The 124,013-nt window shown below is 51.1% G+C and overlaps 4 protein-coding genes and 2 long non-coding RNA genes across 10 annotated transcripts; 1 reads left to right on the top strand and 5 right to left on the bottom strand.

The window, feature by feature from the left end:
• The first annotated feature begins 2,658 nt into the window (after nt 1–2,658).
• LOC121819640 (uncharacterized) lies at nt 2,659–15,254 on the top strand. The gene is made up of 4 exons (XR_006059930.2): nt 2,659–2,814; nt 4,958–5,065; nt 9,901–10,003; nt 14,883–15,254. It is a non-coding gene; the product is annotated as an uncharacterized LOC121819640 (long non-coding RNA).
• LOC105607091 (uncharacterized) lies at nt 9,694–19,940 on the bottom strand. The gene is made up of 4 exons (XR_006059928.2): nt 19,826–19,940; nt 15,352–15,456; nt 13,561–15,214; nt 9,694–12,748 (listed from the first exon to the last, which is right to left on the bottom strand). It is a non-coding gene; the product is annotated as an uncharacterized LOC105607091 (long non-coding RNA).
• Nucleotides 19,941–39,094: 19,154 nt separating this feature from the next.
• PLPP2 (phospholipid phosphatase 2) lies at nt 39,095–49,231 on the bottom strand. 3 transcript variants are annotated; one of them, XM_027970124.2, is made up of 6 exons: nt 49,135–49,231; nt 45,885–46,036; nt 45,440–45,714; nt 40,203–40,260; nt 39,811–39,987; nt 39,095–39,561 (listed from the first exon to the last, which is right to left on the bottom strand). In XM_027970124.2, exons 2-6 carry the CDS (start codon nt 45,918–45,920, stop codon nt 39,412–39,414), a joined length of 696 nt encoding a protein of 231 aa, XP_027825925.1. In that variant the 5' UTR covers nt 45,921–46,036; nt 49,135–49,231; the 3' UTR covers nt 39,095–39,411. The 3 variants fall into 3 exon arrangements, 2 of the variants coding, with proteins under 2 accessions (XP_027825925.1, XP_027825924.1); XM_027970123.2 differs by having other exon boundaries at nt 49,094–49,231; XR_009600849.1 differs by lacking the exon at nt 39,095–39,561 and having other exon boundaries at nt 39,936–39,987; nt 41,693–45,714; nt 49,094–49,231.
• Nucleotides 49,232–54,425: 5,194 nt separating this feature from the next.
• Nucleotides 54,426–77,019, bottom strand: MIER2 (MIER family member 2). 3 transcript variants are annotated; one of them, XM_027970125.2, is made up of 15 exons: nt 76,969–77,019; nt 69,039–69,129; nt 68,321–68,463; nt 66,160–66,285; nt 65,670–65,793; nt 65,133–65,224; nt 64,808–64,877; nt 58,765–58,916; nt 58,457–58,538; nt 58,294–58,388; nt 57,049–57,173; nt 56,837–56,970; nt 55,729–56,149; nt 55,524–55,556; nt 54,426–55,341 (listed from the first exon to the last, which is right to left on the bottom strand). In XM_027970125.2, exons 1-14 carry the CDS (start codon nt 76,975–76,977, stop codon nt 55,553–55,555), a joined length of 1,668 nt encoding a protein of 555 aa, XP_027825926.1. In that variant the 5' UTR covers nt 76,978–77,019; the 3' UTR covers nt 54,426–55,341; nt 55,524–55,552. The 3 variants fall into 3 exon arrangements, with proteins under 3 accessions (XP_027825926.1, XP_014951489.2, XP_042106358.1); XM_015096003.3 differs by lacking the exon at nt 55,524–55,556; XM_042250424.1 differs by having other exon boundaries at nt 54,426–55,556.
• A 9,955-nt stretch (nt 77,020–86,974) lies between these two features.
• On the bottom strand, nt 86,975–96,811 carry SPMAP2 (sperm microtubule associated protein 2). Its single transcript, XM_060416625.1, has 10 exons — nt 96,504–96,811; nt 95,593–95,709; nt 95,381–95,452; nt 94,900–94,961; nt 94,177–94,246; nt 92,987–93,104; nt 90,685–90,844; nt 87,454–87,598; nt 87,261–87,419; nt 86,975–87,074 (listed from the first exon to the last, which is right to left on the bottom strand). The coding sequence occupies exons 1-10, from the start codon at nt 96,809–96,811 to the stop codon at nt 86,975–86,977; spliced, it is 1,311 nt and encodes a 436-aa protein (XP_060272608.1).
• Nucleotides 96,812–111,270: 14,459 nt separating this feature from the next.
• C2CD4C (C2 calcium dependent domain containing 4C) lies at nt 111,271–121,455 on the bottom strand. Its single transcript, XM_042250426.2, has 2 exons — nt 121,282–121,455; nt 111,271–120,671 (listed from the first exon to the last, which is right to left on the bottom strand). The coding sequence occupies exon 2, from the start codon at nt 120,632–120,634 to the stop codon at nt 119,372–119,374; it is 1,263 nt and encodes a 420-aa protein (XP_042106360.1). The 5' UTR covers nt 120,635–120,671; nt 121,282–121,455; the 3' UTR covers nt 111,271–119,371.
• Between the last annotated feature and the right edge of the window lie 2,558 nt (nt 121,456–124,013).

Consider the following 124,013-nt stretch of genomic DNA (forward strand, 5'->3'; position numbering starts at 1 on the left):
TCCCAGCATCAGAGTCTTTTCCAATAAGTCAACTCTTCGCATGAGGTGGCCAAAGTATTGGAGTTTCAGCTTTAGCATCAGTCCTTCCAAAGAACACCCAGGGCTGATCTCCTTTAGAATGGACTAATTGGATATCCTTGCAGTCGAAGGGACTCTCAAGAGTCTTCTCCAACACCACAGTTCAAAAGCATCAATTCTTCAGTGCTCAGCTTTCTTTATAGTCCAGCTCTCACATCCATACATGACTACTGGAAAAACCATAGCTTTGACTAGATGGACCTTTGTCATTGAAGTGATGTCTCTGCTTTTTAATATGCTGTCTCGGTTGGTCATAACTTTTCTTCCAAGGAGCAAGCGTCTTTTAACATCATGGCTGCAGTCACCATCTGCAGTGATTTTGGAGCTATTAAACTTCTGTTTTTCTCCTGGAGGTGTCTCAAACTCTGACACCGTGCTTTTATAAAAGAACGAGAGAAGGAAGCTGGGCTCCTGAAGGCCACTCCTTCTGGTCTAAGTTGCTTCTATCAGTGTTGCAGTGAAAAGGAAAAAAGAGGAACGATTTTCTTTTCTTTCCTGAGAACAAAGAAGATAAAAAGAACAGTGAGCAGGCCTGATCCCTCCAAGATTTTACTTCACTGTTCCTAATCTATAGTCTGCAACTAAGCTTGCTTTTCTGCTCCCTAACCCTGCATGAGCTACATCTTGCATCAATTATCCTTTAACTCCATTCTACTTACATCTTGGTGCTTACTTTTACTGCAGACCACCCCTTGTAGTTTTCTTTCTTTTTGCATTTCAGAAAGAAGGCTGCAGTGTGATAAACCAGAGACAACCGGACCTAATTACTGAGCTATCTGATACTAGCTCTGACTTTTGTGGGTTTCTGATGTTGTTGTTTTATAATTTTTTTTATTTATTACCTATTTTTGGCTGTACTAGGTCTTCCTTGCTGCGTGGACTTTTCTTTAGTTGAGAAGAGTGGGTGCTTCTCCTCATTGCAGTGTGAGGGCTTCTCATTCAACTATTGAGCCTGTGCTCTAGATCCGGTGAGCCACAACTGCTGAGCCCATGTGCCGCAGCTACAGAAGCCCACAAGTCCTGGAGCCTGTGCTCCACCACAAGAGAAGCCCTCGCACCACAACAGAGAGTAGCCCCTACTTGCTGCAACTAGAGAAAACCCATGCACAGCAACAAAGATGCAGCACAGCCAAAAATATAAATAAAATAAACAAAATCAACATTTTAAAAACTTAAAGTAAAACAGATAATCAACAAGAACCTACTGTATAGTGTAAACAACTACACTCAATATTTTGTAATAACCTATAAGAGGAAAGAATATGAAGAAGAATAGATATCTATATCAAGACTAGGCCAGCTGGAATGTAAGGGATGCTGATGGTGACTGTTCTGACTCAAGGCTTCAATCAGCTGAAGCTTGGGCTCTGTCACTGGCCCAAAGCCTTTCATGAACATGCCTGTAAACTGAAAGTTTCAGTCACTCAATTGTGTCAGAACCTTTGTGACCCCATGGACCACCAGGCTCCTCTGTCCATGGGATTCTCCAGGCAAGAATACTGGAGTGGGTAGTGGGGTCCTCCTCCTGCAGATCTTCCCAAACCAGGGATCGAACCCAGGTCTCCTGCTCTGTAGGCAGATTCTTTACCGTCTTAGCCACCATGGAAGCCTGAACATGCCTGTTCCCATAGATTAAAGCTTCCCCAACTTTGCAGTTTGGAGAGACACTGCTCTGGAAAGTTCCCTGGTGTTCTCCATACTTCTGCAAGTAATATACCTTTCCTTCCCACGAGCTTTGGCTGGGTTGTACCTTCTGGCTCAACACCCACCAAGAGGCAAACCCACTTTTATGGTAACATCTCTCCATCCAGACTCCCAACCAGCACTCTTGGCCCCACTTGATAATAATTTCTTCAGTTAGTTGTCTTGCTTCCAATACATGAAAATAATGTTATTTTTCTATGAGTAAAGCTAGGTAAGGGCCAGAAAGTATCCCTATTTTATCTTGTGAAGCCAGTAGGTGTCAAGCAAACTCACCTCTGTGGATCCACTGTCCTCTTACTGGATGCCTCCTTTCATGGAAAACACTTTGGGGTTTTATTTATATCTCATTTCTGAAGTCTTTTAATACCTACATTAAACATACAGATTACTCATCAGTGCCAACTTCTACTTTGAGGTTAAAAATCCTCCAAATTTTTTCTAATATTCTTAGTATTCCATTCGTTGCGTTTAAATCTTTGACCATATGTTGTTACTCTTGTGTCTCATCAGAATTTAGTTAATTACGCAATTTTCCCCTGAAAAAAGCAGTACTCATCATACACAGTTCTTAGAGCCAAAACTGGATTTTACAAGGTAGGGCAACGGTGAGCATAAGAGAAAATTCAGGAGCACGACTACGGTCTGGTGGAGCCAAGATTCTAGCTCAAGGCACTGGAAGAAAACATCCAGGCTAAGGCCGCACCGCCCACTTGAGGCTCCGGGACTAAAACGCAATGCCTCAAGGCAGGTGGAGAAAACTAGCGATGAAAACTGCCAAGATGCGCCTGCGCGCTGGAGGCCTCTTGACAGACAACACTGGGGACCCAGAGCAGCCAATCCCCGAGCGGTGGGGCGGGACCTTCTGCGCGCTCCTCGCTTTCCCCGCGCCTATTGAAGGGACGGACTGCTTCGGTCGCAACGCAGGTTGGTGGCTGGTGCCAGAGAGGTGTACGAGCCGGCTCCTCGCCCTTCCCTTCGCCTCAGCCGGGGAGGACTGGACGCCTCCCAGCTCCGAGCGAGCGCCGGGCCGAGGTGGGCAGCGCCGGAGGACAGCGGGGAGACTGACGGGAACGCTCCATGCGAAACCTTCGTAAATCCTTCGCCTGAACTCTTCAAATTCCAGGCGGCTGCTGCTGCTGCTGCTAAGTCGCCTCAGTCTTGTCCGACTCTGTGCGACCCTATAGACGGCAGCCCACCAGGCTCCCCCGTTCCTGGGATTCTCCAGGCAAGAACGCTGGAGTGGGTTGCCATTTCCTTCTCCAATGCGTGAAAAGTAAAAGTGAAACTGAAATCGCTCAATCTTGTCTGACTCTTAGCGACCCCATGGACTGTAGCCTACCAGGCTCCTCCGTCAATGGGATTTTCCAGGCAAGAGTACTGGAGTGGGGTGCCACTGCCCCAAATCCCGTCAGTTTTGAGGAACCCGGGTTCTAACCTGAAGGGAACTTGCGTCTTGTCAGCTTCAGGGACTACAAGTCCCTTCACCCTCAGAAACACTGAATCCTGTAGTGCTGAGACCCCCAAATACCTAGAGGAATCCCAATTCCCCTCAGCCTGAGGCATCCTAAAAATAGCACCCTCAGAGAGACCAAATTTCCCCAACTCAGAGGCACTGAATACCTCAATCCCTTCATCCTCAAGACTCCCAACTGTCCTGCATTTCGGAGACCTACAGCCCCTTAATGAGAGACCCCAGAGCTCCTTAGCTTGAGAGAACCCCGACTTCCTTAGCCTCAAAGATCCCAAGTTCTCTCAACCTGCTCACTTTACATCAGCGAAAAGACCCCCAATCCCCTCCGTCTGAGGAACCCCACTTCCCTCAGCCCATTGTGACCCAGATCTCAAGCTGAGCAATTTGTCCCTTATAAGTAGAACCAACGTTATGTCCAGATTTCCCAGAGTCCCCAGGCAGAGAGCCCCAAAACCCTTCTTGGAGAAATATTCCCTCTCCCACACTGGAACAGAGCCCTGGTTTCAGCCAGATGCCAGTCCAGCAGTTAGGGGCTTCCAGGTCTCCTCAGAATTCCCTCCATCACCCACAGACACGTCCCTCTGGGTGCCTTTCCTTAGAGAGGCTGAGTTGTAGGGGAACCAAAGAAACCAAATCTAGTTCACATTAGGCTACTCTGTCATGGCCAGTCAGGATCAGTCCATCCCACCAACCCCTACCCTGACTTTCCCCGCACCTTCCTGCCCTGGACACTCCACCCAAGGCAAACAGACCTGGGTCTAGACAGCGGTCTGGGCTATCTCAGCATCTTCTCCTTCCACAGGCACCTCGGCCTTGAGGCAGTCCCAGGGCCATGAGCTCCAACAGGTCCCTGAAGGAGAGGACTGAGGGAGATGCAAGGAGAACAGAGTGGAAGCCCATGGTGAGAGGTGGAGGGGGCTCTAAGCCAGCTCTATAGGAAGGACACAGAGCTGGTGCCTGAAGGACCACAGACTGCTTGCCTGCACCACTGAGTGAACTTCTCTGTCAGTGTACACAGTAAGGGAGTGCCATGTCCTGTCTGAGACAGTGGGGTATAGTGGGGTGGAACAGGACACTAGCATCATGGACTGCTCTGTGTCCAGGGAGAGTTAGGGAAATGCTCAGTTAAGCGGGACACAGTCAGGAAGGAAAGTTTTCATGCCTGTCTCACAGAGACCAAGTAGCTTCAGGCTTCTCCCTGCATACAAGGTGGAGAAGGCCCAGCTCTAAGGTTTGACTTATATTAGTAAGTCACTGATTAAATCTATTATTTTCTTTAGGCCAAAGATGCTTTCAAAGACATTTCCATATAATTCTCCAAGGAAGAATGGGCAGAGATGGGAGAATAGGAAAAAATCTGATACAGGAATGTGAAAAGAAACTATGAGGCACTGATTACTACTATAGGTAACAGGAAATGCTGGGTGCCTGTGAGCCTAGAACATGAAACAGGTCTTCGGCCTGTGTTAACTTGGCCTTCTCTTAGGTGGCTTCATCTACTCACAGTTCCCTTATGTGGAGACGAACCTGGAGGAAATTATTTTGTATCAATGTAGGTCTGACCCTGGCAGTGCAGAGCTCACCTCTTCCTTTGTCCTAGATTCTCCCAGCCCATCCTACTAATTGCCCTGACTTTGTGACACTTTCCATTTGCCTCTATGCTTTGTTCCTCTTTCTTAGAGCAAAAATTTTGCTTCTTTCCAGGTCTCAGAGCCCCTTGACCACCTTTCATGTATCACCGCAGACAAGTCATCAAACCCCAGGTAGATGACATTGAGGATTCTGATGAAGAATGGACACCAAGGCAGCAAGGTGAGGGGCCAGGAGGATTTAGAGGTATCTTCCTGAAACCAACCTGGGTTTAGGTCTCAGCTGCATTTCAGGCCTTAACAAAGAAAATATAATATTCAGCCAACTAGCAAGATGCAAAGCACTGTATTATACAGTATGAGACTATTCATATGAAGTTTTTAAATATGTAATATCATTAGCCTCCCCTTCTCTGCCATTGTACGTGCAGTTGACTCTGCTCCTCACCAACTCTTCTCACAAGACTTTCAGGATCAAGTGATTCCTGGCCAAGAAACAAAAGCAGAATCATCCCATTCCTCAATGGATTTGAATGAAAACTGGTAATAAAACAAAAAGAGGACATTGCAAAAGAACCAAACTAGGTCTATACAGAGCCACACATGAGGTGGCACACATATTTATGCTGTGTCAGGGTCACTTGCATCTTACGATATCACTCTGAAAACATCACTAATGTATCCATTTGTTTAATTGAAAAAATTATTTTTCTCTTTGTGTCAGTGTTTCTGCGCTAGTCCTTTGGCTCAGTAATAAATATGAGATCTTTTGTTGGAAAAATTATATGTATTATTTATACAGTGAAAAATGGTGAATATTTAAAAATCTAAATGTGAATAAGAAGTACCAAATTCAGTACCAGAGGAGTAAGGGCTGACAGGTGGCTTCACTATGTCTTGGTTAGTTTTTTGTTTGTTTTTATTTTGTTTTTGTTTTTAATTCTGAACTGGAAATTAAAAGATCTGAAGAGGCAGAATATTGACATAAGCCTGAATGAAGGAAGTGGATGTATAGGTTTTTCAGTATAATTTTCAATAGTTTTATCTTTAAATTTTATCATTCTTTTTCTTTTTAAAACTGATTATTTTTGCTAAACATTCCTAATGAAAGGGCAATTAAAGAAACCGTACTTAGACTATAAATTCACCAAAGAACTTTCTCATACTAATCGCATAATAATTTGGTTATTGGAGTATATCTCTTAGAAGAGGAAATGATTACCATTACGTCAAGATACATTATTTATGTATGTATGTAAAAACACACCATATGATCTTCTTACCCTATGGTGAACTTAATTATTTGTCTTGATTCTGGGAAACGGTTTGAGATAACTAGTCTCCCTGATCTTTCCACATTTCACTGACCGGACATAACATCAGGTAAATAAAATGAAGTACACTCATAAAATAGAAGTGAGCAGCTGACTTCCTCTTCTGCTGCTCAGAGTAAAGAGTTTAGAAGAGTTTATCTGCCTAGACTGGAGAAAACAATTTAGATTAGTTCTGTGATTCTCCATCTATGGATTTCTGTTCTCCTAGATTCTTTTTTATTATTTATTTGTTTTTGGCTGTGCTGGATCTTCGCTGCTGTGCATGGGCCTTCTCTGCTTGTGTTGAGTGGCTTCTCTCATTGCAGAGCGCACACAGGCTCAGTAGTTGTGACACACAGGCCTAGCTGCCCCACAGCATATGGAATCTTCCTAGACCAGGGATCGAATCTGTGTCCTCTGCATTGGCAGGCAGATTCTCATCCACTGTGCCACCAGGGAAGTCTATATGTTCCCTTAGGTTACTAAAACTAGTGTAAGAGAGATGAAAACCAAACATTTGGTTGTCTGCAAAGGTTGTGACATGAAAAGAGATTCTTCACAGGGAACACATACCCCATGGTTCACCATACCTCTACAAATCTTTATTTACACTCTTAACAATTTTTGAGTGTATGGCACACTACTGCTAACTATATACACATTGTTGTACAACAAATTTATAGAACTTTTTCACCTTGCATGACTGAAACTATATCCATTGAGCGACAATTCTCCATTTCTTCCTCCGCATAGCCCTTGGCAACCACAATTCTGTTTTCCATTTCCATGAATTTGATTAATTTATATACCTCGTATAAGTGGAATCATGCAATATTTGTCTTTTATTGATTGGTTCATTTTACTTAGCATATTATCCTCAAGGCGCACCCCTGATGTAGTATATGACAGAATTTCATTCTTTTTTTTTTTCATTCTTTGTTAAGGCTGGAAAATATTCCATTGTGTGCATGTGTATATAAAATATATGAGGTATATTTTATATATAATCTTTATCTGTTTATCCACCAATGAAGATTTAGGTTGCTTCTACATCTCGCCAATTTTGAATCATGCTACAATGACCATAAATGTGCACATATTTATTCAGGATCTTGTTTTCAATTTTTCATGGATATATACGCAGGAATTGGATTGCTAGATCACATAGCAATCTGTTTCTAATTTTCTGAGGAAACTCCATACTGTTTACTCTAAAGGTTGCAACATTTTACATTTCCAACAATAGTGTGTAAGGGTTCCAATTTCTTTATATCCTTACAACTTGCTATTGTCTCTTTTTTCATACTGGCCATCATAAAAGGTATGAGATAATTTCCATTTTGGCTTTAATTTGTATTTCTTTATTGATTAGTAATATTGAGCATCTTTCATTGGTTTGTTGGCCATTTGCATATCTTTGGAGAAATGTCTATTCAATTCCTTCTCCTACTGTGTTAGTCAGTTCAGGCTGCCATAACAAAACAGATTGCATTGCTTTAGCCACAGAAATTTGTTTTCGTACAATTCTGGAGCATGGGAGTTTGATATCAGGATGCCATCGTGGCCAATCAAGTTCTCGTCCTGGCTTATAGGCAGCCTTCATATTGGTGCGTACTTATTAACCCCTTATCAGATATGTAGAATGGGCTAGTTGCTCAAATGGTAAAGAATTTGCCTGCAGTTCTAGAGACCCAGGTTCAATCGCTGGGTTGAGAGGATCCCCTGGAGAAGGAAATGGCAACCCACTCCAGTATTCTGCCTGAAGAATCCCATGAACAGAGCAGCCTGGCAGGCTACAGTCCATGGGGTCGCAAGGAGTCGAACATGACTGAACAACTACACTTTCACTTTCTATCAGATATGTATTTTACAAATATTTTCTACCATTCTGTAGGTTACCTTGTCACTGTTCACTGTGTCCTTTGCTGCACAGAAGTTTTAAGTTTACTGTAGTCCCATTTATCTATTTTTACTTTGTTATTAATATTTGTACACTTGGTATCATATCTAAGAAATCATTGCCAATTCAATGTTGTGAAGCTTCACCCTTGTTTTCTTCTAAAAGTTTTATCAAGTCTTACATTTAGGTCTTTAGTCTATTTTGAGTTGACTTTTCTTCATGATGTAAGATCTTCATTATTTTGCATGTGTATATTTTGTTTCCTCAGTACCATTTGTTACCCGGATTAAGCATTCCTCATTGTCTTGACACCCTTGATGAAGATCATTAGACCATGTATCCAAGAGTTTATTCTGTTTATTTCTAGATGTCTGTTCTGTTCCATTGATTGATATGTCTGTCTTTATGCCAGTGGGCTTCCCCAGTGGCTCAGCAGGTAAAGAATCCGCCTGCAGTGCAGGAGACATGAGTTCAACCCATGGCTCAGGAAGATGCCCTGGAGAAGGAAATGGCAATCCACTCAAGTATTCTTGCTTGCAAAATCCCATGGACAGAGAAGCCTGGCAGGCTACAGCCCAAAGTGTCACAGAGTCAGACACGACTGAATAACAAAGCACACACTTTATTCCAGTACCACACTCTTTTGCTTACTGAAATCAGAGGTCTCCAGCTTTGCTCTTCTTTCTAAGATTATTTTGGTGTCCTCTGAGATTCCATATTAACTGTAGGATGGATTTTTCTATATCTGAAAAAAATCCCATTTGGGATTTTAATAGGAATGGCATTGAATCTTTAAATTGCTTTGGGTAGTATGAACAGCTTAATAATATTAAGACTCCAAATCCATATACATGGGATGCCTTTCTATTTACTTTTATCAGACTCCTTTCAGCAATACTTTGTAGTTTTCAGTGTATAAGTCTTCCATCTCCTTAAGTTTACTCCTAATTATTTCATTCTTTTTGATGCTATTATAAATAAGATTGTTGGGACTTCCCTGGTGGGCCACTGGCTGAGTCCACACTTCCAAGGCAGGGAACCTGGGTTCAATCTCTGGCCAGGGAACCAGATCCCACATGCCACAACAAAGACCTGGCACAAATAAATAAATATAAATAATTTTTTTAATTTAAACTTAGCTCTTGACTATAGCTTTAAAAAAATTAAAAATAAATAGGACTGTTTTCTTTTTTTTTTTCTTTTTTTTGGAATCATCATTGTTTGTGCATGGAAAGATATTTGAATGTTGATTTTGTATCCTGCAATTTTCTGTGCAGGTTTTTGTGTGGAATTTTAAAGATTTTCTACATGTAAAATCATGTCCTCTGTGAACAGACATAATTTTACTTCTTTCTCTCCAAATTGGAAGACTTTTGTTTCCTTTCCTAAGCTAATGCTCTGGCTAGGACTTCTAATATTTTGTTGAACAGAAGTGTTGACAGTTGGCATACTTGCCTTTTTTTCTTGATCTTAGAAGTTTTCAGCTTTTCATTGATTAATATGTTAGAGGTAGACTTTTCATATATGACCTTTATTATATTGTGGTCACTTCCTTCTATTCCAAGTTTGTTGAGTATCTTTGTCATGAAAGGCTAGTAAATTTGTTAGACATTTTATGAACATCAGATGAAGCACAGATGAAGTTTTGTCTTTTTTGATTTTAAGAAAATTATGTGATGCTCGCAGTGGAAGCATAGGAGTTAATGATACAGAAATCATTTTCCATTCTTCCTTTGGTAATCCTTGTCCTTGTCATACTCTGGCTCAGAATTCTTGTTCTTAATTAGAATGCCCAGAGTTTGGAAGTATTTACCAACCAAAACACTGATTCTCATCATTTTTTAGGAAAACCTTCTCGGATGGCCTTTAGAGTGAAGCACAGTAAACATCAGAAGGTATCTCCCAAATTCTGTTGACAAGAAAATCCTTCTCATGGATGCAATCACAGGTAAGAGTAGGAAAATATGCAAAGATCCTAGAAACTGCTGCTTTCCTTTTCTGAGTCTTTAGCACAATGTCTGATATCATCACCATTTTTATAGTTAGTAAGAACAGCAACAATAGTAGGCTGTTCTATTATTATATTATTTTCACAATATTTCAGACTTTAAGCATTTTACGTGAATAAACTTACTTAAACCTTAAAAAACAATCCTACAGTACCTACAGGTAGGTACTGCAACTATGACCATTATAAATCAAGAAACTGAGGTAAAGAAATGTTTGATTATATGCCTGAGATCACAGTATCACTAGGGCAATCTAATCCAAAGTGCCTTCTCTAAACCCCTTATAAGCCTATTAAAACTTCCATAGTTCTATAAAGTTTATACTCTCTTATTTATACATCTTTATATCATTCATCTGAGGGATGGTTTCAACCTCAGTTCTTTGGTGCTGTGGTAAAATGAGAGATATGCTAGGACATCTGACTAAGGGAAGCTTACAGAGATACTGGGCAATTTATAGAGTGGATGGTCCAACATGAAGAAGGAGATAGGATCCCCAGCCTCAGACCTTCCTACTCCAATAAGAGGAATCAGCTTACAACCCTGACAAACCTCAGGTTTGATAACTGAAAAACAACAAATAAGAAAATAACTGAAGGACTTCACATAGGTTACCCTCTTCCTTTTGAGTAGAAACTCATCATCTGGAACTGATTTCAAATGCTCTTTCTTGAAGGAGGTCATAACAACTCCTTTCTCTGAGCTCTGATTAGGAAACTTTAGTGTTTGTAATCGTTTGTTTAGCCTGCCCCTGATTCATGAGCTTTGAGAGCATAACCCATACCGTTAATTCTCAGAAGTCCAGGCCCAGCTCAAAGCCCCCTGGGCCCCCTAAATGTTTTCTGAGTGAGTGACTCCACATTTAAATATTCATCTAGATGTAAGAAGATCAAGGAATGCTGAAGATAGTATCCGTGAGCTAAACTGCAAATACAGAACCAGTTGAGGGGGTAAACTGATGGCAGGAATGGACTCTCACATTCATACTGTATTAAGCTCACACAACAATTTGTTGAATGTTATTAAATTTCATGTCCACTGTAACATTAAGAATTGGCATGTATACCAATTTATGGATCAGGAAACTAAGGAGAACCAGCTAATTGTACAGCCTTGTTCAAGCAGAACTGATGGCACCAGCTACTTTAATTCCGAACATTGTCTCTAGCATGTGGCAACCTGCAATTTTCAGCTCATTTTCTCTATTGTCTAGGTATGTTTCTGCCAATTGTCTTTTCTCTTCCCAATATCATTGCTTAGTAACCTCATTTTCCAGATGTATTTTGTCCCCTCTACTTTTCCACACTTCCTCGTCCATCAAAGGGCCACTATTGAATAGAAAATGCCCCCGGTTTTCTCTATGACTCTTACCCCCTTATTTCCCTGACCTTGTTGATTCTCCAGCTATTCTCCCTGCCTTGCTCTCACTTTCATGGAGAAAAGTGAAGTGAAAGAACCTTAAGATATGAGTTCTAAAAAAAATATATATATATATGAGTTCTAGTTTTGATTCACTATCCATTTAAGGCCTTTATTTACACTGCAGTGTTTACACACACACACATACACACAGTCGCACTGGGTAATTCCAAGAATTGTCAAAGTATTAACTAAAGTCATACATGTAAAAACACTTCATAAAGTCCTAAAGAAATAAAGAAATGAATGTTGTCCTTTACTATGTGACTCTTATACAGAAGGGAATGTCCAGGGTGCCATTAAGTAATGAATCTATGAAGGAATTGCTGGGAGCCGCAAAATTGCTGACAAGTGGCTCTAAGCAGGCCCAGAAACCAGTGCCCCCTCCCAGAGAAGCAAGTACCTCTGAACAGCACCCCAGAAAAAAAGTGGATAGGAGAAAATAATTTAGAAAGGCTAATAATTATGGCATGGGTATGTGGGGTGGACTTTGGGTAGGCATAAGTTTAAGCTGGACTGATCTGAGACCTGAAGTTAGCACTAGGGCAATGGGAAAACCTTATACACTTTCTGAGGTCCTGATTGCTCATCTGTAAAGTGAAGATAAGAATACATAACTCATACAGTGTTTGCAAGCATTACATTAAATATAAAAGTGTTGACACAGACAAGTTGTTCAAAAAATCCAGCTGTGATAATAGGGACCATGCTTTGTTAGGCCTCTGGGCATAAATATATGTGCCCTCAACATATATTTTCTGAGCAGATATGTCAGTGAACTGTTTTCTAAGTAAGAAGAAAGAGTAAAGGATTAGGATTGGGAGAGTAAACCTACCAACGGGAAGTACAAGAAGCTAACACTGAACTGGGCATCTGTGGTCAGTGTGGAGCCTTGGCCTGTCTGAACCAGTAGTTAAAGGGAGATAAAGTATAGAGAAGGGATTTCCTGGTGGTTAAGTGGTTAAGACTCCATGTTTCCACTGCAGGAAGCATGGGTTCCATTCTTGGTCAGGGGACTAAGGTCCCACATGCCATGTGGCTTGGCCAATTAATAAATAATGTAACACTAAAAATAAAAATAAGTAAATTTAAAAATTTTTAATAAATGTAAAAAAAATTTAATATATTGTACAGATGGACAGGTGGGAGATCACACACTTTCTGATAAAATAGCGACTAACTCTCCAGACCCCACCAGCCTTGCTCAGCTTCTCTTCTCCATCTTAGAACTCAGAAGAAAGGAGACTGAAATGAAGATATACAGCCTACAAAAAAGAAAGGGCCATATGTACCAAGAGGTCAGTGACCCCCAGGATGACAACTACCTCTGTGAGTGACCCCACTGGCCCATTCACAGACAAGGTCTTGGAACAATAATCTCACCTCACCATTTGGTCCCCCAGTCACCCTCTTCCTCTATGACACAGGGTACAGGATCAAGGCTAAATGCCCTGAGCATCCTGGTTCTTTCTAAAGGTCTTTATGACCAGCAACATCACTATACCTCCCCTCATCCCTGTTGCTCTCACCTCCAGATTATGAGAAGTGTCAGAACTTCATCAACAGCTGTGCTGCTCACGGGCCCCCTACCTTTGTAAAGGACTGTGTAGTGGAGAAGGGGCATGCCAGCTGCTCAGCCCTGGGTTAAGTATCAGACCATCAGGCATCCCTGAGGCTGGGCTTAGAGTGTGGAACGAGGCATCTGATCTGCCGCTGGGCCTGCACTTTGGCCCCTACAAGGGCCAGATTACAGACGATGAAGAGGTCGCCAATAGCAGATACTTCTGGCTGGTGAGAAACCCCCCTCTTCCCCTGTTCTCTGACCTCCAATCGCTGTGTGGCAGGGTGGGGAGGTGGGGGCCTCACGTCTACATGCGAGGTTGTGGATGGTGATGACACAGTCAGCTCTGTGTACTGTGTGCACTGTGCATGAACACGGGACTTCTATCTAAAGATCAGAGGAGAGCTGGGAGCAGCACAGGAGTACAGGCACACAGAAGTGGCTCCTCCCATGTGGGGCCCTTGCCCTGAGTGGACCAATAGACTCAGACATGGAGGTGATGATTAAGGAGCCTACCACGTGGTCACAACTGGCAGTTGAATCCATGCAGGCTGAACAGCACTGATGACAGCAGAGGGATTCTATTACCTCCCGCCAAAAAATAAAAAGAGAGAGAGAAGTAAGCTTTTAAGTCTTTTTCTGACACTCAGATCACCAAAGGGAGAAACTGCTATGAGTATGTGGATGGAAGGGACCAACTGGATGAGGTGAATGCAATGAGTCTGCAGGTTCTAGAGGATGCTCCTCCCTCAAGCCCCTATCCCTTTCCTCTCCCAACCTGTCTCCCTCAATAGCTTTCACATCTTCTTTCCTCTTTTTCCTCAATAACATGCTCTTTCATTATAAAAGACATTAGAAAGAAAGAAATAGAAATATAGTATATGCCCTCAAAATATAAATCTCTATGCTGCACAAAACTGAGGTACTTGAAAGCAACTCGAGAAGTCTGGATTCACCAGGGACACTTTAACTCACCTAATTAACACTTACCAAGCACTTTCTATGTTCCATTTTAAACAGTGGAGTTCATTACTGAAGTTCATTACACACAACCCATGTCCTTTTAGAATACTTACTGCAGACAGACATTAAACAATTGATCTTAGGAATATGTAACTTGAATTTTTCTATTTTTGAAGAACTTCACAGTCCCAGGATAACCTACCGTGGGGGATCTTGAGTCTATAGAGAAGCAACCTCCCCAGGCTCAGTTCCAGCGAGAAGTGGGCCCTGAGGCCTGGGAAGGAATGCGGGGCAGGATGGCTATGAGCAGGGCCTTTTACTGAGGGCCTCTTCTTTCATCAGGGGAAGCAGAAAGTGAATAAACTATTATTGTTCTGTGTCTCGAGCTAAGTCAGAATGCTCTCCAAGTTTCCATGGGGCAGGGGCACAAGTGAATGGGACCCTGAATACACATGGGGAGACTGTAGAAAAGCCTTGGGAGAGAAGGCAGGCTGGGGTGAATGCTGAGGGGTGCTTGCTAGCCTAGAAGCACCAAGTTCTGTGGAATACAAGAGAACTTAATTTAGAGTTTAGAGGAGCTGGAGGTCACCAGTCTTATGACCAGTCTAGGTGGAGACCAGTCTGGAACTGGGCTCTGGAAAATGGCTAATTAGGTAAGGAGAAAAAAGCATTCCAGCCAGTAAGAGGAAAAGAAACAGAATCTGGAGATAGGAATTCACACGACATGATCAAAGGTGTGAACAGAAGGTCCCCAAGAGGGGTGGTAGGGGCAGTGATGGCCTCAGAGCCTGAAGGCGAGGAGCTGGGTGTGGGTCTGACAGGTGGAAGGAACTCGTTATCTGTGGTTTCATTCCCTTTTCCGACCTCAATCCCAGGTATGTGAACTGTGCCCAGGACGACGAGGAGCAGAATCTGGTGGCCTTCCAGTATCACAGACAGATCTTCTCCTGAACCTGCTGGGTGGTCAGGCCAGGCTGTGAGCTGCTGGTCTGGTACAGGGATGAGTATGGCCAGGAGCTCAGCATCAAGTAGGGCAGCAGGCATAAGAGTGAGCTCACAGTCAGGAGAGGTAAGCACCACCACTCTTCCAGCACCCTGCGCCATCCTGGGGAGCTTCCCTGGCCCAGCTCTAAAGCAGAGTACAATCCAGTCTGAAGTCAGTGAAGTCTCAATTAAAATGCCTCAGAAATTGTTTCATTTCATATGACTGTTAGGAAAAAAATTTATATTAAAAATGTTAATTCTAATTTTTAATATTGCATGCAAAAAGTATGTAACATCACGTTCTGCTGAAAGGCTTAGAGGCAAAAAAGCAAGTTTTCTAGCACCTACCAGCTCTCTCACCTTTAGCTGTTTCTTCCTCATTTCCTCCACATTTCTAAGTGACATGTGTACACTGATTTCCATTCAGTCACTGTTTTAGTTCATTGTCAGACAGGGCTCCATGCACTGAAACAGACAGAACTACTGCTCTGGGGTAGCACGTGCTTAATACCAGACAGGGGCTGGTTCTCTGAGGAAAAACAGTCCAGGAAAAGTGCCTCAGATCAGTGTGAGCAGAAGAGGAGTGTGGTGCAGTGATAGCTTATGGTGAACAGTGTTGGATCCGTGATCTCTGAAGAAGAATGTTTAGCTTTAGGACCAGGGACCAGGCTTGATCACTCAAGAGCTTTTGTGTAGCAGAGTTATATTAAAGTATGAAATGGGACAGAAAAAGCTTCTGACATAGACATCAGAAAGGGGATGGAGAGCAAGGGAGCTATATACTTCCAATTGGTTATTAACAATAAATCAAAAGAATGTCTCAAGTCTGTAAAGGTCTTACCAGACCCGTACTACCACAATATATATTTTTAAGATAACAGGGTTAGAACTAAAAATAGAAAGATCTTACCAGACCCACAGACCAAAGCCTTTGACTGTGTGGATCACAATAAACCGTGGAAAATTCTGAAAGTGATGGGAATTCCAGACCGCCTGACCTGCCTCTTGAGAAACCTATAGGCAGGTCAGGAAGCAACAGTTAGAACTGGACATGGAACAACAGACTGGTTCCAAATAGGAAAAGGAGTACTTTAAGGCTGCATATTGTCACCCTGCTTATTTAACTTATATGCAGAGTACATCATGAGAAACTCTGGCCTGGAAGAAGCACAAGCTGGAATCAAGATTGCCGGGAGAAATATCAATAACCTCAGATATGCAGATGAAACCACCCTTATGGCAGAAAGTGAAGAGGAACTAAAAGCCTCTTGATGAAAGTGAAAGAGGAGAATGAAAAAGTTGGCTTAAAGCTCGACATTCAGAAAACTAAGATCATGGCATCTGGTCCCATCATTTCATGGGAAATAGACGGGGAAACAATGGAAACAGTGTCAGACTTTATTTTGGGGGGCTCCAAAATCACTGCAGATGGTACTTGCAGCCATAAAATTAAAAGAGGCTTACTCCTTGGGAGGAAAGTTATGACCAACCTAGATAGCATATTCAAAAGCAGAGATACTACTTTGCCAACAAAGGTCCATCTAGTCAAGGCTATGGTTTTTCCTGTGGTCATGTATGAATGTGAGAGTTGGACTGTGAAGAAAGCTGAACACCAAAAAATTGATGCTTTTGAACTGTGGTGTTGGAGAAGACTCTTGAGAGTCCCTTCGACTGCAAGGAGGTCCAACAAGTCCATCCTAAAGGAGATCAGTCCTGGGTGTTCGTTGGAAGAACTGATGCTAAAGCTGAAACTCCAATACTTTGGCCACCTCATGTGAAGAGTTGACTCACTGGAAAAGATGCTGATGTTGGGAGGGATTGGGGGCAGGAGGAGAAGGGGATGACAGAGGATGAGATGTCTGGATGGCATCACCGACTCGATGGACATGAGTTTGAGTGAACTCTGGGAGTTGGTGATGGACAGGGAGGCCTGGTGTGCTGTGACTCATGGGGTCGCAAAGAGTCAGACACTACTGAGTGACTGAACTGAACTGAACCAGACCCACATGGACATCACCAGATGGTCAAAACCAAAATCTACACATGGACATCACCAAATGGTCAATACCAAAATCAGATTGATTATATTCTTTGCAACCAAAGAAGGAGAAGCTCTATACAGTCAGCAAAAACAAGACTGGGAGCTGACTGTGGCTCAGATCATGAACCCCTTTTTGCCAAATTCAGACTTAAATTGAAGAAAGTAGGCAAAACCCACTAGACCATTCACATATGACCTAAATCAAATCCCTTACAATTATACAGTGGAAGTGACAAGCAGATTCAAGGGATTCGATCTGATAGACAGAGTGTCTGAAGACCTATGGATGGAGGTTCGTGACATTGTAGAGGAGGCAATGATCAAAACCATCCCCAAAAAACACAAATGCAAAAAGGCAAAATGGTTGTCTGAGGAGGCCTAACAAATAGCTATGAAAAGAAGAGAAGCGAAAGGCAAAGGAGAAAAGGAAAGATATACACATTTGAATGCAGAATTCCAAAGAATAGCAAGGAGAGATAAGAAAGCCTTCCTCAGTGATCAATGCAAAGAAATAGAGGAAGACAATAGAATGGGAAAGACTAGAGATCTCTTCAGGAAAATTAGAGATACCAAGGGAACATTTCATGCAAAGATTGGCACAATAAAGGACAGAAATGGTATGGACTTAACAGAAGCAGAAGATATTAAGACGAGGTGGCAAGAATATACAGAAGAACTATACAAAAAAGACCTTCATGACACAGATAATCATGATGGTGTGCTCACTCATCTAGAGCCAGACATCTGGGAATGCGAAGTCAAGTGGGCCTTAGGAAGCATCACTATGAACAAAGCTAGTGGAGGTGATGGAATTCCAGTTGAGCTGTTTCAAATCCTAAAAGATGATGCTGTTAAAGTGCTGCACTCAATATGCCAGCAAATTTGGAAAACGCAGCAGTAGCCACAGGACTGGAAAAGGTCAATTTTCATTCCAATCCCAAAGAAAGGCAATGCCAAAGAATGCTCAAACTACTGCACTCATCTCACATGCTAGCAAAGTAATGCTCAAAATTCTCCAAGCCACGCTCCAACAGTACATAAACCATGAACTTCCAGATATTCAAGCTGGATTTAGAAAGGCAGAGGAACCAGAGATCAAACTGCCAACACCCGTTGGATCATCAAAAAAGCAAGAGAGTTCCAGAAAAAATATCTATTTCTGCTTTATTGACTATGCCAAAGCCTTTGACTGTGTGGATCATAACAAACTGTGGAAAGTTCTTCAAGAGATGGGACTACCAGACCACCTTCCTCCTGAGAAATCTGTATGCAAGTCAAGAAACAATAGTTAGAATTGGACATGGAACAACAGACTGGTTCCAAATTGATAAAGGGGTACATCAAGGCTGTATATTGTCACCCTGCTTATTTAACTTGTATGCAGAGTATATCATGAGAAATGCTGTGGATGAAGCACAAGCTGGAATCAAGATTGCCGGGAGAAATATCAGTAACCTCAGATATGCAGACGACACCACCCTTATGGCAAAAAGCAAAGAAGAACTAGAGTCTCTTGATGAAAGTGAACGAGGAGAGTGAAAAAGTTGGTTTAAAACTCAACATTCGGAAAACTAAGATATGGCATCTGGTCCCATCAGTTCATGGGAAATAGACGGGGAAACAGTGGCAACAGTGACTGACTTTATTTTGAGGGGCTCCAAAATCACTGCAGATGGTGACTGCAGCCATGAAATTAAAAGACGCTTGCTTCTTGGAAGAAAAGTTATGACCAACCTAGACAGCATATTAAAAAGCAGAGATATTACTTTGCCAATAAATGTTGTCTATTCAAAACTATGGTGTTTCCCGTAGTCATGTATGAATGTGAGAGTTGGACTATAAAGAAAGCTGAGCACAGAAGAATTGATGCTTTTGAAGTGTGATGTTAGAGAAGACTCTTGAGAGTCCCTTGGACTGCAAGGAGATCCAACCAGACACACTTGATGGGAGACAGATCTTGCATGTCAACGCTAAGATGATTAGTGGGGCAGGCCTTACCATGACAAACCAGCTACCTAACCAAAAGCTTCCTCTTTCAGCAGAACCAAAGCCCAAGATCCACCCATGTGCTCCTGCTCTCTGGCTTTCTCCAGTCAGAAATTCTTGAGCCAACATGTCAAATGCAATCACCCCTCTCAGATCCTCCTGAAAACATCTGCAAGAGACCGCCTCCAACCAGAGGATCCCTGCCCAGGCAATCCAAATCAGCAGCAGCAATATTCTGATCTACACAGCTGGAGTGACAAACCTGAGAGTCGAGAGTCCAAGGAAAAGCCTCAACCTTTGCTGAAAAGCATAAGGCTGAGGAGGATTTCAAGGGCCTCTTCCTACTCATCCAGAGGACAAATGGGGGGTTTCAGGGTGCACAAGAGAATGAGAGAAGAGCCCAGCACAGGCAAGGAAGTGAGTCCAGAGGACGCAGGCAAATTATTCATGGGGGAAGGAGTCTCAAGAATCATGAGTCAAGTATGGAGACTGTGGGTAAGGCTCTAAGGATAGATCAAGTCTCATGACGCACCAGAGGACACACACAGGGGAGAATCCCTATGTTTGCAGGGAATATGAGTGAAGCTTCAGTGAGAAGTCAAGTCTCATTAAGCACCAGAGGACACACACAGGGGAGAAGCCCTATGTTTGCAGAGAGTGTGGGTGAAGCTTCAGTCAGAAGTCACATCTCATCACACACCAGAGGACACACACACGGGAGAAGCCCTGTGCTTTTAGGGAGGGTGAGTGAATCATTACCAATAAACACATCTTAGCCACAGGAGGATTACTGCAGCCACCACATACCTCAGCTCTGACGGGGCCTCAGAGGAGGTCTGTGACCCATCACAGTCCTGGAGAGTGTGATGAGAGACTTCCTTGGTGGTCCAGCGGCTAAGACTCTGTGCTCCCAATGCCAAGACCTATGTTCAACGGAACTAGGTCCCACATGCTGCAATTAAGACCTAGTACAGCCAAATAAATAAATATTTTTTTTTTAAAGAAAGAGTATGATGAGCACAGAACTAATTGATCAAACAGACTTTCCACATTCATGACATGAGAGGAGGTAGGTAAACAGCAGAGGGTTTCTTTAGTGTTCTGGAGAGGTTCATGCCAATTCCCTTCATGGGGTTTTTAACTCCTCTTCTAATAAATTTTGTCTCCAAACAAATCTGAAGCCCAGTCTACATACCTCATTCTCCCATTATTACTGAGAGCATTGGGGTCCAGTGGGAGCTGAACCCGCAGGAAGGCATAAGTCTGGAGTCAACTCAGACTGGACACTAGGTCACTGGACAGTCAGTTCCTGGGTTCATGGAGAGGAGTCTAGGGTTTGAGACAGACTCACCAGGGAAAGGAATTCCCTGGTCTCCTGGGAAGTGTGGTCTTTCCTCCATAGACCTCCACTTTTCTTCGGCCTCTCCTGATTCCCCTCAGGCTTCCTCTGACTTCTGTAGCCTCAGGGGTGAAGGCCACATGGACGTGTGTGCATGCATGATGCGTGTGTGCATACATGTGTGCCTGGCTCAGTCTGGGCCATCTGGTCTCCTTCACTCAGTCTTTGCTCCTCCCTCAGGGACATCACAGCATCTGAACTCCAGATTCAGACACAGTGGGCCAATTCTCAGCCTTGCCCTCACCAGCTGTGTGACCTGGGGCAAGGTGCTCAACCTCTCTGTGCCTCTATTCTAATCTGTGATACAGGATGGGAGCACCAGTGTTTGAATCTGATGCATAAGTACAGGCAGAACTGGCTGAGAATGCAAGCCCTGCTTTTGCTGTTCTTTGTTATATCCTACATGTCCTTCAACATCCACATCTTCCAGGTCTTCAGAGCTAGACAAGGAAGGGGCCATTCAGGCACTCAGCTGTCCTGATGAGGAGGTGTGAGGTCAGGGATGCTAAGGGAAGGTGACCTCCCTTCCCACTACTGCCATTCCTGCTGAGCCAGGCGGTCCCAGAGCCCCTCCACACAGCCAGGCAGTGCTGACAATCACCCACCCTGCCAGGAGCCACATATGCAGGAACCAGATGAGCCGAGTCTCTCAGAACCTCCCTGCCCACCCCCCCTCCCACCCCCCACATGGAGTGTCCTTAAAGCCCACACAGCAGCTTCTCTAATGCACAGGCCTTGTACCTGAGCCCACGTGCTTCAGATGGACATGAGTTTGAGTGAACTCCGGGAGTTGGTGATGGACAGGGAGGCCTGGCGTGATGCGATTCATGGGGTCGCAAAGAGTCGGACATGACTGAGCGACTGAACTGAACTGAACTGACTGTTGCATAATTGAATCACATTATCTGTACTGCTGAAGCAAACACATCAGAAATTAAGGATATTCCAACATAAAATAACAGGCAATTAAAGACTATTTTGGGGGGCCCAAAAATCACTGCAGATGGTGATTGCAGCCATGAAATTAAAAGACGCTTACTCCTTGGAAGGAAAGTTATGACCAACCTAGATAGCATATTCAAAAGCAGAGACATTAATTTGCCCAACAAAGGTCCGTCTAGTCAAGGCTATGGTTTTCCAGTGGTCATGTATGGATGTGAGAGTTGGACTGTGAAGAAAGGTGAGCACTGAAGAATTGATGCTTTTGAACTGTGGTGTTGGAGAAGACTCTTGAGAGTCCCTTGGACTGCAAGGAGATCCAACCAGTCCATTCTGAAGGAGATCAGCCCTGGGTGTTCTTTGGAAGGACTGATGCTGAAGCTGAAACTCCAGTACTTTGGCCACCTCATGTGAAGAGCTGACTCATTGGAAAAGACTCTGATGCTGGGAGGGATTGGGGGCAGGAGGAGAAGGGGACGACAGAGGATGAGATGGCTGGATGGCATCATCGACTCGATGGACATGAGTTTGAGTGAACTCCAGGAGTTGGTGATGGACAGGGAGGCCTGGCGTGCTGTGATTCATGGGGTTGCAGAGTCGGACATGACTGAGCGACTGAACTGAACTGAACTGAACTGAAAAAAAGAATGGGGCCTGAAGAAGGGCTGCTCCCTTGTGGCCTTTCAATTTAACAACATCCAAAAAGTAGTGCCACTTGGTATTTAATATGCACAAGGATCAAGGGGCGGTAAGTAAAAAACATCTACCTTCGAGAAACGTCCTAGGTGCTATCATTGAAAAAAGAATTCAAAAGAAGACAGGTGTTCAAGTGGCCAATTTCAAAAAGTAAGTTTAACTCACACCCTTTAAAAGAATCACATGAAAAGATGCCAACATCACTAAATTAAACCAGAGACATGCAAACCAAAACTACAATGAGGTATTTCCTCACATGGTTCACAATGGCCATTGTCCAAAAGTCAACAAATAATAAATGCCGGAGAAAGTGTGGAAAAAGGGATCCCTCCCACACTGTTAGTGAAAAGGTGAATTAGTAACAGCCCCTATGAAGAACAGGGTGCAGGGGGTTTTTTTAGATATGGTAATAAGAATGAAATTAGAAACTCCCTAACAGTATACACAAAAATAAACTCCAAATAGATTAAAGACCCAAATAAAAGGACAGATAATATGAAATTCTTAAGGAAAAAAAGCAGAATACACTTTGACATAAAATGTGACAAGTTTTTCTTTGACCCACCTGTTAGAATCATGAAAAATAAAACAAAAATAAATAAATGGGACCCAATTCCACATAAAAGCACTGGCACAGCAGAGGAAACCATAAACACAACAAAAAGACTAACCTCATAATGGAACCAACATGTGCAAACAAAGACACGAGGAATTTATCTCTAAAACACACAAACAGCTTATGCACCTCGATATCAAAGAAACAACCTAAACAGGGGCACAAGATTTAAATGGATCTTTCTCCAAAAAAGACATAGAGATGGCCATGAAACACATGAACAGATGCTCAGCATCTCTTAAGTATTAGAGAACTGTGAAGCAGAAGTACAGTGGGGCATTGCCTCACACAGGTCAGAAAGGTCATCACAGAAAATCTGCCATAATAAATGCTGGAGAGGATGTGAAGGGAAAAGATCCCTTCCACCTGCTGAAAGTCAGTAAATCCACAAAAGAGAACAGGACAAAGGTTCATTAAAAACTAAACAGAGAAGTACCATATAAGCCAGCAATCCCATTTCCTGGGCACAGATCCAGGGAAAACCGTAATTTTAAAAGACAGGTGCACCCCAACGTTCATGGCAGCACTATGTACAAGAGGCAAGACTTGGAAGCAACCTAAATGGATAAGGACAGATGAATGGGTAAACAAGATGGGGTACACACACACAGAGCAATATTGTTCAGCCATAAAAAGGGTGACATCATGCCATGTTCAGCAACAAGGAAGGAAGTAGAGACGATCATATGAAGTGAAGTGAGACAAAGAAAGACAAGTATCGTATGATATCACTTAGTGGTGGATTCTAAAAACGGAAACAAATGAACTTCTTTACCAAACAGAAACATCCTCACAACACAGCAAAGCACCTTATGGTTACCAAAAGGGAAACTGGTGGGCAGAGGAAATGAGAAGGTGGAGATGAACATACATACACGACTCTTTGTAAAATAATCAAGAAGAACCCACTATAGAATAAGGACTCCTATTCAACACTGTATAATAAACTACATGGGAAGAGAATCCCAAAAAAGGACACGTACACCTAAAACAAAAACAAACACACCCTACAACATTGTAAGTCACTCTACACCAATACAAATTACAAAAAGAGAATGCTGACTCTCTTCTCCCTTCAGGCATTAGTGACCTGGGCTGCTGTCACATCCCTGAAGCCTGGGCAGGCTTGGGTCCCATGGGTGGACTGTCTTGGGGCTGAAGGAGCTGGGGAGGATATGCCAGCCAATGAGCCCTGCCCCATGGACCTGGTGTGCCTGCTCCCCTCTGCACCGGCCCACAATCTCCAGATCCAGGCGGGTCCTCCTGCAGTGAAACTACACCTACTGCACCCAAAGGATGTGGAGCCTCCGGGCTGGAAGAAAAGGCCCCTGGGCTCCATGTCTCCTGATGGTGAGGTTCCCACCTCCAGCCTCCTTCCTTAGGGTCACCCCACCTATGATGAAAGCACCCTCCACAGAGTGGTGTTGCAGGCACTGGGATGTGTCCAGGGGAAAGGGGTAAGGGAGGAAGAAGGAATGGGACGCAAGCCTTGGATGTTTCTTCTGGCACATGCCACTCTGACAGTCCAGGAACAGGACTTTCCCTAAGGCTCTGGTTCCCCCAGTAACCAGGGAGGGGCCCAAGGGCATGCTGCCACCTGTGGCCATTTCCCACAACAATAACTGCAATCTTTGCTCACGGGCACTTAATAGTCACTAGGCCTGTGGGCGGTAAGTAAAAAACACCTGCCCTCAAGAAGTGTCCTAGGGGAGGTCAACAGAATAAAACTAAAAACAGAGCAGGCTTCAAGAAGCCAATTTGAATAAGTAAGGTTAACTCACACAGTTTTAAAAAAGCACACATAAAGACGTCAACATCACTAAACATGAGAGAAATGCAAATCAAAACTTCAAGGAGGTAGCACCTTACACCAGTCGCAATGGCCACAGGAGGAGACTGCAAACAATAAATGCTGGAGGGTGGGGAGCAAAGGGAACCTCCTACACTGATGCTGGGAATGGAAATCGGGAGCAGCCACGGTGGAGGACACAGGGCAGTTCCTTAGCATGAAAATGAGAATGAAATTAGAATGCTCCCTAGCACCATACACAAAAATAAACTCAGAATAGGTTAAAGACTAAACAAAAGGACAAACACTATGAAACTCTTGAGGAAAAGAGCACATACCTTGACATAAAAATGTGGCAAGTTCTTTTTTGATCCACCTCATAAAAAGAAAACAAAAATAAACAAATGGGACCTAATAAACATTAAAAGCATCTGCACAGCAAAAGAAACCATCAGTGAAAGAAAAAAAAACAACCCTCAGAAAGGAAAAAAATTCTTACAAAGATACCTAGAGGAAATTTCTCTTCAACACATACAAACCACTAGTACAGCTCAATACCAAAAAAACAAACAACCCAACAAAAAGTCGGCCAAAGAATAAATGCACATTTCTCCAGAGAAGTCATAGAGATGGCCATAAAGCACATGAAACGATGCTCAGCATCACTGGTTCTGAGAGAAAGGCAAATCAAATGTACAACGAGGTATCACCTCACATTGATCAGAACGGCCACATCAAAAACCCTACAACAATAAGGTCTGCAGAGGGTGTGGAGAAAAGGGAACCCTCCTACACTGTTGGTGGAAGTGTAAATTGGTACACACACTAGGGAGAACATTATGGAGGTTCTTAAAAAACTAAACATAGAAGTACCCAGTGACCCAGCAGTCCCATACCTAGGCACAGATGCAAAGAAAACCAAAATTTAAAAAGATACCTGCACCAAAAGATCATGGCAGCACTAGGTACAACAAACCAAGACACAGAAGCAACCAAAATACACAAGGACAGATGAATGAATACAGACTATAGCAAATAGGGTACAACCCCCCAGCGCAATATCGGTGGTGGTTTAGTCACTACGTCGTGTCCGACTCTTCCGAACCCATGGACTGTAGCCCACCAGACTCCTCTGTCCATGGGATTCTCCAGGCAAGAATACTGGAGTGGGTTGCCATTTCCTTCTCCAGGGGATCTTCCCGACCCAGGAATTGAGCCCAGGACTCCTGCATTGCAGGCAGATTCTTACCAACTGAGCTACAAAGGAAGGCCAATGCAGTATTACTCAGACATAAAGAAGGATGAAATAATGCCATTTCCAGATACAGGGAAGAAACTAGAGATAATCAAACTACATGAAGAAAGTGAGAGAGAAAAACAAGTATAGGATATTACTTCTGGTGGAATCTAAAAATGGATACAAATAAACTTCTTTACAAAAGAAAAACAGCCTCATAGAAAAGAAACTCATGGTTACCAAAAAAGAAAGGCGGAAAGACAGGGAGTAATTAGCTGGTTCATATCAATACGTACACCTTAAAACAGATGCTAAAGGGCTCTTAATAGTCACAAGTTCCAGAGGGCTATAAATGACACCTGCTGTCAAGAATGTCCTGGGGTAAATCATTGGGGAAAAAAATTCCAAACAGGGCCAACTTTCAAGAAACCAGATTCAATAGGTAAATTGTTCTCACAAAATGTAAAATAATAATAAAAGCATGTGCAAAGATAGTCCACATCATTCATTGTTAAATCAATGCCAATCAAAAATACAATGAGGTATCACCTCATACTGGTCACAATGGCCATCATCGAAAAGGTCTACAAAGAATAATTACTGCAGAAAATGTACAGGAAGTGGAATCCTCCTACAATCTTGGTGGGAATGTAAATGGTGAAACCACTATGGAAAACAGCACGGAGGTTCCTTGAAACACTAACATTGATCCTACAATTCTATTCCTTGCCTTAGGTCCAGAGAAAATCTCACCATTCAAAATGACACGTGCACCTTGATTTTCAGGGCAGCACTATTTACAATAGTCAAGACACAGAATCCACCAAAATGTCCATTGACAGAAAAATGAAGACTATGTGGTGCATCTGTACACTGGAATGCTACTCGGCCATAAAACAGAAAAGGATGCTGGCAGGGGCGTGGATATTCTGAGAAACCATCATACTACAAATACTTTTCAGAGAGGAAAGGACAAACATCCTAAGATATCACATACAGCTGGGATCTATAAGTTCATACCACTGAACTAGTTTATAAAATAGAAACAGACTCACAGACTGAGAAAACCAAATTATGATTATCAAAAGAAAGAAGGGACAGATAAGAGTTTGGGGTGAAAATATACACACTAGCATATATCAAGCTGATAATGAAAAAGGGCCTACTGAATAGAACTGAGGACTCTGCTGAACAAACTGTAATAACCTATATGAGAAAAATAACAGAAAAAGAATATATACACATCTATGCATAACTGAATCAAGTTCATGTACACCTAAAACAAAACACTGGGGATCAATTCTACCCCAATATAAAACAACAATAAATTACAAATTAAATTATATGAACTTGGTCTAGAGGACACCAGACAGTGGTGACCCTATGGATTAGCTATACGACATGCTACGATATTAATATGGCACCACCGAAGGTTGTCACTCAGCAGAACACAAACAGCAACTCACTCAGAGGTGCCTGACCTCATGCAAATGCGACAAGATGAAGAGAAGAAAAAGGACCACAAGTTAATCAGGGCAACACCCTCCATTCAGATGTTGGAAATCCCAGAGAGGGCAAGACACACTGAGGTAAAGAACAGATATGGGGTCTCCGGACCCATGTGAATGGGGTGAGACCCACACAGTCTCCAGACCCTGCACCTGGGGTCACACAGTCACAGTCTCCAGGGTGATCCCCTCTCCCCAGACCCTGCACCTGGGGTGGCACAACCCTAGGTTAGGATACCAGGTCTCTGCTGGATGGGCCCCTAAGGTGGAAACAAGTGGGTTCCTGTAATTTCCTGGGATGGTAGAAAGAAGAGTAGAGTTGGCATCCTCTCCCCAGACTTGCCCCAGAGAAGTCTTCCTCTTTCCCTTGGTTCTGATATTAACTACTTTTACAGCTGTCACAATAACGTTGAACACACTACCTTGGTTCTGGCAGGCTTGGTCCTCTTGTCCCGCTGAGGTGCTGAGAAACCCCACTGGGCACAGGGCTGGAAGACAAGGGGCAGGTCTGGTCTCTGCCGAGTATGGACTGTCTACTAGAAGGAGATCACAGCAGCAACCTCACCTGCTGCCCACTGGCTTTTTGCCTGATCCATGTGCCCTGCAATCCATTCACCAAGTGAATCTGTCTCCCTTCTCACCATGCTCGTGCCAGTGAACTGGAATAATTACCAGGTAGCCACTTGAGGAGTCTCCAAGTGCCCCGGGGAGGGTGAACTTGGCACAGGGAAAGACCAAGAGCCCTACTGCAGCACTGACCCATGAGAGGGCCATGGAAGTCGGCTCAGAGAAGAGCATGGTTACCCAGAGAAGCCCACCTTAGCTCCGGAACCCAGACATCTGAGCACGGACATCAGACGCAGGCAGTTTTTCAGGACCGAGGCCAGGCTGGGTCTCTGTGTCCTGGTGCACACAGAACATGATCAGATCCAGCTGTTCTCATTGTAGAAGGCACATGGTCTCGTCTAACATAATCAATGTAGACAGGACTTGAAAAGGGAAAGGGAAAGTGTTAGTCCCTCAGTTGTGTCCCACTCTTTGCGACCCTGTGGACTGTAACCCACCAGGCTCCTCTGTCCATGGGATTCTCCAGGCAACAGTACTGGAGTGGGTAGTATATTCCCAGGGGATCTTCCCAACCTAGGGGTTGAACACAGGCCTCCTGCATTGCAGGAAGTTCCTCTACCAGCTGAGCCACCAGGGAAGCCCGTAAATAGGACTTAGGTCTAAATCTACCAGGTATGATAGACAGAAGTTGGTCAGGTTTTGACTGACTTAAAGCTGCTCTCCTAGGAGGCACAGATGCGGGCAGGGTCTCTCGTTGTTGGACAGAGGGGTCTCACTCTCATGTGGGAACTAGGATGTATATTTCTTGCAAAAAAAATCATCACTGAGCTCCACACTTCACAATTCACCCACATCAGGAAACTGAAATAACCTATGTCTTTAAACATTTCAATGGGCAAAACAAAAATGTTACCGATTTCTCTGGCCATAAGATGATCAGGATCCAGAGCAGAGCCAGAAATTTCTTAGAGTACAAGCCCAGTGTCCTGTGAAGACAGACAGGATGTGACCTGATTCCAGCATCCTAGGCTTCCAGCAGGAGGCAGCCACACTGGAAGCCTTCTGGAAAAGTATATTCTTTATTCTTTTTTAATTTTTTAATTGAAGGATAATTACTTTACAGAATTTTGGGGTTTTCTGTCATACATCAACAAGAATCAGCCATAGGCATACCCATGTCCCTTCCCTCCCAGACCTCCCTCCCATCTTCTTCCCCACCCCACCCTTCAGCCTGTCACAGAGCCCCTGTTTGAGTTCCCTGAGTCATACAGCACATTCCCATTGGCTCTCTTTTACACATGGTATTATAAATTTCTATGTTACTCTCTCCATACATCTCCTTCTCCCTCCTCTCCTCCCACCTTGTCTATAGGTCTGTTCTCTATGTCTGTTTCTCCACTGCCACCCTGAAAATAAATCCATCAGTGCCGTCTCTTCAGATTCCATATATATGTGTCAGTATACAATATTTATATTTCTCTTTCTGACTACTTCACTCTGTATAATGGGCTCTAGTCTGAAAAGTATATTCTTTATCAGAATAAAAATATATTCTTGAAATTGCAAGCGCACTAGTTATTATTTGCAAACCTAGACTAAAATATTCTTAAAAACTTGGCACCCTGATCTTTGCAGTTCCCATTGGTACCTTCACGTTCAAATTTTCTGGGTAGAAACAAGCCATCCTTTCAAATTAGTTTCTTCTAATTCTGTTATTTGTTATTATATGAATGAAAGGTCACACTTGAAAAAAATACAAGAAAATTCCTGCAAATAATTAGTGACTCAAAGAGCCCATAGCTGCATATACTTTTGTCTTCTAACAGTTTCACTTTTCTCCCTAAACAAACCTTTAAAAAAATGGCTCCCTGATTTGCTTGCTTCTCTGTTCAAACTGAGCTAAAATGAAATTGATATTCATATCAACAAGTAAGAGTTTTGAGTTTTGAGATGTCATACCCCAGGGGCTGCAAACCACATTCTTAAAACATAGCTTAATTTCAAATTGGATTTAATTATAACACTAAGTGGTTGCATGGAGTATGAACCAAGAGCCTAAATATAGCAGGCAATATGTGAAGACAAATTTGATATTTCATATGTGACAGTAAGGGCTTCTCTAGTGATTCAGACAGTAAAGAATCTGCCTGCAATGCAGGAGACCTGGGTTTGATCCCTGAGTCAGGAAGATTCCCTGGAGAAGGGAATGGCTTCCCACTCCAGTATTCTTGCCTTGAGAATTCCATGGACACAGGAGCCTGGCAGGCTACAGTCCATGTGGTCACAAAGAGTAGGACATGACTGAGCAACTAATACTTTCACTTTTCATTTTTTTATGTGAGAGTAAAAGTTTCTTGTCAGATCTGCAGCTGGTATGCACAAATTGTTTTAGAATACTCTCCAACATAGATTGTCTCTAAGTCTGGTTAAGTGTGAAATTTATGAATTAAGAGGTGATCTATTCATTCCAGGCAGGAATAGTACATTACTTTGACCAGTCTGTAAAACTTACACATAATCCACTCAAAATTTCAAGTAACAAAACATTTGTCTTAAATTTATAGGCTCCTGGAAAATTACAGGCTCTCATATTGTATTCTATAAGGAAACATTTCCTCTGCTCTTTCTGTTAACGACTCTTCATAGTAACACTTTAACTCCTCAGTTGCTGATATTATTATCAAGATAAACTTGTCCTCCTGGGTGAGAGAGGTGGATTTGCTCCATTGTGACTGCTCTCTGGTCACATGGGTGTCCCAATTTCTAGTTATATCCCTACATTCACTTTTTATTTTTGTATCCATCCAATTCTGCTTCTCAGATCTTCACAACACCCAATATAAATACCTAGAGTCCCTTGGACTGCAAGGAGATCAAACCAGTCAATTAAAGGAAATCAATCCTGAATATTCATTAGAAGGACTGATGCTGAAGCTGAAGCTCCAATACTTCTGATGTGAAGAGCCGACTCATTAGAAAAGACCCTGATGCTGGGGAAGACTGAAGGCAGGAGGAGAAGGGGATGAGGACGAGATGGTTGGATGGCATCACCAGCTCAATGGACATGAGTTTGAGCAAGCTCCAGGACATGGTGAAGGACAGGGAAGCTTGGCCTCCTGCAGTCCATGGGGTCACAAAGAGTGACTGAACAAAACCAACAAGTTTGGATTATATTAAACACTCTTTCCATAGCTTTTCCCATATCAAAGGATTCAGAACATGGTGAAGCAGGGAGAAGGGTTGAGATTTTAAATGATTTATAAGGCCCCTAGGGGAAAAAAATATTAGACTGAGAAATCCTAGCATTTACTGGTCTATACAAATGAATTACAATGTGTCTTTTTATGAAATTGCAACAAATGACTAGAGTTGCAACAAAATTAGACTTTTATTTGGAATGATTTGAGTTGGAATAGGCTGCTGCTGCTAAGTCACTTCAGTCGTGTCCGACTCTGTCTGACCCTACAGATGGAAGCCTACCAGGCTCCCCCATCCCTGGGATTCTCCAGGCAAGAACACTGGAGTGGGTTGCCATTTCCTTCTCCAATGCATGAAAGTGAAAAGTGAAAGTGATGTCACTCAGTCATGCCCGACTCTTAGCGACCCCATGGACTGCAGCCTACCAGGCTCCTCCGTTCATGGGATTTTCCAGGCAAGAGTACTAGATGAGTGCATGAGGATGTATGGGAAGATACATACTTAAGGAGGTATCAACAGGTATGTATACATAAGTTGATAAAGTACACCTTTGTAAACAAAGCTAAAACATTTAACTATTTTTTTCACTATCTGATCCTTCCAGAATTTGCTATCTCCACCTGACTCCCCTATGGACTTGATGGTTTACTGCCAAGAGATTAAAACTAGTTACACAAATCACGGTTAGATGTGTTGTTTTGAAATTGAGTATGTTTCTGTCTCTCTTGTATGATCTTCTAAATGCTACTATCTGTATCACTTATTTTGTCTACTTTATAAAATTGTCTCTTGCATTATCCATTGTGTAGCATGGCCTTCGCATAGAGAGATAGTTTATATATGTCAAAATAGGGAAAGGAGTACATCATGGCTGTATTGTCACTTTGCTTATTTAATTCATATGCAGAGCACATCATGCGAAATGCTGAGCTGGATGAATCACAAGCTGGAATCAAGATTGCCGAGAGATATATCAACAACCTCAAATATGCAGATGATGCCATTCTAATGGCAGAAAGTGAAGAGAAACTAAAGAGCACCTTGATGAGGGAGAAAGAGGAGAGTGGAAAAGCTGACTTAAAACTCAACATTAAAACAACTTTAAGATCATGGCAACTGGTCCCATCACTTCATGGCAAAAAAGAAGGGAAAAAAACAGAAGCGGTGGCAGATTTGTTTTCTTGGCTCCAAAATCACTGCAGACAGTGACTGCACCATGAAATTATAAGACACTTGCTTCTTGGAAGAAAAGCTATTGACAAATCCAGACAGCAAATTAAAAAGCAGAGTCATCACTTTGCCAACAAAGGTCTTCTGTGGCTGTAGGTGCCCTCCATCCACCCCACAGGGCAGAGACCACAGTCCCCTTACAGATTGTTGCTAAATAAAGTCCTATGGACCCCACTTGGTCCCTAGTCTGGCCAGGGCTCTCCCTCAACAGGGAAGGTTTCCTTCTTCCATTAGTAGTAGGTGACAATCAGTAGGTGACGATGAAACCAAAGCTGAGACCAACACAGCACAGGCTTTATTCAGAGGCCAAAGAATGCAGAAGTGAGAACTAAGTTCTCAGGTCAACTTCTCACCCACCTGGAGAGAGTGGCTTGATTATAAAGGGTAAGGGCAAAGAAGGGGGAATGAGGCTAATGATGGGGAGCCAGGTGCATTAGGGGGAGGGGCAGGGTTTTTCCAAGGGAGTGAGGTGCCACCTCCTTTTTTATCATTTTTTGGTTCTACCTGTCTGGTCATGGCGAGCTAGGTGTGTCATCCAGTATGATAACACAGTAAAATCAACATACAATGAGACTCAAGGTCTGTTGGAGGTCAGATTCATGGTCATCTTGGTCCCAGCTGGTTCCATCTGGTTTTCTTTCTTGGTAGCTTCCTCTCTTCTCTCTGGACTCCTTTAAAGACTTCTGTTAACTCCTGCTAAAGGTAGGGGTTGGAGGGTTGTGAGCAAGGACATCCCTTTTAGAGGTGGGTTCATGGGTTTTCAACAAGGGCCTAGAGCAGCTCTGACAACAGGACGAGGCTGAGAAGGGCAATCGGTCTGAGACCTGCACAGGGCTACTGCCAGATGGGGAGGCAGTGAGCAGGGGGCAGGCAGTCAAGGGAGGTTCTGTGTTGACAAGAGATGTGAACGTGGGTCCAGATGCACACTGCCTGCAGACCCTGCTGCAGAACCTGAGTTTTCCGGAAGATACTGGGTGGGGAGGGGGTATTCAGGCAGCAGGGAAGACAGCTTGCTCTGGATGTTCATGTGGGGAAGAGGGGCACAGCAACAGGGGCTCTGCCTGCAAACCCCAGAACCACTCCCAGATCAGTCCCAGAACTGCTCCTGGAGTGGCAAGGAGAAGCAGGTCTCCCACCTACTAGACATGGAGGAAGGGGGTGGGGTGGGCAGGTCTGGGTCTTCACTGCAGCAATGGCTTTTTGTCTTGCAGCAAGCAGGGGGCTGCTCTCTAGTTGAGATGCACGGGCTTCTCATTGCACTGGCTTCTCTTGTTGCAGAGCTCGGGCTATAGAGCACGTGGGCTTCAGTAGTTGTGGTAAACAGGCTTATTTGTTCCATGGTATGTGGGATCTTCCCAGACCAGGGACTGAACACATGTCCCTTGCATTGGCAGGCGAATGCTCAGCCATTGGACCACCAGGGAAGTCCGGTGACATCCACGTTCTTTGACTTCAATCTTGGCAATATTTTCTGGATCTGTCTTGTCAGCAAGGGTAACAAAAGCAGAATAAGCCAATGGGATTCCATCCAACTGAAAAGCTTTTCAGTGGTGACAAAGGAAACCCTCCACAAAATGAAAAGGCAGCCTACTGCATGTGAGACAATACTTGCAAACCATACATGTAAAAAAAAGAGTTCATATTCAAAACAGACCAAGAATTCACCCAACTCAAACTCCAAAAGACTGAAAACACAACTAAAAAATTGGCAGAAGATTAACATATATACACGGATCAGTTCAGTTCAGTTCAGTTGCTCAGTCATGTCCAACTCTTGCGACCCCATGAATCACAGCACGCCAGGCCTCCCTGTCCATCACCAACTCCCAGAGTTTACCCAAACTCATGTCCATCACATTGATGATGCCATCCAGCCATCTCATCCTCTGTCGTCCCCTTCTCCTCCTGCCCCCAATCCCTCCCAGCATCAGGGTCTTTTCCAGTGAGTCAACTCTTCGCATGAGGTGGCCAAAGTATTGGAGTTTCAGCTTTAGCATCAGTCCTTCCAATGAACACCCAAGACTGATCTCCTTTCGGATGGATACTATCTATAAAATAGAGAACTAATGAGAACCTACTGAATAGCAACAGGGAACCCTACTCAGTGCTTTATGATGACCTAAATGGGAAGGAAATCCAAAGAGATACACATATACGTATAGCTGATTCACTTTACTGTACAGCAGAAGCATTGATAAGCAACTATACTCCAATAAAAACTAATTTTTAAAAAGTTTTTTCATCATTAAAAACCCAACTCTTCGCTTTAATCTTTTATAGTTTTCCTGTTCTCTATTGTATTTATCTCTGTTCTAAACTTTATTTTTTCCTTCTAATTTTGGTTCAAGTTTTTCAATAGTTCCTTGAAATCTAAGGGTGCTTACTGGAGATTTGTTTCCCTTTTTAATACAGGCATTTATCACTATAAACTTCCCTCCTAGTACTGCTTTTACTGCATCTCACAAATTTTGGTAATTTGTTTTCATTTTTGTCTCAAGATACTTTTAAATTAACTTTTTATTTCTTCTTTGGCCCACTGATTATTCAAAGTGTATTGTTTGATTTTCACCTATTTGTGAATTTTCCAGTTTTCCTTCTACTGTTGATTTCTAGTTTTCTTTCACTGTGGTCAGAAAAGATTCTTGGAATATCAGTCTTAAGACTTGTGACTTGAGAATGTGCGATACATACTTGTGAAGAATGTATACCCTGCTGTTGGGCTAAAAGTTATACATATGTGGGTTAGGTTCATTTGGTCTGTGGTGTTGTTATTCAAGTCCACTGATCTGGGAGGGGGCGGCGATCATTAGTTGTTAGATCTACCCATTATCGAAAGTGGATAGTATAGTCTCCACTATAATTGTATGGTTATTTCTCCCTTCAGTTTAGTATATGCAGAAAACTCCAGTTAATGGATATAGATACTCAGCCACCAAGCATGTGGAGCTGTCATCCACTCCTTAAGATTTTGACCTTAATCCCATCCTAACCCTAACTTCTGATCCTAACCTTAACCCCTAAAGGAAATCAATCCCAAATATTCATTGGAGGGACTAATGCTGAGACTGAAGCTCCAATACTTTGGTCACCTGATGTGAAAAACTGACTCATTAGAAAAGACCCTGATGCTGGGAAAGACTGAAGGCAGGAGGAAAAGGGGACAACAAAGGACAAGATGCCTGGATGGCATCACCAACTCAGTGTACATGAGTTTGAGCAAGCTCTGGGAGATGGTGAAGGACAGGGAAGTCAGGTGTCCTGCAGCCCATGGGGTCGTAAAGAGCCAGACACACTGAGCAACTGAGCAAACAAACTTAACCCCTACCCTTCACTCTACCTCAGAGCCTTAACCCTAAGTCTCTAAATAGTGGGGGAGGGGTAAAATTTTTTTTTAATTCTCCAAATAAGAATATCTCAATAGTATTCCTCTGATGACAGAAATGTCCTTTATCTTCTCCTCTGCCTTCAGTGACTGATAAACTGGATTTTTGTTAATTTAAGTTAAATTGAATTTTAAAAGGGTCGTGTCATCAGCGGCTTGCATATTTGGACAAAGCCCCACCTGGTGCCCTGGAGTTGATGTGAGAGGTCAGTATTTTCTCTGGAGGCCAAGAAGAGATGTGCACGGCAGGGATCTATGTACCTTGATAGGGTAGAAGCCTGTGGTCAAGCGATTCCAGCCTTCTTCCAATTGGAAATTCTTAGTGTCCTAGATTCACCCAACAATGTGGCTTTCAATTGTACAAACTGGGCCGCTTGGTTCCCCAAAAGTCACACTGACAAAAATGAGGCCAACAGAAGAAACTTTAAATTCTAAGTTTATGTCAGACATGGGAAGTCCGCAGGCTGACAGGAGACCCTGGAGCTGTCCAACTGCTGAAAATATGCTGGAAGAGGCTTAAGAAAAATCACCGGTTTTAAAAGTTGCAGTACCAACTGCTCCCCCATAAGAGGCGCTCGACGGCTGAAAGCATTCAGGGGGCTAGACAAGCAGGCTTGAGGCCACTAAGTTCCAGGAAGAATGCCAGTCCACATGGCCTCAGGGGGTGACCCCCCACATGGAGACCCCCCTACGAATGGCCTGTCCTCGCTCAGACAGACATGAACATGGTGAGACATGAGGACACCACATCCACTGCTTTTGGTTATCAAGAGCTGAAACTTCCACAGTCACCAACATTACAAAGAGCTTCAATTAGGATTTTAGGTTGTTACAACTTAAACAGTGAATGAGCAAATGAATACATGATTTTTCAACTTAGGAAGATTTACTTAGGTAGAGTTTTCCTGTTTTGAACTAATGGAAAATTTTTCAAAATACAGTACAGAGAGTGACACAATGGATACCTATACGCCAGCAATTACTAAATTACTAAATGTTGCCACATTTTCACCCCATTTTTGTCTTGTGAAATACTGCCAGTCACAGCCCTTGAAAAGTTTCACTCCTGTACTCTTGTGTGTGTGCACGCACGTGCACACACGCATGCACAGGCATGCTCAGTCGTGTCTGATTCTTTGCAATCACATGGACTATAGCCCGCCAGGCTCCTTTGTCCATGAGATTTTCCAGGCAGGAATACTGGAGTGAGTTGCCATTTCCTCCTCCAAATACTCTTCAGTATGCACCTGTAAAAAAGCAAGGATGACTTCCCACAAAACCACAGCACTGTGTCACACTTCACAAACAACAGAAATTCCTGCATGTGGTTCAATACTCAAGTTAAGAGGGGTTTTCCAAAGCCTACCAACATCTGATGGTAGGGTGATACTGAACATGGAGAGCATACCATGAGAAATGATATTTACCTGGCTAAGAATCCAGGAGCTGCCCATGAGAATCAACTAAATACCCCCACCACCATTCCCCACTGTATAGAGAGGAAAAAAGAAAAGTACAGTTTTTGATGTAGAACCATAAGGAGCATAAACCTCGGATTACACATAAGAGCTTCCCACAGCTCCGTCTGGGTGTAGCAATATGTTCCAGTGTGATCATATACTGATGCCTGGATTCGTAAGAATCAGTGAACCTGAGACAGAGCATCTCTGCTCTTCTCAGTAAGATGCAGGCCAGTGCACGCACCACCCCCCAAGGGCTGTGAGCTGCCTGAAGACCCTTTGGGGATGGACTCTACTCTCACGCTGTGGTTCCTTGGGGTCTTTGTTGAGCCCGAAACCCTCCCAGAGTCAAAGCCAAGAACCATACTCTCATCTCCCTCCTCCTGCGCTTCTGCTCCTCAAGGTCATTGGGGCAATGGAGTTCTTCATTTCCAGGGAGGGCTGCTAGGCTCCATGTCTGCCTCCAAGCATTAAATTATTCTGCTCAGTCCTGCAAGGGCTTCAGAATAAGATGGGTTCTAGGTGCAGATAAAATGGAAACAGAAGCTTAAAAAGAAACCACCATTTTGCTCAGATCTTTGATGAAGATTAAACTTCCTACTCACACTGTGACTGCACAGATGAGCTCTGTGCGCTCAGAAAGTTTCAGGGACACTGGCCCATCGGTGGCCAGGCCCAGAAGCTCCAGTGTCACCTTGGACACCTTCCTGGCACCGGGAGTCCAGCCCTCGCTGTCTGCTTCACTTCCGGACTCCCACTAGGGCCCACGCTTCCCTCTACTGCCCGTTCTCTAAATCTTTCCCAATTAGGAAGTCTCCCCTACAGAGCTTTCAAACCCATTTTCCCTTTTTGAGATGTGTTTGTGGCCACATCTGTGCTGCTTCCCTGACATTCACTGATGTGGACGGTGAGGGAGGGGTTCCCATTCCAGGGCAGAGGACACAGGGGCTATGTACACAGGGTCCATGTAGCAGGAGGGGCGGAGTCAGCTTGACTGAGGGAGTGGGGGGACTAGGAGCTTCAGGGGCTCAGCTGCAGGTGGGCACTGCTGAGATGGGACAATTGGAGAGCAGGGGTCACAGTCATTAAAGGGGAGCGACTCTGAGCCCTGGGTGGGAAGGGGGTGCATATATCCCTGAGCAGAAACGGGACAAGGAGCCTGCTCCAGGCCCAAACAGCACATGTCATCTTCCACATAACCCTGGCAGAATGGGGAACTGCCCCCTCACTGAACCTGGGCACAGCTCTGCACACAGTCATCTCTGGGGTGCTGGCCATGCTCCTTAGTTCAGTTCAGTCACTCAGTCGTGTCCGACTCTGCAACCCCATGAATTGCAGTATGCCAGGCCTCCCTGTCCATCACCAACTACCGGAGTTCACTCAAACTCATGTCCATCGAGTCAGTGATGCCATCCAGCCATCTCATCCTCTGTCATCCCCTTCTCCTCCTGCCCCCAATCCCTCCCAGCATCAGAGTCTTTTCCAATGAGTCAACTCTTCGCATGAGGTAGCCAAAGTATTGGAGTTTCAGCTTTAGCATCAGTCCTTCCAAAGAACACCCAGGACTGATCTCCTTTAGAATGGACTGGTTGGATCTCCTTGCAGTCCAAGGGACTCTCAAGAGTCTTCTCCAACATCACAGTTCAAAAGCATCAATTCTCCTACCCACATCCAAATCTCTGGCCTGCTCCAGGTGCCCCAGCAGACACCTCCTTACTGTGGAGACACTTCTCCGCCCAACCAGGACTCAGGCCTCTCCTAGCCTCTCAGGCCTTGGGGGCCAAACAAGAGCAGGTACCTTTTGTTCAGGGCTCCCTCCCTCTGCAGGAAGACCCCCAACCTTAGCGCAGGCCTGCAGCAGACTGGATCAGTCTGGCAGTTGGCTTTCCTTCCAATTACCTCTCGCCCATAAGACCAGAGTAGCAACCCAGGCATGGCTGACCCACCCAGCTATGTCCACACCTGGGCCCAGCTGAGCCCCCAACCAGCAAGCACCCCCGCTGTAGGAACAGAGTCCTCAGAACAGCCACAAGAAACAGGTACTGATAACATTCGTCAAGCAAATGCCCTATTTTACTAAAAATCCATGTATACATTACATTTTACAAAAACAGCATCCATCAGGATCTCTCAGTCCCTTCCCTAAGCCAACAAAAGATGGGGGCTCTGAGGAAGCGTTCCCCTCCAAATGCTAGGGCTGCCCCAGGCATCCTCAGACGCCTGGTCCAGGGCACAGAAGGCGGAGTTAGTGGAGTCCCTGCCAGGATCCAGCCTGGGGCCTGTGCAGGGCCCTCACCATGCTAGGTGAGGGGCCTGCCAGGACCATGGACACACTGCCCCCACCAGAGCCCCAGCTGGACGCAGCTCTGGCCTCAGGAGGAAGACACAGGATACCCGTAGTGGTTGTGGTCAGTCTCGCCCAGGGCCAGCGTCAGAGACAGGCTGGGCTTCCGTTCCAGCTCCTCCTCCTCCGGGCAGTGCTGAGGGGGCCGAGCTTTGAAGAAGTCGGAGACGTACCGGACCTGGCAGAGAAGAGGGAGGCAGGAACTGCTTGGGTGGGAACAGGACAGGCCAGGCAGGCTGGGCACAGTGGGGCAGGGGAGCCCAGGAGTTGGAGGGCCTCTAGTGGGGAATCAATGAGAGAGCAGAGTTGGGGTCTGAAGGGAAGATGGGAGCACAGGGAAAGGGTCTTGGAGAGGCAGCCCAGAGAGGGCAGGGGTCCCAGAGTGGGGTCTCTGGTCAGGGCAGGGGGTCGGGGCCTGGGAGCTCACAGTGAGGCTGGCCACCAGCGCCCCCTGCAGGAGGCCGACGAGAACGTCACTCCAGTGGTGTTTGTGGTCAGACACGCGGGTGTAGCCCACGTACAAGGCGAAGGCTACCAGGAAGAACTGAACGGTGGGCCGGAGCAGCCGTGCCCACTTCCAGCAGAGCCGGGCCTGCACATAGAGCTGGGGTCCAAGAGCAGAGTCAGTTGGGCACCCGCCAGGCCCACCCTGCCCGCCGCATGGACGGCGACCCTGGAGCCACAAGCCTAGAATCCCCAGACACGGGGCCCCCAGTTTTTATCAACATGGCAGAACCTCCACCTCCGCCCTGGCTCCCCCAAGGCCCAGGGAAGGGCTGCCCATGGCCACAACACGCCAGTCACAGACAGCAGACTCACCGCCAAGAATACCATGCAGTACATGCCAAAGGAGGAGTGTCCGGAGTAGAAGGAGAGCCTGAGAGACAGAGGGTGGTGGGGGTCATGGGGTGGTGTGGAAAGGGCAGCCAAAGGATTTACTCGGTCCTCAACCTCCGGACACCCGGCCCCCACCTCGCCCCCCAGGGTCCAGGACTTTATGTAAAAACACGGCCAGCGCCGGATGCCCTCAGTCCTTCCCCTTCCAATTTTCTGACCATGTGGTCAAGTCTCATGGGCTTTAAGGCATCACCACGAAGCTGCTTCAGGCCCTGAAGGCAGAACCCAGGGCCCACAACTGGGTCCAGACAGCAGCTCCACTTTCACTGTGTTTCTTCTCAAGATTATTCTCCACCTATGCTCACTGATATAAGGTTTGCATTTTCTTTTTATAGAATTTCAAGTTTTAACAAACGACATCAAAGGAGTAAGTCAAGGCTGTATATTGTCTCCTTGGTTATTTAACTTATATGCAGAGTACAGCATGCGAAATGACAGGCTGGAAGAAGCTCAAGCTGGAATCAAGACTGCCAGGAGAAATATCAATAACCTCAGATAAGCAGATGACACCACCCTAATGGCAGAAAGTGAAGAGGAACTAAACAGCCTCTTGATGAAGGTGAAAGAGGAGAGTGAAAAGGCTGGCTTAAAACTCAACACTCAAAAAACAAAGATCATGGCATCTGGTCCCATCACAAATAGATGGGGGAAAAACGGAAACAGTGACAGACTTTATTTTCTTGGGCTCTAAAATCACTGAGGATGGTGACTGCAGCCATGAAATTAAGACACTTGCTCCTTGGAAGAAAAGCTATGACAAACCTACACAACGTATTAAAAAGCAGAGACATCACTATGCCAACAAATGTCTGCACAGTAAAAGCTATGGTTTTTCCAGTAGTCAAGTATGGGTGTGAGTTGGACCATAAAGAAGGCTGGGCATTGAAAAATTGATGCTTTTGAACTGTGGTGCTAGAGAAGACTCTTGAGAGTCCCGTGGACTGCAAGGAGATCAAACCAGTCAATCCTAAAGGAAATCAACTCAGAGTATTCATTGGAAGGACTGATGCTGAAGCTGAAGCTGCAATTCTTTGGCCACCTGATGCAAAGAGTCGACTCACTAGAAAAGACCCGACTCACTAGAAAAGACCCTGATTCTGGGAAAGATTGAAGGCAAGAAGAGAAGGGGACGACAGAAAATGAGATGGCTGGATGACATCACCAACTCAGTGGACATGAGTTTGAGCAAGCTCCAGGAGACGGTGAAGAACAGGGAAGCCTGGTATGGTGCAGTCCATGGGGTCATGAGGAGTCAAACACAACTAAGCAACTGAACAAAAACAAAGGACATCAATGGACAAGAAAGAAAATGGCAGATTGAGAGACCCCACCCCATGAGAGCAACTGGAAAACTGACAACGGTCAGAACAGACTGGTGGTGGCACGTGAACCAGAGAAAGGAGCAGACCTACCTCCCAAGGCCTGAGACGCTGCGGTCCTGACCGGTGCCTCCCTGGAGCACTGTCCATAAATACTGGCAGCAAATGCAATAGTCACCACTGCCTGGGGCAGCAAATGCCGCAGGATAAGACGGCTAGCCAAGAAGCCGAGAGGAAAGGCCAGGGTGAGCTGCTCTGCAGAATGAGGCTGGGAATCCGGGGGCCAGGCTGGGCCCATCAGCAAAGACCTGCCAAGGTGCTCCACTCTCTGCTCTGGCCAACTCGCAGACGTGTCAACTGACACGGCCCACGTGGCACATGTACCCCAACATATACACGTACCCACCCAGCACACATACCCCAAAACACACATAGGGCGCACATACCCCAACACAGCACACAAACCCCAACACACACGTACCCCACATGGCATACATACCCCAACACAGCAATGTACCCCAACACAGCAACTCACCCCAACACAGCAACTCACCCCAACACACACATACCCCACACAGCACACTTACTCCGACACACACTACCACAACTCAGCACACATAAAACAACATGGCACATGTACCCAACACGGCACAAGTACCCCCCACAGCACACCTACTTCAACACACACACACCCCAGTATACAGACTCCAACATGGCAGATGTACCTCACCATGGCACATGTACCCCAACACACACATAACCTCAGCATTCACGTACCCCACACAGCACACAAAGCCCATCTGTAAAATGAAAACTTTTCTTACGTGGTTCCAGGTATTTAAGGACATATCTGTCTACTCACTAGCCTATCACTCAGCTAACAGCACAACTTCACGGCCACTCATGACAAAGAACAAAGACTTTACAAAATTAGTTCAGAACACTTACCTAGCAAACAACCAATGCCAACAAACAGCAAAACAACAGAAGGATCTGATTTCCAGATGTATGCTACATTATAGGTATATATGCTGCATTATAACATTAAAAATGCTCAGGGAAAGGGGACACATATATACCTGTAGCCAATTCATGTTGATGTATGGCAAAAACCATCACAATATTATAACTATCCTCCAATTAAAATTAATTAATTAATTTAAAGAAAACTGCCCGGGGACTTCTCTGGTGATCCAGTGGCTAAGCCTCCCCACTCCCAATGCAGGCAGCCCAGCTCCCTCCTTGGTCAGGGATCTAGATCCCACATGCTACAGCTAAAATAGACCTTGTGTAGCGAAATAAGTAAATAAGTAAACAGTTTATTTATGTAAAAAAAAAAGGCAAGTTTTCAACAACAATAAATATTTATAATAGATGCACAAAAAAATGTGGGAAATGCCCAGGGGGAAAAAAGTCTATTCCTAGAAGCAGTCTCTAAGAGACTCAGATATCAGACTTACTAGATAAAGCCTTTTTTTTTTTTTTTTTAAGTTTGGTAGATAAAGACTTTTAATCTGCCATTTAAAATATGTTCAGAGAGCTAAAGTGAGAATGATGTCTGACCTAATAGAAGAGTACCAAAAAGAAACAGAAGTTGTAAGAAGGAATCAAATAGAAATTCTGGAGTTCAAAACTATAGTATGTGGAAGATGAAATCACCAGAGGGGCTCAAAAGCAGACTGTGCAAGCAGAAGAGCGTGTGAACATGGAGACAGGTCAATCAAGACTTTGGTCTAAGAAACAAAAAATGAAAAGAATGGAGAAAGTTCAATGAACTTCAGTCTTGTGGAACACCATCCAATGTACCAACACAGGTAAAACAGGAGTCCCAAAAGGAGAACAGAGAAAGGGGCAGAAAGAATATTTGAAGAGGAAATGACTAATAACTTCCCATGTTTGATGATAAACATCCATCTACACACCCTAAAGGCTCAGTGAACTCCAAACCGGATAAACTCTAAGCACAGCACAGTCAAGCTACCAAAAGATGGTGAAGATCTCAAGAGCTGCAAGAGAAGGCATTCGTTGTGTACAAGAAATCCTCAATAAGATGAACAGTGAATTTCCCATCAGAAACCATGGAGGCCAGAAGGATTCCAAGTACTGAGAGAAAACCCTGTGAATCATGAATTCTACATGTGGCAAAATGATCCTGTAAAAATAAAAAGAAGTTAGACATTTCCAAACAAACAAGAACCAATAAAATCCATAGCTGATATGCCTACAAGCTCTATGAGAAATGTTAAAGGGAGTCTTCCATGGAGGAATGAAGGATACTAGTCAGTAACTTAAATCTACAAAAAAGACACAAAAGACACCAGTAAAAGTAATTACAAAACATAAACAGCAGTGTGAATGCATTCTGGTGTATAATCCTATTTTTCCCTACATGATTTAGAAAAAAATAAAAATCAGCTACACTAAAGAAAAAAAACTAGACTAACTGGATGATTCCACAGTAGATATCACATCATTATGCTATACATCTGAAAGTAATACAATGTGGCAACTATGGGTTTCCCAGATGGCACTAGTGGTAAAGAACCTACCTGCCAATGCAGGAGACATAAGAGACACGGGTTCGATCCCTGAGTTGGGTAGATCCCCTGGAGGACAGGGTTTCCCTGGTGGCTCAGTGGGTAAAAGAATCTGCCTGCATTGCAGGAGACTGGGTTCGATCCCTTGGTCAGGAAGACCCCTTGTCCCGAGAAGGACATGGGAACCCACTGAACGGAGGAGTCTGGCGGGCTACAGTCCGTGGGGTTGCAAAGAGTCAGACAAGACTAAGCAACTAAACCACCACCTGGAGGACATAGCAACCCACTCCAGTATTCTTGCCTGGAGAATCCCATGGACAGAGGAGCCTGGCAGGCTACCAGCCCATTGGGTTGCAGAGAAAAAACTGAGGTGACTTAGCATGGCAAATATAGCTTAATTTTTTTTAAACCATATAAAACAGTTATTATAAATCTATGTTGATGAGTACATGATGTATAAAGATAAAATCTGTAACAATAACCTCATAAGGGGGTGGAAATATATGGCTGCAAACATTTTGCACAGTAAGTACTTATGAACAGAAAAAGCAGTAATGGGGGAAAAAAGCAGTAATGGAGAAATTTATTTTAAAGATACAGTATATAGAAAACAAATAACAAGACAAAAGATATTCACTGTGAGAAAAGGATCAATCCATCCAGAGATATAATAACAAAGATACAAGCACCTAAACTTGGAAACACTGCAGAATCCAGACCTGAAAGGACAGAAGGCGTGATTCCACTGACAGGAAATGTTCAAAACAAGCTGATCCACAGACACCGAGTGGGTTCCTGGTTGTCAGGGGCTGGGGTGGGGGTGACAGCTCATGGGTGTGGGCTTTGTGTGTGTGTGATGAAAATATTCTAGAATATTAGAGGGAAATGGATGCACACCTGGGAATGCACTAGAAACCAACAAACTGTGCATATTAAGATGGTTAAACTGGTGGATTTTGTTTGGGGAATTTTATTAAATTTTTAAAGAAGGAAAATAGGACATCAATCAAATGAAAAGTTCACCAGTAGAGATGGTGAGAGGACAGAGCAGAACGTGAGGGTGGGGGCCTGACATTTCAGGGAAGTGGGTCACCCCCTCCTGACACCTCCTGCTCTGCCCCAGGGCCAGATACCCCAGCCCCACCTAAGCTCCCTGCTGGCATGATGCAGGCACGGGCACCTCCAGGCCTTGCTCCTGCCCGTTCTCCGCACCTTCTCAACCTGGCAGCTCACCCCACAATACCCAGCTCCTGAGGGCCCTTCTGCAACCCCCACCCTCCTCCCCACTGGGAGCACTGCCCACCTGGACTCCGTGACGTTAGCAGGGCTCCCCCTGCACACCTCCACCTGCACGTACGCCGAGCAGTTGACGCGGCTCCAGTCAGGGTCACACACAGCCAGGAAGTTGGGCCGCAGGCGGCCGGTCATGTACTTGGCCAGGTCTGTCAGGGACTGGCTCACTGCCGCCCCAAACAGGAACGTCCCCACCACCTTGTAGAGGGCGGCCAGGTAGTTGTTGAAATCAGAGCGGGAGTAGAGGCGGTCCGTGTACACCAGGTAGGCTTCCCCGGCCGACACCTGCAGGCAGCAGCCGGAGGCTTCAGGGTTCCCAGCCTCTCTGAGGTCTGCGGGGAGCTGGGGACCCCAAGAGGGCTCTCTTCCACACAAACGCCACCCCAGGCAGGACTGGACCTGCCAACGCCCCAGCCACCACCACCCCCACCCCCCCGCATGCCCTCCTGCCTTACAAGGATGACAGTGGCTGTGATGATGACCCCGGCCATGAGCCCATGGGTGATGGTGTCTGGACGGTAGGGGTATCGGATGGAATCATCTCCACAGTAGAAACCTCGCTTGTACGGAGTGTTGACGAACGTCAGGATGGCACAGGGCAGAGCAGCTGGGTGGGGTGGGGGGAGAGGAGGCCGGTAGCCATAAGGTGCTCCCTACAGCTGCTCCCCAGCTGAGCCCCACACTCAGCTGTGCCCTCGTCTGGCACCTGGACCCGGCCTCAGCCTCCCTCCAGGTCTCCTAACCTCCCTGCCCACCCGACAGTCAGGAGGAGCTTTCCTCACAGTAAGTGAGAGGTCGCCACCCTGGTTTAAACCCCTGTGATTCCCCTTCATCATCAGATCAACACTCAGGTCCTGCCCAGGCCAAGCATCCACCCTCTGCACACTGCCCACCCTCTCCCACCCCTTGCTTCCCTCCAGCCTCCTCCACTCTGCTCTTCACCCAAAGCCAGCAGGCAGCCACCCAGGCCTCTGCTCACAGCCCACTGGCTGCCCAGAACAGTTCTGACTGACTCCCGTCTGCCCCACTGACCACCCCACTCCTGGGGCCCTCTCACAGCCTTTCTCCAGGGTCCTCACCTTGTGTAATCTGCAATCACCCTGTGATACCTGAATGACTCCCCAGACACTGCTCCCCCACAGTGAGCACCTGGGGGGCCTGTCATCATCAACAACTAGTCTCTGGAGCATTCTCAGGTGGGGCCTGGCAGAGGCAAGTATCTTCCCAGGCTGTGCTAGTGGTAAAGAACTCATCTGCTGATGCAGGAGATATAAGAGACTTGGGTTCGGTCCCTGGGTTGGGAAGATCCCCTGGAGGAGGGCATGGCAACCCACTCCAGTATTCTTGCCTGGAGAATCCCATGGACAGAGGAACCTGGCAGGCTACAGTCCATAGGGTCGCAAAGAATCGGACACTACTTAAGTGACTACTTAAGCACACATACACACAAAATGAGAACGCCCTGCTTGTTCTAGGGTTGGCCACAGACCAGGAACACCTGGTGAGACATCTGCCTCCACACGCTGTCCCTGAGCCAGCCACACAGGGACCGGACAGGCCCGGCCCAGACCAAGGAGCTCAATTCAAAGGTACATTCAGGAGTCACAAGTCATGATCAGACCCTGCCTGGCACAGCCGCAGGCCTGGAGTCCAGAGGCCCCAGGAGCCAAGGGCGGCTGGGACACAGGGCTCCCCGCCCCCCCAGGGTGGCAGCACAGTGACAAACCCAAGCAGAGTACCCTTTGGCCCTGGCAGGGCAGGTGACATGTGAAAAACGGTGTGACCAGAGCAGGAGGAGGGCAGGGCCACACCCCCTTCCAAAGGTCAAGTTCAGAGCCTTGGGGACCACCCATGATGGTGCTGATGCTGGTAAAGGCTCAGTGAAGAACACAGAGGTCTGGCTCATGGAGCTGAGGGGCTGGGAATAAAAATAACAAGCATGGCAAGACTGGGAGGCGACCGTGGCTGTCAGTGGAGTGTTGGGCAGGACACATAAGGAAGGTGGCTTAGAAATTCAGAAGACATCTGGGGAAGAGCACCCCCAGAGGGGCGGCCAATATAAAGGCTGGAGAGTGGAGAGCCGAGTGCTGGGGGGAGCGAGGTGGGGTGAGCATACGAGCAGGTTGGAGACAGAGAGGCTGAGGAGCAGAGGCCTGCAGGGGTGAGGAGAGGGGCTGGAAGAGGCTGAGAAACCAAGTCGAGCCCCACTTCCAGGGCCTGAGCAGAGCAGGGGCTCCCATGGGGGTTCCCATGGCAGGGGCCAGTGAGTCAACCTCCAACTCCTGTTCCCCAGGCCCAACCCTTTCCCCTGGAGATCCTAATCTCCAGGGTCAGACCTGGGGCCGGGCTCTCCTGGGATTTAGGAGTCAGGTGTGCCCACAGCAGACACGCCAGAACCTTCCTGACCTGGTGTCGACCCCCGTGTTTCCCTCGGGGCCCTTGTCACCATCTAAAACTGAACTGCTGCTGTACTGAAGCTTCTAGACTGGGAGCTGGGTCGGCCTGGGCTCCAGTCCCTGGCACACGGGCAACCCTACCCAACCTAATCTCCCCTCAGTCACCCCTGGCCTGTGTGACCTCCAGAGGGAAGCCAAACATCCCTGGGTGGAAACTGGGGGACACGGCAGCACCCCCTCACAGGCTGACTGGAGGAAAAGGTTTAATTATCACAGGCGTCATAGTGACTGGTATACAGTAAGCGCCACAAAAACGATTAAAGACGTGCTCAGGAAAGGATGCCCAAGGTGGCCAGACACACACAACCCCCTCTCCCAGGACTTCCAGCTGCCATCTGGCCCTTCCCTAAAGGGGTCACTTCTGGGACGTGGGGGCAGGCACTGCCTCGGCCTGCAGCCAGGGAAGACCCCTCCCGTCCCAGAGGAGGCGCAGGAGCCAGACTTGCGGGAGGGCAGTTGAGGCTGGAGGGGCCCCTCCCTGCGCAGGGGTAGAATTCCGGGGCCATTGTCCGCACATTCACGGAGCAAACACTCAGCCTTTGTTTCCGAGCCCCTGGGGGGGTGGGGGAGAGGGGGCTGGGGCTGCCCCTTCCCCCAACCTGGCCCGCAAACTCGCCCGACAGGTTTGATTCGCGCCACCCAGAGGCCCCCAGTTCGACAACAGCCGGGGGCCCGGTTTCTCTCCTGGCTCTCCCAGGCCGGAGACCGGAGGGCGAGTGTTCGAATCCCACCGCCGCCTGGGCGCCCCCGGCCAGGGCTCCACCCTCCCAAAACCAGCCGACCGGAGCATGGCGCGCGGCGGAGGGCCTACAGGGGCGCCCCGCGGCCGCGCCCCCCGCCCTGCCAGCCCCACCCGGCCGCCGCCCGCGTGAATCACCAGCCCGGCCTGGCCAGTCGAGGCGGGCGGTGGAGGGGGTGGGGGTGGCGAGCGACCCCGGAGGCGACTTCCTGCTGTCGCGGAGGGGCGAGGGACACCGACGCCTCCGACTGGAGACCCGCGGGGGAAACCAAGGCCCCGGAGGGCGCGCGCAGACGTCGCGGCCGGTGGAGGGGGCGAGGAGGTGAGCCGAGGCTCCGCCCACCTCCGGAGGCCTCCGAGGGGTGGGGGCCCTGCGGCCCCCACCGGTCCTACAAAAGTTCGGGGGGATCGGGGACGGGGCCGCCCGGGATGGGGTCTCCCCACGCCCCCAGGCCCCTGAGGCTCTTACCGACCAGCACGCACAGCACGTCGAGCAGTACGAAGACCCACCTCCGCTCCATGCTGCCCCCGCCCGGGCCGCGCCCGCGACCCCCGGCGCCCGTCCCACCGCGTCCCGTCGCGTCCCGGCTGGGCCGCAGGGTCACATGGCCTCGGAGCCCGGCCCAGCCCGGGGGTGGGGGGGGAATGAGCGGGGCCGGGCCCGGGAGCGGCGGACGGGGCGGGGCCGCCGGGGGGGAGGGGGCGGACTCTGCCCCCGCCCCGCCCGCGGCCCGCGGGGTGGGGGTGGGGGGGCCGCGGGGCGGGGTGTGGGGAACCGGGTCGGTACCGGCCGGCGACTGGAGGAGGGTTGCGGGTCTAGGAGCTGGCAGGGTCGTCGGCGCCCAGCACGCCCCCGGGCCCCCACGGGAGGCTGAGGCTGAGGGACCGCCAGTCCCGGGTCACCCCGCAGCGTTCGCGTCCGGCCGCACGCCCCGGGCCCCCACGGACTGGATCGTCTGAGTCTGGGATCGGGAGAAAGAAAGAACCAACGAAGGAATGTGTGAGGGGCGGCCGGAGAGGCCGGCAGGACGGGGCGTAGAGGACGGAGCTCGGGTACCCCAAGACCGTCCCTGCGGGCCCCTCGGTGCGCCTCGGTTTCCTCTTTGGGGCACTCGAGTCCCTGTGTGCGCGTCTGAATACTTCTGAACCAGGAAGTGTCTACAAATCGATGGGGCGTCGTGGCTTAACTGCAGGGTTCTTTTCTTTCCTCCTGGTGCTTAAAATCCAGATGGCCCTTATACATACCCGGCATTTGAAAGTCATTACCTCAACGCCCACCCTGTTTGTACCAGGCCCTGCTCCCTTGTGGCACACTTCCCACCCCCGTTTATAGGGAGCAAGTCATGCCCAGAGGCCTTGCTCAGACACTGCAAAGGGTAAACTTAGGGTCTGTGCCCTACATCCCCTCCAGGCCCCAAGGACTGAGCTGGGACTGAGCTGGGCCGTGCCGGGGTTCGACACACCCGCACTGGATTCTTTGGGCCGCAACCATATGAAAGGCATTGGGGGGTGTCACCACCTCCGGGAGAGCCCTGGACACGGGAGGACAGGCGAGGTTCTGCCGCTCTCTCAAAATCACACAGGGAAAATAGGCAGGGCTGGGGTTTGAACCCAAGCAGCCTGCCCCGAGCCCCACCCCCGCCAAAAACATGAAAACAGGAGATGTTCTGGACTATTTTTTTAAGAGATGAAAGGAGCCAGGTCCAAAGAGGAGCATCCTCCAAGGTCAAGCAGCTGAGAGGCGGACTCAGTGCCCCCTTCCTGAGGGAGCGGGGGTCAACAGAGAGGCAAGGTGCTGGGGTGGGGGGTGGGGGTGACAGTGCCCGGTTCATCTGTGGCTCCTCCAGCCCTGGTCAGACGGTGGGGTTGACATGGTGCCTCTGGGGCGAGTCCCCCAAACCCGGGAACGACTTTCCTTAAGCAGTCCAGCAGCCTCCAGCACCACCACCACCCCGCCCCTACACACACTCAGAATAACTCGGCCCACCCCCAGGACATGAGCAGGTTCTGCATGGAAATTAGACCTGGATTTTCCATCTGCGGTGTGGCAGACAGTGGGAGGCACGTCCCAGCAACCCCCGCTTTCAACAGCACACCCAGGAGCTGGGGAAGGCACATCCTCAAAACGCAGCTCCCTCCCTCACCCCTGACTTCCTCCCAGGCGTCCCGAGTAATCAGATTACTCGCCCGCAGGGCTTCCCTCGGTCTGGGCGCGGGAGGGGCTGTTGCCAGGACCTGGTTCGGGTTGGGGCAGGGGCTCTCAAAGTCCTGGACTCCGACTGACGCGCTCCTGCCCCCAATAAGTCTCTGCCTCTGCCCATTGGCTCCTCCGGCTGCACTCACACAGGGAGGGGCGGCCCCGTCCGTCCGTCATTCATTCATTCATTCATTCATTCGTCAGTTCACTCATTCAAGCGGCGGAATTACCTGACGAAATACCTGTGCCTGAGTCTCACGTCACCCGGACGATTTCCGGCACCTTTATTGGGCACTTTCCACATCAGCCTGGCTGCGATCGGGTGACTGACCACCCCTCTCCTGTGGTCTTGACACTTTCAGTCAAGGGTAGGGAGGTGCAGCACAGTACTGGCATGGATGAAATGAGCACCTACTGTGTGCTGGAAGGGGCAGCCTGGGGGTGGGGCTCTGGGGTTGGGCCCAAGAGTGGAAGGAGCAGGCGGCCAGGTGGCTGGACAGAGGGCTGCCCTCCCCTGCCTGCTGACGTTGGCAGGGATGGGATCACGACACGGTTAGAGCAGTGCGGATTCGGGTCAGGGCTGGAATTAGGGCTAGCTGAGAAATCCGCCTCGGCCAGCGAGGCCAACCCTGAGGACAGAGCCCAAGCTGGGAGGCACTGATGTAACTGAGCCCCTAGAGACTGCACCTCCCCTCTTGCCTGGCAGTCAGGGCTGCTTTGCTGCACCTGAGGGACTAGGGGTTGGCTCCAGTGTTACGAAGATGCAGGAAGATGTGCCTGGGGGTAAGCGGAGAGGCTGGCACAAAGCAGGCGCCCAGACCCAGTGCACCTCCAGCCCTGCCCCTCTCTGCACTTCCCTTGGGGCTTAGACATGAGAGACCCAGGTTCGATCTCTGGGTCAGGAAGATCCCCTGGAGAAGGAAACAGCAACCCACTCCAGTATTCTTGCCTGGAAAAGTCGCAAAGAGTAGGACACGACTAAAGTGACTTAGCACTGCAGCACTGTTGCTCCCAGGACTCAGCACAACCGTCCAGTCAGTAACTGGGTGACCTCCAGTTCAGCCCCAAGTCCACATCCAGGAGCTCAGGTCCCAGTGACGTCACCCCTCATGCAGGCCCCCTCCCTCCTGCTGTACACTCAGCCTGCTTCTGCTGATCCCCAGCCTGGAGCTTTAGGAGGCAGGACGGACCAACCAGGCGCTCCACTGCTGCTTCAGAACCCAGATGAGTCCACGAGCAACGACTGGCCCAGCAGCCAGAGCAAAAGCTCCACAGGATCACAGCCACACAACACAGGCCCAGAGACCTGTCTCTACCTTCTCCTCAGGAAGTGAGGGAAATTGGGGCAGGTCACACCTCCAAGCACAAGAGCACGCTCCCATGGCAGCCCTCCGTCCCTGCCAGAAAACCCAGGACCCCCACTCCCCACCAAGAAGCACACAGAGCAGACCTGGAAGCACTGGAAAGCCACCACCCCTGATTCCTCCAGGCAGGTGGTCACTAGTGAAGGAAAGTGGCTCGGGGAGCAAGGGAGGCTGAGAACCCCCTTTCAAAGACCCCACTGCCATCCTGGGTCTCATCCCCTGGGGACAGCCCATGGGAACAGACCTAAGTTCACTTTCCAGGAGCTCACACAGGCCTGGATCCAAGCCCAACACCACAGGAGGGACTGGGGGCAGCATGCACGGGCAGTACCCCCCCAGACATCTCCACACTCCAGCCACCACCGCCCATCCTCCCAACTTTACTGCACAGGGGTTGGGGGGGGGATAAGCCCCACCCGCTGGACCCCCAAGATGGAGGGGAGACACAGGCTCCAGAACCTCCTGGCTGGTAGTACAGGAGCGGGCTTTGCCAGATGCTGAGGCAAAGTGACAGCCTGGCACAACCTCAGGGTAATACCAGGGCATCTGCGGTACCAGGAACCTGGGCTTCCTCACAGCAGCCCAGGATGAGAGCTGCTGAGTCTAACAAGTGTGTGCACAGGACTCAGGTGAATCTGAATCCCAGGTGAACAAGTCACTTTTAATATAAGTATGACCCAAACACTGTATGGGCTATACTTACCCTCAAAGATTTGTTTACCTGATTCAAATCTAAATGGGAGTCCTGTACGTCATCTCAGAACCACAAACCAGGAAAATATGAGCTGTGGGGACAGCCCAGTCCCATTCCAGAGCCGAAGGTCCTGGGCCAAGGAGGACAAGGCCCTAGCCCAGAACTGTCCGTGTGCAGCCACCTCATCCGTCCCACCCCGACTCCGGGAGCTGCTTGTGGGTCCAGCCTCTAGCGTGGCCTAGCTGATGGCCAGCTCCTTCAATAGAGTGGCTGGAACCAGGGTTGCCTCCTGGCATGTGCTCTGGGAAAGGCTCCCCCAGACTAAGCACCCACCTCCCCTTGTGTGGTTGGAAGGTAGGTCACAAAAGAGCTCTCTTCCGGCTGTGAGGAGAAAACACTGGATGAACTGGAGAACAGTACCAGCAAAGGTACAGTGGCACTTCTGTCTGTGAGAAGCCCACCCTAGAGGCCAGTGCAGGCATCTCCCAGCACCAGGACAGAGCAGGAAACCTGGGTGCAGGCGGTGATTCTGCCTGCAGGTCTGGGATAGACACCAGTGGGCCTGGCCAGCTCAACGTCAAGATGCCTAAAGCAGGGGCTTCCCTAGTGGCTCAGTGGTAAAGAATCTGCCTGCCAATGCAGGGCACACTACTGAAGCCCACGTGCTAGAGAAAGCCCGTGCAGCAATGAAGACACAGCACAGCCAAAAAAGGATTAACCAATAAGAAATATACGATGTGTGTGTCAAAGGTGGGCCAGGCAGTGGCCAGCGGCAGCAGGAGGAGGGCCAGGGAGCAAGCAGCACGAGGAGGACAGGACGATGCGCAGTCTGAGGACAACCTGGGCTCTGCCAAGTAAGTGGGGACCCAGAACCAGAGCCCAGAAGGGGCAGCAACAATGCCTGACACGCCAGCCAGGAAGCCCCATCCCCACCCCCCACCTCCCCACCTCCCCACCAGTGTTGAAATGCACAGACCCTCAGGTCCTAGGAGCTCTACAGAGGATAGACACCAGGCACATCACATCCAAACAAAGAGATCACAGTCGGAAACAAAAAGATGTTGTGTTTGGGAAACACAAGTGAGAATGACAAACCTCCTAACAAGCAAGAGAAACCAGGAATAAATGGGACATCAAGGATGCTGTGAGAAGAAAAAGCCAACCTGAAATGCTACCGTTGTTCCGTCACAAAGTCGTTTCCAACTCTTATACCAAGTTAAAAAAAGTAAGTGCTTGAGAAACAAAGGAGGGGTGAGGACTCTCAACCATCAAAAGCCAAGAGAAACCGGTGCAGTCTCCCAGCCCATCTGCCGCCCAGCACCCCCACCTCTCACCCACTCCCACAGGCAGGTCCATCCCCACCAGGTGCCAGCTCAGAATTGCCTCCACTTACCTGACGGCCTCCCTTGCACCATCATCGAGACCAAGAGCTTGCTCCTCACGACCCCCAGGCCCCCAGGTCCCTGGAGCCAGACCAGTATGAGGTCCACCAAATGACTGGCACCTCCTGCCACCCACCTGCCTGATCCACCACAAGGAACCCACAGGGCTTCAAACCAAGTTTAATAAATAAAACAGCAAGGGGGTCAAGGCAGTGTCACTTCACAGTGTGGTCCTTGGTGGGGCAAGGGAAGGTCGAGTCCAGCCCTGTGGATGGCTCGAGCCAAAGCCCCCCTGGTGACACGGGGTGGGAGCGCTGCCCTGCCCCCAGAGGACCCCACTCCCATTTGTAAACAGAAACATAAATAAAACAAGGCGGCTGGAGAGGAGAAGGTCCAGAACCCCAGCGGTCCCGCTGGGACCTCAACAAAAACACAACCTCCTCGGTCAGGGAAATTGGCTGGAGCCGGGCCCCCGGTGCAGCTCGGAAAGGGCCTCGGTGCCGAGGGGTGTGAGTCCCATGTCCTCAGACCCACACCCGAGGCAGCCAAGGACCCAGGGGGTGGGGGTGGGGTGCGTAAAGTGCAGCTTTTCCTGAAGTGGAGAGCGGGCGGACAGCAGGGCAGGGCCAGCATCGAGGTATATGGCTCTGCGCCCCACGGGGTTTGGCACCGAGTAGCAGCTGCCCCAAGCCTGGGCCGGGGCGGCCCATAGTCCAGCCGGGCGCAAGAGACGAGTGAGCAGAGTGCTGAGGGTGCCCGGCGGAGGCTGCTGGTGGTGCGGCATCCGGCCTGTCTCCCCTGTCCCTGGCGGGGTCTCTGTTGCTGGACAGGCCGGCCCTCCAGGCCCAGCCGCCTGATGAATCCCAGGGTGGGCGTGGAGCCTGGGTCACGTGGTGTGTGGCATGGGAGGGCCCTGCTCACCCTGGTCCTCGAAGAGTTCTGAGCAGAAGAGACGCCACTCACGGCCCGCAAAAAAAGGAGGGGTCGGGAAGACTGACAGGCAGGCCTCGCAGTGGCCCCAAGTCCAGTCCAGCTACATGCCCGCCTGTGGCCAGGGATCAACAGGTCATCACATTACAGCTGCAGGGGAGAGCGGGAGAGATGGGAGACATCAGTGCAGCCCCCAAGCACCGGGCCCACCCTACCTCCCGGAGACCCACCCCCACTGCCGACAGCCCCTCCCAAGGCAGCAAGGCCTGGCGCCCGGGGAGGGCTGGCGGCTCGCAGGGCCAGGAGCAGCCTGGCACTGGCCCCGTGTGTACCTTTTTGGATTTTGAACCGTACGAATGTATTACCTAGTCAGAAAGATAAATAAGCCAAATTTAAAGTAGAGAATAAAGCTAAAGAAACCAACAGCCGGCTCGGGGGCCACGCCTCCCTCGGGCCCTGGGGCAGCCCCTCCCGCCGGCCTCAGCGTGGCCTGAGGTGGGGGCACAGCAGATGGGGGCTCTGGGGGACCGCACTCACTGTGACAAGGGCTCCGAGTGCAGCCCAGGGGCCGGGCATGCAGGGTGGGAGGCCAGGAAGGGGTTCACATCCCCGATGCCGATGAGTCCAAACTCGGCCACCGACAAGGCCACTTGCGGAGGGCCCACGGTCTCCTCAGGCTCTCCATCTGTGTCCTCGTGGCTGGAGACGAGCGGCAGCTCCTCAGGCAGGGTCAAGTCCACAGCCAGCCTTGGGCTGGCACCGGGCTCTGGAGCGGCCGTGGCGGGCGGGAAGAAGGCCGGCTCAGCCAGGGCTGGGGGCCGCCGAGGCAACGGCAGCGCTGAGGGCTCGTCCAGTGGCGGGAACGAACAAGGCCCTGGCTCCGAGGATGGGGGTGCGTCCAGGGCCTCCCCAGGCTCGCCAAGACTCCGGGACATGCTGCTGCCCGTGCTCAGGGGCTCTGAGGGGGGAGAACGCAGCTGTGGCCAGGCCCCCACGGTGCCCATGCCCAGCCCCGTCAGGTCAAGGGCAATGCAGCCATAGACCACTGGCCCAGAGATCGTGATCACCTCAGGCGGTAACCTGTGTGGGCTCCAGCCTGCTGGGCCCAGCAAAGCCAAGGGCCCTCCTCACAGAACGCTCACACAAACGTGTGAGACACATGAGGACACGAGGGGCCTGACTTGTGGGAAAGACATGACCCTGTTCCTCAGGGTGGGCCAGGACACAGCAGGTTCAGCAAAGGTGAGGGGAATGCAGACGCCTCACTGGGCACGCCAGGTACCCGACCGCACTCTGGAGCCAGGACAACGGAAACCCTGCAGACCCAGAGACCAGGGTCCTTATCCCCCGTGGTCCCTTCACAACTGCACTGACCATCTGAGCCTCGTCCTGCTCCCACACAGCCCTGGGCCTGGATGCCAGAGGGGGCACAACACCCCCCTGGGCTCCCACCCAGGGCCACAGACCACACGGGGCTCCCCCACATGCGGAGCCAGACCCCAAGGGTGCCTCATGTGTGAGATGCCTTATGAGACCATAAGAGTGAAAGGACAAGGGCCCCAGACCCCTGCTCTTCAGTGTCCAGTGGCCCAGGTTGGAGACCAGGGAGGAGGGGCCCCGAGGACAGGGCCTGACCCCTACTCACCCACGTGCATCTGAGCCAAGCGGTCATGCTCAGGGCCCGGGCCGTGGGCAGCAGCAGGCAGGGGCAGGGGTGGCGATGAGCGGGGGCGGCCAGGGCCGTCAGGGTCACTGCCCTCCAGGTCCTGGTCGGCATCCCTGCGGGGAGAGGGGGTGAGGGCTGTGGCTGCCTCAGGCCCAGTGCCCTCCCAGCACCCGTGGGGGCCTGGCACGCACGTGTTTCCTGACGGGCCGTACTTCCGGCGGCCTAGCCGTGTCTGCTGAGAGAAGTAGTCGTAGCGCTCGGACTTCTTCCACAGATAATAGTATTCCACGCACTCGCCCACTGACCGCGTGCGCACCTGCAGGGAGTGCCAGTCAACTCAGCCCGGCCCTACCTCCCCCACTGCCCGGACAGCAGGGAGGAGCAGATCCCAGAGCAGATGCCGCAGATGGTGGCCCAGCTGCTGATGGGAGAACCCACTGCTGCACCCAGAATGTGGGACCTGACACCCATGCCCAGGAGGGTGGGACAAGGGGTACAGGACACGCCCCACCCCTAGAAGCAAGACTGACTGGCTTCCTGGAGGCCAGCATCATGGCTGACTAGAGACTTGTGTGGGAAGAAGACTACGAACCCTAAGCCAAGTGCTCAGGGGGAGGAGCTGGGGGCGGGGGGCATTTGGGGGAGGTGGGGTGGGAGTGGGCCCACAGTGGGGGCTTTAGCAGCAGCAGCAGCCCCCATGGGAAGACCAGTGGGCCCGGGCATGCTGGGCCTGGTCTCGGGCCCATCCCTGCCCACAACAGCCCCACACGGGTCCCACGCCTACTCCAACCCTGTGGGGGAGACGCTAAATCCCCAGCCGTGAGCATCCCATGGTGGGTGGGGGGACCAGGCCTGCCAGCCCTAGGGGAACAAGGTAACTGTCAGGGCTGACGGGCTGGAGGAGGAGTCACGTGAGAACAAGAGCGAGAGTCAGGACCCCAGACAAGCCACAGGCACCCAGCCAGGCAGATGTCTGGGCTGTGTGTGGGGAAGGCTGGGGCTGTGCCACAGGTCAGGGAGCCACAGGCAGGCAGCACCTGAGCAGGACATGGGGGGACCAGTAGTGGCCCAGGTCTGGATGAGAGGACATGGGCTTGGGGAGGAGAAGGACACAGGTGTGGGGAAGGGCACGTGGACCTGGGACCTGGCAGCCACTCTGGCCACACCCCGTGGGTGCCATGGCAGGAGAACCTTGTCCTTGGGTAGAGTGAAAGTGGAAACCCTTAGTCCCCAGGCAAGGGAGTTGAGAGGAAGTGTAGGTAGGGTTGGAGTTGGGGAATCAGCAGTGAGCACGGATCCGTCCCCAGACTGGAGCCTTTCCGGGGGAGCAGGCAGGAGGAAGCTAGAGCCGCCAGGAGCTTGGGGGGGTTCGTCCTGACCTCCTGCTGCAGGCGGAGCTCCCTGGCTGGGAGCCATAGGCAGCAGGCAGGACTCACCTTGTTAGCCTGGATCAGGTGGAAGTTCTTGCCATGCACACGGAAGCCATGCTCGAAGTTGCGGCGCTCCTCCTCACTCCAGGCGCACAACCCGTCTGCAGGGGTGTGGGGCAGTCAGCAGCGGAGCAGGGGTTAGGGGGCCCCCAGGCAGACCAGCGCTCACCTCGGATCACCTTCACGTTGAACCGCAGCCTCCGCAGGGCCTCCTCCGCATTGAAATTGCACTTCACCAGCTCATACAGTGCCTGGGGGGGTGGGGGGGGTGGCAGCCACTGAGATCTCTGCCTGCTCACCTCGGGGGGCGGGGGGTGGTCCACACTGCCACAGGGACAGGAAGATGGATGGGGTGGGGGCGTCCACTCTACCATTTCCTGTCACTAGCGGTTTCCAAATGATTTCGTCCCAAGCACAGGACCATGTTGGCTCCCGCCCCTCTGGCCTGGCCGTCCCTCCACCCCACAGGCAGCCCACCTGCTCGCTGTCCTTCACGGCCTCTCCCTCCGGAAGCTGAGACCCAGCCATCTCGTGCCACCTCCGCTTCACTGCCCGGTACAGGAACTCCTCCACCTCCCTCTCGGGAAGGATGTTGGGGTCCCAGAGCAGCTGGTCTTCATTCTCATAGACTGTGCAGAAGGGGCAAGGTCACATGTGGGCACGCAAGTCACCTCCACTGACCACTTCCCAGGAAGCCCAGCAGGGCAGGCCAACTTTGCCCCTCCAGAGGACAAGGGCCTGATTGGTGGCCTGGGCTGGGCCTCCACCTCTGTGCCCCTCAGGGCCGGCTCTGGGCACCAAGGCGGGAGCAGGGAGAGACCAGTGGGGACCGAGTGGCCAGAAATCAGGGCCAGCTTCCCAGAGGAGGTAGCAACTAACTAAGGGCTGGAACGGGGACTTCTGACCCTAGCCATTGAGAAGGCAGCTGCAGAGCAAGCCCAGGGAGGGGAAAGGCGGGACCAAGGGAGGAACACTCAAGTACAGTGAGACCTGGGTGAGAGCCTCACTCAAGCCAGAGCCGCCCAGCCGCCACAGCCCTCAAGTCAGCACCACACACCAGCCAGACTTCCCCTCAGGCTGCAGTCTGCATCCAGTTGGCAGCCCCTAGCTGTGCAAAGCACACAGTGGAGAAGAGGCAGAGGGAGACCCCAGTGCCAGCACCTCTCAGCTACCCAGGGAAGAGCCACTGGGACCGAAAACTAAACAACACACACAAGCCCAATACCCAGCACAGGGGCTGAAGACGGAACCCACTACAGGCTGGACTCTCTCCTGTGGGGGACCAGCAACTCCAGGGTTGATGCCCAGGGACCTGCAGCCACTTCTCTCCACCTCCAAAGTCAACCCGAGTCCCAGGCTGGACCGGGGTGGGTGGTCAGCCAGAGGGGAGAGCAGGCTGCTCCAGAGAAAAAGTGACACCTGCCACCATGCCTGTGTGTTGATCTGTCACAGCAGGGTGAGAGGAACCATGCAACCACACATAAGTCCACGGACAGTGAGACATCAGAGCTGACACACAGGATTTCAAAATAACCATGATCCATGAGGTAAGATGACAGCAGAAAAGAACAAAACAAACAGAAAGCTGCGAAATTTCAGCAGAGAACTGAAATCCATTCAGAAGAATCACACAAGCATCTGAGGGCTGGAAAACACAGTGTGTGAGTTATGAATCACCAGGCAGCTTCAACAGCAGCAGATGACATGATCAGTGACATCACAAAGAAGTTTGTTCAAATATATCAAACTGAAGCTTTAAGAGAACACAGTTTGAGAAGCAAGAGAGATGGACAAGCACCTGAGACATGTGTAACTGAGTCACAGATAACAAGGACAAGGCCCTGGCCAGCTCTGGAGAGAGGATGGCAGGAAGCCCACGGCAACTCTGACCCACAGAGCCAGGAGCTCAGAGCACGCCACAGTCTGAACCCCAAGAAACAGGAGAAGGCAGAAGGGAAGTAAACAACCTCAATGGAAACAGACAAAAAGATAGTGGAGTAAAGCTGGTCAAGTGTTGAAAGGATAAAGCCTAAAAACCTAGACTTCTGCACCCAGGAAAATAGTCTTCAAAAATGAAAGTGAAATTAATACTTTGCAGAATTCAACCACAGCAGAACAGCACAAGGAGCACTGAAGAGAAAGTTCTCCACCTCCCCGCCACGGAGGCTGGAGGGATGGATCGCAGCATGTGGGCGCTGTGGGCAGGGATGCTCACAGCTGCGACCTGCTGGTGCGAGCGAGGCTGGGGAAGAGGTGGGACGAGTCACAGTGTCTGAGGCCCCTGAAGTAAACGGGAACGGGGGCACATCTATGCAGAGCAAACCAGGGTAACCACTGGAAAAGTGACACAGACATTAAGACCAGAGTCCAAAGAGGACAAAACAACAGAATAAATTACCTGATGAATCAAAGACAGGACAAAATAAACGAACAAAGAATAGATGGAAGAGGCAGAAAACACACAGCACGACGGCAGACATGACCCCCTACTTGCAGGGGCTGCAGGACGTAAGGACTGGACTCAACATGCGAACTGACAAAAATCAGATCCCAATACACTCCATTTACAGAACTACACTTTGTGCATAAGAAGGCAGAAAGGAATGTACTGTGCGAATACCAGACAGACAGACACCACAGGAACATTCACAACACCGGCCACAGAGCCCAGCCCCCTGACCCCAAAGGACAGAAAACAGAGCAGGGCCTTGGGCCTCAGAGAACTCCAGCTCAACATGAGCAACAGGAGGGGAACCAGAGAATCCGCAGCGTTCATGCTTCTAAACAACCAGAGTCAGAGAGAAGGTACCACAAGGGAAACCAGAGAACAGGATGAAGCTAAAGAGAAGGAAGGAGGTAAAGATGGAAATAAAAGTCAGCTACACAGAAATCAGATGACAGAGAGACATCAACAAACCAAAAGTTAGCTGTCCCTTGTGAAGGGCAATAAAATATAAACTCCAGTCTGATCAAGAGAGAATACAAAACAAAAAATGCAAATTACCAGTATCAGAACCAAAAAAAGAGACATTACTACAGGTCCTATACACATTAAGAAAAGAATAAGAGGATATTATGAATTTTCTGCTGAAAAGTGAACAATTTAGGTGAAAGTGGTAAACTTCTCAGAAATATAACTTATCAACTTGATACAACTTAAATAAACTGAATTAATCATTCAGACTCTTCCACAGACAAAATAATCTAAACTGAACCCCGAGGCCACAGAGCATCACCACAGAACCCTTCCAACATCTGAAGCAGCAGCAGAAACTGTCTTACACAGATTCCTCCAGGCACTAGAAAAAGGCACTTCCCAACCATTTCCCAAAGACACATGACCCTGAAACCAGAGCCCCACGAGGACAAAATGAACAGAAATGACAAGCCAGTGTCTCCACGGACACTCATGCAAAACCCTGTATAAGGAAGGGACTGATGACACGCACCAGCCTGTCTCGGGGGCAGCAGTGCTCAGTGGTGGCCAGCACAGTGTAGGGAGCACAGACCAAGGCTCCAGGGAGGACAGGTCAGGGTCCCGCAGTTGTCAAGGGTCTCACACGCCTGTGGTCAAAGCACAAGCTCAGCTCATGTACACAGCTCAAGCTGTTCATGTGAGCTTCTGTTTAAAGACATCTCATTTCATACATGTTGCGGGCTCACTAACACCGAGTTCACAGCAAGAGCTCATACCTGGACAAAGCTCACCTCACACGTATTTTCTCTGACAGGCACGCCTCAGCCCTCATGTGCTCAAGATCCCAGAGGGCAGCCAGCACCACACCTGGGGCCGCTTTAAACAGCAAAACACGAAAACCATAGGGTTCAGTGGACGCGCATGAGGCTTCTGATGACAGCTGAGAGCTGAACAGAGAAGGAAGCTTCCCTAGGTCAACCTTCCCAGGAACATGTGCTCCAGACAACTCGATGTTTCTACCCTCTGCACACGTGCGTACCCAAAAATGACCCTGAAAGCACTACAGGTGTTCATTCTGGGCCCACACGTTGACTTTAGCCATGGGATAAATGCACAAACACAGAATCCACAAACAAAAAGGATCGACTGTACACACATGTATCATCATAAAAGACAGTATTTCGTGACTTGGTACAGTTTACTCCAGAATCCAAGGCTGGTTTTATGTCTGAAAATCTACCAATTCACTACATCGACAGAAAAAATAATAATAATAACCACAGATGTAGAGGCAGAAAAAGTATCTGACAAAATCACAGCAAAAAATTGCCTGCTACTAAAATCAGAAAGAAACCTAATAAAAGTAATTCTATGGTTACACCAAGTGGGGAATAACAGAACACCTCCCCGAGTCTGGGAACAAGACACAGATGTCCTCAGTCACCACTTCTTTTTACTTATGTTCTGGAGTCAGTGAAGTGAGGCAAGAAAAAGAAAACGTACAAAGATCACAAAGAAAAAAGGTTATCATACACAAATGATATGACTGGTTACATTTAAAAATGCAAAAGAATCTACAAGGCTTTAAAATTAGTAAGCTAATTTAGCCTAGTCGCTGTGTACAAGTTCAAGCTAAAAGAATCCAAACTACATTTCTGCCAGCAAGAATCACAAGACTGCTACCCTTAAAACTCTGAAACTGATGAAATTAAAGAATACCTAAACAGAAAGGTCAGCCACACTCACAAACTCGAAGTGTCAATACCGTTAACATGTTGCTCCTCCCCAAATTAACCTTAAGAGCCAATGCAACCCTAATCAATCCCAGCAGGCACTTCTAGGCCAAAGGACAAGCTAATCTGAAAACTTCTGTGCATGCACAAACAAGTTACAAAATTGGAGGTTTCGGAGCATCTCAGACTTACTTCAGAGCTGCAACAATTAAGACAGAGTGGTCAGACAAAAGTTACAACGTTGGAGGTTTCACAGTATCTCAGACTTACTTCAGAGCTGCAACAATTAAAACAGAGTGGTCAGGATCCCAGGTCAGAAAAAAGAAAACACGAGAAACCCCCAAAGCAGAGGGACCTTGCCAACACTGATCTCTGATAGGGTCACCCCTGTAATTCAGTGGAGGAACGACGGACATGTCCACGTGCAGGACTTGCCGGGGGTAGGGGGGCGCAGTCAACCCTGACCATAACCTCCAACCCACACATTAAAATTAAGTTAGATCACAGACGCCAAAGTAGAGGGGGTCTGCAGACTCCTTAGCACAGAAGCGAATTGTGGCTAAAATAAAGACAAGCTAGACTTCACTGAAATCAGACCACACTGATGGGGGAACACGCCTGCAGTGCACACAGCCAGCCACAGACACACCCAGGACAGTGCAAAAGCAGGAGAGGGAGGCACTCCATTCAAAGGGGAAAGGCCTGGGCAGGCACCTGCAGGAGACACCAAGTGGGAGGAAAAGCACTTAAAGCCACAGCAGGGCCCTCTCCATACCCACCAAGACAGACCACCAGGCTGAGGAGGACGCAGAACAACTGGAACTCCTGTACAGCTGGCAGGGCCCACGATGCCCATGGACGATAACCCAGGAATGAGCCTGAGTGTCCAACCAAGACGGCCACACCACAAACCACCAGAACACCTGGCTAGAGGAGGAGTCAACATAGGTGTGCACACAGGGGACCTGTTGCCGCAGAGCCCACAGTGCACACACTGTGTGGAGGGGTCCCTGCAGGGAGAGGCCAGCTCCCAGCCTAGGGATCAAGGGCAGACCTATGCGAGAGCACAGGCTCAGCTCGCGGCCTCCTCTGGGGAGATGCCATGCACACCCTGGGACCCAGCTCAGCTGCGGCCTCCTGTCTCCCATCCTTCACCCAAACTGCCTATAAGGAGCAAGCACACCCCACCAGCCCACATCCAAACTCGGGCCCTGGGAGGCATTCCCGTCTTTACAAAGGGTCCCCGACTCCCTCGTCTATCCCATCCCCCAATCCCAGCTCCCAAATCGTCTCAAAAAAGCCTCTGAGCTCAGAGTGCCAGCCCAGGGCATGCAGGAGCCCCAGGGCAAAGAAAAACAGATCCTAGTCAACAGGCACCTGCCTTCACGTCCCAACCTCAGCACCTGCACACAGAAGCAATGTTTTCTACCTCAAAGAATGGAGGCCCAGCTCTACATTCCAGTGGGATCGACAGACAGACATCAAGTCAGATGGCGAGTGCCCTCAGGAACAGGGCAGAGCAGTAAAACACACGTCTCTGGTGGGTGTGCGGGAAGAGCCCCAGATGAGATGAGGGACTGACCTGTGGGCAACATGAGGAGAGCCCACACACGCAAGAGAACAAGTGCAGCAGCCCTGGGCAGGGGCTCGAGGTAACTTCAGGGCCCATGGCCAGCCAGCAGGGAGGGGCAGCTACCTCCCAGAGCACCCTGCAGGCCGGCTGCCCTAGGTGGGCACCTGAGCTGGGCCAAGACTCTCAGGCTTGCTCAGAGGACCTGGGAACCGGCTCTGGCTGGACACCAAATTCTTTCCTGGAGGACTGGGTGGCATTTCTCCTGCTCCCTGCCCCCCAGCTCCCAGGCCCACTTACTCTTCTCACCATGCCGGTTCGAGTGCAGGTTGCTGAGGTCCGCTTGGAACTGAGGCCCAACCATGATTTCCTGCAAAGGTAAAGGCCCAGGAGGGTCAGGGTGGACAGTGGTGCTGATTGGGGTGCAGGCCGCTGCCCAGAGCCAGCACTGGCTGAATCTGCCTGTCTGCTCTGAGGCCAAGCCTAGGAGTGTACAGGTATGTGAGCAACAGTGTGTCCGGCATAGCCAGTCCTGTGGTGGGGTGGAGGCAGTGGGGGAGCCCCCGGACAGGACCGGGGCCACAGCACTCATGCTCGAGTCCAATCCAGTGTCAGAGCTGCTCACCTTCTTACACTTGTTGGCGGGAAGCGGGTCCTCCTCAGCGTCTGATGAGCTGGAGGAGCCAGGCTCCTTGTCCGCGTCAGCCAGGAAGCAGGCTTCGGAAAAAGAGGAGCAGTGAGGCATGTGCCCTCTGCCAACAGACCCTGGCAGACCCCGGGCCCCCACCCCGCTCTCCGGCCACCTGCCCCACAAGTGTGCCCCTCCTGAGAGGCAGTGGACCCAGGCCCCAGCCAGGGGATGAGGCGAGAGGGCAGAGAAGCAGGGTCCACAAGGGGCTCTGCTGTGGCTGTAAACCCACTGGGGACAGGAAACTCAACACCTCCTGCTGCAGTGCACCACTGGCCAGGTCACAGCCCGAGATCCCCTGGACTTAACAGACATTCAGCCACAAGAACCAACACGCTCCCCCCTCGCATAAACCCAGGTCTCCAACCTCCGCACAGGGATGGTGCCCAGGGGGGCTCCAGGAAGAGCATGCACCCCAGGGACCCCGAGGTCTGAGTCCCCAGAAGCTCAGGGGCAGAAGCAGGGGTCACCTACATCCACTCTGACTAGGGAAAAGGTCAGAAGCCTCGTGAGAGGTCACAGATGGGGTGAGGTCATCGGCCGAGGACTGTGTTTCTTCCTCTTCTTCCCCTGAAAGCAAATCCTTCGCTATTTGGTCCTTTTAACAAGAAAGTAAAGAACATTTTTGTACTTTGTTTTTACGATCTCAAATAACACTAATGATAATAGTGTGGTGGTGCCAGTGTGGATGAGCCTCCCTGCAGGAGCACCTAGGACCTCCGAGGGACTGCTCTCCCCAATCCCCAGGGGCTGCCAGCAAGGGAGGGGATGTGCCTCTGCCTGAGACCTAGGACAGTCAGAACCCCTCCCCTCTGACCCCACCAAGACCTGCTCGGGACCCGGTGTCTCTCCCTCCCAGGGCCCTCCCCTTGGCCACACAGACCCTGGGTGGGCAGCCCGCACTTCCTGACCACACCCCTACGTGTCCAGGGCCCTCCTGCCCAGCCCAGAAGCCTCCCCTCACCTTGTCCAGGGTCATGTCGGGCAGGTGGGCTGCGGTATCACTGCCCTCGCTCTCCCGCTCCGAGATGGGCTCTGAGGTCTCGTAGCCGTACAAGGCCAACAGCTCGTCAAGAGGCATGTCACTGCTCTGTGGGGGCAGGGCTGTGTCAGGGGCACTGCACTGGGGGCTCTGCCCCCTGCCCTTGAGCCCATCAGCCCCACGACCAGTCCCAGTGTTTCACTCCAGCCAGACCCCAAGTCCAGCCCTCATCTACTGACTCCTTTCAGCCCCCCAGAGGGCATCCCAGTCCTGGGCCAAGGGAGCAGCTCCTTCGAGAGACCACCGACCTCTTGTCGCCAGAGTAAACCTTGGCATAAACGCTTTCGAACAGAATATCCCAATTTTAGGAAACTTGGATCAGACAGCATGAAAATAATAAACCCCAATGCCCACTGTAAGGCTGGAAAGGGAATATAAAGGGCAGGCATTTCAGGTTTTGCTTTGGATATTATTATACATTCTTTCTTTTCCTTAATCAGTAAATGAAAATTGTATCTGAAGAAAAAGATGTTTTTGGCTGCACCATGTGCCTTGCAAATCTCACTTCCCCAATCAGGGACTCAACCCTGTGTTCCAGTGAGAACACACAGTCCTGACCACCCGACCACCAGGGAGCTCCCCTGAAGGAAATTAGATAAGGTATTCAGCTAAAGAATAGCTGACCTTTTTTTTCAGTTACTTTTGAGAAGTTTTGAATTCAAGTTGAACTCTTTAAAACTGTTCTCTCCTTTTTGAACAGAAGACATGTTTTGGTTTTAAGACCAAATTAGTACTAAGTGACACACGGCACCAAGCTAAACAAACGTCCAAAATAAAAATAATTTTTTTAAGTGAAAAAAAATTTAAAAAAAAAACATAGAAACAAAAATAAATAAATGTCCAATGACTACTCTTTGGTCCTAGTACTTGAAAGACATTTAGTGAGGTCAGTGTTGACATTTAACAAACTGAGGTCTATGTGCCCCACCTCCAAGCTGACATGATGAAGCCCCATTATGACTGGAGAAGTCCACACACCTCAACTAGAGAGTAGCCCCCGCTTGCTGCAACTAGAGAAAGCCCATGCACAGCAACAAAGACCCAACATAGCCAAAAATTAATTAATTAAGGCTACAGGACAGGGCCCTGACCCAGGAGGCCAGTGTTCTCACAAGAAGAGATCAGAGAGCTTGCTCTCACCCTGGAGAGGCTGCACAAGAAGCCGCATCTGCAGCTGAGCAGCACCCTGTGGACATGCCAGGCCAGCCCTGGTCTGGGGCTTCCAGGCCCCAAACAGCACAAATATAAACCTGCGGTTTAAAGCATCCCATTCTGTGCGACTGACAGACGTGTGCTCTCTAGATTTTACACAGCGGGCTCTGTGCACACGCACAGGACTTACACATCATGGAACCAGCACCCAGCCAGCATCTCATCCACACAGAAGGTGATGAGATCACACATGAGTCAGGGCCACTCTGGGGTCAGGGCTGCCAGGGTCAGGGCCACCCTGGGGTCAGAACCACTCCGAGGTCAAGACCAGTGGACCCTAAAGCAAGGACAGAGGTCATCGGATATGGCCACGGGGTCCAACCCATGAGGCTGCCACCTGCCGCACTCTGCTGCAGCATCAGAGAGCATCCACAACTATGTCAACAGACTGGTAAATACTCCTGCCTTTTCCATGAACAGATGTGTAAGAGGCAAGACTCACTCTCTAACCTAAGAGACAGACCACAACAGATTGACATCTGCCTAAAGACAGCATTTCACAGAGACTTACAGATGTGTAAAACTATTTTATTCTTTCCCCCTTTTTTTTTTTTTGGCTTGGAAAACAGTTATATTTTATCAAAAATGTGTTACTTCTACTTACAATGGGTTTGCTGCATCACCTACATAAACAAAGCTCCTTGAGATCATCGATAATTGTTAAGAACACAAAAGGGGGACCTGGAGTCAAAAAGCTGGAGAACAGTGGGCTCACTCTCCAGGCTGGCTGGTCTGGAGCCCAGCACCCTACGAAGGCAGGACCAGCTGGTGTAGCCGGGCCTCTGCTGACAGAGCCAGGTGGGCTCGGAGACCGAGCGGACACATGGAGCAGCTGCAAGGCCACTGATGCCCTGCCGGCATTGCTGGGTACCTGGGAGACGAAGTCCTTCTCCAGCTCCTCCTCCGGCTTCTCTGGGCCTTGCGCTGCACCCTCGTGTTCCTCCCGGACGCCGTAGTTCTGCGACAGGATCTCCGCCAGGTGGAACTGATGGTCCGCAGAGCCCATGGACACCACTGTGGCAGACAGCAGCCTGGTGAGCTCTGCCCCTGTCCCAAACCTCGCGCTACGGCTGAGACCATGGGGCAGAGAAGCCCAGGGGCCCTGGGGCTGCGTGGGTGTATGCACATACGTGCATGTCCACACAGCCGCCCAACAAATGCCCCACCCTCTTCTGGTCCCAGCCCAGTAGCTGGGGGACTTGACCAGATCTGGAGCCTTCCCCAAAGACCCAGGATGTGCTCAATGCTATATCTCCATGCTGCTCCTCAGTACAGTGACTTGTAAAGAAACAAGAAAGGACACAGCTAGGTCTCACTCAACCCCACCAGGGAATAGTGAAGGTCTCCATGTGGGTCCCAAGAGTAACATGAGGGGCTGGAGCCTCCAGAAGCCGGACAGGAGGGGCCGGTGGCCAGTTTGGGGAGGCACAGGGCCCCTAGACAGTACCCACCCAGCACCCTCCCTCCTGCAGTGCCCGCCCCCAACTTGGGGGCAGACCTGGCCAAGAGGGAGGTCCTGACCACCAGCTGGCTTGCCCTTACCCCCACCGAGGCCCTGGCAACCCAGGGAGGGGTGGGGGGTAAGGTACCTGCTGTGGTCTGCAAGTTGGGCTCCCCAGGGCACAGACTGTGAGGCAGGCAGGAGGCCGCACCAGGGCTCTGCCTCTCCAGTGAGGAGGCCTGTGGAGGAGAGGAGCAGGGTTAGGGCCCGCGGGCGGCCAGATGGCCTGGCCATGATCAGAGCTGACCCCCAGGGTATATCAGGGCCACAGGAGCGACCTCCACTGGCTGGGGGTGGGGGCACAGTGGGCCAGACTTTCAGTCACAGTTGGAGTCCAAGTGCCCAGGCAGAGATGCTCAGAGGGCATAGGGCTGCCACCGCAGAGTTTGGACCCTCCTCCAGGTGGGAATAGCACCTGTGGGCAGCATGAGGGGACTGGATCAGCCAGCCACCAGCAGTTGATCATGGCCAGGACACAGTGTCAGGTGAGCCAGGCCCACATACAGCCCAGCCAACACCTGCAGCCAGGTGCTGACACCACAGCCACGAAAAGGGCCCAGCCTTCGAAATGTCATGTTCACCATGGAGAAATCTGGAAATTCCTCCAAACATAAACAGTTACCAAATGACCCAGCAATCAACTCTACTCCTAGGTACACACCCCAAAGAGCCAAAAACATATGTTCATACTAGAAGGTATACACATGTGCTCACAGAAGTGTGACTCACAACAGCCCAAAGGTGTAAAAACCCTAATGCCCATCAACGGTGAATGAATAAAGAAGACATGGTCCATCCTACGATGAAAAGGAGAGAAACCCTGACACTTGCTACCACGTGGACAGATCCTGAGCACAAGATGCTCAGGGAAGAAGGAGACACAGAAGGACACACAGGATGTGATTCCACTAATGACAAACGTCCAGAACAGTCCGATCCACAGATGCAGAGTGGGTTCCTGGTGGTCAGGGGCTGGGGAAGGAATAACTGTTGATGGAGGTGGGCTTCTATTGGAGTGATGGAATGCTCCAGGTAAGGGTGAAGGTTTCAAAACTTTGTGAACATACTAAAAACCACCGAATTCAATACTTTAGTTGGGGATATTATGAAGGACATAAATTATACCTCAAATTTTTAGAACTACATAAAAAAAGTACAACAGCTACCATTATCATGATGTTCAAAAGCTTACTGAGAACAAGAAAACTAAACCAATAACTTTTATAAACAGAACCACAGTATTCCCCCAACAAAACACGAGCAAATTGAATTCAGCAACATGCAAAGACCACCACACAGTGACAAGGAGTGGCTCAGCACACGACGCAGCACACAGGTGACACCCAACACGACAACCGGCCACAGCACAGACCAGACACACCCCCACGGCATCATCTCAGCAGACGCACAGACACAGCACCTGACCAAGGCCGACACCCTGTTATGAGGCAACGCTGAATGCACGAGGTCTGTGGGGGAGCTTCCACCCAGCCCCAGCAACTGCTACCTCCCCAAGACTAGGGCACTGCCTACAAAATGCCGTCCTGGAGGCTCCAGAAGGCAGGAAAGCGAAATGGAAGGAGTCCAAGCTGCAAAAGCACGTCATGACCTGGGACACAGAAGATACGCAAAGAATCCACTGAAGAAACTGGAACCAGTAAATGAGTCCAGCAGGCTGCAGGACATAAGACAAGCCACAGAAACTTTACTCCTATGCAGTAGCAACAAACAATCTAAAAAGAAAACAAGGAAGACAGTTCCATTTACAACAGCACCAGAAAGAATAAAATACTTAGAGCTAAAAGGAGCACGAGAAGTTCAAAACTAACACTCTGAAAAGTGCAAAGAATGTTGAAAGAAACCAAATATCTACATAAAATGGAAAAACACTATATTCCTCACTCAAGACTTACAACTGCCAAGATGTCAACGTTCCTCAACTCATCTAGAGGTTCAATGATAGGCCTATGAGAACCCCAACTGGCTTCCACACAGAAACTGTCCCCAAAATCACAAGAAAACTCAGGGACCCTGAACAGCCAGAACAATCCTGAGGGGAAAGAACGTTTCCTGACCTCAAAAGTACTGCAAAGCTACAGTAATGGATACAGTGTGGTGTTGACATAAGGCAGGATATTCAGACCAAATTAACTGAGGATTCAGAAGTAAACCACATATTATAGGAAAGCAAATTTTTTAAAGGGTGACAGAAAAATTCAATATGTAATAAACAGTTTTTCAACAAATTGTGCTGGGGTGCCTGGCTATCCACACACAGAATAATAAAGTTAAACTCCTCTCCCACACCACACAAAAACTCACTCAAAATGGATCAAAGACCTTGAATATAAGAGCTAACACTATCAAACTCTTAGAAAAAACCAAGGCAATGAGTCTTTCTCACCAGGCAACAGTTTCTTAGGTAAGACACAAAAAACGTAAACAAAAGAAAAAAACAGATAAACTGTATTTTATCAAAATTAAAACTCTGTGTGCTTCAAACAGCAGCATCGTGAAAGTGCAAAGGTGACCCACAGACCAGTAAAAGATATGTGCAAATCATGCAGCTCTAAAACCAGACTTGCATCTAGAATACGTACAGAATTCTTACAGATCATCAAGAAAAAGGAAACCAGATTTTTAAACCAGCAAAGTCTCCAAAGAGCTGCACCCACAGCTCGGTACACGGAAACAAGGCTCGATGTCAGGAGGGCAGTGAGCACACTGAGATCAGGATACATGACACCAAGAATGGGGACTCAGCCCCTTGGGAGGGGACCTGCAGTGGACAGCACAAGGAGCACACCAAGGGTTGGGGGGACCCCCACACACCGCCCTGGCGCAGAGTGTCAAGCGTGGAAGCCAGTGGCAAAGCGCCAGGGTGGAGCACACACAGCCTACCGACCAGCCCTTCACCCCTCTACCCAGGAGGCACCGCCTCCGAAAGTCAAGGCCTTCCCTCTGCACTGGCCATCCTGCTGTCCACACCCTCCAGGGGACTCCTCACAGGGTTCTCCCATGTGACACACGCCACCTGCCTAACAAGCTGCTTGTTTCTGTCTTATGAACCTGCCCTTGTCAGCCTGAACCATGCGGCCCCAGCCGGGACCCGGGGGGGCAGAGGGAAAAGTCAAGCCTCTCCTCCCTGACAACATCCAGGAAAAGCGGAAATCTTCATCCACATTGAGACCTGTTCACAAGTGTTCTCAGCAGTCTGACTCACAATAGCCAAAGGAGGAAAGAACCCAAAGAGACATCAGGTGGAACATCACTCAGCCCCAAAAAGGAGAGAAGCCCTGACACTCACTACTATGTGGACGGACCCTGAGAACACGATGCTCAGGGAGAGAAGCAGACACAGGACACACAGGGTGTGACTCCACTGACGGGAAACGTCCAGAACAGGCTGATCCACAGACACAGGGAGTGGGTTCCTGGTTGTCTGGGGCTGGGGGGGAGAAGAAAGACTAAGGAGTACACAGTTTCTTCTGGGCTGGTGAAAATGTTCTAAAATTGACTAGTGATGCCTGTACAACTCTGACTATACAAAGAACCACTGAATTGGACACATTAAAATGAGTGAACTGTAAAGTAAACGAACTACATATACCTCAGTAAAGTTGTTTACAAAAAAAAAGATTAGAATAGTTAATAAACTAAACTTCAAATTTTAGAAAAAAGTTAAGTAAGAATTTCCATACTGATTTCCTGAGTCAAGAGGTTGCGTAATCATTTTCTTCATTAGAGAAATATGGGACTTAAAACTCTGAAAGGTCAAGTCACTCAGTAAAGCTCACACAGCATGTAAATGGTACAACTACAAGTGCTGCCTTGGAACTCCAGCTCTGGAACTCAGAAACGCTTAACAGAACTGCCACTCTTCTTGGGAGCGTGAACAAAAGTACACAAATGGTCAGTAAAGCCAGAGAGAGCCAGGAGGCAGAGCAAGCCGGGGCCCTGGAAACACCAAGGTGAGAAGTCTGAAACGTGCCAGGAGACTGGCCAGTTCTTTGGGAGGAAGTGTAGGGGAGCCCCAAGAGCTTGGCCGAGAGCACCCCAAGTTCTTAGAGGAAGTGTACAGGGGGAATACCCCAAGCGCTCTTTCAGGAGCATACCAAGTTCTATGAGGAAGTATACAGGGCACCCCAAGTGTTCAGTGGGAGTACCCCAAGTTCTAAGAGAAGGAGGTGCCCAGGGGCACCCCAAGTGCTCTGCCAGGAGCACCCCAAGTTCTAAGAGGGAGTCCCCACACACAGGCCACTTTAAGAAGGTTAGCCCCTTAACCTGGGACAGGCGGTAACTACACAGGGAGCGAGGGAGCAGCCTGGACACAGCACCGGAGTGGCACCCTCGCCCCTCTCCAGGAAGGGGCCAGCAGCCTGCAGGCCACAGGCCACCTGCAGGTGCCAGCCCAGAGATGTTCCTTCTGGGCAAGGCCCGAGCATGAGGACAGCAGCAGACAGTCGGAGAAGGGCTCAGCCCAGCACCCCCTCCACCTTGGGGTCTGCCCAAGGGTGCTGGCAGGGGAGCCAGGACAGCAGCAGGGGGAACAAGAGACAGAGGACAGGGGGAAGGCTGGGTCTGCTCAGCCTCCCCCCAGGCCTAGATCCCCAGGCTCACCTCAGGCAGCTCTGAGAGCAGCACGGTTGCCCCAACACCGACTTTCAAGCCAGGCCCATGCACAGCAGTGGGCTCCCCGCGTCCTGTCCATCTTACCCTCTCCCCACCCCATTCAGACCACTCTGGAGCCCATGGCCCCCGTTTTGCAAAGGTGGGAGAAGGAAACAGATGAGGAGCTGGCTAAGGGCATTCCAAGTTAAAAATTTTTATAAAGAAAAAAAGGGAGGAGAATCAGGGTTAGAAAAAAGGAAAGACAGCACTGTGGGGACGAAGAACAAGCCCAGGGTGGGGAGCTGCCTTGCCCTGCCTTGGCCTGGGGCCCAGATGGGAGGGAGGGGGCTCAGTCAAGAGGGAGGAGGGGCCCTGCCCTGCCTTCGGTGGAGGCTCAGACAGGGTAGGGGCTCAGACAGGACAGAGGCACAGCTGGAAGGGTCAGAGCAGTGTCTGGGTCCAGCTCACCCACAGAGACATTGGGGTCCATCCTCCACTTGGCGAACAAGGCACCCCACCCACAGGCTCTTCCTCCAAGCATGGGACACCCACATGCCTTCCTTCCAGAGGGGGGTCCTACACCCCCTCCCTGTGCAATGGCCAGGCCTGGGACTCTGGTGGGAGGGATCCACATGACCCCCAAGTCTAGGCTGTGAAAGGCAGTGTGACTTCCACCAGCCGCCATGCTGCGAGGAAGCACAAGCCACGAGGCCAGGCCACGCCAGTGTTGCAGCCACATGTGGGCGGCTCAGCCCAGCCACCAACCAGCCACAACCACGGGCGGGACCAGCCAGACCTCCAGGCTGGGACAGGTGGTTAAGTAGCACTGGCTGCTTTGAGAAGCTGACTGCAGAGGTGGCTCATCACACAGCAGCAGTTAACCAAAACCCCTGGCCCCTGGCAGATACGTGGTCCCACTGGGCCGCCCAGCACCTCTCTGCTGACTGACAGCCCATGCCGCACCTGCTCTGGGCTGGGGCGCAGCAATCAGCAAACAGGTTCTGCCCGCCAGTCTCGGCAAGTCACCCACCCAGCTGGGGACACTGGCCAACAGCAGATGTGCAGGGTACTGAGGGGAGAAAACAGGGTGGAGGCCCCGCGCCAGGGGTGAAGGAGGCTGCGTGGCTGTCTCCACGGCAGCCAGTAGGGCAGCAGACTCCACCGCACAGTGAGGCCCCTGCAGGTGCAGATGCCACAGGGAGATAGGAACCAGGGTGGAAAAGGGGCGGGGGGTCCAGAGAACAAGGCCACTGGGCTGCAGATCACAGGGAAAAGACGCACTTTACCCTAAGGACAACAAAAAGCTGTCTCTTAAGCACAAGATACGGACAGTGGACTCAGCTTTTTAAAGATTAAGTTGGGATCCACAAGCAAAACAGTAAGAAGCACCCCACCTTTTCTCAGGGTGCTGATGGCTATCTTGGTGATGAGAAAAATCAGCACTCACTGCTTGGTCAGGAATCACTATTTGTATTGGCTCAAGACAAGAACTGCACAAGGCTCAGCCTCTCTGTGCAAGCATGGAGCCAAGATCTTATGGGATCCCAGCTCAGAGACTGGCCCAAGGCAGCCCAGTGTGAAAGGCTCCAGAGACAGGGGCAGCCTCCCAGGCAAAGGCCAGCCGTGCTCACCACCACTGACATTTGCATACCTGCGGTCCCTCACTGCCAGGCCCTCAGGGCCTCCCACTGAGTTGGCTTTCTTTTTAAGAAACCAGCTCCAATTCACCCCAAACTGGACACCTGGCAGCCCTGACAGGGCAGAGTCAACAGCCAAACCAGGCACCACTCAGGGCAGGTTGGTTGGGGAGTTTGTCCCACCCACCTGTCACACAGGGCTACCTGCCTGGCCAAGACTGCTGGCCCCTGAGGCAGACACATACATGGACAGCCACGCCCCTGCTGGGCTGTCAGGAGACCTGGCTTCTACCTCCATCGCACAAGTACAGCCACTGCCCAGGAGGCTTGTCTCCCCAAATGCCCTCTAAGGAAAGAGAACTACTCTGGAAGGGCCCTTTGGGTCCAGCCACCAGCATATAAGACAGGAATGGGCTGGGGAGGTCTGGCCTTGCACTGGTATGCCCACACCCTCTTTGGCACAAACGCAGGGCCTCCTGCTGCCCCTGCGAAAGTCACTAGTGGGAGAGAATTGGCCAGTTCCACCTCCACAACACCCACCCACTCAGCGCCAAGACATACAGCCCAACGTGGCTCCCCGATCAGGCCAAGCATCCCAGGACCCGGGCGGGTGTCTGCTCCTCTCTGGGCCTGGGCAGCCTCACCCACTGCGTGAAAATCACTTGCTGAGTCCAGGGACCTGCCTAGAGTCCCCACACTGACCGTCTGCGCTAAGAGTCACGTCTGCTGAGTCCCTAGCAGATGCGTTATTCATTTCATTCTCCCTAGAGCCCTAAAAGGTGAAAGCAGGTTCGCACTGCTTTATCCAACATTCCAAAAACCCTCAAAGTGAAAGTTTTTCATCTCTGGTTCGACCCGCCACGAAGCTACCGGGTGTCTGGATCTCGACAATCCCAGCTGAGTTTGCTCAAGCATCACAGCCCGGAACCCCACAGATCTTCAAATCCAAAACACTCAACTCCAACATCGGTCCGGCCCCAAGGATTCGGGGTCTTGGGCCCGCTTTGCGGACAGAGAGAGAAGGCTCCGCGAAGCAACTTCAAGCCGCGGGAAAAAGCAGCCCTCCGGGCCGGGCTGACCCCAGGTGGGAGCTCGAGTCCTGCCCGGGGTCCCGGGATCCGGCAGGAGCGCGACTCCGCGGGACCAGCGCCGGGGGGTGGGGAGTGGGTAGGGTCAGAGGGAGCAAGATTCCGCGAGGTCAGCGCCGGGGGGTGGGGGCTGGGTAGGGTCAGGGGGCCGGAACGGGCACTACTCTGCACGGCGAGAGCCGCGGAATCGGGGGTGGATAGGGTCAGGGGGCTGTGGGCCGGATGGGGCACGACTCTGCAGGGAGAGCGCCACGGGGAGGGGCTTCAGCGCCGCTGGTGGGGTCAGCGGGCGGGGGTCCGGTGAGGCAGGGTCCGGTGGGAAAGCGCGGTCCGCGAAGTTGGCAGACGCGGGGCGGGCGCCGGGGGGGGGGGGGGGGGGGCGGGAAACTGCGGGCGCGCGCCCCCTCCCCGCCCCCGCCACCCCCGCTCCACCCCGCGCCCCCGACCCCCGCGCCGCACATGCGCACTGCCGCCCGCGATGTGGCACCCGGGAGGGGGGGACCGGGGCCGGGGGCGACTGACGGTGGAGCCCCGCGCCCCTCGGGCTCCGACGGGAGCCGTACTGCGGCTCGGCTCCGAGCCCGGGCCCGGGGCCTCGGCGCCCGGGGCCCCTACGCGGCCCGGCCAGGAGGCGGGGGCGCGGGCCGGGGCGGGGGCCGGCTCCCCCGGCCCGCTCACTCACCTCCGCCATGGCCGTGTGTGCGCGGGAGGCGGCGGCCGCGCCGGGATCCCCGGATGCGGGGCCACGCGCTCATTGGCTGAAGAGCCGGGGCGGGCGGGGGGCGCCTGGGCGGGGTCGGGGGCGGGGCCGGGGCGGGGCGCGAGCCGGCGCGTAGTAGGTGCGCGATATGGGATGCGCGGGTTTCCACGGACCTTGGCCTCGGCTTGGAAAGTGGTGGCACCCTGGATGGAAGTGCCGATTCCTGATAACCAGAGCTTAAGCGCGGGTCCCCAGTCCTCCTTCCAAGCTATGGTGCCCCCCCAAGTGTTACAGCTGAGGACCCCGAGCCCCGGAGAGACGACCCCCCTCCTTAAAAGGACTTAAGTCTGGGCAGCGTGGTTCTAGAACTTTCCGCACGTTTGTACCAGTGACGACGGATCTCACTGGGGGCTTGGAACCCGAGTGCCCACTGTCAGCAGGGGAGGTGGAGCCCAGCCCTTCCGCTGGCTCTGGACCTGTTGTTGTCATGAGTTGTATCTAATCGAGGAAACATGGGCCCGAGCTGGCGGCGAAGTGCGTGAACAAGAGGGTCCAGACAAGGATTCCCCATACCTTGTGTCTCAGAGATGTGCTGAGGGAGGGCATCAGGGTGGATGGTGTAGACAGAGAAGGCAAAGCAGAGACTAGGATGGTGACTAGAGCAGAGGTGGACGGCTGGGGAATATGGGCAAAGCAGAGAGGAGGCACACAGGTTTCAGGCTCACACAAACCAGGAAGAATGGATGTGGGGGAGACCTAGGATTCAGCCCCGGTCCTTTTCAAGCTGACTTTGATAGCAGTGTCAACTGCTGCTGGATGCTTGATGTAAAAGCGCTAGCCCAGCCCGGGGAGCCTACCAGCCAGAAGAGAACAGGTCTTAGAAGACCTGCCCTGCTGTCTTCTCTGTATCAGTCACAAGTTACATGAGTCATGAGCTCCCCACTCACATTGGTGTACATCATCCAGATTGAGGGTTCAGGCCCTTGGAGGGAGGGTCCTCACTGATAAGGGGTAAGCTTGGTCAATCAGTCACTCAGTGTCCCCTGCAGCCCTCAACTGGGTACGGAGCAACTAGAGGTCCAATGAAGTAGGAAGGTAAACCAACAAGACACAGTGACAGTGGGGCTCTGTATAATCACACGTGACAGCAACAGAGGGAAAGGGCTTGAGTAAGCCTAGGGCAACAGAGGAGACTCCTTGGAGGGAGCTTTAACAAGAATCATCAAAAATGAGGGACAGGGAAAGCCTGGTGTGCTGCAGTTCTTGGGGTCATAAAGAGTCTGACATGACTTGGCAACCGAACAACAACAGCAGCAGACGAAGGAATGGAGAGAGCGATGTGTTCCAGGTCTGAAAGTTTCTTCCCCTGTAGTATAAGCAGCAGTCATCAAAGCAGCATGGTATCAGCACAAAACAGGCATGAATCAATGGAACTGAACAGAGAGCCCAGAATTACACCTCCATCTATGGTCAGTTAATCTTAGAGGAAGCAAGAAATGGAAGAAAGTCATGAAATTAAAAGACACTTACTCCTTGGAAGGAAAGTTATGACCAACCTAGATAGCATATTGAAAAGCAGAGACATTACTTTGCCAACAAAGGTCCATCTAGTCAAGGCTATGGTTTTTCCAGTGCTCATGTATGGATGTGAGAGTTGGACTGTGAAGAAAGCTGAGTGCCAAAGAATTGATGCTTTTGAACTGTGGTGTTGGAAGACTCTTGAGAGTCCCGTGGACTGCAAGGAGATCCAACCAGTCCATTCTAAAGATCAGCCCTGGGTGTTCTTTGGAAGGAATGATGCTGAAGCTGAAACTCCAGTACTTTGGCCACCTCATGCAAAGAGTTGACTCGTTGGAAAAGACTCTAATGCTGGGAGGGATTGAGGGCAGGAGGAAAAGGGGATGACAGAGGATGAGATGGCTGGATGGCATCACCGACGTGAGTCTGAGTGAACTCCCGGAGTTGGTGATGGACAGGGAGGCCTGGCGTGCTGCGATTCATGGGGTCACAAAGAGTTGGACACGACTGAGCAACTGAACTGAACTGAACTGAAAGTCTCTTCAGCAAGTGGCATTGGGAAAACTGAACAACCATGTGTAAATCAATGAAGTTAGCACACTCCCATACACATGCACAAAAATAAACTCAGGTTGGCTTAAATATAAGACATGACACAAAAATACTCCTAAAAGAGAACATAGGCAAAACATTCTCTGACATAAATCTTACCAATGTTTTCTTAGGTCAGTCTCCCAAAGCAACAGAAATAAAAGCAAAAATAAAGTGAAGAAGAACAAGAGTCTCTTGATGAAGGTGAAAGAAGAGAGTGAAAAGGCTAGCTTAAAGCTCAACATTCAAAAACTAAGATCATGACATTCAGTTTCATCACTTCATGGCAAATAGATAAGAAAAAAACGGAAACAGTGGCAGATTTTATTTTCTTGGGCTCAGAAATCACTGTGGATGGTGATTGCAGCCATGAAATTAAAAGACGCTTGCTCCTTGAAAAAAAAGCTATGACAAACCTAGACAGTGTATTAAAAAGCAGAAGCATCATTTTGCCAACAAAGGTTTGTATAGTCAAAGCTATAGGTTTTCCAGCAATCATGTATGGATGTGAGAGTTGGACCATAACAAAGGCTGAGCACCAAAGAATTGATGCTTTTGAACTGTGGTACTGGAGAAGACTCTTGAGAGTCCCTTGGACTGCAGAGATCAAAGCAGTCAATGGTAAAGGAAACCAGCCTTAAATATTCATTGGAAGGACTGATGCTGAAGCTGAAGCTCCAATACTTTGGCTTCCTGATTCGAAGAGCCAACTTATTGGAAAAGACCTTGATGCTGGAAAAGATTGAAGGCAGGAGGAGAAGGGGGCGACAGAGATGAGATGGTTGAATGACATCATGGACTCGACATGAGTTTGAGCAAACTCTGAGAGATAGTGAAGGACAGGGAAGCCTGGCATGCTGCAGTCCATGGGGTCACAAAGAGTCAGACACCACCTAGGGACTGAACAACAACCAACAAATGGAAACTAACCAAACTCACAAGCTTTTCTAAAGCAAATGAAACCATCAACCTACAGACTTGGAGAAAAATATTTGCAAATGATTAAGCAAATTAAGAAAGGACTTGATTTCCAAAATATATGAACAGCTCATACAACACAGCAACCAATAACAAAAAAAACAAACAACCCAATGGAAAAATGGGCAGAAGACCTAACTAGACATTTCTCCAAAGAAGACAGACAGATGGTCAATAAGCACATGAAAAGATGCTCAGCATCACTAATTAATGGAAAAATGAAAATCAGAACTACAATGAGGTACCACCTCACACCAATCATTAAAGCCATCATTAAAACATTTACAAATTACGAATGCTGGAGAGGGTGTAGAAAAAATGGAACCCTCCTACAGGGTTGGTGGGACTGTAAATTGGTGCAGCCACTATAGAAAACAGTATGGAGTTTCCTCAGAAAATGTAAAATAGTTTCCATATGATCCAGCAATCCCAATCCTGGGCATATGTCCAAACAAAACTATAATTCAAAAAGACACATGCATCCCAATGTTCATAGCAGCACTATACACAATAGCCAAGACACAGAAAAAAACCTAAATGTCCATCAACAGATGAATGGATATAGAAGACCTGGTACATATATACAATGGAATATTATTCAGCCATAAAAAATGAAATGATGTCAATTGCAGCAACAAGGATGGACCTGAAGATTTTCATACTAAATATGAAAGTCAGGGAAAGAAGGGAGCCAGACAAAGACAAATAACATATGATACCACTTATATGTGGACTCTAAAATACGACACAAATGAGCATCTACAAAACAGAAACAGACTCACAAACTTAGAGAACAGACTTATGATTGCCAGGGGGGATGGGGGGGGAGTGAGGGAGGGCTGTACCGGGAGTCCGGGGTTAGCAGACACAAACTATTCTATATAGGATGGGTAAACAACAAGGTCCTTCTGTAGAGCACAGAGAACTACATTCAACATCCTGTGGTAAACCATAATGGAAAAGTATGAACAGAATGTATATATATGCATAACTGAATCACTTTGCTGTATAGCAGAAATTAAACACAACATTATAAATCAGTAATACCTCAATCAAATAAAATTTAAAAATAAAAATGTGTAAGTCTCTTCCCACAGATTAGAGTAGAGAAATGAGGCAACCATCCCACCAGGTGAGAAACATTAACCCCACAAGTGAGGGGAGGAAGTGTGCCCTGAGAAAGACCATCACTTGTGCCCAGGAATACACAACCTGTGTCTATATTTGAGGGACTTCACACAAACTTCAAATAAGGAACATTCTATTAACAACAGTTAGAACCAGACATGGAACAACTGACTGGTTCAACATTGGGAAAGGGGTAGGACAAGGCTGTGTATTATCACCCTGCTTATTTCACTTATATGCAGAGTGCATCATGCGAAATGCCAGACTGGATGAATCACAAGCTGGAATCAAGACTGCCAGGGGAAATATCAACAACCTCAGATATGCAGATGATACCACTTCAATATGGGCTTCCCCGATATGCCTGCAGGGCAGGAGACACAGGAGACACAAGTTCGATCCCTGGGTCCAGAAGATCCCCTGGAGGAGGAAATGGCAACTCACTCCAGTATTCTAGCCTGGGAAATCCCATGGACAGAGGAGCATGGCAGGCTACAGTCCAAACGGTCACAAAGAATTGGACATAACTGAGTGACTAAGCACACATACACACCATTCCAAAGGCAGAACGTGAAGAGGAACTAAAGAGCCTTTTGATGAGTGTGAAAGAGGAGAGTGGAAAAGCTGGCTTAAAGCTCAACATTCAAAAAAAAAAAAAAAAGAAGATTGTGGCACCCAAGCCCATCACTTCACAGCAAATAGAAGGGGGAAAAGTGGAAGCAGTGGCAGATTTTATTTTCTTGGGCTCCAAAGTCACTGCAGACAGTGACTGCAGCCATGAAATTAAGACACTTGTTCCTGGAAAGAAAACCTATGACAAACCTAGATAGCATATTAAAAAGCAGACATCACTTTGCCAACAAAGGTCCATATAGTCAAAGCTACAGTTTTTCTAGTAGTCATGTACAGATGTAGAGTTGGACCATAAAGAAGACTAGATGCCAAAGAACTGATGCTTCTGAATTGTGGTGCTGGAGAAGACTCTTGAGAGTCCCTTGGACTGCAAGAAGATCAAACCAGGCAATCCTAAAGGGAATCAATCCAATACTTTGACCACCTGATGTGAAGAGCTCACTCATTGGAACAGACTCTGATGCTGGGAAAGGTTGAAGGCAAAAGGAGAAGAAGGCAGCAGAGAATGAGATGATTAAAGGGCATCACTGACTCAATGGACATAAATTTGAGCAAACTAGGGAGATAATGAAGGACAGAGGAGCCTGGTGTGCTGCAGTCCACGGGTCACAAAGAGTCGGACACAAGTTAGCGACTGAACAACAACATAAACAAGGGGGAAAAGGACAGTTTCTTCAAAAATATCAATACCATAAAAGACCGATCTGTGGAAATGTTCCAGATGTGAGAACTAAACACATTGCCTGATGCTGGGCTGGATCCGGTAGGTTGGAGGGAAATCACTAGGTCAACTGACAAAGCTGAAACTCAGATGTAGATGGAATAATGCACTGTATCAGCATTAAGCTTCCTGGAATCAGTAGCTGTTCTGTGATTCTATAAGAGAATGTACTTCTTAGAAAATTCACACTGAAGCCTTTAGGAGCAGTTGTAGGCAAAATATCTGTGTGCCGTAAAAATTGGTATATTAAAACACAATCCCCAGTGTGCTGGTGTTAGAGGAGGTGGGCTCTTGGCATGTGATTATATCAGAAGGGCAGAGCCACCATGAAGGGATTACTGCCCTGATGAGAGAGACCCCAGAATGCTCCCTCAGCCCTTCTGCCCTATGAGGGCACAGCCAGAAGATGGCCTTTGAACCAGGAAGCAAATCCTCACCAAACCACACATCTGCTGGCACCCCGATCCTGGACTCCAGTCTGCAGATGAGAAACACAATCGCTGTTATTCATAAGCCCCCAGTCCGTGGCCTTTTTGTTAGAGTCACCGCAGTGAATGGTGACAGGGGTCAAGGGCCACGAATATGCAGCTCACTCTCAAGATCTTCAGAAAGATGTGTTTTCTGTCTACGAAACACAGACATGGAAGGGAGAGCAAATGACAGAGCAGGTAGGCAAACTGCATGGCTGAGTCTGGGGGCAAAGTTTACAGGGGTTTTCTTACTCTGCTTTTTCTATCATTCTGTAAACCAGAATGATTTCAAATAAAGAGGACAGGAAAGGAAACTAGGAAAATAAAAAGCAGTGTCTTCAGCAGAGACGTCAGGGAGGAAAAAGAGAGCTGCAGAGGGTGTTCCTGGCCTGTGAGCAGCACAAAGGATGCACCGTCCAGCAGGGCGATGGGCAGGGCCTCTGAGTCCCTTCTCCTGGCACTGCTGTGCCTGGCCTGACAGTTGAGCAGTGGGCTAAGGTCTGGGGTACCCCCACAGCTGAGCCCAGCCGAGGGAGAGCCGGCAGAGGGGAGGGGTGCTGGGTGCTTGCAGCTCGGGGCAGCGGTTCATCCACTAAGCTGTCTTATTCTTTAGTGTTGTTGATTCATGTTTGGCTGTGCTGGGTCTTCCCTGCTGTGTGGGCTTTTCTCTAGTTGCAGCCAGCAGGGGCTACTCTCTAGTCCTGCTGTGTGGGCTTCTCTTGTTGCGGAGCACGGGCTCTAGAGCACAGGCTCAGTAGCTGTGGTGCACAGGCTTAGTTGATCCGCAGCATGTGGGATGTTCCCAGACCAGGGATTGAACTCGTGTCTCCTGCGCTGACAGGCAGATTCTTAACCACTGAGCCACCAGGGGAGCCCCTTAATCTTTCTGTTGCAAGTTCCCCCCCACCCAGAAAAAGCAGCCCTGGAGGAACCATTTCCTGCAGACATCACCCTGACCTGAGCCGATCCGGGAAGGTGGGTATTGCGAGTAGGTCTGTCCCCCCCGCACACACCCCCATACCCCACCCCCCCACATCACACACACAAGAAGTTTCCCCACTGCTGGGAATGCACAGAGGCCAACGGGGACAGCATGAGGCTCCAGAGCTCCCGCCGGACCTGCGGGGACTCTGTCACCTCTTCTCAGAGTCCTACCAGTGGTGACCATGAGGGCCAATCCCCGATGCTTCTCCGTCCCAGCCTCTGTCTCATGGTCTGGTTCCTGGGAACCTATAGCCCCTGACACAGAGCTTGAGTCATATTTTGAAACATTTAAAAAAACATAAAAGAGGTAACATAAGTTTAAAGTGGTAAGGTAAAGGGGAAGAACTGAGCCTGATGCCGGTCCTGTCAGGAAACGTGAACAAGCCCATTTCTGTACTATCCAGATGAATCACAGGGCAGGTCCTGACCCTGAGCAGACATGTTGTTGTTCAGTCACTCAGGCATGGTCAACTGTTTGCAACTCTACTGACTGCAGTGCGCCAGGCCCCTCTGTCCTTCACTATCTCCCAGAGTTTGCTCAAATTCATGTCCATTGAGTCAGTGATGCTCTCTAACCATCTCATCCTCTGCCACCCCCTTCTCCTTTGGCCCTCAAATCTTTCCCAGCATCAGGGTCTTTTCCAATGGGTCAGCTCTTCGCATCAGGTGGCCAAAGTATTGTAACTCAATGAAGCTCTGAGCTGTGCTGCGCAAGCCCACCTGAGAAGGACAGTTCAGAGTGAAGGCTTCTGACAAAACGTGACCCTCTGGAGAAGGAAATGGCAGCCCCCTCCAGTATTCCTGCCTGGAAAATCCCATGGACAGTTATGAAAAGGCAAAAAGATATGACGCCGGAAGATGAACCCATAGCACAGAAGGCGTCCAATATGATACTGGGGAAGAGTAGAGGGTAAGAACTGATGGCTGTTTTGCAGTGAGCCAGCATCAACCCTGAGAATGAGGGTCACAGAGTCGCCTCCGCCCAAACACTTTCTGGTTTACTGAGTCCTGGACACTTCAGCCTGCAGGGTCAGCAAGCAGCTGCCAGTCCAGGAGAAGAGCCTGGACTCAGAGCAGCTTCAGGCAGGACTTAAACTTGCGGAAGCTGACTGCAGGGGTGGCTACACTCACCTGCGTCGGTGATGGTAAAACCCAGACAGATAGATTTTCCTTTCTGTTCTCAACAAAGCAGAACACAGATCACACTGGACTCACGAAGTATACATGCCTCTTTATCCGCTCACTAAATCACGATATAATAGTTGACATGTGGGCAGTTAAGGTCACATTTTATTTCTTCGGGACATGTCAGTGTGCAGTGCTTTTTTCTCAGCTTGAAGAGGAACGCTAAAACACGAGGGGTCTTTGACAAGAGAATGAGTGCGCCGTTTTGGACACTCGGCTGGTTTAAAGCCTCGTTTTGTGTTGTGGCACGAGGTCCCTAGGGCTGACCACCCCTATTGGTGGAGCTGCACTTTGCCAGCACAGCAGGTACCAAGGGTCTAAGATTTCTAACCTCCACTGGTTTCCTACTCACCACACATCAGTGGCTGAAACAACAGACCCTAATCCCCTGGGGGTCGGGTGTGTCCGCAGGGCCTCCCCCCTCCCTCCTGAGGCCCAAGGGGAGGCCGTGGGGCCTTTCAGGGCTGTGTCCCTCCCGCCTCAGGCCAGGGCGCAATGCATGGCTTTGGTGTCACCCTGTCTCCTCAGCTTCTCTCTTAGGACATGCTACGGTACTGGACCCACCCAGGGAACCCACGACAACCTCCCTGGGCCCTGTCTGCAGAGCCATGTCCAGCATGCCATGTTCCCAGGCTCAGGGAATCAGCTGACCCCATAGTCCACCCTGCTGGATGCAGGCCACCCTGGTTCCAGGCGGGACTCCTGACTTACCGGGGTGTGAGTCTGCGTGGATATGCTTCTGGGCTTCATCACAACAGTGGTACCCACCAGAGCAGCAGGGAGAGAGCAGGGGTCACATCATCATCAGACGAGCGTGCGTGGCCATCACCCTGCCCGCCCGCAAAAAACCTGCACTCAGCGGCACCCACAGGCTCAGTGAGGCATCCATCCATCCATCCATCTGTGCTGCCGGGTCATCCAGAGAAGATGAGGGTGAGCTTCTTTTTAACCTTTTTCTTCTGAACCTCTGTCCAGGTCTGCACCTGTTAATACTGTTAATACTGTTAATACTGGACCTGTTAATACTAAACAACTGTCCTTTACATTACTGAGTGAAGTAGTGTCCTCAAAGCGTCTGGGAATCATGGCTCGGGACCTGACGCGTGGTGGGCTTGAGAGAAGACGTGAGGGCAGTCAGCATGCCACCCCTTCAGGACCCAGCAATTGGTCCCCAAGTGAATGAGCAGGAGCCAGAGGCAAACGAGACTGTCTAGGACTGCAGATGCAGACAAGAGATTCTCCCACTGTGCTCAGCAGAACAACAGCCCCAGAGACACCCCCATCCTGGTCCCTGGGCCTGTAAACATGTCATGAGGCAGAAGGGACTTTGCAGATGGGATTAAGCTAAGACCCCTGAGATGGGGATTACCCTGGAATCCCCAGGGGTCCTAGTATCATCACAGGATCCTTATGAGAAGGAGTGGGTGTCAGAGGCAGAGAGACAGGAGATGCTGTGCTGTTGGCTGTGAGGATGGAGGGAGGGGCCACAAGCCAGGGATGCGGTGCCTCTAGAAGCTGGAAAAGTGGGGAGCCCGTGCTCCCCGGGAGCCTCCAGAAGGACCAGCCCTGCCCAAGCCTAGATTCAGCCCTGTGACGCCCGAGCTAGACTCCTGATTTCAGGATTGTCAGAGAATGAATCTGTGTGGCTTCCAGCCCCCTGTTTGAGGTGACTTGTTCCAGCTGCTGTAGGAAACTCACATGGGGATGGGGACTGTGGGTCTTTCACCAACTCTGTGACCCTGAGTCTCCACCTCAGCACAATGGTCCCCACATGGGGACCTCAGACACTGATGGTCTCCAACAGGTACCCCCCTGCAAAGATCACTAATTGTGCAGCAGGCATTAGCTGGTTCATCACAGAGCTCGAGATGCTGTGGACACTATAGATCAGCAAATGGGGACAGAAGGACTCAGAGGGAAATTTCTGACATGGGGAGGGGGAGGTGTGCTGTCCGAGGGGCTGGCGACTGCAGGGGAACGTGAGTGGGAAAAAAGGCTGCAGGACTGCAGGCTGGATGCAAACGTAAACATCATCATTATTATTATTGTCTCCTCTTTTCAGCCACTGTCCTCCCGCCTCCAGGCCAAGGCGCTCAGAGCCACACACAGGGTCAGGTTGCACTTGGGTGTTTACTGGGAACGGGCTCAGGGGCCAGGCCTGAGGCTCATGCTTTCTTGGTGATGGTCTTGGGGGTAGCGAGCTCGTACAGGCGAGGGGACGCCTGAGCCACCAGGGCGGCAGGGGACACGTGGGAGGGGTCGTAGCCCTCATTCAGGTCCTTCCGCACTCGGGGTTTTGCCAGAGACAGGATGCGGGGACTAGCCACTGCCTTCTTGGTGACCTCCAGCACCTCCCAGCGCGGGTCGCGGTCAGGAACACACTTGTCTGACTGGGCCTTGGGCACTGGAGGGGGCGGGAGAGGGGGCGCAGTGTCAGCAGCCAGAGCCTGCCTTCCCCACGGAGCGCGATCTTCTGAGTCAGAGCTCCCAAGTTCAATGTCCTGTCCCTCGGCAGATGATGGATAAACACACGCGTCCCTCCACACGCCTGAGCATCACTCAGCCATGAAGAGAAGTCCTGACACTGGCTACCACATGGATGGACCCTGAGAACATGATGCTCAGTGACAGAAGCAGACACAGAAGGACACACAGGGTGTGATTCCACTGGTGGGAAACATCCAGAACAGGCTGGCCCACAAAGTGAGTGGGTTCCTGGTGGTCATGGGGATGGGGAGGGGCTGAGGGGGCCAGCTGATGGAGATGGGGCGTCACTTTGGAGTGGTGGAATGTTCTGGAATTGATTGTGTGGGACATAGGGAACAGACTGATGGGTGCCAGTGGGGGAGGTGGCAGGGAAGGGAAGGATTGGTGGCTTGGGGTGAGCAGATGCAAACTATATTATACACAGGATGGGCAAACTATATTATACACAGGATGGACAAACGACAAGTTCCCACTGTAGAGCACAGGGGACTATAGTCAATATGCGGTGATACTTGGAACTCTGCTGCTATGTTCTATATCTCAATGGTACGTGGCAGCCAGGATGGGAGGGAGTTTGGGAGAGAACAGATACATGTATGTGTATGCCTGAGTCTCTTCACTGTTCACCTGAAACTGTCACAGCATTGTTAACCGGTTATATCCCAATGCAAAATTAAGAGTTGAAAATTCCTGTGATAAAAGATAATGGGAAAAAATATGAAAAAGAATGTGTATAACTGAGTCACTTTGCTGTTCAGCAAAAATTAACACAATACTGTAATTCAACTACACTTCAATAAAATTTTTTAAATAAATAAAATAATATATAATTTTTAAATAAATAAAATAGGTTTTAGTAATGTGCCCACAGCTATCTGTGAGTGTACTGGGAAGTACTGAACTGTGCATTTTGAAGGGTGAGTCATAAAGAACAATGTCCCAAATGGTCATGGGCCCAGGCAGAGACTGGAGGGGCAGACATAGGTGCCCTGGTGCCTGGGGGTGAGGCAGGGGCTCCATCAGCCCCACTGCCCATGCACCTGTGGCCCCAGCTGGGTCCTCCCCATAGGGTCCACCAGCTACATGTGACCAGCACCCCATATGGACTGGGATTTTATCCTATTTAATTTTAATAAAATCCATTAACTGAATTAAATCAACAGGTTTATTGACATTCAGTCCATTTCAGTCATGGACAGACAGGTCTCAGAGTAGACCTGTGGCTCAGCCGGGCCCACCACTCACTGGCCAGGAGCCCTGGCCCTGCTCCCGCTTGGACCCCCTACCTCTTCACCACCCCTTCCCTCACAGTGGGAGCCTCGGGGCTTGGCCCGCATGAGGGCGAGGAGAGAGTGACCACTGGTGACTACTGGTGAGCACTCCTATCTCTAGGCCCTTCAGAAGTTTCCTTTCCAAACCCCTCTTTGCCCCAAGACTCTGCAAATGCAAAAAGGCCATCTCCACTCAGCAGAGGAGCTGCAGCTCTGGGGAGAGGCACTCAGTGAAAAGAATGGGAGCCTGTGCTGGGGACCCCAAAGAGGGTACTGGGGGGCCTTGGGAGGACCTGCCAGAGCCCACCTTCCTGGAGTCCTCAGGGAGACTCAGGGTCTCCCCCTGTCGTAACATCTGGGCTGTGAAAATCTATTGGTCACAAGTTAACAGTGCAACCCGCCCACAGCCACACAGAACCCATACTACATGGACCAGTGTTGCCCAAGGACCCTGCACTGCATGTTTCCTCTCTTCACTTTTTAAATGCTGGTCAGAACCATCAGTGGGTGGGAGTCTACAGTTGGAAATACACGGCCCTACACCAGTCTTATCCATACACACACACAGAGGGATGTGCGTTGATAACATGCTCCTGTGAAGTCTGGATGAATACACATACCTGTGTATGTACAAACATACATGTGCTTATGTTCCACATGTGTCTGTGTCCATGCGTGTGTGTGTGTGAGAGAGAGAGGCAGAAGTGCGTGTATGCTTGTGTCTCTGTTCATTTAACCAATCTTTAACAAATTCAACGAATACTTTAACAAATATTTAAGGGGCTTCCCTGGTGGCTCAGTGGTAAAGAATCTGCCTGCAATGCGGGAGACTTGAGTTCAATCCTTGGGTCGGGAAGATCCCCTGGAGGAGGAAATGGCAACCCACTCCAGTGCTCTTGCCTGGAGAATCCCATGGACAGAGGAGCCTGGCTACGGTCCACAGGGTCTCAGAGTCATGGACGCAACTGAGCAACTAAACCACCACCAAGGGAACAGATTGATGAATCAACAAACAAAAGAAACTATAAGCAAGAGGAAAATGACTGGGAAGAAGGTACTTTGCAAAGTACTCAACAAGGGGTAAGTGATCATCTTACATAGAGCTGCTGCAAATTAATTCCCTCCCCCAACCCCCCAATAAAAACGGGAAATAGGAAACTGAGAAAAAGACACAGCAGAGTAAACGGAAATAGCCAGTCAAGCTCCCTGGTGATCCTGTACCAGGAGCCGGGCACACTTGAGTTTCCCAAAGCCCCTGACTGCCTTTGGGTGGTGAGATCCCTTTCTTCATGCCTTGCTACATTTTTCAGATTCTTTACAATCACTGCATATTACTTCTGCTGTGGGGGAGTCAGGTCTTCCTTTGTTTTCAAGGACAGGAAGAGCCTCTGGCCAGCACCCTTAGGTCCCAGCTTGGCTCTCCAGGCACTGGCCTGCATCCCAGGTTTCCCTTCTGCACCTACATGCTGGAAGACCCACTCAGATGACGCACTTGGCTCAGGCCCACAACCCCCATCCCAGGGTGGGTGATGCCCTCTGCCAGCCCCCAGGGAATGCAAGCAGCTGCAGTATGAACTGCCCACAGCGATTCAAACAGTGGGTCTGCAGGTTAGTGGGAGTCAGGGGAACACGAATCTTGCAGAACCAGCTCCAAGTGGACTGGCTGCTCCCAACTGCATCCAGTGTGGAAGGGTGCTTCATGAGATGTCAAGCACCCCCGGGACCCACTTACTGGCCAACTGAAGTAGGCGGTTATAGTCTGACACATGTGGCTTGGGTTTTGGCATGGGGTCCCACTCTTCCAGTAGGGTGGCTGGAGCCTTGGGCTTTGCCAGTCGGATGATCCTCGAACTGGGAATGGCCATCTTGGCTGCCCTGGACACTTGGGACACCTAGAAACAAAGTTAGAGGGAAAGAGTAAAGCAGCCTGTGCTGTTTTACACACCCCTGGGTCAAAAGATCCCGTAAGCAATGCTGAAAGACAGAAGACTGGCTAGGAAGTTAGTCTACAGTGTGTTTAGCAAAGGATTAGTAGCCATCATATATAAAGAGGTTCTCTAAGTCAATACCATGAAAAATCAGTAGGAAATAGCTAATCATGAAGGAAAGTAAACCCAAAGGATCAATAATCCTTTCTGTGCACCAGGGAAATATAAATTAAAACAGCAAAATATCACTCCATGCCAACAAATTTGGCAAAAGTGACCAAGCCTGGCATTATCCAGCCCTGGCAAGAAGGTGGGAGGACAGAGATCCGATGCATGGCTGGTAGGAAGGCAAACTGTACAAGCACTTTGTTTCTGTGAAACATTTAACGTTTTACAGAAGCTCTCCCCTGGGTGCACTCTGCTGGGTAGGATACTGCCCAGAGGCAGAGGTTTGGCTGAAATGATCCTTAGGGCCATCATTAAAATTTGTGTCTCTTTCCTCCTGAAATTGTGCTGCTTAGAAATCACATACACTACTCATACCAAAGACATCCTGGTGTTTACAATTTCATGTCCCTCTCAACCACCCATTCCATCCCCCCTCCTTTCTTCCCCTCCTTCTCTCCCCCCATCAACAGTCTGCACAGCTCCAGTCAACAGCTGAGGTGGATGAATCAGCCTGCAGTCCTACCCTCAGGGAACCGCCAGCCTGGAGGGGTGACAGGCAGGGAAAATTCATTCATCCACTCGTTCAAATAATATTGATGACTACTCCATGCCCTGTGCATGCCAGGGCCGAAGACTTGTTGAGGGACCTTCATTTAGTCCCCTGGGAGGCACAAGGGAGAGTAAGGGTGGAGAAGGCCCCATTCTGCCAGCTTTCTCAGGCACTGGGGAGCCACAGAGGGTGTTGGAGCACAAAAGGGCTTAAAGGCTGAACCGGCAGAGGCAGGGCAGGGGCTGGGAAAACAGCAGGTACACCTCCCAGGAAAAGCTGAGGCCAGACTCTCCTCTGTATCCTTGTCCAATCCAATTGACTGTGAAGCCTTCTTTGAGACAACTGGGGAAATGGAACATGGATTGGGGATTTAAACACTAAGGTATTATTGTTAAATTCTTCTAGTTGGACCATTGTTGGTATGTTTATTACTTTATTTTTATTTTTTTATCTTTTTGAGAGTTGTGAGTTAGTTTTGTTTGGGGAAAAATGAGGACTGCAGCCCGAGGGATAGCTCTGAAAAACTGCTCCCCATTGTTGGTATAGTTTTAAACCATCACAAACCATGTGATGTCTGAATTCAGTTGTAAAAGTCTTCAAGTCAAGAGCGGGCGGGGAGGGTTGATCTATCAAACAACCACACGAAAACACCCAGGGACAAGCTCTTCGATGCATGTTAAACCACACAGCCCAGGACTTCCCAGGTAGTCCAGGGGTTAAGACTCTCCCTTCTAATGCAGATAGCTCAGATGGTAAAAGAATCTGCCTACAATGCAAGAGACAGGGCTTCGATCCTTGGGTCGGGAAGATCCCCTGGAAAAGGAAATGGGAACCAACTCCAGTATTCTCAACTGGAGAATTCTAAGGACAAAGGAGCCGAGTAGGCTACAATTCATGGGGGTCACAAATGGTCAGACACAACTGAGCAACTAAGACTTTCACTTTCACTTTTCCAATGCAGGAGGCCCAGGTTCGATCCCTGGTCGGGGAAATAAGGTCCCACATGCCATGGGGAGAGATAAGGGCCGGATTCAGGATGAACTGAACTCTGGTGTCACCTCTGAACCAGTTATCATGCACTCGTTCAAGCAGATGGCTTGGGGCTCTCCTCCGCGCTCGCCTGACTGGCAGGGGAGCGTGGTCCCTGCCCGCCTTCAAGGGGTCGGAGGAAAGAAAAGCCGGAGGCGGGATGGGGTGGCGGGGGAGTGGAGGTGGGGGAGTGGAGGGGCGGGGCTTCTTGAACCCACACTGGGACTCCCGATGGCTAAGAGAAGGAGCCACACGCCTGTCCCCTCTTATCCTTGTGTGTCCTCTGAGCCCCGGGGTGGGGGGGACAGGCGGGGCCCCCGGAAGGAGCCAGGGAGCTCCAGGGACGGAAGGGCACCCACCTCGGACATATTTATGCTCCAGATGTTGTTTCGGACCTTTGGGGTGGCCAGTTCCCGCAGGCGGTTGGACGCTCGATACTCCGAGGTGGACCGCGGAATGGGCCAGATAGACGTGGTCCTAAGGGAGAACCTAAGTCTGAGACCCCAGCCAACAAGGGGGCCGTGTCTGTGTGTGTCTGAGACCCTGGCCCTGCAGGAAGATGTGTCTGTGCATGCATGTGTGACTCCTCTCTGATTCTGGGGTTCAGGGGAGCCTGGTGCAGAAGAGGATGTTCTAATTCCTCCGAAATGAGTCCTTAAAAGACCCCTAACAGAGCCCACCTTCCTCTCAAAGATGGAGCAATGCTCTCCTGGGTCATACCCTCCCTGCCGCCCCCACAGCCCCCACCATCAGGATGGGTCAGGAGGTGGACCAAAGGGATGAAGTGAGCCCTGCCTGCCCCCTAAACTCATGTCTCAGCTCTGCCTCTGCCCCAGAAACAGCCTTATTTCATTGATCCGAGGCCGATTCCTCTCTTATTTTCACCTCTGTGAGCCTGGTGTGCAGTTCTGTAATCTGGGGTGACCTCTGTGTGACCTGTAATCTGGGGTGAGGCTGGAATGAAGCAGATAAATGCTATCACCCCAACAGAAGACCCGGTGCCCTCCTCTCCGGGGCGAGCACGACAGAACTGTTTGTACGGAGGTCATTCCAGATCACAGGTCCCACAGAGGTCACCCCAGATGACTGGTCCCTCAGTGGTGCCTCCATATTATGCTCTGACCAGCATTAAGGGGAAAAGCCATTGTCACAAGACCGGCACAGAGCCAGTGGCTGGAATCAGTTAACACTGGTAGGTGGGACTCCCCTCAGTCACTTATCTTTCCATGTGTGAGTGAGAGATGAAAGCAGAGTCTGTGTGGAATAACTTCAGACCTCACATTGGCCATCATGGAAGCCCCATGTGCTAAGACAGAGTCACGCCAGGAGGCAGGCACCTAAAACTGTAAATCTCAGAGCCACCCTCTGCCTAGGGGACTTGAGCACCTGCCTTGAGACCCACCAGCATCCCATCCCGTCTGGGCTACTGGGCCTCAAAGTCTTGGTGCCTGAGGCCCGGGCCGCGTGGATGGTCACCTGGCCCCCAGACCTGGGCCCTCCCCTGCTATGACACCCTGATGGAGAGAGGTCTCTGCCCGGAACCCCCTACCTGTTGTTGTTGTAATACTCCAAATAGAACCTCTTGGGTCGGGCCAGCTCCTCCACCCGGCGGGACACCTCTGCACAAAAGGAGAAGCAGCTGCCCTGGAAAGCTGCCCTCCCCTCCCACCTAGGGCTCTCTTCCTCCTGACCTGGCTTCACACCAGGTGACAGCTCATACCAGACACCCCCACTGGGGACCACAGGACACATGAAGAGGGTTGCTCAGAGCCCTTTGCTCCTTGGCCCTGCTGTGGATTTGGGCCTGAAGTCAGGATGGGCCTGGGCTTGAGGGGGCCTCTGTGCTAACTGGGGGTGTGGGGAATTCTAAACCTGAGTGAGAGCTTGCCCTGAGGCTCTGAGTGTCTCTCCAGAAACAAGCTCTGGAAAGGAAAGGGGTCTTTTGTGAAGTTCATACTGACCCCACTTTGGCTGAGATGCAAACTGCAATTTCCCCTGGAGAGTTTGCTCCCACTCCTCCCCCAGGACCAACCTCCAGCTAGGACAGGAGACACCTTCCCTGGAAGACTGGAGGGACCCTCCTGGAAGACAGGGGAGTGTTCCACAGGGGCCCTGAGAGGCTTGGGCCTGGGAGGCCCCAAAGACTCCCCTATCAGAGCAAGGCACAGGTCAGGGTGAGATAGGGGCAACTGGGCTATAGGCACCAGGCCAGCCCCAGTCCCCACTCCAGCACCCCCACAAAGAAGCACAGGCAAAGGGCAGATGTACCTACCAGGCACTGTGATGGTGAGGGTGGTGTCCTTGAGAAATCTCTCTGTCCAGTACACGGATGGCCTGGAACATAGCCAGCAGGGCTCATGAGGGGAGCCAGCTCCGGCGGGTGTACCCCACTCAGAAGCAGAGCTCAGGGCACCCCATGAACACAAACAGTGGGAGGAATGCAACTAGAGAGGGAGAAAGGGAGAGAGCAAGTGGATGGCAGCAGAGGCAGGTCAGAGAGGAACACGACAGGGAGGCCTTAGGGGCACGGGAGAGCGTAGATTATTTAGCAAGGCTGGTATTCAGAGAAAGAGGGAGCTGGGGAAAAAAAGAGGCATAACTGAGAAGGGAGCCCAGGCGGTACTGGCACAGACCCATCTCAGGCAGGGGCTGGGGTCCAGAGCTCCAGGTGGAACTGAGAATCCTGGGGTAGGGCCCAATGCATAGCCCTCTCCCCTCCCCCACCCAGGAGAGGAGGGGGCCCCCAGACTCACCAGTAGATACAGAACTGCAGGCTCCGCATACGCGGGGACACCCAGGCATGGCCCCTGCAGCAGCACCCCATCCTGCGGGAGACAGGCCTGCCAGCCTCCGCACTGGGCTCCACTGGACCAGGTCGGTCTGGGGTTGCTGCGCATCCCCTCTCAGACTGCCCCCCCTCCCACCACACCAGCCAGGCCAGCTGCCCGCCGGCCCATTGCCTCACCTGTCTTTCAAGACTTGCCAGTTGGTCTTGGGCTTCGCCAGCTCAAACAGCCGCCTCCTCTTCTTCCTCTCTGGGCTCACGGAGGTGCGAGGGATCCTCTGGGAGATGGAGAGCTGCCTGGGGGGAGGCAGATGGTGAGATCCAGCCCTTGCTCCCCCAGCAGGTGGCCCCACACTTCTGCTCCCGCCCTGTCCTCTAGAGGAGAACCCAGCACCGCCAAGACCTGGTCTGCCACCAGCCAGTCCCTCAATTTCCTCCTGCTGGGCCCCAAAGGGGACGCTGAGCCAGGGTGAGTGCCCCCAGGAAGCCCCCGAGGGCCCCAGACATCCTGTCTCCCCTCCTGGCTCAGATGTCCTCCCCAAGCCCCACCCATGCCCCCATTACCCTGCCTGACCAGCCACATCACACGCCATCTGTGTACTCGTCATACCAGCTCTGTGGGAGCCAGAAATCAATGTGCCCAGAGGGCAAAGGCCCTGTCTGTGTCCAAGGAGATGTGTGCTGACCCAGGAATAGGGGCTGAGAACTTTCAGCTAAGGAACCCAGGCATATCCCAGGGCACAGGGTCCCACAGGTAGGAGGGAGCACCCACTCATTTCCTGGTGTCCTCCTCTCACCCAAAAACATTTCTGGTGATCTGTGGTACTTGGAAGGATTTCAGCTTTAGAGCTTATTTTTCTGTCTATGGATGGCTGCTCACAACCTCTCAACTCTGCCATCTGACCTCTGCCCACTCCAAGTCTCCTGCCACATGGACGGAGCGGTTTGCCGACATCCTCCTCAGGGCAGCAAAGAGCTGACCCCTTCACCCTTAAGAGCGGGGGCACAGGTCCAGAGCCCACAGGCCAGTGCAGCCACCCCCAGGGACACCCCTGCCACACCCCAACCTGGGTGCCCGCTCCCCAGCCCACCTCATCTCAGGCACGCCCTCCTCCATGTCTTTCTCCAGAACCCTCTCGAGCTCCAAGAGGGCCTCTTCTGGGTTCTGGGCATCCACAGATTCTTCCTCAGCCACCTCCTCAGGGGGAATCTCCTCTTCCTGGCCTTCCAGTTTCAGGTCCCCATCATCCAGACCCTGGAACTTGGAGTCCTTGGACCCTATATTCTCATATACCGTGCCCTGGAGGCCCAGTGAGACATCATCCTGCCCCCTCTCTGGCTGGTCCTCGGCTTCCGAATTGTGGTGGTTATAGAACGAGTTTTGCTGGTGGTCCCCCATGTGCCAGGCCCTCCCCAGCCTTGCTCCCGCAACACCCAAATGTGTCTGTGGTCACCCAGCAACCGGAGAATGGCCTGCCCACATTCTCGGCCCACATTCCACCCCCAGCACGTCTGTCTGCAGGTGCCCCCCCTACCCAGACGGCACTGAGGCTCCCGGGGCCACCCAGCCCTCCAGCCTCACCTGCTGGTCCCTTTCTGCTGCTCTGCTGTCCTGTCCCCTAAACATGTGCCCTCTCCTCTGCCCACACTCATCCTGGCGGCGCCTCCTCTGGAAGGCAGGCCGATCCCCAGGTCTCTCTGCATCTTGGCGTCTGGCATGGCTTTTCTGTGGTCTTTGGCATGGCCTGAGATGACGTCCCTCACTTATTCCTCTCTCCTTTAGTGTCTGTGTCTGCCTCGTAGAAAGTAGCCTTCCCAGGCCAGGGGCTGAGAGCACCCCATCCACTGGGGCCTGGGGGTGCCTCTCAGGGAAGGGCTCCTGCTGGAGCACACTCAGCTCACCCTACACTTCCTCTTAGTTAGACCTATTTGTGCTCAGATGGGGGAGTTGCCGCTGGTGGTGACAGTTCACCAGCAGTCCTACACCGTTCCTGGGACAGGCTCAGAAATGGGACCGGAGAGGGTGTCTGCAGGGGCTTTGGGGGATGGCATCCTCTGCCTTTAAAGGAGACAGGAGGAAGAGACTCTCTCTTCTCAGTTGTTTCTGGGACTATGTGTGATGTCTGGAGCTCAGGCAGCCATCTTGGTCCTGGTCACAAGTCCATGTGCCCGATGCACAGTGAGGCCAAACAAACCACAACATTAGAGTCTGAAGCAGAGAAACATTTATCACAGGCCATACAAGGAGAGGGGTGGCTTCCACCCCAACACCCTGAACTCCCCAGAGGGATTCAGTAAAACCTTTTTAAGGCCAGGTAAGGGAGGGGTGTGGTTGTTGTTGCAAACTTGCTGGTACAGGAATTCTTTGTTCCTGCAGCCGTCCATGCAGGTCAGGTCACGAAGCTCCTGTAAACCTCTAACAAGACACATGTTATTCTCTGCTCCACAACTCTTCATCTTCATATGAGTGGGCTCTTGGAGGTCAGAGCCCTGAGAACAGACAGCAGGCAGCATCCTTTTTGGAGAGGTGCATAGCCAGCAGGGGTAAGCACAGGCCACAGGGAGCAGATGTAATGTGGAATTAGGTTTGTTCTTCCCTGTCACACTGTGACCCTGAGACCAGCAGGATTTGAGCCTGAAAGTTGTTGTTGAGCCTCCGAACCTGGCAACCCTGGAGCCTTCTATCTGGACTTCCCATTACTTGACACAATTAATTCTCTTGGGAACTTGGGGGGACTCAATGAACAATTGAGACCAGCCCAGGGGCCAGACACACAGGAAGTAACAGACTGTGATTTCAAGTGGCAACTTGGGGCTGTCTGCACCCAACAAGGCATCATTGAAGCCCACCCTCCCCATCCAGTCCTGGGTCCTGAGGGAGTTTGCCGAAGTGGCTCAGGAAGGTCTGCGGGGTCCCTACTACCTGCCACCCTGCCCCCACCACCCTGCAGGGGCCCCCTCCCTGCCCCTCATCCAGCTTTTTGCGGCCCAAGGCCAAGCTCCTACTACTTGCAGTACAGCAGGAAAATCCAAAGGGTTGGGGCAAGGAGTAGCGACTGTATTTGGAAAGCCAGCAGATGGAGAAGGCAGAGGACTGTGCCCCAAGAACCATCTTACCTGAGTTAGGATTCAAGCTTCTTTTCTACTAAAGGGGAGGGAGTAACAGCAAGCATTTCCTGGTTCCCGGCAGCCTCCGGACTTCTTCCTCTTGCAGCTGTTCATAGCTGGGCCTGGTCAGGCAGTTTTCTGTGAGCTAAACGAAGGTATTTTGGCTTAATTCTCATTACCTGGGATGCTGCGCTCCCAGAGATGGACCATTGTGTGTAATTTAGGTTTAGATGCAACATCCTGTAGTGATTAGCTTGTAATAGAATATGAAGTTTCTCCCCTATTCCACCAATCTGTGCACTCACCCTTCCCTTGATTTTCATGTGAATGAGTTCCCCAGTAGGCACCTTAGATATCACCTCCTCCAAGAAGCCTTCCTGATCACCCATCTGAAGTATAGCTTCCTTGTTTTCCTACCTAAATTTGTTGCTGTTGTTGAACGACATTTATCATGACCTCACATATTGCATTTTTAACATAACTGTCATCTTGCTAACACATTAGGATGGAGGTTCTATTGGAGCCAGATGGTGCCTGGACTCCCCGCAGCAGAAATAGAGCTCACGAGCGCAGGGAAGAGGCTGCAGTGTGATGTGGTGGACACAAGATGTCGCTGCTCTCAAGGGCACGTTGGTCCCTCCACCCGGGCGTTAACATTGGACCTCACGGACTTTCCAGTAGCATCTCCTTGAAGGCCCACCAGCCACCCCCCACCACCTCCCATACACACACACGCACACAAGGTACGCTTTATCATCATCATCCCCATTTCGCTTTCACCCAGGGAGAAACAGGATCAGAGAGGCAAAGTCATTACATTACCTAAGACCGCACAGGGACTTGAACCCCCAGCATTCAGAGCTAAGCTACTTCCGGTGGTGCCTCCAGCTGGGGCCGCATTTGCAAACTTCAGCGGTGATGCGGAATGCCCTTGACCAAAGATCAAAGATGCATGGGCCTTCCTGAGGCTAAATTAATCTCCCTGGAGACCAGCCACACTCTTCCTCACTCAGCAACCTGCCCTAGCTCCCACCTTCTACAAGAATGTTTCCTGAAGCAAGGACACGGGGCTTGGTGTCTTCAAGGTGCCACTGAGTGGGATACAGTCCTTCCTTCTTCAAGAGATGGGAATACTAGACCACCTTATCTGCTCCTGTGAAACCTGTATGTAGGTCAAGAAGCAACAGTTAGAACCGGACATGGAACAATGGACTGGTTCAAAATTGGGAAAGGAGTACATCAAGACTGTATATTGTCACCCTGCTTATTTAGCTTATATGCAGAGTACATCATGAGAAATGCCGGAATGGAGGAAGCAAAAGCTAGCATCAAGATTGCCACGAGAAATATCAATGACCTCAGATATGCAGATGAAACCACACTTATGGCAGAAAGCAAAGAGGGACTAAAGAGCCTCTTGATAAAGGTGAAAGAGGAGAGTGAAAAAGCTGGCTTAAAACTCAACATTCAAAAAACTAAGATAATGGCATCAGGTCCCATCACTTCATGGCAAATAGATGGGGAAACAATGGAAATAGTGACAGACTTTATTTTCTTGGGCTCCAAAGTCACTGCAGATGGTGACTGCTGTCACCTCATCATGATGACCAAAATCGGAAGAAAGTGGCACTGATACGCTCTTGTTCAGATTTCACAGGTTGTCCCAGTGACGTCCTTTACAACTTTTTTTTTTTGTCCTGGCCTGGGAGCCAGGCCTGGTGTGACAAGATGTTTCTGTCTCCTTGGTCTCCCCAAATCGAACAGCGCTTCACCCCATCTTTCGTGATCTGAACTCCCCTTGGCCGCCTCCCCCTTTGAGGAGTTCTGGTCTGTTATTTTACTGCCCTGGATCTTAGTTGTAGCAACATCGTTGCAGCAGGCAGCATCCTTAGTGGTAGCCTATGGTATCTAGTTCTCTGACCAGGGACTGAACCTGGGTGCCCTGCATTTGGAGCATGGAGTCTTAGCCACTGGACCATCAGGGAAGGCTGGTCAGTTATTTTAGAGGAGATCCTTCCACCTGGGCTTCTTTCCTGTCGTCTCACGATCAGTGAGAGGTGTTGTGTGTACGGTGCCCTCCTGGGAGGATGGTGTCCAGAACATCGGGCCCCTCGCTGGAGGGATGACTTCATCCTCTGAGTTAGGTGATCATCCCGGGCTTCTCCACAGTCAAGTAAGTGCTTCCCCTTGAAATTAATGCCATCCTTACAGAGCCACCTCATCAAGTTTCATCCACTAGTTTTGACACCTTCTTTTCTTCTTTTTAAAAATATCTTCTATTTCTTTATGGCAAGTGGTACTGGTTTTCCACTTATGTAGACAATACACTCCTTTTTGCACATATTTATTTAGGTAAAAGATTTGAGGACATATAACAGGCCATAGGTACACAAGTGGACATGGCCAAAATTACGACAGGAAGTGAGAATTCACAGGCAATGCATCAGGCCATGAGATACAGGTGAACGCGGCCAAAACAGGGATTCAGAATTCAAAGACTGTGCTCCCCTCCCAGGGCTCCTCCTGCTCAGTGGCCACATCACTCCCAGACTGCGGGCATCCCTGGGGCAGTTCCGTACTGCAAGGGAGGCTGACGGGTCAGCATGGAACCTGGCACCTGGTGGCATTGCATGCGTCTTCTGCAGTTGCTGTAAGAAATCACCCCAAATGTAGAGGCTTCAAAACAGACATGTTCATTGTTTTTATAGGTCTGGGGTCAGAAGCCCAGCTGGGTCTCACTGAGCTAAAGATAAGGTATGGCGGCACAGCTTCCCCCAGGAGACTGCAGGGGAACCTGTTCCCACAGATCTGAGAAACAAAATGAGGTGAGGAGACAACTCAGAGATTAGCTGCATCCAGGAGATATGACCACCAGAAGTGGTGTTGGATGGGTGGGAGCGGAGGCCACCTGGTGGGAGCTAGGACCTCGGTCAGCCGCTCCCGGGAGCTGGAACCACAGGGGTGATGCAAGGAGAAAGGGAGACGGAGACCTTGAGGGAAAATCTGAGCTACAGTAAAAATCTTCAATGTTTTTGCCTGTGGCACGATTGCATTTTGCTGTAATAATTAAACTTGTCCTGCCCCACGTAGGCATAAACTTTACAAACCTTTATGCCCACGGAACATGGCCTGCACAAAGGCCCAGTGCTCACCCTCCCCTGCACCCACACTCTCTGTCATGGGACCCTGGGGCTCTCTCCCTAAAGCAGAATACAGTTCTCCCCTCTGGACTAGCTCTGACAGGGTCAGGTGGAAGGGGTGGTTTTTCCTTCCCCATCGCCATGGAAACATGTCTGGAGGATGAGACGTGGACCATGGGCAGGGAGGCAGCCGGCCAGGCCCAGGCACGTGGGCCAGCCCAGGTCAGGCCAGGCCAGTCAATGGTCACTGAGTTGCGGGTGCCTGTTCTGAAGGCAGCAGCACCCCAGGGAAGCAGATGGCTTGCCTCTTGCAGTTTAGTGACAGAAGCTGAGGGACCCACTGCTCTTCCTGCCTCTGGGGGGCTGGACTGTGCAGTGTTCCATCTCCTTGGGAAAGGGGTGTCCCAGAGGAGTCAGAACTGAAGTTTCAGGGTCCCAAGCCCTCCACATCAGGATTTCAAAGTGCAGTCCAGTTCCTACAGAGATGCAGGAAAGGAAACCTATGACCAGCAATGCTCCCTGAACTCCACCCCCTACCACTGAGACTAGTTTCTCCTGAGTTAGAGGGTCAACAAGTCTGGTGAGAGTCCACCCTGGGGGTCCTGGGAAAGGCAGTCCAGTCCACCTACCTGCACTGGTGTGGGGGAGATGATGGGGGCGGGGACCCGGTAAGGCTTGGGGTCTGTTGTTATTGTTCAGTTGCTCAGTCATGTCCGACTCTTTGTGACCCCATGGGCTGCAGCACAGCTGGCTTCCCTGTCCTTCACTATCTCCCAGAGTTTGCTCAATCTCATGTCCATTGGGTGGGTGATGCCATACAACCATCTCATCTTCTGCTGTCCCCTTCTCCTCCTGCCTTCAATCTTTCCCAGCATCAGGATCTTTTCCACTGAGTCAGCTCTTCGCATCAGGTAGCCAAAGTATTGGAGCTTCAGCTTCAGCATCAATCCTTCCAATGAATATTCAGGGTTGATTTCCTTTAGGATGGACTGGTTTGATCTCCTTGCTGCCCAAGGGACCCTCAAGAGTTTCCTCCAACACCACAGTTCAAAAGCATCAATTCTTCGGCATTTAGCCTTCTTTATGGTCCAAATCTCACAACCATACATGACTACTGGAAAAACCATAGCTTTGACTATATGGACCTTTGTCAACAATGTCTCTACTTTTTAATATGCTGTCTAGGTTTTGTCATAGCTTTTCTTCCAAGGAGCAAGCATCTTTTAATTTCATGGCTGCAGTCATCATCTGCGAAGGGGGGCGCAGATGGTGACCAGTATCTGAGAAAAGCCTGAGGAGGTGGCGTGGGGCCTTGCATCTGCTGTGTGTTTCATTTGTACATAACAGGGTCTCCTGGGCACCATGGACATTGGGTCACCCTCTGTGGGGCTGTCCTGGCTCTGTGGGTCTTGAACACATCCCTGGCCCCACCTCCTCCATGCCAGAAGCTCCCAGTTGTGACAACCACAAATGTCCCCAGACATGACCCTGCATCACCTGGGGCAGGACCATCCCCAAGAGGAAATGACTGATGACAGTGAGGCCCGGTGAGGGGTGTCCACGTGGCAGGATCCTGCCATCTGCTCATGCCTCAAATAGCAAACGTCCTCCACTTGTGCTTAAGAAACTTAGTCCTTCCTGAAAAGGACTTGCTCTTGGCTTGACTTCTCAGCCCTGAGGAGGAGCATCTGACTTCTTCCCACGGTGAAAAACTCTGGTGGTGTGTGTGGCTGAGAGATCACAGCAGGCCCCCTGCACACCCGCTGGTGATGGGCGACATGCATGCTTCCTGCCTGACTGGAAAGGGCACTGGTGTGAGCAGAGAGAAAGTTGGGCCTCAGCAGACAGCATGTGGAGTTTAGTTCCCAGGAGCAGCCAAGACCCAGAAGGTGCTGGCTTATTAAAATAGCAGCCTGCTTCTTCCCACAGACGTCTGGGAACGAGCAGCCCATGCCCAGCTCGAGCTGTGGCTGTGCCCCGCCCCCTTGGTACTTTTCTACTTTTTAGGATTGAAGATCATCTCTCCTAAGTGTGCAGCACAAAGAACTTTCACAGCAGACCACACCCAGCTCACAGGACCCCCTCAAGCCCTTTCCATCTCCTCCCTCTTTCCTACTTCCCTCCTTGCCCTCCACACACATCTCAATATTGGAACTTAGTCACATGGCCACACCTGGCACACCAAGGTGGTCGGAAGCAATGAGGTTTGGAAGCTCTTTCCTCCAAAAAGATGCTCCTGGACTCCTCCCAGCAGGACTCCCTCCTCAGAGCCTCCTGGCTCTGCTTCTTCCTTGACTCTGCCTCCTTTCACATTTAGTCATCCTCAGATGGTCATCGGGGCTGCAGCTGCTCCAGACATCTCATCATAAAGCTGCAGTGGCCACAGGCAGAAAGGGACCACTTTCCTGCCCCGCCCCCTTAGGAGCAAGGAGACGTTCTGTGGCCAGCAGAACTACAGCCTCCAAAATGTCTACGTTGGAATCCCCAGAGCCTGTGAATATGTCATATTGCTCCACCAAGGGGTGGAGATGGGGGAGGGGTGGATGGAAGGAGACTTCTAATCAGCTGCTTTGAGATGGGGAGATTATCCTGGATCATCTGCATGGTTCAGTGTGGTCACAAGGACTCTTGTAAGTGGGCACAGGAAGCAGAGGAGAGAGACCCAGAAACTGCAGCTGGAAGGATCAGTCCATGTCTCAAGGTGGTGGGGGTCAAGAACGGAGGAGCCGCCCCCCACTGCCCTCACATCTCGCTGGCCAGAAGGGGGCGCACATCCATCCACAAAGGGGTAGGACGCCCACAGGGATTCATGCCAGCACCCAGGCAGGGTGGGGAGTGGGTGCCAGACAGTCGCCAGGCTCCTCCACAGGAAGAAAGGCCAGCAGGCATGTCTGCTCCGAGAGCACAAGGGCTGGCGCCAGGAGGGCAACATGGTGTGCAGGGGGCAATAGCGGGGGCTACCAGGCCAGGGACAGCTTGGAGATGCCCAGTGTGGATGCCCACCCATAGCCTTGCCCAGCCATGCCTAACCTCTAAAATCCATGCCCCAGGAACTTAGGCCGCACTTGTGCTATCTCCCCAGAAAGACATGCTCAGGTCCTAGCACCACCCTATAATCTGAGAAGACCAACAGGAGACTTGCTCTATAAAAGCTCAGTATTGGAACTTAGTCACGTGGCCACACCTGGCACACCAAGGTGGGTTGAAGCAATAAGGTTTGGAAGCTCTCTCCCCGCCACAAAGCTCTATAAACTCTCTCCCAGGACCAGCATCATCTCCAGGCTTGGGGAGGGGTGCTTTCCCTTCCTCCCATCAAGGCTGGCTCCTCAGAGCTGCTGCCTGGTGACCTGGCTGCCAGTATCCACTGCCATAGCAACCTGCTCAGGTACCAAGCCCCCCTTCCCTGTGGGGCATCATTGGAGCAGCTGGTGACATTTTGAATATGGACATGGGCTGGATATAAGTACTGCATCAATGTGAGATTTCCCCATCTTGAGAACTGCACCAGATTATAAAGGAGAATCCTGGTTTTTAGAAAATACAGAGTGATGTGGTTATGGGTGAAGGCGCACCACAGTTCTAACACAGTCGTAAACAGTTCTGGAAACGTATATAAATATCTGTATATACATACAGAGCACAGATGTAGACACAGGTACAGGTAGTAATGGACACAGAATGTGGCAAAGATAACTGGGCAAAATGCAACCACTTGGTGAATCTGGGCAGACTCTATAGGAGTTTCTGGCACTAATCTTGAAATTTTCTCTAAGCTTGAAATTATACCAGAATTAAATGTTACGAAAACAGTATCCACAGTGCAGCATTCTAGACCCCCAGACACGTGACTCTGCAGGTCGAGGTGGGCTCAGAATCCAACTTAACCAGCAACCAAGGACCAGGAGAGTTCATGGGTGAATTGTGTCCCCAAACAGACAGGTTCGAGTCCTAGCTCCCAGTTCCTGTGAATGGGACCTTATTTGAGAATAAGGAGTTTGACCATAAACAGAACAAAAAGACAACCTATGAACTGGGAAAAATATTTGCAAATGATATGACCAACAAGAGCTTAATTTCTAAAACATACAAACAGTCCATACAATTCAATAACAACAAAAAAAAAAACAAACAGCCTAATCAAAAATTGGGCAAAAGACCTAAATGAATACTTCTCCAAAAAAGACAGACAGATGCTCAACATCACTAATTACTGGAGAGAGGCAAATCAAAATTACAATGAGGTATCACCTCATGCCCATCAGAATGGCCATCATGAAAAACTCTAAAATAATAAATCCTGGAGAAGATGTGGAGAAAACTTTCCTACACTGTAGGTGGGAACACAAACTGGTGCAGCTTCTATGGAAAACAGTATGGATGCTCCTTAAAAACTCAAAATAGGGACTTCCCTGTGGTCTAGTAGTTAAGAAGCCACCTTGCAATGAAGGGGTCATGAGTTTGAGCTCTGGTCTGGGAACTAAGATCCCATATGCGTGGGGCAACCGAGCCCAGGCACTGCAACTACTGAGCAGGCGTGCTCCTGAGCCTGCACACAACAGGAGAGTCCATGGGCCAAAACGAAAGATCCTGCATGCTGCAACTAAGGCCCAGTGCCCCACAATAAATTAACTTTTAAAAACTAAAAATAGAATTGCCATATGATCCAGCAATCCCATTCCTGGGCATATATTCCGACAAAACCATAATTCAAAAGGATACATGCATCCCAATGTTCATAGTAGCACTGTTCACAATAGCCAAGACATGGAAACAGCCTGAATGTCCATTAACAGATGAAAGGATAAAGAGTGGTGCATACACACAATGGAACAATACTCAGCATAAAGAGAACGAAATAAAGTCATCCTAGCAACATACATGTAACTAGATATTATCATACTACGTGAAGTAAGTCAGACAAAAACGAATACCATATGATATCACTTATACGTGGAATCTAAAATATGACACAAGTGAACATATCTATGAAACAGAAACAGAATCAGGGACATGGAGAATCGGACGATGGATGCCATGCAGGAGGGGTTGGGAGAGGGTTGGATTGGGAGTTTGGAATCAGCAGAGACAAACAATTGTACAGAGACAGATAAACAACAAAGTCCTACTGTAGAGCCCAGGGAATTACATTAAATATCCTGTGATAAATCATACTGGAAAAGAATATGAAAACATGTGCTTGGTTGCTCAGTCATGTCCGACTGTTTGCGATCCCATGGACTGTAGCCCACCGGGCTCCTCTGTCCATGGGAATTCTCCAGGCAAGAATACTGGAGTTGGTTGCCACGCCGTTCTCCAGGGGATCTTCCCAACCCGGGGATGCAACCCAGGTCTCCCGCATTGCAGGCGAATTCTTTACCATCTGAGCCACCAGGGAAGCCCATATATGTGTAAAACTGTCACTTTGCCGTATAGCAGCAATGAACACAGCATTGCTATTCAACTATACTTCATTAAAAAATAAATTTTAGAAAGAGGTTTGGTACGCATATACAATGGAATATTACCCCGCCCCAGGCAGTCCGCCCCGCCACAAGCAGCCGCCCCCGCCCCAGGCTCCTGGACACGTGTCTGGGAAGGTTTCCCCTGCAGGCCGCGGGCGTGGACACGTGAAGGACCACGAGGGCCGGGCGGCCCCCGCACATGGGCTGCGCGTGCTGATGTAATTTTAGGTTTCCTCGCCCAAGGCCCGCCACTATTATTGTGCAATTATGGCACTGGAGGCAGCGGATCAGGCGGTAGAAAATAGCCCGTCCCCGTCAGCCAGAGGAGGGAGAGGTGGCGGGAGCCGCCTACAGCCGCCTTGCGGGGAGGAGGAGGCCTGCCCGGCCCCTGCTGGCGACTTCCCCACAAAGTCCGAGACCGGGGCCTCTCGGTGGTTGAGCTGGACGGACGGCGAGGGCCCGGCAGCCTGGCCCTCCTGGGGGATAAAATAAAGAGGGGAAAGGGGGGGTGCATCTTTCATGAATGGCTAGCGACGCCCTTTCTGCGGTGAGAGCCGTGAGGAGACCAGTGGGGAGTTTGGGGCGGGGGGCGGGGGGGGGCTACTGGGACAGCCCTGCGCCCGGAGGCCCGCCCGTGCGGGTCGCAGTGGAATCAGCAGGGGACAGGGGTAGGAGATGAGAGCGAAGAAAGGACGGGACGGAGTAGGGCGTGTAGAGCCCGGGGGCGCGGAGGGCTCGACTCCCACCAGAGAGACACGGAGGCCCCTGGGCGGGGGAAGGGGGCAGAGGAGGGACGCGACCCGCTCGCTGCTCACCGGCGCCCTCTGGCGGCTTCGGGGACTGCGGGGGGGTGGGGGGCGGAGGGCCGGGTGGTTCCGGACGGGTTGGGGTGGGGGGAGAGGGATGATGGAAACGGAGGATGGGAAGGTACGGTGCAGGAATGGTGGGGAATGGGGTGGGAGGTGGGGATAATGGAAGATGATGGGCGTTGGGGCGACGAGGTGGGTGGATGATGGAAAGGGCTGATGGGGTGGATGTGGGGGCAGCGGTTGGGAGTACATCCGCCGTCCGTCAGGGAGGTATAGGGGGTACGATGGTGGCATGGTGGGTGGATGGTGGGGGGCCTGGCAGGGAGGGTGGAGGTGGATAATGGGACTTGAGTAGGGGCCAAAGAGGGAGCAAGAAATGGGCAGGTTCTGGGCAATGATTTTTTTCATGTCCTTTTGTAATATAGCTTGCATATATAATGCACAAATTGTTAAGTACATCAAGCTCCGTCAACTTCTTTTTATTCGATTTTATTAAAATTCATCTATTTTTGGCTGTGTTGGGTCTTCATTGTTGGGCAGGCTTTCCCTAGTTGCCTCTAGTGGGGGCTACTCTGAGTTGTAGTGCACAGGCTTCTCCCAGCAGTGGTCCCTCTTGTTGCAAGGCACCGGCTCCAGGCAGCCAAGGACTCCAGTAGCTGCAGCACAGCACGTGGGTTCAGTAGTTGTGGCTCACCGACTCTAGAGAACAGGCTCAGTAGTCCTGGCACACTGGACCTAGTTGCTCCACAGCACATGGGATCTTCCTGGACCAGGGACTGAAGTCATATTTCTTGCATTGGAAGATGGATTCTTCACCACTGAGCTGCCAAGAAAGCCCTCAATGAACTTCTTTAAAAATGAAAGTGTAAGTTACATGAAATACAATCATTTGGGGAATTTCCTGGTAGTCCAGTGGTTAAGACTCCATGCTCCCAATGCAAGGAGCCCAGGTTCAATCCCTGTTTGAGGAACTAGATCCCACATGCCACAACTAAGGCCCAGCAAAGTCAAATAAATGAATATTTAAAAACACAATCATTTTAGCATGAATAATTCAGTGTCGTTTAGCACAGACACAATTTGCAACCACCATCTCTAATTCCAGAACATTCCATCACTTCAAAAGAAAGCCTCATCCCCATCAGCAGTTATCCCATCCCCTCCCCAGCTCCTGACAACCAGGAACCACTCTCTGTGTCTGTGGATCTGCCTGTTCCAGACGTTTCCCATCAGTGGGATCACACCGTGTGTGTCCTTCTGTGTCTGCCTCTCTCACTGAGCATCAGGTTCTCAGGGTCTGTCCACATGGCAATGAATGTCAGAGCTTCTCTCTCTTTTATGACTGAAGAATATTCTAGTGTGTGAAGGGACACACTGCGTGTATCCACCATCTGTTGATGGACACATTGGCTGCTTCCACCTTTTGGCTGCTGTGAACAATGCTGTTATGAACATTAATGTCCAAGTTTGGGTTTGAGGAACAGTTTTCAAGTCTTCTGAATATATCTAGACATGGAATTGAGGGTCATAAGGTAATTTCATGTGTACATTTTTGAGGAAATGGCAGTCTGTTTTCTGAAGCAGCTGTATAATCTCACATTCTCCAGGCAGCATGGAAGCATCCAATTTCTCCACATCCTCACCACCCTGTTTTTAGCTTCCATTTTCCTGATTATAGCCATCGTATGAGTGTGAAGTAGTATCACCTGTGCTTTTGATGTTCGTTTCCCTGACGACTAATCATGTCGAGCATCATTGCATGGAGTGTTAGCCATTTGTGTGTCCTCTTTGGTTGTTGTTCAGTCACGAAGTTGTGTCCGACTCTTTTCTACCCTATGGACTGCAGCACGCCAGGCTTCCCTGTCCCTCACTATCTCCCAGAGTTTGCTCAGACTCATGTCCATTGAGTCGGTGATGCCATCCAACCATCTCATCCTCTGTTGTCCCCTTCTCCTCCTGTCTTCGATCTTTCCCAGCATCAGGGTCTTTTCCAGTGCATCAGCTCTTCGCATAAGGTGGCCAAAGTTTTGGAACTTCAATTTCAGCTTCAGCATCAGTCCTTGCAATGAATATTCAGGACTGATTTCCTTTAGGATTGACTGGTTTGATCTCCCTGAATTCAGAGTCTTCTACAGCACCACAATTCGAAAGCATCAGTTCTTTGGTGCTCAACCTTCTTTAGGAAAGCTCTTACAAACCTGCTGCTGCTAAGTCACGTCAGCTGCGTCTGACTCTGTGCGACCCCATAGACGGCAGCCCAATAGGCTCCCCCGTCCCTGGGATTCTCCAGACAAGAACACTGGAGTGGGTTGCCATTTCCTTCTCCAATGCATGAAAGTGAAAAGTCAAAGTGAAGTCGCTCATGAAAGTGAAAAGTGAAAGTGAAGTCGCTCAGTCGTGTCTGACTCTTCGAGACCCCATGGACTACAGCCCACCAGGATCCGCCATCCATGGGATTTTCCAGGCAAAAGTACTGGAGTGGGTTGCCATTGCCTTCTCTGCTAACAAACCTAGACAGCGTATTAAAAAGCAGAGATATCACTTTGAAGAAAAAGTTCCGTACAGTCAAAGCTATGGTTTTTCCAGTAGTCATGGACCAATGTGAGTTGGACCATTCTCCTCTCTGGAGAAGTGTCTTTGTGGGTGCCCCACAAAGAAGCCTCAGTGGGCTGGCCCATTTTTAGCTGGGTCATGTGTCCTTCTGTTGTTGTAAAAATTTTAAATGTCTTCTGGATAGTTGACACTTAAAAGCCCAGTGAACGTTTATAAACTCACTGAGCAACTGTCACCCAGTGGGAATGTCAGTGGGAGTGACAGCTCCCCAGAAGCCATCATCACCCCTGCTGTTCACTACCCCCCAGGTGGCCATTATCTTGACTTCTGTCTCTGCAGACCCCTATGGCCTGTTCTTGACCTTCTTTCTTACCCACGGAATAGCACAGTGTCCTTCACCTGACGCCATTCCCACCTAGACACCCCCGGCTACCACATGCAGTGGTCCCCTCTCTGCAGTGAGGTTTCCAGGTATTAGGAAGGCAGAGCTGTGTTGGCTGGCGGCAGGACTGAGTGGAACTGAGAGAGAGAGATGTTCCAGCAGATCGCCTCCCCCCCACTCACCCCTCACGTCCAAGTCCAGCCGAGCCCAGACACTGTACATGTCACATGTGTCCCATCTATCTCTGCCCAGCCCAGTCCCAATGCACCCCCCTCCTCTGGACTCAGCGGCAGCCCCAGCCCAGTCTCCGTGCCCCTCACAGGGCCCCTTCCTCCCAGATGCTGGAGAGATTAAAACACGAACCAGAGCCCCTGTTCCCCGAGGCTCCCCACCCCATCCCAAGATAAAGTCCACCCTCCCTGCAGGGTCCACTTCAACAACCAGCCTCCTGAATGTTCCTGACATTAGACCCACACAGCTCTTCTCCTCCCCATCCCTTTCCTGGGCCTCCTCCTCCAGGAAGCCCCCCCAAGGGCAGAGGTTGCCATGCCTTAGACCCTTTGGCTTGTGGATTCCACCAGGAACTGGGCAGCTACAGTGGAGCAGAGGTCAGGGGCTGGAGGCTGGCAAGCCAGGTGCTGACTTGAACACTCCACTGTGCCATCAGCCCAGCCTCTAGAGTTGAGCCCAAGTTCAGCACCCCTTCTTACACACAGGGAAACGGAGGCTCTGGAGGGGAAGGGCTTGCCCAAGGGTCTCCGTAAGGAGTGTGGGAGCCAGGGAGCCACCATGATCCCAGGGTGCCTCCCTGACTTCAAGGAGCAAAGAGGGAATTTCTGCTGCTTGGCTGTGGGAGCGGAGGACAGGGAGGGGGCAGAGTGGGCTATGGAGGGCTGGGCACCTCTGGATAGTCTTACTCAGGTCTTGGGGATTAGGGAGGTGAGAAGGAGGAGTGATTGAGAATGACTCAGGTGAAGGGGAGGTGGGGGGGAGGAGGGTTCTGCATCACCATAGCAACCCGGGCAGTGAGCTCCTAGGAAGGGCATGGGGTGGGAGTGGGGAGGTAGCCAAGTTGGAAAGGTCAGAGGGCACAGTCTCCACTGCTGACACCAACAGGAAGTTTGGGGTCCCCCAACCACCCTTGGGTTTGCTGATTCTATGGAGAGGATTCACAGAACCCACTGAAGACACCTGAGGGGACCACAGGTTACAGAAGGAGGAGCACATGTAAGGAGAGTGGGGGTAAACTCACAGCAGCGCCTCCATCCTAGCGGTCCACACGTGCCACCCTCTCCACACCCCCCCCACATCCCCCCACACCCCCCCCCCCCCGACACACACACACGGCTGGCATCACGGGTCCCACACGGGGCAGGGAGTGAGGGGTCCAGCGCAGGTGTGTGCAGGCATCCTCGGCAGCCGACCTCAGGCTCCAGGTCCACTGACTCCACCCCCAGGCCACCCTAAACCGGGAGGCTGGTCTTCCTGGAGTGGCCGGTCCTGTCAGGCGGGAATGGGGCAAAGCTATATAAGGCAGACCTCACCCTCCCAGGAGCCTCCAGGGCCAGGTCGGGGCACCTTGTCTGGATCTGCACCTCCAGCCCCCACCACCATGGGGCGGGAGACAGAGTGCTGGAGGGGATTCCGAGTCACAGAGAGGAGGATGACTTGTCAGGATTCAAACCCAGGCGCGCGGCCCAGGAGGAGCCTGGAGTGCTCCCACGGGGAGGAGGAGCCTTCCGGCCCGTGGGAAGGCAGACCAGGCGGGATGGAGGGCTTGGGATCTGCTCCCATCGCTGCTTCGTACTGCATCCTGTCCATCCCCCCCTCGCCTTCCCCACCCCCTCCCCAGGGAACTGGGCAGCTTTGGGAAGCCCCCACCTCCTTCCCGGGCCTCTGCTCCCCTCTGTGGGGGCGGGGGCGGCAGAGGATTCGGAGGGTCCCCTCTCTCACCCAGCACGGGCTTCTTAAAAGGCCCCTCCACGGTGGTTTGTGCTTACCTTAGGGACCCTGCGTCAAATGCCCCCATTGCAAGGGGATGAGGAGTGTTAACTGAGGCCTCAGAGTCAGGCCAGCGGGTGCGCAGGGCAGCCAGGACCGGGGGCGAGGGGCGCGATGCGCGTCCCTTCCTCTCCCCACACCGTGGCTTTTTAATTGAAATCATTTTCCCCCTTCCCCCAACGTCAGAGGAGCTGGCTGCGGGCAGCCCCTCCCTCCGGAGGAGCCAGGAAGAAAACAAAAGCTTAATTGAATCCCTCACTGGGGGAGTGGGGGGCGGGAGAAGAGGGGGTGCGGCTGCAGAGAGAGGCCCGCGGCACCGAGAGGCCAGCGGAGCCCGCACCTCGGAGGGTCTGGCGGGCCTGGAATTACCACTCAGATGTGGTTAGACTCACACAGTCCCCGTGCTGCGCCTGCAGTCGCGGACGCGCCTGTGCGCTCGGCTCTTTTCACATGCGACCCTGGGTCTCAGCACAGTCGAGCGTGGGGAGCCTGAGAACCAGACAAGCCGCGTGACTTGTAGACAAACACGGGGCGAGTGGAAAACCGGGCCTTGAATTTTGCCGTGGACGCTCCCCGCGAGGGTCAGGGTTCAGAATCCCAGCCCCTCCTCCAGACGTGCGCTGCTGGGAAGGTGCGGGGGTGGCCGGGCGGGGCGCCCCGGGGAGGTCTCCAGTGCCAAGGTGTGGGGAACCATGAAAGGTTATTCAGAGCAGGAACAGCAGGTGAAGGCAGAGGGTAGACGAGATGGGCAGTGCCCCGGGCTGTGGAGGGGTGGGATGGCGACCGTCAGGTGCTGCATTCCGGAGCCCCTTCCCCACCCCCACCCCCCAATACCTCTGCTCCCCGAGTGCTCTTTCCCTGGTTCAGATTCTGCTCCTTCTGCAAAGCCTTCCTTGACAAATGCCCTGATGGAAGCTCATCCCTCCCTCCAGGGCCGCCTTCTCAAGCTCCTTGGGAGGTACAAATCCCAGGCCTTCCCATGATGCCTTCCTTCTCTGCTTCTCTTTCCTACATCAGACTGGGGCACCCAACATCCAGGGGAGCCTCCTTCCTGAGGCTGGAGACTATATCAGCAATCTTTGGTTGAAAATGACAAAGAAAAGTGCCTTAAGCAAAGAAGGGACATTATTGGCCCTCTGACCTGAAATGGTGTGCAGTTATGGACTTCAGGCATAGCTGGATCCAGGGGCCCACCATGTTGCCAGGCATTTGATTCCTCCTCCTTTGCTCCATTCTGAGAAAGGGGCAAGGTTCTATGATGGTGCCTGGTGCCAGTGGTGGCCCTTGATGCCCACCACCCTCCTGAGAGTAGGGAAGTGTTGGACTTTCCAGGATGGAAGGAGAGAGTGTTGATGCCGCCTTCATTTGCATCCTGGTCTGAGTTGGTGATGGACAGGGAAGCCGGGTGTGCTGCAGTCCATGAGGCCACAAAGAGCCAGACACGACTGAGGGACTGAACTGAACTGAGCACTGAGATGCTCCAGGTGCAAGCAACAGACCATTCTGATCAAATCGATGTCACAAAGTTGTGTATGACACTAACAAGGAATACTAAAGGGGGGGAGGGTCTGACTCAAAGGAAGGGATGGCTCAAAATTTAGAAAGGAGTACATCAAGGCTGTATGTTGTCACCCTGCTTAAATTATATGCAGAGTACATCATGGGAAATACCGGGCTGGATGAAGCACAAGCTGGAATCAAGATTGCTGGGAAAAATATCAATAACCTCAGATATGCAGATGACACCACCCTTATGGCAGAAAGTGAAGAGGAACTAAAGAGCCTTTTGATGAAAGTGAAAGAGGAGAGTGAAAAAGCTGACTTAAAACTCAGATAATGGCATCTTATCACTGGTCCCATCATTTCATGGTGAGTAGATAGGGAAACAATGGAAAGAGTGACAGACTTTATTTTCTTGGGCTCCAGAATCACTGCAGATGGTGACTGCATCCATGAAATTAAAAGATGCTTGCTCCTTGGAAGAAAAACTATAACAAACCTAGACAGCATATTAAAAAGCAGAGACATTACTTTGCCTACAAAGTAGGCAATCCTACTTTGATTAGTCCATCTAATCCAAGTTATGGTTTTTCCAGTAGTCATGTATGAATGTGAGAGTTGGACCGTAAAGAAGGCTGAATGCCGAAGATTTGATGCTTTTGAACTATGGTGATGAGAAAACTCTTGAGAGTCCCTTGGACTTCAAAGAAATCAAACCAGTCAATCCTAAAGGATATCAACCCTGAATATTTATTGGAAGGAATGATGCTGAAGCTCCAATACTTTAGCCAGCTGATGCGAAGACCAGACTCATTAGAAAAGACCCTGATGCTGAGAAAGATTGAAGGCAGGAGGAGAAGGAGATGACAGAGGATGAGATGGCTGGATGGCATCACTGACTCAATGGACGTAAGTTCGAGCAAGCTCTGTGAGATGGTGAAGGACAGGGAAGCCTGGTGTGCTGCAGTCCATGGGGTCGCAAAGAGTTGGAGATGACTGAATGACTGAACGACAATGACCTCATTGTGGTAAAGGCTGCCCTGGGGAAGAGGCAATGGTTCGAGACCTCAAGGAAGATGGAAGGAACGTGGCAGAGGGCATTTCCAGTGGGGAACCAGCATGGAGAGAGGTGGGGAAGGAGGGGGTCCTCTTGAATCTTGTTTTATCTTTAGGGGCAGCCTGAGGCACAGTGGCCGCAGTGCACACTCATGAACACACATACACATGTGCACAGCCACACGTTACACAACAACACTTGTACTCAGTTACACACATGCACAGGGTGTACACATGGAGACACACACAGTTACACACAGATGTGCGAGTACATGCATGCTAACACATGCACTTACATGTTCATGCCCACGCTGTGACACGTGTGCACACACAGCTTCACTCTCATGTGCACGTGGCTACGCTAACATTCACACAGTATGCACAGAGGCAACAGCACACAGTTACACCTGTGCCCGGGGCGTCCACAGCTATGTGCATGGACGCATACATGACACACACACTCACACACCAGCTGCCCACCCGTGAAGTGGCTGGTGGGGAACAGGCAAGATGGTGCCCTGTTGCCCTGGCAACACATCCTGGAACGCGACCAGGCCTGGTGAGCGCAGCTCATCTGGTGGGCTGTCAGCAGGTGGGGGTGCTCAGGACCCCAGCCTGCACAAAGCCTCCTGGTGACTGTGAGGCCCTGACGGTCTGGGCCCCACCAGGATAAGGCAAGAGGAAAGGGCTGGGATCAGAGCAGGAGGCAGCGCCCTGCACCGGAGATCTATGCCAGGGAGCAGTGTGGGGGGAGACATAACTCAGTCCTGGGGGCTGTTGTGTCCCCTCCTCCTGCCCTGTTCTGGTTTCTCCCCTTGTAATGGGGAGGGAGGCATCCTGGCAGGGCTTTTGCAAGGTTTGCATTGTTGGCAGTATACAGCAGGCGGTCAACATATCCCTCTCGGCCGAGGGATTGGAGGCTCCAAGGTATCTGTTTTCCCTGTAACCCACTCTGCCTGGTAGGGTCACCCAGTCCCAACTGGGTGCCACGACCAGAGCTGGGGGCCAGGCTGGATGCTGGTACAGGCTCTGAAGAGGAAGGGGTGACAAGGACACAGAGCAGCACAGGGCCACCCCAGGGCTGGGCTGGGGCCCCATTCTGGAGCAGCCTCACTAACACTATGTATCCTCTGGTCTGTGGCTCAAATGCCCCGCCCTTCCCAACTCTGTCCCCAGCATGATGAAAGGACTCTGTCCTGGTTCCCTGAGCCCTGGCACCCCATCATAAAAACCCGCTGTGGTCCTTGCTTGGGCACAGCTGCCCACCCCTCACCCCCAGAGCAGTCGCTGCACAGGAAGCACCCAGCCCTGCAAAAGGAATCAATGAAGGCACAGCTGGCCTGCTTCCAAGCCCTGGGCCTCAGTTTCCCCATCTGTCAAATGGAGCAAATGCAACCCATGCCAGTCGCAGCTCTGACACTCCTGAAGGCTGAGCAGTCCTGGGCTGCAGACCTGCTCTGGTCCTCAAGCACTGCCTGCTCCCCAGTGCAAGCAGTGGTGGGTCCTCAAACACTGCTGGGTCTCCCAAGTCAAGGACACCACTTCCCAAAGGGATGGGGGAAGGCGAGGTCAACCCAAGTGGGAAAAGCTGGCGGTTCTTCAAGGGCGAGCAGGGAGTAGGGCTGGGATACTCGGGCCTTCACTGTTAGCTCCCTGGTTCCCCAGCAACCTTGGAGGAGTCCAGAGACCAGGTCAGGCCACAGCTTTCCACGTGCTGTCAGTAGGTTCCCTGGGACTGGAGATGGCCTTTCAGGGAGATAAATCTGCGGGCCCCAGAGTTGGGGACAGACAGGACCTCAAATGGCCTGTGAGCTGAGATGGGAAGGGGAACACAGCAGAGAGAGTCAGGAAGGCTTCCTGGAAGAGGTACCATGTCAGCTAGAGTCTGAAAGCAGGTGAGTGGGGGTGGGAGCGTGGGAGTAGGAAGCATTCTAGGCAGAGAGAACAAGATGTGGGAAGGCATTGACGTGAACAGTGGACAGAGTACAGAAGGGGCAGCCCTGGCATCTCTTGCCTGTGGTTGCAGGGAGGGTGCGGGTTCACGTCTAGGCTGAGGGTGTGACCAGGCTGTCTCGGATGGGCGACCAGATGGCTGGTCTCTGCACCTGTGAGGGGGACGTTCACGGCCTCAGGGGGTGAAAGCGCTGCCTGCACGCAAGTGTCCTTGTAACAGGGCATGAGGGTCCCTGGGGACATTGCCCTGCTGCAGTCCTGCTTCTGTGCCGCCCCCACAAGCAGGAGAGCCCTGTTGGGTCTGAAAAGGCAGGGAGGCCTTCACGGATCTTGACAGTTCCCGCCACCCTCCCTGGAATTCAAAGCAAAATTTCTCTCTTGTTATTAAACAGCAAAGCCAGTAGAGTTCCACCCCCACATCCCCAAAACACCTTTATTGCACTAAAAACAGCATTTATAAACAAACACTTGGGGGAGGATGTCTTCAAGATGTACCCACAGTCAACTTCAAACACAGAGATATCAAACAGTGTGGGGGCCAAGAAAATGAGGGTCCCCAGGGATAAAGCAGGGGGTGGGAGCAGTTGGGGTCAGAGAAGGGGGCGGCAAGTCTGAGCATCTAAGTCCATGCGGGGCTTTCTGTCCACCTTCTCTGCCCACAGGCCTGGCCTGGGTGGTCCCCAGGATCAGAAAGCCTGAGGGCAGGCAGAGGCCAGAGGCCAGAGGGTGTGCAGCTAGGGACCCCAGCGCCAGGGGCCTTCAGTCTCAGGTTCAAGGGCATGGGTATGTCTCACCAGGTGTGCAGAAGGGAATGTGTGCTTCCCCTCCAGCCCCGGCTCCTTCACCCCTCCCCCAGGGTAATTTGGAAACCCAGAGCTGTGGTGTTGGGGGAACAACTTCTGAACTGGGAGGGGCACCCCAGGATCCCCACAAACCAGCCTGGTCCATCCTCGCCCAGCAGGCAGCCCAGGAGGCCCTGCTTCAGACTGTGTCGTTTCTGTTTGGCTGAGCCACAAAAATCAGTTGAGGACGCACACACTGACAGGACAGTTAAGCCCATGTAGCTGTGTTAGCAGCATGAAAAGCCACAAGCAGGATCTCCCCAGCCGCCCCTTGTCCCACCCACCCTAGCCAGAACCTATGTACACCTGTGGAGTAAAAGTGGAAGCTGTCTGTCCCTGAACAGCACTTCCTCGGTCCAGCTTATGAGGACCATGCTCAGGAGGGGTCGAAGACAGGGAGGAGCAGGGACCACCAGCTGGTGCTACTCTCTGGGCACGATCTGAGCTAGCCTTTCAGAGGTTGAAGGCTCTGGACGCCCAGCAGGGCTGCAGCGCCAGACAAGAGAAGGTGATGGAGGGCTGTCACACTTGAGGGGCAGAGCCATCATTCTCCTTCTCTTCTGGGACTTCCTCCTCAGCTGCCTGTCTTTGCCGGGAAGTGGCTCTCAGACGGGGTGGCACCCTCCTCCCTCTGACCGGCTCTCACCTCCGGAGCCTGGGAGGAATGAGGGCTGCCCAGAGACCGCCTAAGGCAGGAGGGGGTCCTCCCACAGCCCCATGGGGCCCCGCACTGCCTGGCACCCCTCTCTAGGAGGCGCCCGTCGGGCCTGGGGCAGGAGGACACTCGTGCCGCAGAGAAGACCTGGCTGGTGCTCAGGACCCGCAGTCTCTGGGTCTGTGGTCAGCCTCTGCTACCTCCCGGCCCAGATTCCAGAATTCCAGAAGCAGTAACCAGCAGCGGTGGGAGCATGAAACTTGGGGTATCGAGGGACTCAGCCCAGCAAGCTGGCCCTTTCTTTTCCCCAGCAGCCCTCTCTCTCCTCCTGTATTAAAAGTAACCCCTGGAAAAGAGCATGACCCAGGACACCCCCAAAAGAGGCCGCAGCATCAGGGCTCACTTGCAGGGTCCGGGAGGGGGCGGGGCCCCCTGCAGGACCCAGGAGGGGGCGGGGTCTCCGCGGCCCAAGGGAGGCGGGGGGTGGGGGGGGGGCCTCTACAAGAAGGGCAGCAGGGAGGTCAGGGGCAGCTCCTTTTCCCCGAGCAGCGTGTCCCGCTTGAGGCTGCTGCCCTTGTTCACCACCTTGATCCTGAGAGCCAGCTTCCGCACGCTGGCCGGACCCAGGCCGTCGAAGAAGAAGTCCTCGTTGAACACTGGGTGGCGGCTGTTCTTGACGATGGTGCTGCGCTGCTTCTGCAGCTTGCCCGGCACGAGGCACAGGCCCACACAGCAGTTGATGCTGCGGGCGTCGCACAGCCGGTCGTATAGGCCCTCGGCCGCCAGCAGGCGCACGCGCAGGCGGGCCTGGGCCGCCTCGTACTCGGCCAGCAGGCGCACGCTGCCCCGAGGGCCCATGCGCACGGCGTGCTCCGCGCGGGACGCCGGACTAGACTCCGGGCCGGGCTCCGGGGTGGCCCTGCGGGGCAGGCGGCGCCGGGCCCCGGGGCTAGTGTCCGGCGTGCTGTCGTCAGCCGACAGGGAGCCATGGCGGCCCACAGAGTGCTTGAGCTGGCTCACCTTGGCCTGGCTGTCCTGGGCGAAGCCTTTGAGCAGCGACACGGAGCGCGAGAGCAGGGGGGAGCCGAAGGGTGAGGACTCGGCCGAGGACCCCGTGTCGCTCTCCCCGCCGCTGACGCAGCGGCCGGGGCTCATGAGGGTGCCGCCGGCCTCCCTGGGTGCCCCGTCCCCCCCGTTGGCCTTGACACCCCCTCGACGGCGCCGGGTGCCTGGGGAGCCCACCTGGGCCAGAGCTCCGTGTTCGCTGTGGAACAGGGACTCCTTGCGCCGCGTGTGGGGGCTCTCGGCCAGCGTGGCAAAGCCGTAGGACGTCTGGGCCTTGGGCACCGAGGGCAGCGACATGGCCCCCTGGGCCTGGGGGTCGGCGTTGGTGGCAGTCTCGTCGGCCGGCCAGTCCTCCGCGCTCTCGATCTGAATCACGTGCCGGGTGGCCGCCTTCAGTAGGCTCTTGCTCTCGGCGGCCAGCTTGGCGGACAGCCGGGGGCTCCGGGGGGCGCGGCGGGGCGCGGCGGAGGCCAGGTTCTGCTCCGAGGTCGAGGGCCCCAGCTCGGCCTGCGCTTCGGGCTCAGCGGGGCCGGCGGGCAGCTTGGGGGGTATGAAGAAGTCTGGGATCTTGTCCGGTGTGAGCACGTTGCTGTACAGGGGCCCCTTGGCGGCCTTGTCCCCGCCCTCGCCCCCCGCAGCTCCATTCTCCCCCGATCCCCGAAACCTCTCCAAGAACCACATGTTGGTTTTCTTCATTGGGGCGCAGGCAGGAGCCAGGAGGGATCTGCGAAGCCTGGGAAGAGAAGGAGGGGTCGGGAGCGGCAGGCCCCCCTGCACCCGGGGGCTGGAAGCCGGGCTTGTGGCACCTGCCTGGGGAGCCCTGTGGGGGCCAGCGGGGTGACGAGGCACTGCGGTCCAGCACGGGGGCGGGATGGGCTCACCCCTCGTCCACCCTCCCCAAAGGAATCACGCTTAACTTCCAAGCACCGAAGCCAGGCCTGGGAGGTGGGGGCGGCGCTGACTCCAGGGAAGCCCCCAGGGGACAGCAGCTCCACTCTTGCCCTGACCCCTGTATTGAAGATCTCAAAAGCGCTTTCTAAAGGGGTCCGCTCTCAGTGCACAGAGAAGACACCCCTGGGCACCCGGCAGACCCCTGGGTGTCCCAGCTCCGCCCCCCTCAAGCTCCCACCCACCTGTGGCTTCTCCCGGGTTGAGGGTCCGGGCATCCGGGGTGGGGGAAGGGAGAGGAGGTGAGTCTGGGGGCTGAAGGCGCGGCAAGCCGACCCCTCCCCTCCTCACCACCCTCCCTCCCGCCCCCCGCGGGACTCGGCCGGGGGCGGGGGTTGGGGTGCGGGTAGGGGGTCCTAGCAGCCCCCGTGGAGCGTAGAGAGACCCGAACTCACCTTCTCGGGGGCGGGGGCCGAAGCTGGCTGGCCAGCGGATACGCCGGGGTCTCGGCGCGAGGGCTGGGGGCGCGGGGACGCGGGGACGCGGGCGCAGCCTCGGTCGGGCGGCGGCGGCAGCGCAGTCGGACTCATTCACCGGCGGGAAACCGCCCAGCCGGCCGCCGCGCCGCCGTATTCCTCCTAGTACGGCGGCCTTCCGCCCCCGCCTCGCCCGCCCCGGGACCGTCTGCGCCGTCTGCGCAGCGCCCCCCGCCCCGCCGCGGCGCCCACACCGGGGAGCCTAGCCGCGACTCCCGGGACTGAGCGGGGAGAGAGGTAGGTGGTCGCTTGGCTGACGCCCCTGAAAACCCCAGGCTCCTGCCGCAGGTCGTCTGCTGGCCTTTTCTCTAGTGAGCGTCTTTCCAGACTTAAGATGACGAGTAAAAGAATTGCAGTAATAATAACCGCAGTTGAATTTATTATTGGGCACTTTCTCGGTGCCAGGCTCTTAACATTCTCGCCCCAACTCACTGTCACAAGCACCAGTGGATATGTCCATGACCGTCTCCAGTTTGCAGATGAGGAAGGTGAAGGTTTCCTTCTAGAAATACGGAACTAGCCTCTGACGCTCGGTCCTCTCAGTGCAGGCATCCAAGGAGCCGGCCAGGGTGCTGCTCCTTTATTTCATGGAGAGAGGTTTGTTGAGCACCTACTGGACGCTGGGGACAGTGCTGTGGCTTGGATGCAGCTGTCAACTTTGTGATGTGTCCCAGGGGGAAGGAGGAGGACAGGAGGACACCAGTACAGAAATACACAGGTAAATAGTAACTGTAGGCTTGATGGTTCCCGTGACAAAATGTAACAGGGAAAATGTGATTTGGGATGAGAGGATAGTCCCCCATGCACTTTGCAGGTGGGGAAACTGTCAAGGGCAAGACCAGGAGACCCAGGCATGGCAGCCCCGAATCCACGGGCATCCCTCAGGATCCCACATGCCACCCTGTCATCTGCCAGCCCCAGCCCCCTACTTGCTCACAGCTTCCTCCCTCCCAGCCTCAGTTTCCCCTCTGCAACACAAGGCCAACTGACCAGTCCCCAGTCCAGCAAGATAACCTATTGCCAGGACTGACACACAGCAGGGAATGCCTGGACCTTATTAAATTAGGATATCCCAGGAGCCACCCATGTTCCAGACATGTCCCAATCATCATTGCTGGAGCTGGATAGGGGTTAGTCTGGAGTAGCCACTGGTTCAACAGCATGAGGGGGACAGGGGCAGGCTGAGCTTGAGTTGGATGGAGCCCCTCCAGCTCTTCCATCTGACCTTGGAGTGAGGTGGGGCTCAGAGTACCATTGTCCAGATGGGGGAAGTGAGGCTCCCTCAAGAGGCTTTTCTCAATTTTGCTCACCTAGCAAACATCCAGCCTGCTAATGTTTGTTCTAGGGGCAGTGCTGGTGTGGCAACATAGGCTGACAGAGGAGGCAGGTACCAATGAATGCATCACCTCACTGCCGCCTCCAGGAAGCCTGCCCTGCCTGACCTACATCACAGCCAGACAGAGCTCACGGAACCCCAGCTTCAGCTTTCATGAGGAGCATGGTTACTCCGAGAAGTTATTCCATTAATGTACATCGCCCCTGCTGGGCCTGGAGCCCAGGAGGAAAGTGGTGGTGGTCTTACTCCTGCAGGCCCCCAGGATGAGTGAGCACTACAGTAGGAAAAGCAATGCCGAGCACAGTGAGGCACCTTCCTCCACTGTCCGCACCAGCACAGGGGCCCAGGACAGCAAGCTGACTGGCTCAGGTGTCCCGCTGACAGGCTGACCTGGTACTGTGGTTTCACTCTCCACATGCCCTTGCCACGCTGGGATGGGGTCTGTCCTCCCAGCTGGGTTGGGGAGGAGGCAGTGAGTTTATTCAGTAGCCCCCACCCCCCACCCAGTGCCTTCTCCCAGCAGCCTCTTGGCTCCATCTTGTCCCCATAGCACAACTCCTACTTGGGACTCTTACCACCTCTGTGCTTAAAAGGCCCCAGGCAGCTCTCCCTGGCACCAGGCTGCGCCCAGCTGTGTCCCTGACTCCACTGCCATCTGACCTCCCTTCCAACCTCTGGCCATCCTTCTGTCCCTCAAATAAGCTGTATTCTACACACCTGGGGCCTTTGCATACGCCATCCCTTCAGCCCAGATCTCTCTCCTCCTCATTCAGGGCCTCCCTGCTCATCCTCCAGAAACCCCACAAAGAAACCCACTTGGATTTCTAAGGACCCGCAAGTTCCGAGGTGCATTCCTTCCCACAGCTGTCATCATACACTTAGTGGTGACCTGCTGATGAATGGGTTTTGGCAAACTCCACAAGAGTGAGTCTGTCTTGGTGATGTTGCATCTCCATTATCCACCAGGGGATATCCACCAGGGTCTTGGTCAATAAGAGGAGGTCATGAAGGAAGATTAAAGGATATGAGGATGGGGGTGTGGGTGGCATGGACCAATGAGTGAAATGAACGATGTATGGGCAGTTAGAGGGATGGATGTGATGGTTACATGGATGGACTGATAAACAATGGCTGGAAAAGTGGGTGAGTGAACAGATGGATAGATGGATGAATGAGTAGATGGATGGGCATAGAGGTATGTGAGTGGATGGATGGATAGATGGATGATGGATAGGTGAATGGATGATGGATGGATGGATGAATGGGAAGGTGAATGGATGGATGGATAAATGGATAATGGATGGATGAATGAATG

This window comes from Ovis aries, chromosome 5, assembly GCF_016772045.2.
Source record: "Ovis aries strain OAR_USU_Benz2616 breed Rambouillet chromosome 5, ARS-UI_Ramb_v3.0, whole genome shotgun sequence".
Lineage (NCBI taxonomy): Eukaryota > Metazoa > Chordata > Mammalia > Artiodactyla > Bovidae > Ovis > Ovis aries.

Excerpts from the sequence above, each read along its gene's own strand:
- MIER2 (XM_015096003.3), bottom strand. Across the intron at positions 64,878-65,132 it reads CCGCCAACAAGTGTAAGAAG|GAAATCATGGTTGGGCCTCA; the intron begins GTGAGCAGCTCT and ends TTACCTTTGCAG. Across the intron at positions 58,539-58,764 it reads CCGTGAAGGACAGCGAGCAG|GCACTGTATGAGCTGGTGAA; the intron begins GTGGGCTGCCTG and ends CCACCCCCCCAG.
- C2CD4C (XM_042250426.2), bottom strand. The coding sequence starts at position 120,634 with ATGAAGAAAACCAACATGTGGTTCTTGGAGAGGTTTCGGGGATCGGGG.
- SPMAP2 (XM_060416625.1), bottom strand. The coding sequence starts at position 96,811 with ATGGGGGACCACCAGCAAAACTCGTTCTATAACCACCACAATTCGGAA. Across the intron at positions 95,710-96,503 it reads GAGGGCGTGCCTGAGATGAG|GCAGCTCTCCATCTCCCAGA; the intron begins GTGGGCTGGGGA and ends GCCTCCCCCCAG. Across the intron at positions 87,599-90,684 it reads CCGCCTACTTCAGTTGGCCA|TGCCCAAGGCCCAGTCAGAC; the intron begins GTAAGTGGGTCC and ends CGCCCCCTCCAG.
- PLPP2 (XM_027970123.2), bottom strand. The coding sequence starts at position 49,145 with ATGGAGCGGAGGTGGGTCTTCGTACTGCTCGACGTGCTGTGCGTGCTG. Across the intron at positions 46,037-49,093 it reads CGTGCTGTGCGTGCTGGTCG|CTGCTCTGCCCTGTGCCATC; the intron begins GTAAGAGCCTCA and ends CACCCCACCCAG. Across the intron at positions 39,562-39,810 it reads CGCTGGTGGCCAGCCTCACT|GTCCGGTACGTCTCCGACTT; the intron begins GTGAGCTCCCAG and ends CTTCTCTGCCAG.